Here is a 144179-nt window from a genome sequence, read left to right as displayed (position 1 = left end):
CTTATGCTATAATAATATTTTTTACATGTCATTGTAAAGTATGTATTAATTAGCACCTTATTAAGTTATATGTTGACACGTGCACTTTAGATTTAACACGCTATTAATTTTGTACTTATTTATTTATTTATTATCTAATTATTTATATTAATATCAGCAATTATGGCAACTTAGCACAATAGTATTGGTTTCATGTTCACACGTGCACTTATACTGATTAGTTGCACATCATAAGTTTTCTATCACTTACATAGGGGTAGCGCAGTATCGCACCATTTTTCTTACCAATTTGAGATCACTATCTTCTGATAGTGATTCTTACTACTTGCTGCTCCCCATTTAATACATTTGTTACATTTCAACTCCTAGGCGCGAGTATATTACTTTGAATATGAAGGTATATAATCCGGAGACCGCGTACCTAAGCCGCCATTCTCCCTGTGCCATACAATGCATAATAAAATACATATTCATCAAAAAATACATAAATATACCAGAACATTTAAAATTCATACATATACACCACTAAAAACAGGATAAAATTATATTAAATAGATACAGCCAAAACATTTATTAAAATCAATTATGTAAAATATAATAAAAAATATATTTACCCCAAAGGTCAAACCTATGTCAAATTTTACCTTACCTATCGCTAATAAAGCAGTTCAGGTCAAAGTCTATATTGAGTCCTCTGGGTGCCAACACTTTGGCCTCATAGACCCAGAATGACTCCCTTTTGCTTAATTGGCGGATATAATTGCCACCTCTCCAATGTTTTCGGACTTGCTCAATACCCCAGAATTGAAGGGAGTTTGGTTTCCTATCATGTACCTCTCTAAAATGCCTTGAGACATTATGTGAGACTTCACCTTTTTTAATATTTTTAATGTGTTCAGATATTCTCACATTTAGGGGTCTGGAGGTGCGGCCCACATACTGAAGCCCGCATCCACATTCCAGCATATAAACCACTCCAATCGTAGAGCAAGTGATCAGATCCTTGATTTGATACTCTGCCCGTGCTGTTGGATCTAAACATTTTGCTTTTCCTACAGTTATTTTTAGCATGACGACAAGCTCCACATTTACCGCATGCATGGAATCCCGACAGAAACTGGAACAAGGTATTTTTGTTAGGTACTGGGGGGGGGGGGGGGGTCAATTACCCTGGTGCCAATCTATCCTTCAAGATTGGTGCCCTTTTGTATATAAATCCAGGTTTTTCCGGCAAATAAGGGCCTAAAATCCTATCTTGTTTTAGAACCCCCCAATGTTTTTTAATGATCCTTTCAATTTGTTTATGTTGAACATTGAAATCAAAAATCGTCTAAAGTTGTTTCCTCCCGAGATGGGCCTCCTGTTATTCATCAGAAGTGTATCTCTGTTGAGTGCCGATACATGCTCCAAATCAGAGGATACTTTGTTCATATCGTATCCTTTGGCACGGAAACGATCCACTAAAATCCTGGACTGAGATATATAATCCTCCTGATTGGAACAATTCCTTTTTATTCTGATCAGTTGTTCAGTTTCCTATCATGTACCTCTCTAAAATGCCTAGAGACATTATGTGAGACTTCATGATTGTCTGACTAAACTTCATATTTTTAACTATTACATTATTATTTGTTTTCCATATTCTTCAATTTTCTTCTATTAACGTCTGGGTATCATACAGTCCCAATTCTCTTTTGTATCCCTCCATGGGTTTTTATATTGTTCTACAGGGATAGATACCCCCTATACATTTTTTTTTTTTTTTAGTTTCGGAACCTAGCTGCATTTACTGACCAGCAAGTGTTACTGAACTTGTTCAGTTTCCTATCATGTACCTCTCTAAAATGCCTAGAGACATTATGTGAGACTTCATGATTGTCTGACTAAACTTCATATTTTTAACTATTACATTATTATTTGTTTTCCATATTCTTCAATTTTCTTCTATTAACGTCTGGGTATCATACAGTCCCAATTCTCTTTTGTATCCCTCCATGGGTTTTTATATTGTTCTACAGGGATAGATACCCCCTATACATTTTTTTTTTTTTTTGTTTCGGAACCTAGCTGCATTTACTGACCAGCAAGTGTTACTGAACTTGTTACTGAAATTCAGCAAATCAGATCTTGTGCCCTAGTAAACAGTGCTGTGTGGTATGGTGGAGCTGTGAAAATCTTAGACCTGGATCAACAAAAATCCTTTGGCATGTAAAATAGCTCTCTATATGTGTTTCGTCTGTGTATTCATTTCTAATGTTTTTTTGTTTTTTTAAACTCATACTTGCATTTTTTTGTAATTCTGCTTTATATACCCTATGGAAGTGGAAGCAAACACACCCGGGCCCTCTAGAAAGCAGACTATCCTGCTATGCCAGTGCACTTGGACTATTATTTCTAACACCTCTTTTATACCTGCAAACGTGAGACTTTACCAAGTTGCATTATAAATGACAACTTCAAGGGATGAATGGGGCGGTCAGATCTTTAACATGACATCTAAAAGGGGTCTAATTGAAATTTCTGTTGCTGTGGTTTTTGGTTCCCATCTCTGCCTCTGACTCCGCTGCCTTATGCCGTGCTGAGTAAGGTTTACATTCACCATAATGTTAGCAAAAAGCTTGTAAAATACAATGTCGTTTTCAATTCTTTCATTGAATATTTCAAAAAAACACAGGAGAATAAGAGAGGCAATATTAAGTTCTTTTGTTCCAAGGTTGCCTTTAACGTGTCTGACAACATGAGCAGACAGTAATAGATTAAAATGATTACATTCTTTGTGGTAATTATCACAAAGGAAATTAAAGCTTTTTAAAAAATTAATTGTAATAAAATGCACTTGATTAGGTTTTATCCCTCTATAATGACTCCCTGGGGCCTAAAGGAACTTTTAAAACATTTCTATATCCTTTTCAATTCAGAAATAAATGTCATTGTTCCCTTCGTCCTTCTTGCTCTTTGCCAAAATTTTCAGAGCTGTTTTGTTTCTTTTAAACAAAACAGCATATTTTTAATTAGCATGCAGCACGATTAAATATGTGTTCTCAATTATTTTACTATTAGTGCTTTTCAATTGCTGAAGTCTTTGAATTAGCAAGAACAACAGGGGTGAACAAGGTAAACCAATATTTAAAGCACAGAAAAATGTCATGATAATTTATTTTAAGTTGATAGCATAAGCTTAGAGAGTCTATGGTTCAAACGCATAATTTTTCTTTACAGTGAACATGTGCTTTTCCCGTGCAGGGCAAATCAACAAGTTTAGTTTAACTTTACCCTCAATAGAAGCATGTACAAACTTTGCTTTTAGTCCTCTGTCACATTCTCCTCCATTTTTTGAGCTGTTGACATTGACCAGAGACGTGGGGAAATGGAATATTACTAAGCATAATCTGAGAAGGATGAGGGGTTAGCATAAACTTTCAGTTTATCATGTTTTCTTTAACCACTTTAGGACCGGAAGGATTTACCCCTTAACCACTTTAAGACCAAGCCTATTCTTGACACTTGGTGTTTACAAGATAAAATAGTTTTTTTTTTTTTTTGCTAGAAAACGACTTAGAACCCCCAAACATTATATATATTTTTTTAGCAGAGACCCTAGAGAATAAAATGGAGATTTTTGCAATATTTTTTATCACACTGTATTTGCGCAGCGGTCTTCCAAATGCAATTTTTTGGGGAAAAAAACAATTTTTTGGGAAAAAAAACAATTTTTTGAATTAAAAAATTAGAAAACAGTAAAGTTAACCGGATTTTTTTCCATAATGTGAAAGATAATGTTATGCCGAGTGGATAGATACCCAACATGTCATGCTTCAAAATTGCGGACGCTCGCTGAATGGCGACAAGAGTAGGTCTAGGGCTCAAATTATTGCTCTCACTCTAACGATCGCGGCGATACCTCACATGTGTGGTTTGAACACCGTTTACATATGTGGGCGGGGCTTCTGTATGCGTTCGCTTCTGTATGCGTTCGCTTCTGCTTGGAGCTAATGGGGACAGGGCGCTTTAATTTTTTTTCCTAATTATTTTATATATTATTTTTTATTCTTACACAGTTTTAAAAAAAAATAAAATATATTGGATAATTTTTATTCCTATTACAAGAAATGTAAACATTCCATGCAACAGAAATAGCCATGACAGGACCTCTTTATTGTGGGATCTGGAGTTAAAAAGACCTCACAAGTACACTAAAACAGAAAAAAAAAAAAAGGTAAAAACAATTGTCTCTTTAAGCCAGTTGCTAGGCAACGACGTTTGACGTCGCTCCGGTCCTCCAAGACCATAGAGTCGAGTGAGGGCCATCTTGCCCTCACTCGACTTCCTGTCTGAGAGGATCTGGGACTGGATCGTTTTCCCCACTGTCGGCGGGTCCAGTAAGCAAGGAAAAGGACCAGGACGCGGAGGGAGGGGGTCACCTCTTCCACCACACCGTAAGGGTGATCCCGCTGCGAATCCGCCACTGGGACCACCCTTACCTGAAAGCTGATTGCCCACCGTTTTAAAAAATAACAGGGTTATGGCAGCTACTTGCTGCCATAATCCCAGTATTTAGCGTCAAAGGACTGATGTAAATCAACGGCGGGCGGTCTGTAAGTGGTTAATGACCAGGCCATTTTTGTGATATGGCACTCTGTGACTTTAACTGACAATTGCGCAGTCGTGTAACGCTGTACCCAAATAAAATGTAATTCTTTTTTTCCTACAAATAGAGCTTTCTTTTGGTGGTATTTGATCACCTCTGCAGTTTTTTTTTTTTTTTAGGCTTATAAACAAAAAAAGAGCGACAATTCTGAAAAAAAAGAAAACTATATTTTTTACTTTCTGCTATAAAACATTCCCAATAAAAAAAATATAAAAAATATAATTTTTTTATCAATTTAGGCCAATATGTATTCTTCTACATATTTTTGGTTAAAAAAATCCCAATAAGTGTATATTGATTGGTTTGCGCAAGAGTTATCATGTCTACAAACTAGGGAATAGATTCCCTAGTTTAGATAGACTGCAACATTGCGGTGGACAGATCGGACACGTAACTGACACTTTTGACACTTTTGAGGGGACCAGTGACATTACTACAGTAATCAGTGCTAAAAATATGCACTGTTACTGTACTAATGACAAGGGATAACACCAGGGGCAATCAAAGGATTAAATGTGTGACTAAGGGATGCTTTCTAACTGTGTGGGGGATGGGCTCACTGGATGAACACAGAGACCTTTGTTCCTAAATAGGAGGATCCCTGTGTTCATCCCTGACAGAACAGCAGTCTGCCGTGTTTACATAGGCAGACCACCATTCTGTCTCCATGGGGAGTGATTGCGGTTGCCCGGCGGACATCGTGTCTGCCGTACCCGCTGATTGGCTCCCCCTCCAATAAACTGGCGCGTGTGCACGCCTCTGGCGGCATGCCCGTGCCTCCACTATCTGCTACATGAAGCGACATACAGGTACGTCTTTTCCCGTAAAAGAGCCAACCTGCCACAGTATAACTACGGCGGTTGGTCGGCAAGTGGTTAAATAATGACTACATGTTATTTATATTGCCTTACCTTTTCAGTCTGTAGCCACTGTAATTTTTGTAAAATGCAAAATGGAGGCGTTCTGGAACATACTACTAGAACATCCATTTCCTGCTGTGTGAATGGCTTTCCTATTTTCCCAGAAGTCTGTAATGATCAGGCCAAATTTTAAGGCATCCCACACAATAGGAATTTTAGCGTGATAAGAACCAATTAAATCCAAAAAACGATTGGGCTGCTAAAACCGTAAGTCAACTCTAAATGATCGCAGCTGCCCACACTATATAACACTTCTCACAGGCGTTTAAGACATACCAATACAAACCAAAATAATAGTGTAGTGCTACTTTGAAATTTGACACATCAATTACAGTGTAATACAAAATGTCCCAAATAATGGCAGCAAGGTAGCACTGCTGCTCTGGATCATGTACCTAGTATGAGATCTAACACTTCTAGGTTTGCGGCACATGCTGCTGGTGGCCTGCTCCCTCTGTGATTACACACAGCGAGATCTGATCAGTGGGTACTGCGGACTCGATGTTTGCCAGCACATGCCGATCCTTTGGTACACAGGAAGAACGGCAGACTGCAGTTCTGTCAGGAAGGAAGGCATTAATCCTGTTTTCCTGTAAAGCAGGGACATGGATCAATGCCTTCCCCTAGGAAAAGCACCTTCCCACAGCACACAAGCACTGGCTAGGAACACATATAACCCTTTGATTGCCCCTGAGGTTAACCTCTTCCCAGCCAGTGTCATTAGTACAGTGACAGTGCATATTTTTTTAGCACTGATCACAATAATGTCACTGGTCCCCATAAAGTGTCAAAAGTGTCAGTGTCCAAGTTGTCCGCAGCAATATCGCAGTCCTGCTATATCTGGTCACTGATCGCCGCCATTACTAGTAAAAAAAAGTAAATAGATAAAAATATCCCATAGTTTTCTATAATTTTTGCACAAACCAATCAATATAAGCTTATTAGGATTTTTTTTACCAAAAATATGTAGCAGAATACATATTGGCCTAAATTGATGAAGACATTTTTTTATTGGATATGTTTTATAGCAGAAAGTAAAAAAAATATATATTTTTCAAAATTGTCAGTCTTCTTTTGTTTAACCCCTTTAACCCTAGAGGATTTGGCTGCTCAATGACAAGGCCCTATTTTGCGATTCGGCACTGCGTGACTTTAACGGATAATTGCGCGGTCGTACGACGCTGTACCCAAACGAAATTGACGTCCTATTTTTCTCACAAACAGAGCTTTCTTTTGGTGGTATTTTATCACCTGTGCGATTTTTATTTTTTGCGCTATAAACAAAAAAATAGCATCAATTTTGAAAAAATTAAATTTTTCACATTTTTTTTATATTAAATTTAAAAAAAATTTTAAAATCAAACTTTTTTACATTTTAGGCCAATTTTTTTCTGCTACATATTTTTGGTAAAAAAAAATTGCAATAAGCATATTTTTATTGGTTATTGTGTTTACTAACTACGGGAAAGGTTTATGTCATTTTTATTGTTTTTATTTTTAACTAGTAATGGCGGCAATCTGTGATTTTTTATGCAGGACTGCAACATTGCAGCGGAAAGATTGGACCCCTAACTGACATTTTTGACACTTTTGGGGGTACCAGTGACATTACTACAGTAATCAGTGCTATAAATATGCACTGTTACTGTAAAAATTACACTGGCAGGGAAGGGGTTAACTTTATTGGTGATCAAGGGGTTAAGTGTGTCCCTAGAGGTGTGATTCTAACTGTTAGGGGGCGTGGCTTGTGAGATCATCACATAAACATGCGATCCTATATAGCAGGAACGCATAGCCTCTGTGATAATCTAAGGGAGAATGACAGACGGCTGTGTTTACATCAGCCGTCTGTCTTTCTCCCTCTGCTGCGGGAGATCGTGAGTGGCTGGCGGCCATCGGAGCCACCGGTCACACGCACTGGCTCCCCAGGGAATGAGCGGGGGCGGGAGCGCGCCGCTAGCGGTGCGCGCTCACCCCCCACAGGCGCCTGAGCGAGCGACGTAGTGGTGCGTCGCTTTGCCCAGCAGCGGAAGAGTGCCGCAGTATATGTACGGTGGGCGGGGCGAAAGTGGTTAATAGCGCAAAAAATTTTAATTAAAAAGAGGTGATCAAATACCACCAAAAGAAAGCTCTAAAAACACAAATTTTATTTGTAACAACCCCACCACCAGTGCATGTTCACCTTATATTTATGACCCCCTATTTATTGTAAGGTCATAACTGGCTTATGTCCTCTTTAACAATTCTCCAACTCTCCAGCAATTGGCATCTCTGATCACCTCCATCGTTCTCCCATATAGCTCAAAGAAAAGAAAAATGCTGCAAAGTGCTTCACCATTTTAAAATTGTATTTAACCCACTCAATATTGCCATAATATAAAAATTGCAAATAAATAACAGGGGACTCCACTAAAAAAAGCTATTTCACCAACTATATTTATATATTCGTTGAAATACATGTACAGAAGCTAATTCACAAGTTGAATTTCTCTCTATTCGGTCTTGAGATTTACACAGCCCTGCAAGACAGCACAATCAGGTTGGTGTACTGCAGTTAAACACGATAGCTTTGGTTCACTTACCACTGCCACATTGATTAGACAGTAGAGCCAAAGCAGCATGGCATTGATGAGCCTTTCTGCTGGCAGCACATGTGCAGTGATTAATAAAAATATATGAAGCTAGGTACGCAAAAATAAACAATCATATACATTCATAAATATTAATGCATCTATCTCCAGGCTTCCCCCCTTTCCTTATATATATCCAATTATATATAAGAAGCAGAAAGACAGCAATACTCTTCAGTGCACATGGGCATTCCAGCATGTAGGGCACATGGGTGGTATCACATGATATAAAATCTTTCTGTTGGAAAAAAAAAAAATCTTTAATTTCATAAGTTTTATTTATCCTATTTGATAAGAATTGTTTTCTTTTTCTCAAATTATTGTTAACTGTTTCACAAGGAAGACATCATCTACAGGCATAAAACCCATTTCTGTCAAAGCAAAATAGACTTCATGTACCAGCTCACATGCTAGTAACATTGTCAGTAACTTTATCTTGATCCCATTTTCTAATTGTACAAAATCAACAGCAGAAATCTCACATGTTGTACATAGCATGTGTAATTATAATATGCCATTTTTATATAGAGTAAATTAATATAATAAATCCCTTTGAATCCTGTTTTTTACATTTTTGCTTCTAGTGATCCATATGAAAAGCAAACAAAGTTATTGTCATCTTTTCATTTCAATAATTTTAAATAGATTTAGTAATTCAGTAAGATTACACACCAGTAAACCTGAAACTTCAAGTCAATAAAGCAGCAATAATCCAATTGATACACTCCATCAATGACACAATACAAGGAGCAATAACATTCATTCGATATCTTTAGCTGCATTCACAATATTACTTTCCTTCATTTCTATTGGGTATCTATCATTGATAAAGCTGAATCAGTAATAAAGCTTTACATATGACTAAACTATGTCTCTAGTCACTGAAAATCACTTTGTATGATCCAGGTTAGTGGTCAATATTCCAGTGTTAGCTGATACAATATTGGAAAAAGAGGTAAAATAAAAGGAAGAGAAGAACCTTAAATATCTCCAGGCAAGAGCAAAAGACTTCCCCAGCTATACCTCCCCTCAACCTTTGTGGGGGAAAAAAAAAGAAAAGAAGAAATGACCACCCACCAGCCCGCCCGGTCTCAAAACCCAGGACACCGCCTTCACATCCTTCAAAGGTATATATTATGTAAAAAGATTATATTATTAGCTTTTGAAGATATACTGGTGCTGATGATGGACTGGTGATGGTGATGATTTTTTACCATGGATTTTATCATTATAAACAGGTAAAAAAACCCTGACTTAAGCCAAGTAAACACGTACCGATCGCCGGCCGAACGATCGGCCGTCTTTTGTCCAGGGCTGTCGTGTCTGTTGAAAACTGCAAAAGACTGCACACGAATTTTGTCGGCCAACAACAGCCGACTGCAGAAGTGATGTCATGTGATGGTTAACTTTCCTTGTCTTTTTTCTTTTCTGAGCATGCCCAGTCTTGCAAATCTGCTGTCTGTCGGCCGAAATCTGTACTGACTGGCGAACAATCGGCCGTTCTGTTGTCGGCGTACAAAAATTTTAATGCCTGCAGGACAGATTCTGTTCGGCCGAAAATGCGCTGTCGGAAGCATCATACTAGCAAACCTACAATCGGCCGATCGGTCGGCGGCCGAATATTTGTGTCCGATGATCGGTACGTGTGTACGGGGCTTTAGAGGGACAGGCAGCCTCACTGACCAATACTGAGGTGCAGCATGGTTGTCCTGGAGCATGACTTTTTCTACTTGAGTCAGGATTTATATAATAAAGCTATGAGTTTCAGTACTCCTTTGGTGCTTAAAGGGCTTTATAATGGATTCATATATTGTGGAACATGTACGTGTCTACTTTCAATTCATTGTGACAGTTTATTCATTTAAAATAAATGGCATAGTTAGTACTTCTCACACTTCTTACCTGAAAATATTGGGATCTCTTTTGCAAATCTTCAAGTTCCAAGTTTATGTAATATTAATATCCACATTATGCAAAAAAAAAAAAAAAAAACTTCCTCATTATTTCCCCATTCCTTTTCTCCCCAAGTACTGTGCAACATACTGTATCTTTAAGCTCAATTAAAGGCAATATGTGAAAGCAATCAGTAAGTTAATAATGCTTTCCAGCTTACAGTGGTGTTAAAATCAGAAAGTTCACTCAATTTATTTTGATCTCAGTGTTCTTTAATCAACAGAATTATTCTGACTCTGAAATTGTGATCTCTATAACTGAATCAGTTGTGGCAAGATAGCTGTAACTTAGGCCGACCATACACAGAGCAAATTTATTTTCTGCATTCGACTCGATTCCTCCATCAACACAGACAGTGTTGATGCAGCAATCCTTCCTGAAGGGCCATTGTCTTTTCCCAGCGGGGGAGGTCGGGGGAAGTCATCCCAGCAGGGAGAGAAAAGTGATTATAGCTATAGCAGCCGTTAGCGGTAATCGCAAGAGAATCCGGCAGGCAGGTTGTACCCAAGTTGATCGATCAAACAGCTTGGTACATTCAGCCTGCCCATTAGCGATTCAAATCTTGGCCAGTTCCTGCTGAACTGGCCAAGATTCGAACGTGTATGGCTGGCCTTATAGTCTCAGTAGAATCCAAATTACATTGTAGAATGCTTGAATTGAAAACTTGTGCAGATCTTGACAGATGAACATCAAACAAGTCGAAAAATCATAGTGGGTTGATTTACTAAAACTGGAGAATGCAAACACTGTAGCAGCTCTGCATGGAATCCAATCAGTTTCCAGGATTTTGCACTCTTCAGTATTAGTAAATCAGCCCCAGTGTGTCTATTTCCAGCATAATGGAGTACATGTGGGGAATGGAGGCTAAAGCATGAAAAAGAAGGGTGGGGCTAACTATATAGAGGGTTCCCTAGCTACAAAATGAGGTAGGGACAATATTATTTTTAAAACTTAAGGACCGCGCCTATTTCTGACACTTTCTGTTTATAAGTTAAATATCAGGTTTTTTTTTGCTAGAAAATTACTTAGAACCCCCAAACATTATATATATATATATATTTTAGTAGAGACCCTAGAGAATAAAATGGAGATTGATGCAATATTTTTTTATCACACCGTAGAGGTCTTCCAAACGCAAGTTTTTGGGAAAAAAATTAAATTTTTTAATTAAAAAATAAGAAAACAGTAAAGTTAGCCCAATTTGTTTTCCATAATGGGAAAGATAATGTTACGCTGAGTAATTACATACCCAACATGTCATGCTTCAAAATTGCGCACGCTCATGGAATGGCGACAAACATTGGTACTTGAAAATCCCCATAGGCAACATTTTAAAGATGTTTACAGCCTCAGGTTACCAGCTTAGAGTTACAGAGGAGGTCTAGGGCTCAAATTATTGCTCTCGCTCTAACAATCGCAGGGATACCTCACATGTGTGGTTTGAACAACGTTTACATATGTGGGCGGGACTTGCGTATGCATTCGCTTCTGCACGCGAGCTAACAGGGACAGGGCGCTTTCATTTTTTTTTCCTACTTATTTTATCTATCATTTTAACACAGTTTTTTTATTTTTTTATTTATTTTTTGATGATTTTTATTCCTATTACAAAGAATGTAAACATCCCTTGTAATAGAAATAAGCATGACAGGACCTCTTTATTGTGAGATCTGGGGTCAAAAAGACCACAGACCTCACATCTACACTAAAAAAGAAAAAAAAAGAGTGATTTTTTTTCATGATGAAAAAAATGGGCTCACTTGCCGACTGCCGTCAGTAGATTTACTGCGGCAGTCAGCCCCTCACAGGCAAAGTGACGTAAATTTACGTCACTAGCCTGTGAGGCTCTGGCCGCTCACTCTGCGATCGTCGGGGGAGAGGGAGAAAGACAGGCAGCGTGTAAACAAGCTGCCTGTCATTCTCGCCTGTGTAGAAACACTGATCATACAGTTCTACTATGTAGGACCGTTGATCAGTGTAACTACAGCTCAAGCCACAGCCAATCACAGTTAGAATCACGGCCCTAGGGACACACACAGCCCCTCCCTCTCAAATAAAGTTAACCCCTTCACTGCCAGTGTAATTTTACAGTAACAGTGCATATATATAGCACTGATTACTGTAGAAATGTCATTGGTAACCCCAAAAGTGTAAAAAATGTCAGTCAAGGGTCCGATCTGTCCTCCCCAATGTCGCAGTACCGCAAAAAAAATCGCAGATCGCCGCCATTACGCGTTAAAAAAAAAAACAACAAAAATGACAAAAATCTTTCCCTTTGTTAGTAAACGCAATAACTTTTGCGCAAACTAATCAAAATACGCTTTTTGCAAATTTTTTTACCAAACATATGTAGCATAAAACAAATTGGCCGAAAATGTTAAAAAATTTAGATTTTTACTTTTTTTTTTTGGGGAATTTCATATAAAAAAAATGTGAAAAATATTGTTATTTTTGCAAAATTGACGCTCTTTTTTTGTTTATAGCGCGTGATCAAAAAATCGCACAGGTGATCAAATACCACCAAAAGAAAGCTCTGTTTGTGGGAAAAAAAGGACGTCAAATCCGTTTAGGTACATCGTCGCACGACCGCACAATTGTCCGTTAAAGTCATGCAGAATCGCAAAATACCCCCTGGTCTTTTAGCAGCCAAATCCTCCGGGGCTTAAGTGGTTAAATGCATTGCTAGAAGACAATGTTTGACGTCGCTCCGGTCCTCCAAGACCATAGAGTCGAGTGGGGGCCATCTTGCCCTCCCTCGACTTCCTGCCTGTGAGGAGCGTAGACCGGGTAGTTTTCCCCAATGCCGGCGGACCCGGTAAGAGGGGAAAACGTCTGGGAAGCGGGGGGCACCTCTCCCGCCGCACCATAAGGGTGATCCCGTGGCGAATCAGCACTGGGACCACCCTTATAAGAAAGAGGAGCGCCGGCAGTTTAAAAAAATACTGGGGTTATGGCAGCTATCTGCTGCCATAACCCCGGTATTTAATGTCAAATTACAAACATAAATCTGCGGCGGGCGGTCCGGAACTAGTTGAAGGCAAACAACAATGCCTGCGTCACTGATAAGAATTCACAGCACTCACAGTGGTTGACTTACTAAAGGTAAACATCATGTTGACTTTGCAAGGGAAGTTGCATTTTGCAAGTAAATTTTCACCCATGCTAAGTGAATGAGGTGAAGCGCTGTTTTTTTTTGCCTTCCATATGATTGGGTATTCTTTGCAAACTGAAACTTTACCACATTCACTAATCTTCAGGACAAATTATCTTGCAAAGTGCATCTTCCCTTGCAAAGTGAACAGCTTATTTGCGATACGGCACTGCGTTATTTTAACGGACAATTGCGCGGTCGTGCGATGCTGTACCCAAACAAAATTGATGTTCTTTTTTTCCCCCCACAAATAGAGCTTTCTTTTGGTGGTATTTGATCACCTGTGTGATTTTTTTTTTGCGCTATAAACAAAAAAATTGTGACAATTTTGAAAAATATTAAAATATTTTTAAAATTCTTTTATATGAAATTCTCAAAAGAAAAAATGTAAAAATCAAAACTTTTTAACATTTCAGGCCAATTTGTTTTCTGCTACATATTTTGGTGAAAAAAAATCGCAATAAGATTTTTGTAATTTTCATTGTTTTTTTTTTACTAGTAATGGCGGCGATCTGCAATTTTTTTTTTGCAGGACTGCGACATTGCGGCAGACAGATCGGACCCCTAATCGACATTTTTGACACTTTTGGGGGTACCAGTGACATTACTACAGTAATCAGTGCTAAAAATATGACTGTTACTGTAAAAATTACACTGGCAGGGAGGGGGTTAACATTACTGGTGATCAGTGGGTTAAATGTGTCTCTAGGGGTGTGATTCTAACTGTCGTGGGGCGTGGCTTGTGAAGTAAACACATAGACATGCAATCCTATATAGCAAAATCACATAGCCTTTGTGATTTCTTCAGGGAGAATGACAGACGGCTGTGTTTACATCAGCCATCTGTCCTTCTCTCTCTGCTTCGAGAGATCATGAGTGGCCAGTGGCCATCAGAGCCGCCGGTCACACTCACTGGCTCCACAGCTAACGAGTGGGGGCGGGAGCGCGCCGCCGGTGGCGCACGCTTGCCCCCTAGAGTCTCCTGAGCGAGCGACGTAACATAACGTCACTTTGCCAAGGAGCGTCTGCCTGCCGCAGTAAAACTGCGGCGGGCGGTCGTTATGTGGTTAATAATGCAGATTTACCCCCCCCCCCCGTTTCTTCAGGCTCCAAGCTGTGTGTGTGGACCTTTAAGACTGCTTTCAGCAGAGATCAGCCTCCCACAGGAAATAGAAGAACAGAATTGTGTGAAATGTAGTTCTGGACTGTGAGCAAACTGTTGTTTGGATTGCAGAAGAAACTACAATCCCAGGATGCAACGGGGGAAAAGGGAGAAGCAGTGCAGAGCTAGACACTTGTATGCTTCACAGCGTGTTTCTCTCTTCTCCTGGGGAACTCAGCAAGGACAGACTAGCCTGAGAAGTGTGCTGGGAGACAGTTTATGTTTGAGGCCTATGCATGCGGCCTGGAGAGAGAGCAGAGCCCGTCCTGAGCAGAGCAGATGCTGGTGATCGCACAGCGGTGGCAGAGGCAGTGAAGCTGGATGGACTGACTGAGACAGCAAAGCATCAGAGGATTTGGTGAGAGACATCCAGCTACATTAACTATAGTAGTTCAATTGTCACAATAGGAAAGACCTGTGACGCAGTATAGATACTGAGGAGACATTACTGCGATACACTGTAACAGGCACTTGGATGGTGTCGGCCAGCCTTGGACTGGAACAGCGCATGCGCAGTTCTGACCCGAGTGTCACATTTTTTTTACTGGCAACCTTTTTCCTTTATTGGCATTTACTGGCAGGAGAAAAGCGCCCATTTTTTACTGGCTGTCAGTAAAAATACTGACAGTTGGCAACACTGCACCATACCTTCTCTCCACTGCTGCTCTATTCAGCTGCCTGAAGCAGCCACCCAACACTGTCAGATAAAGTGAGCTACATGTGCCTTCATACCCAGAAGTAGATGGTATTTTCTTCACTTTTGACAGCTGAATCAAGCAGTAGAGAATGAATGGAAGCTGAGCATGTGCTACTAAAGAGGGGAACCTAATGCAAAGCTTTTCTGAGGAACCTAACAATTAGCTGGTAATATTTGCTCCGTTCTGGTCTTTATAATATTCCATAGAAGGTGTTTTATTATATCTGTTAAAAAACATCAGGAAAATACCTGTAATATGGAAAGAAATCTAGCTCAAGGTTTCCTGTGCACCCTATCTTTGCTGTGATGAAATTTCAACCACCGTTATCAACCCTGCCCAGTCCCCCCCCCCCCCCTGTAAATGACAAAATAGCCCCCCCCCCATACTATAGAGATGAGAAGATGGGGAGTGGTTCTGCATTCTGTCAAATCAGAAGCAAACAGCCTGGATTACACCATTGCCCCCTTTTAGATACAGTACAGTGAGTATGAAGCATGGTAATAAAGAAGATAGAAAATTGACACTCAAGAATCACAGGGATGTCTGCCATATAAACTGTAAATTGAACATTACTGTGCAACCTGAACTGGTTTTGTCCTAAAAAAACAAGCTATAATCCACCTGGATGCACAAAGTATTTGTGATGATATGTATGGTTTTACTAACTCACAAAAACTAACAAACTAACAAAATTCTGCTTAGGCATTAATATTTGTTTTACCCTTAGGCATTAGGGAGATAATAAAATGTTGGGGTAACGCACTAGGTGTTTGTGCTCTCTTTGTTCTTTGTTTTTATACAGTAAGCATGGTAAACCTAGGACAGGAAATGCGTTACTGGCAGGATTGCCAGATGAAAAAAAAGAAAAAAAAAAAAGAAAACTAATGCTGCTACCGCCTCTAAGTTCTGCCAGGATACAATATATTGTATATGTGTCATTTTCGTTTAGATACACTAAACCTCTTCCAGCTGCTGGGAACCATCCCTTTAACAAAATCAAAATGCCAAAGGCATTTCCTGGGCTTGTACACATATGTGGCAGCATGGCATCAAAGCCTGACCCAGTGCTGTCATATATTTTATATGCAGCATATTGTACATACCATATTCAGTACATATATACAGTATATAAGACTGAACAGTAAATCTCTCCTGACTAGTGTTGAGCGAACACGGACTGTATTATTCGTGTTCGTACCGAATAATTGGATTTTTTGTACCCGAACACGGACACGGACACTTTACTGTATGTTCGGGTAAAAATCAGTAATCGGTCGTTTTATTTCCGGGTTTTGCATGCTTTGGCGCTCTTTTCATGGCGGGCTTTCAACAGCCAATCAACAATCGTTTAACTGGTGTGCCTTAAGCCATCCCAGCCATGCCTGCAAATGTCTCAGTAGCTGTGATTGGCCGTCTGAAGCATGTGACCAAGTCTTTATAAGTTCCAGGCAGCCGCAGCGTCTTCATTCTGCTGCTTAGATCAGGGACAGAGCACACATCCACGTGCTGGCTGCTGATTAGGGAAAGACAGGCAGGAAAAAAACATTTGTGTCCGGATAGAATTGAGGGACAGGTCGGAGTGTTTAGGCAGGGCGAGTTGTAGGCATTTTAGGGATAGAGTCTGCTGAATTATAGGGTCAGTGTCTTCTACAAACTACAATCGATATTGCTGTGTGGGGGGTGGGGTCTGCACTCAATCCTGATCTACGATCTCTTCTCAATCCTGTTAGGGAGAGGCTGCTGCTGAATTTTAGGGTCAGAGTGTTCTACAAACTACAATCGATATTGCTGTGTGGGGTCTGCACTTAGTCCCGATCTACGATCTCTTCTCAATCCTGTTAGGGAGAGACTGCTGCTGAATTTTAGGGAAACTGTGTTCTACAAACTACAATCGATATTGCTGTGTGGTGTGGGATAGGAGATAGGCAGGTGTCAGTGATCCACATCCATTTTTCTGTGTGTGAGCTGCAGTGAACACAATCTTTTTGGGCTGCAGTGAACACAATCTTTTTGGGGTGCAGTGAACAACGTCCTTTTTGGGGTGCAGTGAACAAAATCCTTTTTGGGGTGCAGTGAACAACATCCTTTTTGGGGTGCAGTGAACACAATCTTTTTGGGGTGCAGTGAACAAAATCCTTTGTGGGGTGCAGTGAACACAATCTTTGTGGGGTGCAGTGAACAACATCTTTTTGGGGTGCAGTGAACACAATCTTTGTGGGGTGCAGTGAACACAATCTTTTTGGGGTGGAGTGAACAAAATCCTTTTTGGGGTGCAGTGAACAACATCCTTTTTGGGGTGCAGTGAACAAAATCCTTTTTGGGGTGCAGTGAACACAATCTTTTTGGGGTGCAGTGAACAAAATCCTTTGTGGGGTGCAGTGAACACAATCTTTGTGGGGTGCAGTGAACACAATCTTTTTGGGGTGCAGTGAACAAAATCCTTTTTGGGGTGCAGTGAACAACATCCTTTTTGGGGTGCAGTGAACAACATCCTTTTTGGGGTGCAGTGAACACAATCTTTTTGGGGTGCAGTGAACAAAATCCTTTGTGGGGTGCAGTGAACACAATCTTTGTGGGGTGCAGTGAACAACATCTTTTTTGGGGTGCAGTGAACACAATCTTTGTGGGGTGCAGTGAACACAATCTTTTTGGGGTGCAGTGAACAAAATCCTTTTTGGGGTGCAGTGAACACAATCTTTGTGGGGTGCAGTGAACACAATCTTTTTGGGGTGGAGTGAACAAAATCCTTTTTGGGGTGCAGTGAACAACATCCTTTTTGGGGTGCAGTGAACAAAATCCTTTTTGGGGTGCAGTGAACACAATCTTTTTGGGGTGCAGTGAACAAAATCCTTTGTGGGGTGCAGTGAACACAATCTTTGTGGGGTGCAGTGAACACAATCTTTTTGGGGTGCAGTGAACAAAATCCTTTTTGGGGTGCAGTGAACAACATCCTTTTTGGGGTGCAGTGAACAAAATCCTTTTTGGGGTGCAGTGAACACAATCTTTTTGGGGTGCAGTGAACAAAATCCTTTGTGGGGTGCAGTGAACACAATCTTTGTGGGGTACAGTGAACAGAATCTTTGTGGGGTGCAGTGAACACAATCTTTGGGGGGTACAGTGAACACAATCTTTTTGGGGTGCAGTGAACAAAATCCTTTTTGGGGTGCAGTGAACACAATCTTTGTGGGGTGCAGTGAACACAATCTTTTTGGGGTGGAGTGAACAAAATCCTTTTTGGGGTGCAGTGAACAACATCCTTTTTGGGGTGCAGTGAACAAAATCCTTTTTGGGGTGCAGTGAACACAATCTTTTTGGGGTGCAGTGAACAAAATCCTTTGTGGGGTGCAGTGAACACAATCTTTGTGGGGTGCAGTGAACACAATCTTTTTGGGGTGCAGTGAACAAAATCCTTTTTGGGGTGCAGTAAACAACATCCTTTTTGGGGTGCAGTGAACAAAATCCTTTTTGGGGTGCAGTGAACACAATCTTTTTGGGGTGCAGTGAACAAAATCCTTTGTGGGGTGCAGTGAACACAATCTTTGTGGGGTACAGTGAACAGAATCTTTGTGGGGTGCAGTGAACACAATCTTTGGGGGGTACAGTGAACACAATCTTTTTGGGGTGCAGTGAACAAAATCCTTTGTGGGGTGCAGTGAACACAATCTTTGGGGGGTACAGTGAACACAATCTTTTTGGGGTGCAGTGAACAAAATCCTTTGTGGGGTGCAGTGAACACAATCTTTGTGGGGTGCAGTGAACAAAATCCTTTTTGGGGTGCAGTGAACAACATCCTTTTTGGAGTGCAGTGAACACAATCTTTTTGGGGTGCAGTGAACAAAATCCTTTGTGGGGTGCAGTGAACACAATCTTTGTGGGGTACAGGGAACAGAATCTTTGTGGGGTGCAGTGAACACAATCTTTGGGGGGTACAGTGAACACAATCTTTTTGGGGTGCAGTGAACAAAATCCTTTGTAGGGTGCAGTGAACACAATCTTTGTGGGGTGCAGTGAACAAAATCCTTTTTGAGGTGCAGTGAACACAATCTTTGTGGGGTGCAGTGAACACAATCTTTGTGGGGTACAGTGAACACAATCTCATACTTCTGAAGATTTGAGGGTGCTGCCTGTTCCATACTCCTCCTCCTACTGCTCAACCATCCTTTTAGGGGTACAAACAATAGTAATTGGGGCCTAGTGTGGTGGTGTACGTGTGAGATACATACACTTTCTTTTTGATCATATTTTCTATTCCGCTATTCAATTAAAACCTTTGGGGATCAATTAAATTGCATGATAGTCTGTGTCGGTACGTGTGAGATCCACCTTTCCAAGTTTTTGGGGTTCATCTCATACTTCTGAAGATTTGAGGGTGCTGCCTGTTCCATACTCCTCCTCCTACTGCTCAACCATCCTTTTAGGGGTACAAACAATAGTAATTGGGGCCTAGTGTGGTGGTGTACGTGTGAGATACATACACTTTCTTTTTGATCATATTTTCTATTCCGCTATTCAATTAAAACCTTTGGGGATCAATTAAATTGCGTGATAGTCTGTGTCGGTACGTGTGAGATCCACCTTTCCAAGTTTTTGGGGTTCATCTCATACTTCTGAAGATTTGAGGGTGCTGCCTGTTCCATACTCCTCCTCCTACTCCTCAACCATCCTTTTAGGGGTACAAACAATAGTAATTGGGGCCTAGTGTGGTGGTGTACGTGTGAGATACATACACTTTCTTTTTGATCATATTTTCTATTCCGCTATTCAATTAAAACCTTTGGGGATCAATTAAATTGCGTGATAGTCTGTGTCGGTACGTGTGAGATCCACCTTTCCAAGTTTTTGGGGTTCATCTCATACTTCTGAAGATTTGAGGGTGCTGCCTGTTCCATACTCCTCCTCCTACTGCTCAACCATCCTTTTAGGGGTACAAACAATAGTAATTGGGGCCTAGTGTGGTGGTGTATGTGTGAGATACATACACTTTCTTTTTGATCATATTTTCTATTCCGCTATTCAATTAAAACCTTTGGGGATCAATTAAATTGCGTGATAGTCTGTGTCGGTACGTGTGAGATCCACCTTTCCAAGTTTTTGGGGTTCATCTCATACTTCTGAAGATTTGAGGGTGCTGCCTGTTCCATACTCCTCCTCCTACTGCTCAACCATCCTTTTAGGGGTACAAACAATAGTAATTGGGGCCTAGTGTGGTGGTGTATGTGTGAGATACATACACTTTCTTTTTGATCATATTTTCTATTCCGCTATTCAATTAAAACCTTTGGGGATCAATTAAATTGCGTGATAGTCTGTGTCGGTACGTGTGAGATCCACCTTTCCAAGTTTTTGGGGTTCATCTCATACTTCTGAAGATTTGAGGGTGCTGCCTGTTCCATACTCCTCCTCCTACTGCTCAACCATCCTTTTAGGGGTACAAACAATAGTAATTGGGGCCTAGTGTGGTGGTGTACGTGCGAGATACATACACTTTTTTTGATCATATTTCCTAATCCGCTATTCAATAAAAACCTTTGAGGATCAATTGAATTGCGGGATAGTCTGTGTCGGTACGTGTGAGATCCACCTTTCCAAGTTTTTGGGGTTCATCTCATACTTCTGAAGATTTGAGGGTGCTGCCTGTTCCATACTCCTCCTCCTACTGCTCAACCATCCTTTTAGGGGTACAAACAATAGTAATTGGGGCCTAGTGTGGTGGTGTATGTGTGAGATACATACACTTTCTTTTTGATCATATTTTCTATTCCGCTATTCAATTAAAACCTTTGGGGATCAATTAAATTGCGTGATAGTCTGTGTCGGTACGTGTGAGATCCACCTTTCCAAGTTTTTGGGGTTCATCTCATACTTCTGAAGATTTGAGGGTGCTGCCTGTTCCATACTCCTCCTCCTACTGCTCAACCATCCTTTTAGGGGTACAAACAATAGTAATTGGGGCCTAGTGTGGTGGTGTACGTGCGAGATACATACACTTTTTTTGATCATATTTCCTAATCCGCTATTCAATAAAAACCTTTGAGGATCAATTGAATTGCGGGATAGTCTGTGTCGGTACGTGTGAGATCCACCTTTCCAAGTTTTTGAGGTTCATCTCATACTTCTGAAGATTTGAGGGTGCTGTCTGTTCCATACTCCTCCTACTCCTCATCCATCCTTTTAGGGGTACAAACAATAGTAATTGGGGCCTAGTGTGGTTTTTGTACGTGCGAGATACATACACTTTTTTGGATCATATTTCCTATTCCGCTATTCAATAAAAACCTTTCTAGGGCAAGATCTTAAATTACAGAAATATGAGGAGACCGTCAAATAAGGGCCGTGGCCTGGGTTGTGGTGCTGCTGGTAGAGCTCTTGTTGCAAGGAGAGGACGTGGTCGATCTGTGCCAGCTACACGCACAAGTGAAACACCTTCCTCAAGTGTGAGTAGGCGACAGAACCTGCATCAGTATTTGGTAGGGCATCATACGCCCCTAGAAGTGATGAGGCCAGAACAAGTGGAGGCGATAGTAGATTGGTTTGCTGCTGACAGTGCCTCCAGTTCCTTCACATTGTCTCCCACCCAGTCTACTGCAGAAAGGTCACAGTTGGCACCTGTAGCCGATGTCCAACCGTCTTTCACCTCACCCCCTTGCAAATCAGGCAAGCAGTCTGAGCCCCAAGCCATACAGCAGTCTCTTCTTCTTTTTGATGACTCTGTCAGCAGGGTTTCCCAGGGCCATCCACCTAGCCCTGCCCCAGAAGTGGAAGAGATTGAGTGCAGCGATGCCCAACCACTTATTTCTCAAGATGAGTACATGCAAGGATCATCGCAGCACATCTCCGATGATGACGAAACGCAGGTGCCAACTGCTGCGGCGTTCAGCATTGTGGAGACCGACAAGGAGGGCAGGGGTGAAGACTGGGTGGAAGATGATGTGGAGGACGATGAGGTCCTCGACCCCACATGGAATGAACGTCATGCAGGTGACCTGAGTAGTTTGGAGGAAGAGGCGGTGGTCGCACAGAGCCACCAGCACAGCAGAAGAGGGAGCAGGGTGCAGAAGCGGAGCGGCCGTGCCCTAGACAATACGCCCGCTACTGCCCAACGCAGCAAGGGAACAAGCGCACCAAAGTCAGCTCAAAGGAGTTCTCTAGCGTGGAAGTTCTTTAGAAAATGTGCTGATGACAGGACACGAGTGGTTTGCACCCTGTGCAATCAGAGCTTGAAGCGAGGCATAAACCTTCTCAACCTGAGCACAACCTGCATGATCAGGCATCTAAGTGCAAAGCACGAGCTGCAGTGGAGTACACACCTTCAAAACCAAGAAACGTCTCTGGCTCATCCTGCTTCCTCTTCTGCTGCAGTCTCGGCCGCTCCAGCCACATCTGTAGTGATACCGGCACCTGCCACCCCGCAAACAGATGATCTGTCAGCAACACCACCACCTGGGTCACCAACAACCATCTCCACAATGTCCCGTGGAAGCGTTCAGCTTTCCATCTCCCAAACACTTGAGAGGAAGAGGAAGTACCCCCCTACCCACCCGCGATCCCTGGCCCTGAATGCCAGCATTTCAAAATTATTGGCCTTTGAAATGCTGTCATTCCGTCTGGTGGAGACGCACAGTTTTAAAAACCTTATGTCGGTGGCTGTCCCACAGTACGTCGTGCCCAGCCGCCACTACTTTTCCAGGCAAGCCATCCCTTCCCTGCACAACCAAGTGGGGGAAAAAATCAGGTGTGCACTGCGCAACGCCATCTGTGCCAAGGTCCACCTAACTACCGATACGTGGACCAGTAAGCACGGTCAGGGGCGTTATATCTCCCTAACGGCACACTGGGTAAATGCAGTGGCGGATGGGCCTGAGGCGGATAGCAATTTGGCGCATGTCCTTCCACCACCGAGGATTGCAGGGCGCTTCAGTTTGCCTCCTGTTCCTAACTCCTCCTACTCCGCTTCCTCATCCTCTACCGCCTCCTCATCTGGACAGCGTAACACCTTCACCACCAACTTCAGCACGGCCAGGGGTAAACGACAGCAGGCAGTTTTACAACTTGCCTGTTTGGGGGACAAACCACACACCGAGCAGGAGTTGTGGAGGAGCATGGAACAGCAGACAAATGAGTGGTTGCTGCCAGCGAGCCTCAAGCCCGGCCTGGTGGTGTGCGATAACGGGAGAAATCTCATAGCAGCTCTGGGCCTAGCCGGTTTGACGCACATCCCTTGCCTGGCGCATGTGCTGAATTTGGTGGTGCAGAGGTTCCTTAAAAACTACCCCGATATGTCAGAGCTGCTGCAGAAAGTGCGGGCCGTTTGTGCGCACTTTCGGCGTTCTCACCCTGCTGCTGCTCGCCTGGCAGCGCTGCAGCGTAACTTCGGCCTTCCCGCTCACCGCCTCATATGTGACGTGCCCACAAGGTGGAACTCCACCTTGCACATGCTGGAAAGACTGTGCGAGCAGCAGCAGGCCATAGTGGAGTTTCAGCTGCAGCACGCACGCGTGAGTCGCTCTGCGGAACAGCACCACTTCACCACCAATAACTGGGCCTCCATGCGAGACCTGTGTGCCTTGTTGCGCTGTTTTGAGTACTCCACCAACATGGCCAGTGGCAATGACGCCGTTCTCAGCTTAACTATCCCACTTCTATGCCTCCTTGAAAAAACAATTCGGGCGATGATGGAAGAGGATGTGGCACAGGATGAGGAGGAGGAGGAGGATGAAGAGGTAACATTTCCAAGGCTTTCAGGGCAGTCATTCGCAAGGGGCACCGAGGGTGGGTTCCTGCACACACAAACGCCAGGGACACAATTGTCCAGCAGGGGCACAGTTCTGGAGGATGAGGAGGATGAGGAGCTGGAGGAGGAGATGGAACCATGTTCACAGCAGGGTGGCACCCAGGCCAGCTCATGGCCATCACTGGTGCGTGGCTGGGGGGATACAGAGGACACGGACGATACACCTCCCACAGAGGACAGCCTTTCGTTGCCTCTGGGCAGCCTGGCACACATGAGCGATTACATGCTGCAGTGTCTCCACAACGACCGCCGAGTTGCCCACATTCTAACTTGTGCTGATTACTGGGTGGCCACGCTGCTGGATCCCTGTTACAAGGACAACGTACCGTCCTTAATTCACTCACTGGAGCGCGATCGCAAGATGCGCGAGTACAAGCGCACGCTGGTAGACGCCATGCTGCTGGCATTCCCATCTGACAGCGGGGCCGCAGTGGAAGCACAAGGCAGAGGAGGAGGAGGTCGCCAACGCAACCAGGGCACCGCCAGCACCTCAGAAGGCAGGGTTAGCATGGCCGAAATGTGGAAAAGCTTTGTCAGCACGCCACAACAAACAGCAGCACCAGCAGCTCAGATGGAACGTCTTAGCAGGAGGCAGCATTTTACCAACATGGTGGAGCAGTATGTGTGCACACGCCTACATGTAGTGAATGAGGGGTCTGCCCCCTTCAACTTCTGGGTCTCCAAATTGGGCACATGTCCTGAGCTTGCCCTTTACGCCTTGGAGGTGCTGGCGTGCCCTGCAGCCAGTGTATTATCTGAACGGGTATTTAGCACGGCTGGGGGCGTTACAACAGACAAGCGGCATGGATCCCACGGGACTTTTCCGTACCTTGTGCAGAATAGCAATGGATACCGACCTTACCCACCCATTGTTCCATTTTTGCTCTTTCTCACTCTTTTGGGGTGTACCCTCATTTAAAATTTGTGAAAAGAAGCAGTGTTGGCTACCTCGTCCTCCTCCTCAGGGCCAGATTAACGTAGGGGCTATTGGAGCTGCAGCTCCAGGCCCCTACCTTTTATATAGGCCCCGGGTTGGCCATATTCACTGTTACCGCTCTTCTGTCACTTGTAAACACAGAAGTCTGGCTTCTATGCTCGCTTCCCCAGGCAGCACCCTCAGAACCTCCCCACACAGCGCGAAGGCCGGACAAGGAGGGACAGTTGCCGATGCATGGATGTGTTTATGGGCTTCAGAGACAGCATCCCATGTTGAATTAGGCATGCATGGCTGCACCCTTCCTCCTCTGGGTGCATGGCAAGGCACGGTCCTTAAGGCCCTTCAAAATCCTCAGCACCAAGCCCATGATGCTCTTAATCCGGCCCTGGTCCTCCTCCACCGCCGCTTCCACCTACACCACCCATAGGTGTGCGCAGCCTATTGCATTAAGGTGTGCACCCCAAAGTTGAAATACACATGCATGTGTTTGCCAGCAGGGAGAGTAATGTATCGGGGCCATGTACCTGTAGGCAAAGAGAAATAGAGCAGAGCAGGTCCGAGGGAGATCTTTCCCATCTCCTCACTGGCAATGCTATGTGCCCTAGGTGATTAGGGTGTGCCCAGGCACACCCGGCACACCCTGTGCGCATGCCTATGTCACCGCCACATCCACCACCACCTCAACCTCCCTCCTACTCCATATGGGCCTCGTCCTTCAGAGATGAAGAACATTGTTTTATTTTTCTGTTTTTTTTTGTTGTTTTAAGTTATTTCCCTATCCACATTTGTTTGCAGAGCACTTGCGATGCTCTTAATTACGTTTTGCTGCCATTTGCAGCACTCTAGCCCTTTCCTTTGGTGTTTTAGAGCCATTTTAGTGCCTTAAAGTTCGGGTCCCCATTGACTTCAATGGGGTTCGGTGTCCGGGAAAAGTTCGGTAAAAGTCCGGGACACGGACCCGGACTTTTTTTTAAAGTTCGGCCGAACCCGTCGAACACGGACATCTAGGTGTCCGCTCAACCCTACTCCTGACCACACCATAAGGGAGTGGAAAGTGAGATGAGGGATTTTAACCACTTCTGGACTGGAAGCATTTGCCACCTTAATGACCAGGCCATTTTTTGCGATTCGGCACTGCGTTACTTTAACGAACAATTGCGCAGTCATGCAATGCTGTACCCAAATAATCATTTTTTTCCCCACAAGTAGAGCTTTCTTTTGATGGTATTTGATGGTATTTGATCACCTGTGCGAATTTTATTTTTTGCGCTATAAACAAAAAAAGAGCGACAATTCTGAAAGAAAAAAAAACAATATTTTTCACTTTCTGCTATATAACATTCCCCAAAAAAATTTTAAAAATCTAAATTTTTTTTAAATTTTAGGCCAATTTGTTTTCTGCTACATATTTTTGATTAACCACTTAAGCCCCGGAGGATTTGGCTGCTAAACGACCAGGGGGTATTTTGCAATTCAGCACTGCGTGACTTTAACGGACAATTGCGCGGTCGTGCGACGCTGTACCTAAACGAATTTGATGTCCTTTTTTTCCCACAAACAGAGCTTTCTTTTGGTGGTATTTGATCACCTGTGCGCTTTTTACTTTTTGCGCTATAAACAAAAAAAGAGCGTAAATTTTGCAAAAATAACAATATTTTTCACATTTTTTCATATGAAATTCCCCCCCAAAAAATGTAAAAATCAAAATTTTTTAACATTTTCGGCCAATTTGTTTTATGCTACATATGTTTGGTAAAAAAAAAATCGCAAAAAGCGTATTTTTATTGGTTTGGGCAAAAGTTATCGCGTTTACTAACAAAGGGAAAGATTTTTGTCATTTTTGTTGTTTTTTTTAACGCGTAATGGCGGCGATCTGCGATTTTTTTTTGCGGTACTGCGACATTGTGGCGGACAGATCGGACCCTTGACTGACATTTTTGACACTTTTGGGGTTACCAGTGACATTTCTACAGTAATCAGTGCTATACATATGCACTGTTATTGTAAAAATACACTGGTAGTGAAGGGGTTAACTTTATTTGAGAGGGAGGGGCTGTGTGTGTCCCTAGGGGCGTGATTCTTACTGTGATTGGCTGTGGCTTGAGGTGTAAGGACACTGATCAATGGTTCTAAATAGTAGAACCGTGTGATTAGTGTTTTTACACCGAGGAGAATGACAGGCAGCTTGTTTACACAAGCCGCCTGACTTTCTCCCTCTCCCCGACGATCGCCGAGTGACCGGCGGACATCGGGTCCGCCGGTCACACACGCGGGGGGGGTCCGTGACCGCGCGGGAGCGGGAGCGCGCCTCCGCAGGCGCGTGCTCGCTCCCCAGACCCTCCCAGGCTAGTGACGTTAATTAACGTCACTCTGCCTGGCCGGGGCTGACCGCTGCAGTAAATTTACTTGCGGCGGTCGGCAAGCGGTTAAAAAAATTGCAATAAGCGTATTTTGATTGGTTTGTGCAAAAGTTATCGCCTAGGCGAGTGATTCTAACTGTATGGGGCCGTGCTTATTGAATGATCATAGAGACCTGTGATCCTATATAGAAGGATCACAGGCACTCTGTGATCATTCCAGAGAGAAGAACGGTTAGCTGTGTTTACAACAGCTGACCGTTCTTCTCTCTCATCAGGGAATGATCGCGGGTGCCAGGCAGCAACTGGAGCTGCCTGCCCCGTGCATCAGTGTCCCCGATGCTGAGTGGGGGCGGGACCACGCCGCCGGGGCTCGCCCCCTAGCTACAGGCGCGTGACCGAAGTAGCCCTACGTCGGTTCGCGCAGGAGGGGCTGCCTGCCACAGTATATCTGCGGCGGGCAGTCCTGGAGAAGTTACATGAGCCAAAATACAACAGTCAGTATAGTATATTCTTTATTTTAAGACATGGTAAAATGTAAACTTTAAAGCTACACACATAAAGTCTAATATATGCAAAGCTGGACAAGTTGAAACAGTGGTACAATATGCGATACATAGCCAGCTTCTGTCCACAAAAGATGAGGGTGCAGGATCAACATGTTTCATTAGCAATGCTTTATCAGAATCCTTGCCAGCAGTATGAAACAACAAATATGCATATATTAAAGTTGAAGTAAATTAAAATTCAACATAATAACATCTTATCAAAAAATATACCAACAGAAAATTACTATTAGAAACCAATGGAAGACATTGAAGAGAGAGGGAGGAAAAGAAAAAAAAATGCATTGGTAAATTATATGTCTAGGTGGGGTCATGGGGGAAACTTACAAAAGGCAACTAGCAACAGTAAGCACATAGATGTATACAGTATATGCAGGAAGATTTCTCCTAAAGAATTAACATCTCATAAGGGGTACCTCATAATAACTGAAATTGATGCACCTTGTGCAGATTTTTATGTTTTTTTTAATATTAGCCAAACTTAAGATTTAAGAAATTAACATGCAGATGCCCCCACTGTAGAGTGCCTCTAAACCACAAGATGTTACTTTGCAAACAAGACTTTTTAAAAATCACTTTTTAGATATTCCAGCCACGTGACACTGTTCCAGCCTGGTAATTGGCTGCACAACCAAGAGCACTATTGCATCATGGAACAGGGATGGTATGCGTAATCACCTCTTGTCACAGATGTCAGGGTTTTTGCCAAGAGATTGTAGTGCTCTGTAGAGGACAAACTCTCTTAAATGAACTGTCTGCCAGCCTATGTTTCATTGTGGGGCCCAATTTCTAAAACTAGCACTCTAGACCTGTGACAATTTATGGGTTGTCTCCATATTTGATAGTCATTTCTTTTGCATGTGTGCGCTATTCCTTTTTAATATACACTACATGTTGCTTGGTCCATAGCTGCACCGGCTTTAGATATACTGTTCAGGGTTTGCTCCCCCAATTTTTTGCTTGTTTATTATGTATTCGGTCTGACCAGACTTCTGAGGTTGAGCACCCCCCACACACACCTGTACTCTATCAGAGTCCACTATCAAGTAGATATAGGAGGAGTCCTTTGTAGTGCATTAGCACATCTATCCCAGCAAGTAGTGTTGTCCTTAAGGGTTAGAGAGGCTGGATTCACCCCTTTTTTATGGATAGTGTAGGACCCACTGATAATGGGGTACTTTGACGCAGTGGTGGGCTTGAGCACGATATGGCCATATGGTGGGACAAAATCCCCGTTTTTATTTATGGATTGTCTCCATATTTGATAGTCATTTCTTTTGCATGTGTGCGCTATTCCTTTTTAACCACTTAACGACCGGCGCACGACGATCTACGTCGGCGCTCAGCCCCGGCCAGGCAAACTGACGTAGGCCTACGTCAGCACTTTTTGCCGGCCCTATGCGCGCTCCCGCGCCCCGCCGCCGCCGCCGATGACTCGATTGGGTTCAGAACCGATCAGTCATCAGGTCCAGGCCAATCATTTTTGGTCTGGACCTGTTGATCGGTCCTGCCCAATCAGATCTCCCTCTAAGCCTGTGAAATGTAAACACAGGCTTAGAGGAGATGTGCCCTCCCCTCCCAACGGTCTTTTCGGATCCAGCGTGAGAGGAGAGCACATCTTACTGTGAGTAATTGCACCAAGCACATCACACACAGCTAGATAGGCACATTTCACCCCCGATCGCCCCCCCAATTAACCCCTACAGCACCTGACACAACACACACTATATACAGCATATAGCATATACCTATATACCTGTATAAGTGTGATTTGTGAACAGGTGTAGCCCTTGCGACCCCCCCTTTTCCACTCAAATTACCCCCCACCCCCCCCTAATAAAGATTTAACCCACTGATCCCCCCTGAACCCCCCCTGATCACCGCCGTTAACCCCTACACCCTCTGTCACATCAGCACTAATACAAACGCAATATACGGTGTTATTGTATTTTTGTATTAGTGTCATTGTGATCAGAATTAGCGCAGGCGACTAAGTTTCTGTCCCAAGAAGGTTTAGGGTCCCCGCCACCCGCCCAATAAAGATTTAAGCCCCTGACCCCCCCCTGATCACCCCTACACCCCCTGCCATAACACACACCGTATACAGTATATAGCATTTTGCTATATACCCGTATAAGTGTGATTTGTGGTCAGGTCTAGCGCTTGCGACCCCCCCTTTTCCACTTGAATTACCCGCCACCCCCCCCTAATAAAGATTTGAGCCCCTGATCCCCCCTGATCCCCTCCTGATCACCGCTAGTTAACCCCTACACCCTCTGTCACATCAGCACTAATACAAACGTAATATACTGTGTTTTTGTATTTTTGTATTAGTGTGATTGTGATCAGAATTAGCGCAGGCGACTAAGTTTGTGTCCCAAGCAGGTTTAGGGTCCCCGCCACCCGCCCAATAAAGATTTAATCCCCTGATCCCCCCCTGATCACCCCTACACCCCCTGCCACAACGCACACTGTATACAGTATATAGCATTTTCTATATACCTGTATAAGTGTGACTTGTGACCAGGTTTAGCGCTTGCCACCGTTCCTTTTATCCTTAGGATACCCGCCAGCCCCTTCCAATAAAGATTTAAACCCCTGATCCCCCCCTGATCACATCCCGTTAACCCCTACACCCTCTGTCACATTAGCACTAATACACACATAATATACTGTTTTTACTGTATTTTGTATTGGTGTCATTGTGACTTGAGGTTGTGCTAGCTAGCTAGTTTCTTTCCCAAAGGAGGTTTAGGGTCCCCGCCACCCCCCCCCAGATCCCCAGCGCATAGTTTAGAAATAACCCCTTGATTGCCACACACACACGCACGCACCTACACTTCCATTTCTAGTATAGTGTTTGAACAGATCAATATCTGATCTGATCAGAGCTATACTAGCGCCCCCATAGTTTAGGGTTCCCAAAACGCAGTGTTTGCACGATCAGCACTGATTCCTGCCAGCACCTGCGTTTAACCCTTTCACCCAGGTAAGTGTAGTAATCAACAGATTACTGTCACTTACAAAAAAACACAAGACACAAAACCGCTGTGTTAGCAGAGTCAGGCCTGATCCCTGCTAGCATTAGCAGTTTTTTTGGTAGCGCTTGAAATAGTCTTCGACAACCAGGTGCTTTTATTACCTGTGAGTCGCATCACTGTACGGGTAAATTTAGTTACCAAAATGTCTAAACGTTCGTACAGTGATGAAGCTATTTACAGTATAATGACCATGCCAGGTGAGAGCGATGGGGAAGCCTCACCGGCAGAATCAGGGTCAGTATACGAACCAAATGACAGCAGCGGCTCCCTGACAGATAGCTCCGACGACAGATGGGTCCCTGTTAGACCCAGGCGTACCCGACCCCATTCTGGTGTTGTTGAGATGCAGGAATCGCAGGGTGCTCGTATGGAGCAGAGTGTGGGTACTAGTGCCGCTCATCCTTCTGGCGACCTGGCAAGCGCCAGCGGCCTAGTACACCCTGGACCTAGTACAACCAGCACTGCAGTAAGACGTAAGACCTGGTGACGTGGCGAGTCCCCTAAGTGCAGTTGAAGCTGGTGCGGTGGCTAGCACAAGTAGTGGCCCGCAGCCACCGCGTATTCGAAGACAGGCCCGTAGAGCCCATAGTGCCCTCCCTGATGCGCTGGCATTTCCTAATTGGCAACCCACTGATACTACAGCGCCAGTACTTCCCCCATTCACCGCCCAACCTGGAATCCACGTGGAGACAGCTGGTTTTACGCCCCTGAACTTTTTTGAGCTGTTCTTCACGGAAGATCTTTTCAGATCTATTGTGGATCAATCAAATTTATATGCTCAACAATTTATCGCCGCCAACCCAAATTCGCCCCTTGCCAGACAATTCGGCTGGAAACCTTTAACGGTTTCCGAATTTAAGATCTTTCTGGGCCTTTCCCTCCACATGGGCATAACTAAACAGAGTGAATTGCGGCTATATTGGTCCACTAGCCCACTTCACCATATGCGCATGTACTCTGCCTCCATGTCCAGGGCGAGATATGAGCAAATTCTGCGATTTATGCATTTCAGCGACAATGAAATCTGTCGTCCTCGGGGAGACCCTGCATACGATCGGCTCCACAAAATTCGGCCCCTCATAGACCACTTCAATCAGCGGTTTGCAGCCTTGTTTACCCCCAAACAAGTTGTCTGCGTTGACGAGTCCCTGATTAAATTTACTGGCCGCCTTGCTATGAAACAGTACCTCCCCAGCAAGCGTGCCAGATACGGGGTCAAACTGTATAAATTGTGTGACAGGGCCACAGGCTATACAGTTAGTTTCCGGGTCTATGAGGGAAAAGATAGCTGTGTGGAGCCCCCCAACTGCCCAGACTACATAGGGAGCAGCGGTAAGATCGTTTGGGACTTGGTGTCACCCTTATCCGGAAAGGGGTACCATTTGTACGTGGACAACTTTTATACAAGCGTGCCACTATTTAGTCACCTGCTCGAATTACAAATTGGCGCATGTGGCACCGTGCGACCTAATCGCCGGGGCTTCCCCCAACGGCTTGTAGATTCCCGTCTTAGTCGGGGGGCGAGAGCCTGCTTGAAAACGGACAAATTGCTTGCGGTGAAGTGGAAGGATACACGGGATGTTTATGTTCTGTCCTCCCTTCACGCAGACACGACAATCCAAATCACTACGGCAACTGGCGTTGTGGAGAAACCCCTCTGTGTCCACGAATATAACCTTAACATGGGAGGGGTGGACCTTAACGACCAGATTTTGGCGCCGTATTTAGTTGCCCGTAAAGCCAGACGCTGGTACAAAAAAGTGTCTGTTTATTTATTCCAATTGGCGATGCTGAACGCCTTTGTCCTATACAAGGCGTCAGGACGAACTGGATCTTTCCGGGAATTCCAGGAAGAGATCATCCTTGCCTACCTGTACCCAGGAGGCATGCCTGCCCAACTTCCCCTTCCAGATGCAGTGAGCCGGCTGCATGAGAGGCATTTTCCTTATGCCCTCCCGAGTACCCCTACCCAAAGATGGCCCCAAAGAAGATGTCGTGTCTGTAGCAGGCGCGGATTTAGGCGTGACACCCGTTATTATTGTCCCAAATGTCCTGACCAACCTGGTCTCTGCATCGGGGAATGTTTTGAGCGCTACCATACACTAGTGGAGTTTTAGTGTAGGGTACAGCACGACACAGTGTAGGGCACACAAACACAGGGTCTCGAAGGATGTTGGATGTCCATCGACATTTTGAGAGACCCAAGCTGGAAGAGAAGATCGCAGAAGATCGCAGTCCCTTCCAAATCAAGACATGAAGAAACAGTTAGAAAGAAAAATAAAAGGATCCAAAAACTGTTGTTGTGTCAGTCATTTTATATGTCCTTCTACTCTTCTTACTGTACATTTAAATGTCCTTTGTTTGTTTTTTCATTCTTTTGTGACCTGTTTCTCCTGCAGGTACTCGTCGGCTACCACGCATTGATTTTATATATTCTGACACAAACAGTGTTTGCGCTCAGCATATATGGATACCTTTGCTGATAGCAGCTGTGGTGATTTTCTGATTTCAGCACTGCAGTTAAAATCCTATTTTGGTATACGTGGATAGCGCCGTGTATACCCATCATTAAATTCAGTGGGTGGTTGTTTGGGCGGTTAATGATGAGAATCCAAAAACTTTTGTTGTTGTCAGTCATTTTATATGTCCTACTCTTCCTAATGTACTTTTTTTTAATGTACTTTGTTTTTTCATTCTTTTGTGACCTGTTTCTCTTGCAGGTACTTGTCGGCTACCACGCATTGATTTTATATATTCTGACACAAACAGTGTTTGCGCTCAGCATATATGGATACCTTTGCTGATAGCAGCTGTGGTGATTTTCTGATTTCAGCACTGCAGTTAAAATCCTATTTTGGTATACGTGGATAGCGCCGTGTATACCCATCATTAAATTCAGTGGGTGGTTGTTTGGGCGGTTAATGATGAGAATCCAAAAACTTTTGTTGTTGTCAGTCATTTTATATGTCCTACTCTTCCTAATGTACTTTTTTTTAATGTACTTTGTTTTTTCATTCTTTTGTGACCTGTTTCTCTTGCAGGTACTTGTCGGCTACCACGCATTGATTTTATATATTCTGACACAAACAGTGTTTGCGCTCAGCATATATGGATACCTTTGCTGATAGCAGCTGTGGTGATTTTCTGATTTCAGCACTGCAGTTAAAATCCTATTTTGGTATACGTGGATAGTGCCGTGTATACCCATCATTAAATTCAGTGGGTGGTTGTTTGGGCGGTTAATGATGAGTAATACTACGCATTATTCTTGTGCTGATTTCTGATAGGTTCTCTTTTTTTCCGTTCAGCCCACAGGCTGCATGAAAAAAAAAAAAACCTATATGCCAAACAAGGACTAGCAATGTACTGGTACGTTGCTGGACTTTGAGTGGTTATACCAGGATGATGCCTGCAGATTTAGGCATCATCTTGGTATCGTTTTTTACAGCCAGCGGTCGGCTTACATGTAAAAGCAATCCTAGCAGGTAATTGGCCGCTAGACTGCTTTTACATGCAGTGGGAGGGGCCTCCCCCCCCCCACCGCCGCCTTCCGCAGCCTTCCGTGGTTTTTCTCGGGCTCTCCTGTCCCACCGGTTAACCCGAGAGTGCAGCCGGTGGTTCAGTTATCTAACCATAGAGCTAATTGAAGATTAGAATGGCTCCAATCATCTCTATGGCCTAAGATGCCGGAGGCTACGAGCATTTCATGACTTCTTTTTCGCCAGAAATAAACAGGGCCATTGGGAAATTGGGAAAGTATTTTATCACACCAATTTTGGCGTGGTCAGAAGCATTAAGGTCAGAGGAGAGATCTAGAGTATAAAAGACCCCAATTTTTAAAAAAAAGAGTACCTGTCACTACCGATTGCTATCATAGGGGATATCTAAATTCACTGTGATAGCAATAAAAATGATTTAAAAAAAAAAAAATTAAAGGAAAGGTGTCAAAATAACATAAAAGAGCAAAAAAAAAAAAAAAAAAAAAAAAAAAAAAATCGAGCTCCGCCCCCTTTCCCCCGTGCTTGCGCGCAATGGCACACGCACGCGTTGGTCTAGTGTCATATGTAAACCGCAATTTCAGCATGCATGTGAGGTATCGCCGCGATCGCCAGATCGAGTGCAGTAATTCTTGCAGTAGACCTCCTCTGTAAGTCTAAAGTGGTAACCTGTAGAGACTTTTAAAGGTTTTTAAAAATGTACGTACGTTTTTGCCGCTGCGCAGGTGTGCGCAATTTTTAAAGCATGTCATGTCAGGTGTCTATGAACTCGGCATAAGATCATCTTTTAAATTTTACCAAACAAATTGGAATTATATAGTGTATTTGTGCAATAAATTTAAAAAAAATGTATTTTTTTCGCAAAAATTGCGTTTGGAAAATCTGTGCGCAAATACCGTGTGACAAAAAAAATTGCAACATCCACCATTTTATTCTATAGGGCCTCTGCTTTAAAGAAATATATAATGTTTGGGGGTTCAAAGTAATTTTCTAGTAAAAAAAAAATATTTTTTCATGTAAACAAAAAGGCACAGAAAAGGCTTGGTTTTCAAGTGGTTAGAAGAGTGGGTGATGTGTGGCTAAGATTGAGCGTAAAATGCCGGGACTGTTCAAACACCCCCCAAATGACCCCTTTTTGAAAAGTAGACACCCAAAGCTATTTGCTGAGAGGCATGGTGAGTCCATGGAATATTTTATATTTTGCTACAAGTGTCGGGAAAATTATTATTTCTTTTTTTTTTGTTGTTTTTTTACAGAAAGTTGTCACTAAATGATATATTGCTCACACATGCCATGTGTATATGTGAAATGACACCCCAAAATACATTCTGCTGCTTATCCTGAGTACAGGGATACCCCATGTGTGAAACTTTTTTGCAGTCTAGCCGAGTACAGGTCCCCGAAAACCAGTCCCCACTTTCAGGCTTTCCAAAGGCGTAAATTGTTGATTTCACTCCTGACTACCTATCACAGTTTCGGAGGCCCTAAAATTCCAAGATAGCACAAAACCCCCCCAAATGACCCCATTTTGGAAAGTAGACACCCCAAGCTGTTTGCTGAGAGGCATGGTGAGTCCATGGAATATTTTATATTTTGCCACAAGTTCCGGGAAATATATATATATATATATTTTTTTTTTTTTTTACAAAAAGCTGTCAGTAAATGATATATTGCTCACACATGCCATGGGTATATGTGAAATGACACCCCAATATACATTCTGCTGCTTCTCCTGAGTACAGGGATACCCCATGTGTGAGACTTTTTTGCAGTCTAGCCGAGTACAGGACCCCGAAATCCAACCTCCACTTTCAGGCTTTCCAAGGGCGTAAATTGTTGATTTCACTCCTGACTACCTATCACAGTTTCGGAGGCCCTAAAATTCTAAGATAGCACAAAACCCCCCCAAATGACCCCATTTTGGAAAGTAGACACCCCAAGCTGTTTGCTGAGAGGCATGGTGAGTCCATGGAATATTTTATATTTTACCACAAGTTCCGGGAAATATATATATATATATATATATTTTTTTTTTTTACACAAAGCTGTCAGTAAATGATATATTGCTCACACATGCCACGGGTATATGTGAAATGACACCCCAAAATACATTCTGCTGCTTCTCCTGAGTACAGGGATACCCCATGTGTGAGACTTTTTTGCAGTCTAGCCGAGTACAGGACCCCGAAATCCAACCTCCACTTTCAGGCTTTCCAAGGGCGTAAATTGTTGATTTCACTCCTGACTACCTATCACAGTTTCGGAGGCCCTAAAATTCTAAGATAGCACAAAACCCCCCCAAATGACCCCATTTTGGAAAGTAGACACCCCAAGCTGTTTGCTGAGAGGCATGGTGAGTCCATGGAATATTTTATATTTTACCACAAGTTCCGGGAAATATATATATATATATATATTTTTTTTTTTTTTACACAAAGCTGTCAGTAAATGATATATTGCTCACACATGCCACGGGTATATGTGAAATGACACCCCAATATACATTCTGCTGCTTCTCCTGAGTACAGGGATACCCCATGTGTGAGACTTTTTTGCAGTCTAGCCGAGTACAGGACCCCGAAAACCAACCTCCACTTTCAGGCTTTCCAAGGGCGTAAATTGTTGATTTCACTCCTGACTACCTATCACAGTTTCGGAGGCCCTAAAATTCCAAGATAGCACAAAACCCCCCCAAATGACCCCATTTTGGAAAGTAGACACCCTGAGCTATTTGCAGAGAGGCATGTTGAGTGTTTTGCAGATCTCACTTTTTGTCACAAAGTTTTGGAAATTGAAAAAAGAGGAAAAAAAATGCATTTTCCTGTTTTTTCTTCATTTTCCAAAAAAAATGAGAGCTGCAAAATACTCACCATGCCTCTCAGCAAATAGATTGGAGTGTCTACTTTGCAAAATGGGGTCATTTGGGGGGGTTTTGTGCCATCTTGGCCTTTTATGGACTTCAAAAGTGTGATAGGTAGTAAGGAGTGAGATCAACAATTTACGCCCTTAGAAAGCCAGAAGGTGCAGATTGGTTTTCCGGGTCCTGTACGCGGCTAGACTGCAAAAAAGTCTTACACATGGGGTATCCTTGTACTCAGGAGAAGCAGCAGAATGTATTTTGGGGTGTCATTTCACATATACCCATGGCATGTGTGAGCAATATATCATTTACTGACAACTTTGTGTAAAAAAAAAAAATATATATATATATATATATATATTTCCCGGAACTTGTGGCAAAATATAAAATATTCCATGGACTCACCATGCCTCTCAGCAAATAGCTTGGGGTGTCTACTTTGCAAAATGGGGTCATTTGGGGGGGTTTTGTGCTATTTTGGAATTTTAGGGCCTCCGAAACTGCGACAGGTAGTGCAGAGGTGACATGAACAATTTACGCCATTAGAAAACCTGAGAGTGTTGATTGGTTTTCGCGGTCCTGTACACAGCTAGGCTCCCAAAAAGTCTCACACATGGGGCATCCCCATACTCAGGAGAAGTGGCAGAATGTATTTTGGGGTGTCATTCCACATATACCCATGTCATGTGTGAGAAATTTATCTTTTAGTGACAACGTTGTGTAAAAAAAAAAAATTAAAAAAAAAAATTGTAATTTTCCCGAAACTTGTGGCAAAATATAAAATATTCCATGGACTCACCATGCCTCTCAGCAAACAGCTTGGTGTGTCTACTTTCCAAAATGGGGTCATTTGGGGGGGTTTTGTGGTATCTTGACATTTCAGGGCCTCCAAAACCGTTATAGGTAGTGAGAAAATGCAATGAAAAATGTACGCCCTTTGAAATTCTGATGGTGGTGATTTGTTTTCCGGCTCCCGTACACAGCTACGCTCCCAAAAAGTCTCACATATGTGGTATCCCTGTACTCAGGAGAAGCAGCAGAATATATTTTGGGGTGTAATTACACATATACCCATGGCATGTGTGAGCAATATATCATTTCAATGACAACTTTGTGTAAAAAAAAAAAAAAAAATTATTTTTGTCATTTTTCAAACACCTGTGACAAAAAAATAAAATATTCAATGAGCTCAACATGCCCCTCAGAACATTCCTTAGGATGTCTACTTTCCAAAAAGTGGTAGTTTGGGGGGGTTTTGTACTGCCCCGCCATTTTAGCACTTCATGAAATGAGATAGGCAGTCAGAAATTAAAGCTTCGTAAATTTCAGTATTTACACCATAGTTTGTAGACGCTATAACTTTTGCGCAAACCAATAAAAATACGCTCATTGATTTTTTTTTTGTCAAAGACATGTAGCTAAATATATTTTGGCCAAAAAAAATGACATAAATTGAGTATATTGGATATTTTTTAAAAGACAAAGTTGAAAATGTCATTTTTTTGCAAAATTTTCGCTCTTTTTTTATTAATATCGCAAAAAATAAAAAGCGCAGAGGTGATCAAATACCACCAAAAGAAAGCTCTGTTTGTGGGAAAAAAAGGACGTAAATTTCGTTTAGGTACTGCATTGCATGACCGCGCAATTATCAGTTAAAGTCACGAAGTGCCAAGTTGAAAAAAGGGGTCTGGACCTTTAGCAGCCAAATCCTCCGGGGCTTAAGTGGTTAATATACATGTTGCTTGGTCCATAGCTGCATCGGCTTTAGATATACATGTTCAGGGTTTGCTCCCCCAATTTTTTGCTTGTTTATTATGTATTCGGTCTGACCAGACTTCTGAGGTTGAGCACCCCCCACACACACCTGTACTCTAGAGAGGCTGGATTCACCCCTTTTTTATGGATAGTGTAGGACCCACTGATAATGGGGTACTTTGACGCAGTGGTGGGCTTGAGCACGATATGGCCATATGGTGGGACAAAATCCCCATTTTTATTTATGGATTGTCTCCATATTTGATAGTCATTTCTTTTGCATGTGTGCGCTATTCCTTTTTAATAAACTAAAGGTGTTAGATGCCAGGAGCCATCTTTTTCACATAAAGTTATTGGTCAAATTTTTCTTTTTCTATCATCATTATAGAAACAGCTATCTTTTTTAAACATTATTTAACATTGTCACAAACTTCTAAGACAGGTGAAGACCAGTAAAATAAAACATTCTGTATTGATCTCTAGCAGATGTTTGTTGCTTTGTGCAGTACAGGTTAGCTCCAGTGATGGAAATCCAACCCTAGTTCCTGGGATTAAAGGAGTTGTAAAGTCAGAAGACTTTTTATCTTAATGCATTCTATGCATTAAGATAAAAATCCTTCTGTGTGTGTGGAGCAGCTGTCCCAGCACCCCTTAATACTTACCTGAGCCCAACCTCTATGCAGTGATGTTCAGGGGTCCATCAGCCATCCAGCATTCTTCCTCCTGATTGGCTGAGACACAGCAGCAGCGCCATTGACTCCTACGATTGTCAATCAAAGTCAGATAGCTAATCAGGATAGAGAGGGGGCGGAGCTGAATGGCAGCTCCGTGTCTGAATGGATACACAAAGCTGCAGCTCAGGCTTGGGTGCCCCCCATAGCAATCACAATTCTTGAGGGGCCAGGAGCTTCAGCCAGGGACCTGAGAAGAGGAGGATTGGGGCTGCTCTGTGCAAAACCAACTGCACAGAGGAGGTAAGTATAACATGTTTGTTATTAAAAAAAAAAAAAAAAAAAAAACACAAGACTTTACAATCACTTAAAGGAGTGAGATTAGTTTAGCAGGCTAGACAGAAAAAAGGTTGTCTTTTAGATCAATAATGAATTATTTTAGATAATTGGATGCACATGGAGATATCCAGATTGTTGTTGAATATCGGTGTGAGTAGGTCCTAATGTTACACTTTTCCGTGCATAAAGGATCTGATGTATCAAATGTACTCTGCATTCACTATTGGGAAAGTTTCACAGTGGATCCTGGCGCTAGAACAAGTTGTATGAGAATGGGAAAATATCCCCACAATCACAATTCTTGAGGAGATAAATGCCATCTTTGACCAAAGTATCAACATTTTAAAAAAATGTAATTGTGCACAGAATGTTAAACAATAAAGTTGTAAAAAAAAAAAAAAAATGTAATGCATGTTGTCAATCTATACATAACACAGGAAAAGACTGTAACTTTGAAAGCATCTGATTGTCAGAAGAATCCATTGTACGGGAGGCATTATCATTGCAGATGAAAGACTTCACCTGGGTTACTCCACCATTTCACTTTTATTTTTCCTGTAGCTATTTGCATATTCATGTTGAGATAAACATTCTTAAAAGCCATTCTTCACGTAAATTACCCAGGATATCTTAACATCAAAAGTCCAAACCCCCAGCAAAAAGCCATTAAATATTTGTTTGAAATACAAGGCGATTATGCTTTGCTTTATTTCATTGTGCCATTTCATGAAAAAGGAGAAAAAAAACAGATAGTGCTGCCTTTTACTCGTATTCACTTTAAAAAGAATATTGTACGCAAATGTGCATTGCGCACAACAGAAAACAGAGATACCTTTTATTATTTACAATGAAATGGCTTTATCTGTTGAAAACCTCTTGAGATGAACATTTCCTATGTTGTAGAAGTGCACAAAGGGTTTACTTATTGTAATTAATGCTTGGAAAAACAATAACGTCAAGATCGGGCATCTTTGCATAAATATGTAATAAAGAAAGTAATTGCTGGGAATTTTAGCTCAGTGTTGTGCAGTTAACAATTAGAAACATATTGGGCTGGCTTGGGTAATCAAACTAAATCTGATTAATGAGAATTTGATTGAATAGCATAAAGTGATTCTGACCTGATCTAAAAATCGCCTAGGGTAACAACACTGTTGAAGGGTCTTGTTGTGACTGCTGGTACCTCTGTTAGTTTAAAGGGAAATTCTGAGGCTTAAAGTATGGGAGTCCTTTTATTTAAAGCAGGGATCCAGTTTGGGAGCAATTCCCACCCATATGCCCAAGCTGAGTTCACAGTTGAATAAAGGGGTCATAGCCACGTGCCATGAAATGATAGATTTTTTTTTGTTTGTTTTTTATATACTGTATTGAGTATCTCAAACGATAAAGAGAATACAGACTGTTTTAAACAACACTAAGACTTGGTCGCCTGACAAGTCGCGGTGGGTCGCTCGCCATTGAATAGTACAGGACCCGTTCTAATAGGAGCGACACAAGTCGCTCCGACTTAGAAAAAGGGACCTGTACTACTTTGGGGCGACCTGGAGGCGACTTGCATTGACTTCAATGATATGAAGTCCGTGCAAGTGTGCACCGCGACTTCACAGGTCGCCCCACCAAGTCGTGTCCTGTCTGAACGGGGTCTTACTGTATATCTAAAGAAACAGGTGGCCAAAGCCCACTGAATACAGCAAAGCTGTGTAACTGTTGGCATATTTTTACAAATAAACAAGGATCATTCTAACCCAAAAATTGGAAAGTAGCATGTTGAATAGTGTCCATTGTGGTTGAAATATAAATACAAAATACATATTACTTCTTCCCATCTAGCTCGAGTTACAGTTTAAAAGTTTAAATTGGCATAAATATGGATGGATAAAGAAAAGAAAGTAACTAAGGAAGAAAAGGGAAATTATAGATTTTAAAGTAGAACTATGAGCAAACTAAAACAAACATATGTTATCCAGGCTAAATACATCTTTGTGAAAAAAATAATAAATGCATATATTTTGCAGGAAAAAATTAGCATTTAATATTTTTTTCACTGGAGCCTGCAGAGCATTGCACCCATGATTAGTGGATCATGAGTAAAATGCCAGGCTCCTGCACACAATGCCTAAAACTCTCTGCCAGTACCTCTGTATGCACAGAAAGTTCCTAAACTGTAATCATTGTTAATAAACTATGAGTGTGCTTTTCAGCACACTCTCAGTTTATTGATACCGTAAGTCCATCTGCCACTATTGCAGGCAGGACATGTAGTTTATTTATTCATAGATTCTTGTGAATGAATGATGCCGCTGTGCATGTGGAGCCCCACAGAGCTGTGCCATTTTCAAAATGTGACAGCGGGTACAGGGAGCAGATTCCAAGCCTGCTGTCACAGAGAGGGGAACTCCAGGGGTGGGAGGCGGGTGCACAGGAGCATGTTACATGTTACACCCTAAATATGGGTGTAATATGTAACATGCTCCAAGAAGTGAACCCATCCTTTATCTAGCTTTAGAACATCAGATTTTGTTTTCCTTTTAACATTACCTGTTCATCCTGCCAGTAGATATCATATTTTTTTAACTCAATTTAATAGATTTTACTGTTCATTCTGCAGTAAAACCACACAGCACCATTTTAAATTCCTGAATTTGGGTGGTCTCTGGGGAAGTCAGCTAGTATAAAGTAAAAAAAAAGAAAGTGTCAATCTGTAATGATTTAAACAGACATGCAAAAACCTCTCTTCATCTGGGCTTAAATTTATTGTGCAAGGGAATTTGTGGTGGAGTGCCCATTTACTCACCATGATTAGATGCAAGCAAAGGCCCCTTTAAAGCCCCCTTTAAAGCCCAGGGAATACAAATTCCTCACTTTTTCTCCCTCAGCAGCAGCTCAAAGAGGCCGCAGTGATGAAAGGGACGTAGCTGAGCAGGTAACATGCAGCCAGTTAAGAGGCTCTCCATTGTAAAAACAATGTCCAAGCAGCTGGGCTGGAGCCATGTAGCATTTTTTAGGAGCTCTCCCTGATTGTTACCTGAGTTTTTCACTTCCAGTGGGGTGGCCCCCCAGTGTCCTCTGGTCTTGTATCCCTCTAACTTTTCACCTGTGTTATCCTAGATTGAGACAGATTCTTTTTAATAGAATTATTACAAGTAGCCGTGTTCTATACTGTTTTACTGAAATAGTGATTCTCAGTCTGACACTCTGTTTTTTTAGAGTCCTATTGAGTATACTATGCTGCCACATGTTACCCTGACTGAGATGTTGCTTCTATGTTTGTGCTGCTTTCATTACTCTGCAATGTATGCATGTTTTTTTTACCACCTTGAACTAGTTTTGCATTAATGATTCTACATTTGCACCTGTTTAATAAACTGCAAGTTACAATACTATCTATCTGATTATTTGGCCAATTACCTATCCTTGTAAAGAATCAGGAAATGGGATATTTCAATATGTTCAAGTTCTGGAGGAGGAAAAATTTTCTCTAAATAACAGTGTTTCCCAACTGCATCTCCAACAGGAGGATTTGGAGAATAGAGAACAGTGCCAAAATTTGCGCATAAGAGGCATCTCAGAATCTGGGGGGGATAATAACTTGCGCTCCTATCTCCTAGGCCTCGTCAACTCCCTGGCCCCCAACATAGCAGACAAAGTTTGGCGTCCGGAATGGGCACATAGATCCCTGGGACCCAAACCACCTGCAGGAGCTCGTCCTAGGGACATGATCATCAAATTTCATTACTATAACAGCAAGGAAGCACTGGCCTTTGCTGCCAGGAACAAATCTCTTACTTTTAACGGCGATAAATTACAAATTTTCAATTACCCTAGCCCTATTACTTATCCTGGCTAAACCATGTCAGCTTTGCCCCATCTCCTCCCACCCTCAGCTTCGTCCAGTAACCTATTATTGGAGATTCCCTTTCCGCCTCATTGTCATTTGGGAAGGTGTGCAACATAGCCTAAGGGACTTGCATGAATCAGATGCCTTTATCCGAAGCCTTGGTCTCCCACCACTGCCAGAGGAAGATCAGGCTCTTGCACAACCCCTACAAAGTTCAGCTTTAATAGCCCTGACCAGGATGTGGACCCCTGCCAAGCAAAATAAGAAGAAGTCCTCTTCCACACCAAAAAGATTCCTACCCTCCAAACAACCTCCATGAACCCCTGAACCTGGCTATTCGTGTTTTCTCCTCATAAGACCCTGAAGTGGTCCACCGTTTGTCCTATTTACTTTTTGTCACAATGTCATCTTTCCTGATCCCATTTTTCAATTTTTCAATTTGTGTACATTTCTTTATGGTCCTAGGCTTCCTGAACATGTTTAACCTCCCTGGCGGTATGATTCTTTCGGATTTTAGGTGCTGAAAGCGGTACCATTATTTTGCTTGCAATTCTGGAGAATGAGCAGCCCAAACCACCTATTTACTAATGATTTCTTTTTACCGTGTGTTCTTCTTTATAACATCCCGAGTATGATAAAGTTTGAAACACAAAATCCTAAATTATAATATAATAAATAACTATAAAATAATAATATAATAATAACACTTTTTTTTTCCAAAAAATAACACTTTTTATTCAATAAATGATAGTAAATCATGTAATCAAAAACACTGACATTTTTTTTTGTCAAACAAGGATGCAATATATTTTTTTTTTTTCCCAAAAAGGATGCAATATTACTCTTCATACTGCTTCAATAAACGTCCCGGGTGTGGAAAATTTTGAAACAGGGTACAGCGCAAAGTCCAACATCACAGTCTGGACAGTAGTACCGCGTTTCCTTTCTTATTTTCCGCCCGGTGTCGTCGTGCTTGGAACAGCACACCACACACATTCTTGTGGGTGCAGTCTTCTTCTCCGTCGGCGGAATGAGGTCCATAAAATGACGACCGGTCAGTCGTTCGGGGTTCACAACACCAGCAGCACGGCGTCCAGATCGACTTACAGTTGGTGTCTGGTGCCTGAGAAAAATCAGCTCCGCAATTTTCCACACAAAGTCCGCATGGATCATAGGCCGGTCACTTTTCTTTTTTAGCAGAATGAAGGCATTCCATAAACACTGCTCCAGGAGGTGTCTGAAATTTTTTTTATAGTATTTCTTCTGCTGTTTCCGCATTGCTGGATAGAAAGTCATGGCCTGGTCAGCTCTGTCCACACCTCCCATGGTGTTATTGTAATCCAGGGCCAGTTGCGGTTTCAGCACATCTTTTCCCCCTTTTGTATGGACCATGACAGTGGCGGTGTTATGGATGGTGCTCATCAGGCAGACATCTTTTTTGTCGCGCCATCTAAGTGCCAACATTTTGCCTTTCTGCCAGGCAACTAACTCTCCAGGCTTGAGTTTTTTGTTGGCAAAGCTGGGGGGCATGTCACGCCGGTTTGCTCTGACGGTCCCATAAGCATCCGTCTTATGCTGTAGGAGGAACTCAAACAGTTCTGGGGAGGTATAAAAATTGTCTGTAGTGACACAATACCCCTGATCCAGCAGAGGCTCAATCAGCGTCAGAACTGAACCAGTTGCCATCCCATAGCTGCTGAACCTTGGGTTGAACTTAGTTCCTCTTCCGGTATATAGGACCGAGTTCCAAATATAGCCAGAGCTGGATTCACACAGCATAAAGGATTTTATTCCAAAGCGTGCTCGCTTGGACGCATAATATATTGGATCCAGCTAAGTCTCCCTTTATATGCCATAAGACTTTCGTCAATGCAAATGTCTCTTTCTGGGACATAGGACCGCTGGAAGTTTTTCAAAATGAATTGATAAATGTCCCAGATCTTTTTCAGCTTCGGAGCCGGATGAGATGTTTCATTAAAATCCTCATTGTTGGCAAAGTGCAAATATCGCATTATAAGGGAAAATTTGTACTCCGACATAATGGTTCCAAAAAAAGGAGTGGCCAATAATTTGTTTGTGGTCCAATACCACTTCTGCAGGGGTTTCCCCACCACTCCCTGCAGAATAATAAGGCCCAGGAATCTCCAGATATCCGCACTGGTAACGGGTTCCCACATCCTGCTCCTGGAAAACCGCCGATGTGCTGCGGCTTGTTGTTGCTGGTACCGGTTGGTCTCCACAACAATTTTTTCGATGACCTCATCTGTCAAAAAAAGCTTCAGATACGTTAAGGGGTTATCCTCCTCAACATCAACTTTGAGACCAGGCGTTCCGGTATACGGGAACCTTGGGGGGCGCTACGTGCTCCGTACCACAGTCAATCACGCACCAAGTACGCACATCGCTCGGCACATCATCATCACTAAACTCACTTTCGTCGGATGATGAGCTTTCCCATGAATCGCTGTCACTCCACTCTCCGTGCGATTCAGGATCGCTGTCGCTATCGCCCAGCAGGTCATACATCACTTTTGATGTTGCGGCGCGCTTGCTTGAGGCCATGGTTGCTCTGCAATAATCCAGATACAAAGTATGGGAATAATGCAGGAAGTGCAATGGAGAAAGCACTGGGGGGCAATCAAAGGTCACTTTATTATATTTTGGGAATGTAATCCAATAGGATTACAGTGTATTAGTGTGTTTGGTGTTTATACTTTTTGAATTTGCCGCCGGTTCCACCCCCGGCAGACGTCACGTCGCCGGAGACGGAAGCCGGGGCTGACAGACGATCGAGAGGAACATCCGCCGCCGGACACTGCTCTCATACATCACTGGATCCCGGAGAAAAGGTAAGTGAAACCTCCACCAGGATCCAGCGAGCTTCCTAGCGCTACCCCGAGTGTGACTCTGGGTTACTGCTTTTGGCACAAAAATCTTACCCCGAGTCACCCTCGGGAATACCGCTAGGAAGGTTAAAGGCCTTCAACACCTTTTTTTTTTTTTTTTGGACCGTTTCTTTTTTTTCTTGCATAACCATGAGATTGAAAGGATGGTAAATGTTAATGCTTATTCCTGCTGGATTGATAAGCTTTGTTCTATGGAAAAGCAACGGAGAACACTCCCCTATTATCTCCCTTTCCTCATTTGCTCATCCGGTTTTCTTCTTCCTCAGGTGAAGACCACCATGTTGCCCTTATGAATCCATGACCGAGGTCATGGCCTCCTGAGAAGTACTTGCTTCTCAGGCTTAAATTGTTATTCTTTTTCTTCAATCTTTTGTTTTACACTCAGTCTCATAACTTTGAGAACTCACTCACATAGGACAAGCCCTTTTTTTATATGTGCACATACATTGGCTACTTGACTTGATGTCGTACTTATGGCTTTGTTAATAGTGTCTTACAATGTAAAAGGTTTGAACTCCATAGTATTGAAGGAGTTGAAATCATGTTCTGGTTCAGGAGACTCATTTTAAGGCCGGGGGCTCATTCAAATTCACATCTAAATTCTTCCCAATCTCGTACCTGTCCTCAGACTCCTCTTGGAAAGCGGGAGTGGCAATTCTCATTTGAAAATCATGCCCTAGTCGGGTCAAGAATTCACTTAGTGACCCCCACGGCTGATATGTAGCCCTGAGCTGTGAATACATGTCGACTGCTTTCACCCTTATTAATGTTTATGCACCAAATTCGGGATAACTTCTCTTTCTTGATACTATGTTTCAATCTACTGACCAGTTCTCTCACCCTCACATGGTTGTGGGAGGCAATTTCAATTTTATGTCCCCAACACGCCTTTCAAAAAGGTTATATCTCAAGCTTCATCTTTCCGCAAGTGTATTAGGTGTAAACATTTATTTGATTCCTGGAGACTAAAACATTCCACGCATAAACAATTTTCTTATTATTCTCTGCCTCGTGAAATATTTTACAGATTAGACCACTTTTTCATTTCCGCCCCCTTAATTGCTCATACTGTCGCATCTGAGATAGGTTCCATTACGTAGTCCGATCATGCCCCAATCAGTTTAGACTTGGTCCTTACAGCTGTTTCCTCTCGTACCTGCCATTGGCGCCTCGAAGAGTCCCTCCTCTAGGTGCCTACAGTTAAGTCGATACTGGATGAGGGATTAACTGAATTTTTCCAATTAAATGTAGGTTCCAATTAAATGTAGGGAGGCACACAAGGTCTTTTTTCGAGGCATCTTTATCTGTGAGGGCTCTCACCTCAAGAAGGAGTCTGCCCACAAGAAAGCGTCCCTACTCCGGATCTGAAGATCTTGGAGGGTGAGCTTCTGCACGACACCGCAGGGTCACAGCTATTCGTAACCAATTGAAATTGTTAGAACTAACAAAAATTGCTAAATCTCTGATGTGGGCCAAACAGAAATTATGCAAATTTTCTAATAAACCTCACATTATGTTAGTGAACAGGCTCAGACCTAGGCCTTTTTACTCCTCGCCTCAACTACTCATCCAAGATGATGGTACGCCGACGTATTGTCCTCGTACTATGGCTATGGTCTTTCGGAACATTTATCATAAACTGTATTATTCTCTTGGTTACTAGTGTGTACATCATTGCATCATTAGTGTATCCAGGTGAATTATACCTTGTTTTTTTTCTTCAGGACAAATTGGGCTCTCTTTTGGTGGTAAGTGGTAATGAATAGCTCCTTTTTTTAATTGTAGAAAAATTGATCCAAATGAGTAAAATATATTTTAAATGTAAAACCTGGCTGTATATTTATTGCCAATGCCATGACATCTCACTGAAAACAAAAAACAAAATAAATGATCTTACCCCTGACATTTACTGGGATACCACATAAGTGTACATTAGTAGTAGTATTTTGTACTACTGTAGGGCTAAGAAACAATAGTACGCATTTTGCCTTTTTTCATCTAAACACATTGACGCGAATACTTACGCAAAAAAAAAAACAACAACTAAAAAAAACCTTTCTTTTATACCTACCTAAAACACACATTTGACCCTGACTATGACCATGGCCTTCACTTTGACACCTAACTGCACGCTATCCTAAATCAAGGCCTGATATATTTTTTTTTTATCTTTAGGCCTCATGCACACTGGACGTTTTTGGAGCTGCTGTTAGCAGCGTCAGACGTTTTTTTTTGCAGCTGCAGAACGCCCATCCATGTTATTCTATGGCCTCATGCACACATAAAGCTGTGCGTTCTGGAACTGCAGCGTCAAGCTGTAAAAACGTCTGACACTGCTAAAGGCTGAATAACGTTGCTTAACGTGCGTTAAGCCACGTTATACGTTTTTTTTTCTTCCATTCAAAATCAATGGTTCCCTATGGGAGCCTATTGATTTGAATGGAAGTCAGGATGATCCGACTTGCGGCGCGACTTGCGCTGTGAGAATCTTGAGGGGAACCTCCATGCCAAAATGGGGAAAAAAACGGCGTGGGGTTCCCCCCCAGGTTCCAAACCAGGCCCTTCGGGTCTGGTATGGAATTTGAGGGTAGCCCCACGCCGAATAAACGGCGTGGGGTCCCCCCCAAAATCCATACCAGACCCTTATCCGAGCATGCAGCCCGGCAGGCCAGGAAAAGGGGAGGGGACGAGCGAGCGGCCCCACCCCCCTGGACCATACCAGGCCACATGCCCTCAACATGGGGGGGTGTGGGTGCTTTGGGGCAGGGGGGGCTCTGCACCCCCCACCTCAAAGCACCTTGCCCCCATGTTGATGAGGACAAGGGCCTCATGCCCACAACCCTGGCCATTGGTTGTGGGGGTCTGCGGGCAGGGGGCTCATCGGAATCTGGAAGCCCCCTTTAACAAGGGGGCCCCCCAGATCCCGGACCCCCTCCCTATGTGAATAGGTATGGGGTACACTGTACCTCTACCCATTCACCCCATAAAAGCCAGTGTGTGTAAATAACGACAGGAGACGTTTTGGAAAGTTTATTAAAAATCTTCATCTGGTCTTCTCCCTCTCCGGTCTTCTGCTCTTTTGCTGTCCTCTCTTCTTGTCTTCTCCTCTCTGGTCTTCTGCTCTTTTGCTGTCCGCTCTTCTTGTCTTCTCCTCTCCGGTCTTCTGGTCTTCTGCTCTTTTGCTGTTGCCTCTTCTTCTTCCTCCGGTCCTCCTCCGACGACGTCTCCGGTGATTATGCCGGTCTCTGCAACTTATTATATAGCCATTAGGAGTGTGGCCGCCAGATGATGTCATCGGGAGACCCCACCCCCTTATGTCACAGATGAAAAAGCTACTGAAAGCACGTTTTTACAGCTGCTTTTTCCCGGCGTCAAGAAACAGCTTTGGAGCTCGTTTTTATGACGCCCTGTGTGCATGGAGCCTTATTGTTGTCAATTATTTGTTTTTTTTTATTGCATGCAGACCTGTTTTGTTTGTTAACATGCTTCTTCGCTAGCTAGGAGAAAAACATACAATATATACAGTATTTAGAGAGAAAAAGACATGGGTGGGTTATATTGAGTGATCACTGTTATAGCAAACCACAAGCTATCACTGCAATCATGTGATTGTGTAGTATAACTGGTAAAGTTGACTACTAATTATGTGTCTGCAGTATGTTAAGGGTTAATTAAATCTTAATTGTAAGTTGTTTGTTGAAAGCTAAACGTTCTCCCATAGCTCTGTGGGAAACATCTCGCATAACTAATAATGGAGAACGTTGGTATGTGGAAAACATCTTGCATAGCTAACAGTGCAGAACTTCATGCAAGGGGAGGACTGGTACTGGAAGACAGAATGGAAGTTTTTGGATAGAAATATATTAAGATATTAAACAAGTTATAACGAGCTGTGGTTTTCCATAACAAGTCAGTGTCATCTAAAAGCGAGTTATAACAATTTATGATTGTATATCTTAGGTCAAAGGACAAGTTACTGATATGTGTCTTAGATTGATGGGAAGGAGATGCTCTCTTTGACAATGCTTTGGCATCTGTCCAGCGTCCAGTTTGTGCAACAGAGTCACCCAACTCCTGGTAACCTGTTATATTCTCCGTGTTGTGAGAGACACAGGACTCTGGTCTGGAACAACGGTTGTTTATTCAGGACTCACTGTACAGCATTACAGGACAGCTCTGCATATCAATACATCTCTACATGTGTCTAAAGATGGCCACTCTGCCCCTTGACCCTTGTCATCACTCCTGGGTGGAGCCAGCCTTAAAGTGACAGTACATGTGAAACCCTTCAGGTATAACACCTTCCATCCATACCTAAAAAAAAAACAAAAAACAAAAAAAAAAAAACAACAAAACGAGAACAGGCATAAAACAGTAACTCATAATTGTCCAATACAGTCCTCCAACTCAGGAGATTTACATGGTTTCTTCCACGTCCGGATGTGAGAACAACTTCCAGGGAAGCTCCGGGGGGAAAATGGCAGCGGATCACTTTCGGCGGGCCCGTCGAAAGTCTCGTAACCGGTCTTGCATTTGAAACCGGTCAGGAGGGCGACAGTGTCGTTGAGGACGGGCACCCAGCGACTCGGGGCTGGAGGAAGCAGGGCTGGCCGGAATGGACACCGGCGGGGCCAAGAGGGGATTCCCTAGCTCAGAGGGTGAGCAGACCTCTGGACCAGGGCTGGAGGGCTCTGTTGGAGCTGAGTTCAAAAGTTCAGAGTCTCCCCAAGCATCAGTCTCAATGCCTCCTGATCCGGTAGGAGCAGATCCTTGAGACACTGGAGGTGCAGCCGATGTCAGGGATTCGGGCAGCTGAGAACGAGAACGCAATTGGTCCACATGCCTTCTGCAAATGGAACCATCTTCCAGGCAGACCCGATACATTTTGGGTCCCAAAGTCTCTGCGACGATAGCAGGAAGCCAACGAGTGTTGGAAGCGCCATAAGATCGGGCCCATACCTTTTGCTGGGCTGTAAACCGGGGAATCTCGTCGTGTTCGACCCTCTTGTCTTGGGACTGCCGTACATGTTCCTGGACCGTTTGAGGGCGGAGCATATCCAAAACAGTCCATGGCTGCCGACCCAAAAGAAGTTCAGCTGGAGTTTTCCCAGTGGTTGCATGTGGTGTGGTTCTGTAAGCAGAAAGGAAGGAGTCCAGCTGCTGGGGTGACAGGGACTGTTGTTTACTTGTAGCCACAGTAGCTTTGAAATAGCGTTTGAAGGTCTGTACAAACCTTTCTGCTTGACCATTTGTAGCCGGGTGGTAAGGTGCGGTCAACTTGTGTTTGATGTTGTGGGCAGTCAGGAAACCCTGAAACTCCTGGCTTGTGAATTGTGCACCGTTGTCTGTGACAATTTCTCTGGGGTATCCAAACGTAGCAGCGAGATGTAACAGTATGGAAATCGTCGCCTTAGTCGTTGGCTGAGTAACAGGAACGACCTCAGGCCACTTTGAATGGGCATCAATAATGATCAAAAAGGTGTGTCCTCTGATCGGGCCTGCAAAGTCCAAGTGTAGGCGAAACCAGGGAACCGTGGGCCAAGTCCAGGGCTGGACGCACCCTCGAGGAGGGTCTCTCGCAGTTTGTGCACATCCAGCACACGCATTCACATATGTCGTGATATCGGAGTCGAGGTTTGGCCACCACACATAGCCTCGGGCCTTTTGTTTCATACGTGTGCCCCCGGGATGACCAGTATGTAGCAATTCCAGAATGTGTCTCCGGAGGGTCTGTGGAACGATCACTCGGTCTCCCCATAAAACACAGTTGCCAGACACAGTTAATTCCAGACGCCTACGGAAGTAAGGCTCATAATCCTGTGTGACAGTTGCAGGCCAACCGTACCGTACCCAGGAGAGTATTGTCTTAAGGAAGGTATCTTTGGCTGTATGGGCTGCTACTTCCCCGGAAGACAGAAAGGACAGGCTAGTGTAACGACAACTCTTGACAGGTGGAGAAGAGTCTGTTAATGTCCTTGTCAGACGGGACATGGCGTCTGCATTAGCGTTGGCATCATGGCTGCGATACTGGATTTTGTAGCTATATGCTCCCAAGAATAGGGCATAGCGTTGAAGACGGGCTGCAGTCGTCTGGGAGATGCCTTTGTCAGGGCTAAAGATCTGAAGGAGTGGTTTATGATCAGTCAGTATGGTGAATTCCCTACCATACAGGTAAAGATGAAACTTCTTAATTGCCCATATGAGCGCCAGAGCCTCTTTGTCAATGTGAGAGTAATTGCTTTCTGCTTTTGTCAAGGACCTGGAGGCGAATGCCACAGGTTTCTCTGACCCATCTGGTAAAACGTGAGATAGTACAGCCCCTAGACCATAGGGTGAGGCATCACAAGCCAAGGTGAGAGGCCTTTGGAGGTCATAGTGCACGAGCATGCGTGACGCCAACAGCTTTCGCTTAGAAACTTCAAAAGCACGTTGGCATGCAGCCGACCAGTTCCATCTGGAGTGTTTCTCCAAAAGCTTGTTTAATGGAAACAAAGTGTGTGCTAGATCCGGCAGGAATTTGTGGTAATAGTTCAGCAAGCCCAGGTATGATCGCAGCTGCTGGACGTTGGTCGGGGCTGGAGCTTTTACTAAAGCATCAACTTTGGCTTCCGTGGTGTGTATACCCTCTGCATCCACAAGGTGGCCACAAAACTCCAATTTAGGTACCATGAATTGGCATTTCGCTAAGTTCACTTTTAGACCCTGCTCTTGGAGTCTGGCCAACACAAGCTCCACGTTACGCTTGTGTTCCTGGTCCGTCAGGCCCGTGATGAGCATGTCATCTAACAGGCACTGTGTGAAAGGAATGTCCGCCAAAATCTCATCCATTTTGCGTTGCCAAATGGCTGGGGCGGAGGCTACCCCAAACACCATCCGATTGTATTCATACAGTCCCTTGTGAGTGTTGATTGTTAGAAACTTGCGGGACGAAGGGTGGACCTCAAACTGTAAATAAGCTTGCCTGAGATCAAGCTTGGTGAACTTTTGACCTCCTGCAAGAGAGGCAAAAATGTCATCTACTCTGGGTAGGGGATACTGGTCTATCTCCAGTTGAGAATTTAGTGCCATGCGGAAATCGCCACAAATGCGTAAGTCCCCATTCGCTTTCTTTACTGGTACAACTGGTGATGCCCACTCGCTGTGCTCTACCTTTGAGATGACACCTTGTTCCTCCAGCCGGCTTAGTTCAGCTTCCACACCTGCTCGGAGTGCGAAAGGTACCGTCCGAGCTTTGAAGAACCTAGGCTGGGCATTGGGTTTCAGCCTGAGTCTCACACAGTCATGCTTTATTTTTCCCAAATGGTTATCAAAGACTTGCGGGAATCGCTGTTTCAGGGACTTCACCCATCCCTCTTCATCCCCTGATGGGATGGTCACGGTGTTGCAGGGGTTAATGGCGATGTCTGGCATGCCAAAGTGAGCAATCCAGTCTCTCCCAAAAAGAGGGGGTCCCCCATGTTCTAGGATATATAATGGCATTCTCTTTGTCTGACCCTTGTAGGATACCTGTACTTTCACGTACCCCAGTGGGTGGAGTATCTGCTTTGAATATGTCTGCAGTTTGATTGGTGTTGGACGGACAGTTGTTCGGATCAGAAGTTTTCTCCATTGTTTCTGGGTGATAACTGAAACTGCTGCTCCTGTGTCTACATCCATCTTGAGTTTCTTTCCTTCCACGGTTACCTCTACAGTCATTGCTGAGGGTGCTGAATGCATATGATGTATGTCCAATCTGTGGAGCACTTCCTCATCCTCTGATTCAGATGACGATGTATATCTTCCCACCATATATGCCTTTGTCCTGGGGTTCAGAGGTTGTTTATTTCGCACCTTCTTACTACGGCAGACTCGTTTCAGATGGCCTGCCTTACCACAATTATGACAGAGCTGATCCTTAAACCGGCAGACTTTGTGATCATGGTCTGTATTCCCACAACGGTAGCAAGCTGACGTCCTGGTTGGTGAGGGTCTATATTTACAGTTAGCTGCAGTTTGCTTGACTGCTGTTCTGAAAACTTCCTCTTTAACCTCTCCCCTTCTGCTCTGGGGGTTCAAAGCTTCTGTATCTTTCACAGCCATTTCCATCACTGAAGCTATCTCAATTGCCTTTGTAAGGGTAAGGTCTTTCTCTGTTAACAGTCTCTTTTGGCTAGACTCACTATTCAGTCCCATGACAAACTTATCCCTCAGTGCAGTTGGTAAATACTCCCCAAAAGAACAGGTTGAGGCTAGTCTGCGAAGGGCGAGCACATAAGCCTTAATATCTTCACCTGGCTGCTGCTGCCGCTGATAGAACCTGAATCTTTCTGCAATCTCTAGTGGTTTAGGCTGGAAGTGATTCCCTAACAGTGTCAGGAGCTCTGCCAAAGTCTTAGTTGCTGGTTTTTCAGGGAAAAGGAGATCCCTAAGAGTGTCATATGTCCTAGCACCAACCACTGTCAGAAACACTGCTACTTGCCTGTCGCCTGGGATGGCATTTGCACAGAAATATTGTTCTAATCTTTCAATCCAAGAAATCCACGTTGTCTGTTCGCCATCAAATTCACTTAATGTCCCGATCAATGACATTTTCCTGCTGGGCTCTGTGGGTGTTTGTATTCCTGACAATCCAGAGTTTTTTTTTCTTCCTTTCCTTTCTCACACGGATAGTAACCTTGTAAATCCCATCCTCGTCGCCACTGTTATATTCTCCGTGTTGTGAGAGACACAGGACTCTGGTCTGGAACAACGGTTGTTTATTCAGGACTCACTGTACAGCATTACAGGACAGCTCTGCATATCAATACATCTCTACATGTGTCTAAAGATGGCCACTCTGCCCCTTGACCCTTGTCATCACTCCTGGGTGGAGCCAGCCTTAAAGTGACAGTACATGTGAAACCCTTCAGGTATAACATAACCATGTCAACACTGTTAATAAACAGAAACCAGGCTGTTTTTTTTGCAGCAAGGTATAAAATCAATTGTTGGGGCCTCACCTCTGGGTGGACATATCGCCCAGGACTATTCCAGATAGAGACTCTGGATAGAGACTCTGGCTGTTGTGGCTGTAGCGGGGGTGGAAGTATTGGCACGGATGTTGTTTGTAACTCTTTAGTTGATGTATTCTTTTCTACCTCACATATTGCCTAGCTGATCATATGTAGTATTGCTTTATTAACCATATGTAATACTGCTTAACTGATTACATTAAGATGAGATTAAATGTTAAGTATAGGAAAACAAAGTTATCCATTTGCTTTCAACTTACTTTGTTTTTTGTCCTGTTGGTTAGGCAATAATTTTTTTTGCATATGTAGCACCCTCCTAGGTAGGTGCTAGGTAAAAGCATCTTATGCTCCTTCTGCTTATCTGGGGAGCGTGATCTAGTAGGTTGCCTTCACTGGGTCCCCACTGCATCCAATGGGGGAGCCTGTTGGACAGTGGAGGAAACCTAGTCAGTGACACATTGGCTTTTGTGAGAGTCCCAGTGGGATGGCACTCTTGCAGTGCATCCTTGGATTGCTCATAAAAGCCGGGGGGACCTGTGACAGGGCGGTCTTTGGCAGGAAGCAGAGTCCCAGGAGGAGGCTGACGGCTTTTCTCTCCTCCTATTAAATGAGGAAAGTGGTCTTAGGCAGTCAGCCTAGTGAACCAGGTGTGGAGCTGAGCTGCAGAGGATCGAGTAGAGCTGACAGTGGAGCTGCTGGTAGAGTCTTCCGGGAAAAACAGTGTCCGTGAGTACCAGGGAACTTGACAAAGGGTCTGCCCAGGAAGGGAAACCACTCCAGTAAAGTCAGAGGATCAAGGGGCTAGCTCACACAGAGTGTCAGAGTAAAGGGGGTGCCGTGTAGAACCCTGAAGAATAGGGACAAAAGGGGTGCCAAGTAGGGCCTTGAAGAGCGATTCACTATACAGTGCAGTTCATTTAATTCTTCTTCACTATAGTGGCAAGGTGAAGCAGCAGCCTTGCCGCATTCAGCTAATCAGAAAATCCCAGCAATTGTGCATAGTTATTCAGTTGGAGTATTCCACTTATCCCCTCTCCTATCCCAGTTCTCAAATAAATCAACAAAAACCCTGGCCTGATTTCTGACTGAGCCAAGCACTTAGAATATGCTATTTTGGCATGTTGTTGCTATGGGTAACCCAGGGGAATCCATAACCTGCAGCTCCCAAGGGAGTAGTGCTACACATAGTTGGCAGTATACAAAAAGAAAAAGGATTACACCAGATGATTGATTGTATTAGTGCTGGTTTAAATTGTAATAATTAACCATTGAATTGCTAGTGGCACACAGTAGACATGTTTGATTTAAAATAGATAAATAGAGCAAAGAGGGTAGAAGGTCCAATGTTTCCACTCGCTATGTGCTTGGCAGACCCCCAGCAAGCGATGAACAACTTTGATTCTTGGAAACATAGAACAGATGAGCTGAGGGCTGTATCAGATGAGGAATGGCCCTCTATTGGTGCTCATATATGTGTTCTTTTACAAAGTAAGATTTAGACAAGATGAGCAGAAAACCACAAGTGAAAAATGGAGTGAAAATTTGACTTTCACTGGTGATCAGATGGTGGCTACTGCATTAGCATATGTGTGTGTTCAAATCTAAACTGAGTTCTTTGTGTTGTTTTTTTTTTTTTTTTTTTTTTTTACATGGCTAATGATGAGAAAATGATACTTTGTGTGAAGAGATGGTATATTTTTAGAATGCATGTTGTTTCATCTGTAACCTGAATTAAGAGTGAATGCTATGTGTAGATGCAACTGTAAAATGAGTTTTGCTGCATCTGTTTGTGCGTCTAAAATTGTATATAAGAAAAGTGAGAGTCTTTGCACTAGAAGTTTATGAGATGAGTTTCAGCTTCAACATGTTTGTGTGAGAGAGAAATCACCCCCTCCCTCCTCCCATATATATAGTATGTTTCTGTGAAGCAGGACAGTAGGTTAACGTTTTACTTCAATAATACTATTTGTGAAATGTGAAATAACATGTATGTTCAAACGTATGGGTATGTTCAAATTTTGGTGATGTAAGAGATTTCATAAGGCAAAAGAAAACTATCAAATATTTTGCAAAATAACTTCTTAGCTGAAATTGTTAACTTTTACTACATAAATTGTAGGATTATTTGAAACAAAGAAGGGGAAATGGCTGATTGGAACTGGCAACTTTGACATTTTTGAAAAGTAAAAACTACAATCTTTGTAGCTATGACACACTACTATAATATTTTACATTTTTATCTTTCCATTCCAACCCACTGGACATCATAGTTGCATAGTTAGTGAAATTGAAAAAAGACACCAGTCTATTCAGTTCAACCTATAATGAGTGTGTGTATAAGTGTTTATGTCAATAGTACATTGTATACCCCTGTATGTTGTGGTCGTTACAGTGCCCATCTAATAGTTTTTTGAAACTATCGATGCTCCCTGCTGATACCACTGCTTGTGGAAGATAATTCCACATCCTTACAGCTCTGACGGTAAAGAACCTTTTATGCAGTTCAAGGCTAAACCACTTTTCTTCTCATTTTAAGAAGACATCGAAAAGAAGGAAAGTGTAGAGTACAAGTTAAGCACCAGCCATACCTTAAAACTGTGTTGCACTGCCTTACAATGTTATGAGCTCAACATAGCATGGAATATCACACTAGAGACAAACATGCTTCTGATTAATGTGTCTACTTTATATTGTCCTTTATTTGTGATTGTAATGAAGTGTAATATTCTGGAAAGTAACAAATGTTTTTTTTTTTTCTTAGTTTTACTCGTTAACACAGGAGGAACTGTATCTATCAATATCAATATGGTGATGTATAATCATTGTGCACAAATGTGATAAATACATGTTATTTTAAATTTCAAGTAAATCATGGTAACTTAATGACATCTTTTATTGGATGTCTTTTAACAAAAATTTATTTTAACAATGGAAATCCATGTGGGATTTATTATTATGGTATTAAATATTGGCCATAGAAAGTACACGAATAAATCAACCAAACAATGACCGTATGGTTTTGTGTAACTTTTGCTTCATAAATATTTGCAAAGTAACTAACCATTTGTTAGTTTCTAGGAGAAAAATGTATTGATACTCCACTAAGACCTTTTATTTACCGTATGTTTAGTTCTCAGATGGTACTAAATGGCCTCAATTATTAAGTTGCCTGATATGGTTTGATGAGAACTAAAGAAAAAGACAACAGTCTTCCTGGACAATTAACATCGTTTTATTATAGTTTTTATGTTTCTGTGTAATATGTGAACTTAATTATATCAAATGTAATGAAATGGTGCCCTGTAGGACCAATTGCAAAATAGAGCAGCATATAATTTTGATAGTTATGTAAAAGTTTCTCTCTGAACAGGCTGAACCTGAGACACCCTTCTTAAGAAAAAGTACTAGAATTTGATCATTACCCGTAATGTTGTTGCCACATTGGAACTGGTACACATACATTTCAATATCTTGAAGGGTGTCTCAACCCAAACATTTAAACTAAAAAAAAAATGTTATATACTGTATGTCCCTGTACAGTCTTTACTGTGTATACTCAAGCTTGACTGCAGCAGCTTTGCCAATGTGTAACAATATGGCACATTCTGCCATAGTCATCGTAGTAGAACTGTGATATGTAACCAATGGTAGAGTGCACACACATTCATACAATATGGCACATTCTGCCATAGTCATCGTAGTAGAACTGTGATATGTAACCAATGGTAGAGTGCACACACATTCATATGAAGTGTTTTTTTTTTTAAACAAACAACATTTTTTAAGTTAACGGGTTTAAACTTGGGTCTTACATATAACTGGTGCCTAGTTTGAAGCAAAATTTTATACATAACTTACAGTTTGATGTAATTGTTGTGTATTAAGGAATTAGGTAACTTTATAATTACTGCTAAGTGTTCATTTTGATTTATTTTATAGCCCCAATCAAAGATATTCATATTTTTGCAATAGTGGCAGTTTTTAAAGTAGGTTCTGCAAGATGAGGTGCTCTAAGTTTGTATGGTCATATCTGACCCGAATGGTCTTATGGGCCAGCCCTTTGACTGTCATGTCTGATAAAACAGATAGCCCTTTTCAAAAAACTTTATGAGATAGGTTCCCAAGTTTTTCCTTAATCTTTCCCAATTGCTTATGTTTGGGACTAACTCATGTAAAGAGTGGTGGCACACATGCATGGCCAGTTTTTATGCACCTACAGGAGCCACGGAGCCTAGTAGAATGTCTTTAGAGTGTGGGAGGAAACTGGAATACTTAGAATAAACACACACTAGTACAGTCAGAGTGCTTTAAGTAGTTCTTACTACAGCTAAGATCCTGTACTGTATGATTAGTGTGCATCAATGTTTAGGTTATGATACTCTGTCAGGCCAATAGTTTCAGATAGTTTAGTTTAAGATGCAGAATAGTAGAGTTCAAGTGATAGATGGGTAATATATCTGTACCCATATTTTATTTATTAACAAAGAAAGTTGAGTTTCTTGTTAGGTCAAGTCACTAGTTTTCATGGATTTACCTCTGCAGAAACCTACAATAGGCTACATGGGCATTGTTGTTAATTATGCAAGTTGGGCCAACAATCTGAGCAGCACCTGCCCCAACGTGAACCATCAGTATTTTGGAAGAGACAAACGCTCTTGGCAATAACATCTGTCTATAAAGACTTTGACACTTTCAGCAGCTGAACTGTTTTGTACAAAGAAGCCAAAGTTCCATTGGCTATGATAGTCAAATACATGCACATCTATAAGTTGTGAATGGCAAGAGTCCAGAGGACTAAATGTACTTTGTATGAGTTCCTACAGGGTTGTAATTGCTGTATGCCATATGATCACAGGAGGGTTTGCTGTCCATAACCGGATATGGAGGACTCTGTTAAGCTTCTATGCTTCTGAACTCTTGAAAAGAAAAGTCTGGTGTTTATAATTTGTTAGTCCAACATGTAGTTTTTATATTTTTGAATTTTGGATGTTTGTTATATTTTTCAGCCTTAACACAGCCACATTAGATTTTCTGTATAGGTAAATCAGACAAGGAAACTTTAGACAGATAAGAGAAGTGTCCCCCTTTTTCCCATATGTGATAAATTTAAGTGAATGCAGCATAAATGGTTGAAGTTGACTACTAATTATGTGTTCGCAGTAAGTTAGGGGTTAATTAAATCTTAATTGTAAGTTGTATGTTGCAAGATGAAAGTTCTCCCATAGCTCTGTGGAAAACATCTCGCATAGCTAATAATGGAGAAAGTTGGCATGTGGGAAAAATCGCGCATAGCTAACAGTGCAGAACTTCATACAAGGAGAGGACTGGTACCATAAGACAGAATGGAAGTTTTATTATTAGGATATAAAACAAGTTATAACAAGCTGCGGTTATCCATAACGGTTATTTATAACTTATTATAGCAAGTGATGATCATATATCTTAGGTCAAAGGACAAGATACCGATATGTGCCTTAGATTGATTGGAAGGGCATGCTCTCTTGAACATGCTTGCTTGGGCATCTTGCCAGCATCCAGTTTTCGCAACAGATTTACTCCGGTCCTGGTAACCATGTCAATACTGTAAATACACAGAAACCAGGCTGTTTTTTGCAGCAAGGTATAAAATTCAGTTGTTCTCTTCGGGAACTTTTGAGCCTTATCTGTGGACGGATGCATCACGTAGGACCCTTTGTTTCCAATCGAGAACTCCAGTTGCCCTTGCGGTCAGGGTTTCCCCAGTCGAAGTGTTGACACGGATGTTGTTTGCAACTCTTTTAGTGATGTATTGTACTTCATGTATTGCCTTACTAATCATTTGGATAATTGATTTATTGATAATATGTATTACTGATTATTTGATTGTGTGTTTTATAATATTAACTGCTAATCCTAGGAAAATAAAATGAATCATTGATTCCTAATTTATCTTGTTTCTTGCACTGTTGGTTAAACGATACAGATTGGGAGCTGGTCTTTACAGATCCAGGTACAGGTCTTTAGTACGAGACCAGGAGCTGTCAGGGACAGAATGCTATGGAACGCTCTTTCAGCACAAACCCCAGGGCTCATATATTCGGTGCCTCAAAAAAAGGCCCACACCCCATGACACCACAAATACATGTGAGCTCATTCTAAACAGATTAAAATATTTTGGGAACTTATTAGAAATGTGAATAACAGAGATACAATTGTTGTAATGAAGACAATCGTTTGCTTCAGCCTTCATGTCTACAAATTCAAAAGCAAAATAGAACTGGTAGCCTCTTCTTAGTGTATGCACAGCCTGAAATATCTTCTGACATTATATTTTATATAAGGGCAAAATGAAAAAAAATTGTAAATCTCTGAAATACATGCACATTTCCTCATGTTTTATCCCTTTAAAAAGTACAAAAACACCTAAATACTGAAGACTTTTGCAGAACATTTCTCATGAACAGAACATTATTTATTGGTGTGGGCAACAGGTACTGTATATGCTTTTTTTATAGGTACATCAATAAATTTTATTTTTGACAGGGTCACTTTAAATATTTCCAGAATGGTATATAAGTAGGTGAATCAGCCCCAATGTGTCATGTTATTTAACTTTTACGTTTAGCTATGCTGGCATTGTTATAATTTTACTTTGATTAAAAGGAATGATTAATTTTCAAAATTATTCTGAGATTTCTTTTTTTAATCATTTTTAGGTGTGATAAATAACTTTTCTGATTACGTGAACTTTATTCACAAATCCAAACCTGAACATGAACGTAAGGGACAGGGAACAGATGTTTAGTTCTTTCTTTCTGCCACATGATTAAAATGACATCATTGAACTGACCTGAGCCATATGTGAATATTTCACACAAAGTGCACATTCATAGTTAGGTGGTATAGGTTGTTAGGTGTTTCCCTGGGTGACAAATGTCTGAAATTAAAATGGTTTAAAAATAATTGTATCAAGTGATTTATTACTATTGCCTATGTTTGTTGAAATTTTAAAAGGTATTACTGAATTCTGCAGTTACAAGTCAAGCTGGTTAAGAGCTAAATGACATTCATTTGTAGTACATTTTTGCACCAATGCTAGTGCAATATGCTAATAATAAATGCTTGCCTACTATATTCTGTAAAGTCCCTGCTTAGCTATTTGTTTCAAAAGGAACACAGCATAATTTGAAGGATGTTGTGAATTACTAAAATATTTTTCTATTTACAGTACTTTACAGGAATGTGTTTGATTTGTTACTCTAGTTGGAAACAAAGACAGGTGGTTTCGAGCTAAACTGAGTATGTTCTGATCATTTCTGTATATTTTCTCTTCTCTTTAGTATATCACAAATTCATATATTGGCAATGTAACGGATCAACCAGCACTCCGACTGGATTCCTCCATTGACGGATGCTCCTAGTGCTCCCCGAGGGCTCCAAGCACTTCACCAGACACCGTAAAAACTTCAGACCCCACGAACCGCTGCAGCTTGGTTAGGGTCTCGCTGTCTCCTACCCACCCTGGACCTACGACAAGGATTCAGGCTCCCGTGGGTGACCCTCTCTTTCCCCAGAGAGTGAAGCAGGAACAAGAAAAAGCTCTTACACAAGCTCTTACAAGAGCTTAGTGATTATTCAAGGGAGTATGAAGGACATAGCAATCCCTTATAGCATATTCCCCCAATGAGAGACAGGACTCTAGATTGAGTTTGAAGTATAACTCAACTTTATTGAACAAGAAACATACATTTATACAGCTTCCCCCACAAGGTCACCGCCGTTGTTGAAAACAGACCCTGACATTCACAATCCAATGAAAACAGAGTTTTACACTCGCATACAGTTACATAAAGATATACACTGTGGGGCAATTCCCCTCCCCCTTAGCAGCCAATCCACATACACATATACATCCCATAATAAGCTTATCTTAAGGCAGACAGAACAATGTGAGGTCATTAACATTTAACAATGAGACAGGCACAATCCACATTCCCTCCCAATACACAAACAGCTGTTCAGCTGGTCAGCTGATGAAACACATGTCTCCGAGGACACACCCACCTGGAAGGAGATCATTGACCTTTATATGCCATATCTGTGGAGAGTCTTTTTGACCGCTGGGTCTCTTTGATACATCTATCAACATACTTGCCTTTATTCCAAGCGATCTCCTTACTGGGTTCTGGTAAGGAGCTTATTTATTGGGTGTTGTGTGATTGGGGTGAGTTCCCTTTTCCTCGTTTTTCCATTGGATGAAGATCCTACTGTGCACCTTATTTTTCATTCACTTACCGGAGGTCCTTATATGCACACTTTTTCATACTTCTGGTAAGAAGTATTTATTTAGCTCTATACTCAATCACTGTGGTGCCTTATTTATTCACTTAAAAATATTTTTCATTAGTTCACCATATTCACTTTTGGTGTGTTTTAAGATATTTATTTTTATATATCTTTTATATATTATATATATAGGTTTTATTTAATATTTTCAATCATTTTTTCTCCATTGGGAGCACGAAAAAAAAAAAAATCCCACAATTTATTTGGGGTTTTATGCTATGGCGTCCCCTTTCTTCTTTCATGTTATTTACCCTTATGGCCGATTTATCTTCATCTGAGCGATTTTTGATGCCAACACCAAACTGTTCACACCGAGATTGGATTCCCTGACTTCTCATATCTGCAGCCTATGCAAAGAGGATTGAGATACACGCTATTTATTCACCTACTTCTGGTAAGCAGAATATCCAACTGATGTGGATTCCTGTGTGCAATTATCCATTTATTTGCATAAGGATTTATGAACATTTTTATGGACTATAATTCCACTATTGGTTCTTTTCATTTACTACATTTATTTAGCGTGACTTGTTTATATTTAATGTTCTATAACATTCTAAGTCTCCCAGTGTAAAGTATGATTAAATCTTCATATTTCTATATGAAAATATTGCTGACAAATATTTCTGTCCCATCTGAAGCAATTCAAACCATTAAGTATCTGCTCCTCACCTCCAGTGACAGTGAACATCATCACAGGCAGTGCCAGAAAGTAAGACCTTGTTACACTTTACTGTGTTAAGCTATCAATTTTAGATTTCATTATTGCTTCCCCCAAGTAGATAGAAATAATAACTTTAAAATTAGATTTTTTTTTCTAAATAGTAGCAAATATTTTACAGATAATGATGGTTAAAAGAGAAAATTTACCAAGACAAAGGACTACCGTAAATACTAAAATAATATTATATGTTCTATGAAAAAAAATTATAATCAGGAATATATTTGTAATTATTATTTTAGCATTTATTATCCTAATAATATTATTTAAATATTTTTTAAAACTGATTTTTTTTTCAGGTTACTTAACATAGCTCAAATGCAAACCCCAGTAAAACAGCTAAATACACAGTTGTAATACACACAGGTCTTGGAACTCCCCTAAGGCTACATTGTAATTAAATCATATATCTGGATCCAGTACCCATCGCAGTCTGTGTTTAAACAATAAGGATGAAGCAGAAAGTTGATAGATCAGCCTTGTGTTATCCCCTTCTGTAAGCATATTCACTGTGCTAGACTGACAGCACTATAAAAATGATTTTGCTCACAGTCTGAGGGCAACCTTAAGTGGTAATGACTATTGTGTGAAACTAGAATAAATTTATTTAAAAGAACACATGACTGAATAAAATTGTATTTTGTATTTATAATTTAGTAATATAATCATCTTTATCATAATTTTGAATAGATTCTAGGGAAACTATTACAACAGTAGATCTAAAGTACCTAGCCACGTTAAAGTGATTGTAATCATATATATTTTTTTCTAAATCAAAAATGTTATACAAGGTCTCCTGCTGCTATCAATCTGCCCTGTAAGGAAAGAGAGAGCAAAGTGAGAGAGATGCTGCTCTCGAGCATAGTGCAGATCAAGATTGGGATTGGTCTCAGGTAAGTAAAAGGATGGGGGGGGGGGTGGCTGGTGGTGGGAGCTGCTCACAGAAGGTTTTTTTTTTTTTACCCCAATGCATTGGATTTATTACAGTTAAAAAAAAAAACCTTCTACCGCTACAACCACTTTAAAGCCCAAGTGTAATTTTCTATTATTTTAATGTTTGTACTATTGCCATGTATTTTAAAACATATGTAATAAAATTCATGTTTTTATACGAGTCTACTACTCATCTCTAAGTTCTCTTTACAGTTATTTTCTATAATTGGGGGTTACTACTTATTTTCCATACTACAACCACTTTAAAGCATAAGTCAAAGCAGAAAAAAAAAAAAAAAAAAAACATTTAATACATCTCTGGTATTCATGCCATTTGCACATTTCCCTTTAAACATGCTGCAAGCACAAAAAAATAAATATAGTGTGCCTATTTGACATGATAACTGAGCTCTAAATTACTAAGCATGTGGTGTCAGCCCTGCCTACTGCATTTCTCATGGATTACAAAGAACATAGATCTCTCCTCCTCCCCGGTATATCCATAACCACTCCTTGTGCACAGGCAGAGAGCATGCAAAATGATCAGTTTCCATGATTTCTGACGAAAACAAGAAGTGTTTTGTACACTTATTAACCACTTCCCGCCCGCCCTATTACAAATTGACGGCGGGAATGTGGTTGAGTTATCCTGACCGGACGTCATATGATGGCGGCAGGATAACACCGCTCTGGGCGCCCCCCGGGGGCGCGCAGAGCGGCGATCGGTGATGCGAGGTGTCAGTCTGACACCCTGCATCTCCGATCTCGGTAAAGAGCCTCTGACGGAGGCTCTTTACCATGTGATCAGCCGTGTCCAATCACGGCTGGTCACATAGTAAAACAGGAACAGCCGTTGATCGGCTTTCCTTAGTTCGTGCCTGACAGGCACGAGTAAAGGAGCGTCGATCGGCGGCTCCCCTGACAGGGGGGGGGGTCGGCACTGGTAATCAGATCATTGATTACCAGTGCAGACCCTCGGGGGGGGATGCCACTAGATCCACCAGGGATGCCCACTATGACCCCAGGGATGCCCACTATGACCCCAGGGATGCCCACTATGGCCACCAGGGATGGCGATCAGGGCTCAGGGAGCCCCCCATTGCCCTATCCCTCAGTGATGCCAACTAGTGTCCTCCCTATCAGTGCTGCCCACAAGTGCCCATCATTGCCATCCTTTAGTGTCGCCCACCAGTGCCCATTATTGCCAACCAGTGCCGCCTATCAGTGCCCATTAGTGCCCATCAGTGCCGCCCGTCAGTGCCGATCAGTGCCGCTCATCAGTGCCCATCAGTGCCCACCAGTGCTGCCTATCAGTGCCCATTAGTGCCCGTCAGTGCCGCCTATCAGTGCCCGTCAGTGCCGCCTATCAGTGCCCATCAATGCCGCCTATCAGTGCCCAGCAGTGTCGCCTATCAGTGCCCACCAATGCTGCATACCAGTGCTACCTATCAGTGCCACATATCAGTGCCTATCAGTGCCGCCTATCAGTGCCGCCTATCAGTGCCACCCCATCAGTGCCACCTCATCAGTGCCACCCCATCATTGCCTCCTCATCAGTGCCTGTCAGTGCACTCTCATCAGTGCTCATCAGTGCAGGAAAAAACGTATTTATTTACAAAATTGTATAACATAAACAAAAAAACTTTTTTTTTTTTCAAACTTTTCTGTCTTTTTTTATTTGTTTAGCAAAAAGTAAAAATTGCACAGGTGATCAAATACCACCAAAAGAAAGCTCTATTTGTGGGGGGAAAATGATATAAATTTGGTGTAAGTACAGTGTTGCATGACCGCGCAATTGTCATTCAAAATGCAACAGCGCTAAAAGGGGAAAATTGGCCTGGGCGGGAAGGGAGGGAAGTGCCCTGTATTAAAGTGGTTAAACAGATACAATAATATATTCCATTATATATTTAGATGATCAAAAGGAAGCAAATTGGATAAATCCATTGTTGGGTTTTACATACACTTTAGGGTACTTGCTGGTCTATGAGCTTTAAGCAATGACAATATATTTAACACCACAAAGGTACAATTATAGATGTACCAACACTAATCACAGGTCATAGTATTGTAGAGGCAACGCTGTAGCCATCACTGAATATACCCTGCTGCATAAATAAGCAGAGAATATATTGTTTAAACAGTAATCCTTTTCAGGTTCCTTTTCACATAATTCACCAAGGCTGCTGTGTTTACTTGGAATTCATTCTCAGGAGTAATGAACAGTCATAAACATCAGCAGGGATTCACTAGAATACTGAAATATCACTATAAAAGTAAGGAAGGCATTTTATGGGCTGAACATAAATATATCAATACATGAGAAGTCAGTTTAGTAAGAAAAAGTGATATAACTGTATAATGTGCTGTTTATTAATTATGAACCATCTTTGTTTACAATTGCCTCTGATTTTCTTGCATTTCCAATAGTGTTTTCGATTTCTGCTTTTCAAAATTCATAAACAGTATCAATAAATTGTTCTTGTTCTCCATTTACTGTAAGACTGAATTTCTTTAGCCTTTAATATTGTGTGAGCTTTCCAAAGTTAATAATTGGTGAAAAATTAGGCAAAGTTTTGCACTGAGTGGGGAAGGGCTAATTATTTTTATTTTTTTAATACTGTGTTTGGTTCAAAGATAGCGATTGAATGAGGTTTCCTAATTGAACAGCAGTATCCTTAGCTGACAGTATAAAAACAATGGATAACTAACAGTATTCATCTGACCCAGAGGTTTTAGCAGATTAATTGTCCAGCATAAAAAAGGTGCACAATCAGTATATATGAAAGCAAATGTTCCATTGCCGTTCACTTCATGACCCATAAAAAATACATACTGTATTGCATCATACAGTATCATATATAACCTCTAAATAGGACTTTGCAAGAAGTAGTATAGTATATCTGCGAAATGTATCAAGACCCTTCCGCCATCCACTTGTGAGCATTGTAACAACTTTCTATTGAATATGTATATTCAATGGCTGGGAAAGGGAAGTCTACCATGTTGGGATATCTATGATATTAAGGTGTTTTTTTGTTTTTGTATTAGTATGGGGAGCCTACATTTTTATATACGGTAATGATGCTTTTATACATGTATATAAAACAGTGAGAACTTTTATGACTTTGTTTTTGAGTGACAAGATTAATTAAAAAGTCCTGTATAATGTGTATTTTTTTTATAGGTTATTCGTTCAAATAGAGACACCATACAGGGACACAATGACCACTGCCATTATCATTTGTTATAGCTCACTTCATAAGTGTTTTGGTCCAAATTAGCAGTTTTTAAAGGAAACCAATAGCGGTTTGCGTGGCAAAAAACTTTTCTTTAATGGAACATTTCAGGGGCATATCTCAGAAAGGAAAGCTATTCTATGGCAATCCATGCCTATTTGGAAATCTGGGAAACACATTAGAAAACAAAACTGGTGCCTAAGAATCTAAATACTGGCATAGTCAATACCTACAGTGTTTCTAGGAGTTTGCCCCAGACTTCAAATGCGCAAGCATTGTAGGACCAAAACAAAGTTTTGGAAAGTTGCTTAAAAGTGACTGTAATTTCAGCCCACTGTGGCTATGAGAGCTGCTGCTCTCACATGGGGGCACCAGCGTAATGTATTTACCCTCTCTGCCCTGTCTATTAAAAAATGCATTGTAATCTGTCAACCATTCATAAAATACATGGTGTTCTGTGAATGGAAAGTATGAATTTTACACTACAGAAAAGCGATCTGCATGTGGCATAGGCATCAATTTGGGGGGTAACTTATTTTACACACCAGAAATAACAAAAACCTCTGTGCCAGAAGTTCCATGTTAAGTAGTCCGTAGCTCACAGACTGCAGGGGTCAGAAGTGTATAATGCAGAATCCATGGGCAGGAATATACAGAAAAGTTAGTACACCCCTCACATTTTTGTAAATATTTTATTCTTTCTTTTCATGTGACAACACAGAAGAAATGACACTTTGCTACAATGTAAATTAGTGAGTGTACAGCTTGTATAACAATGTAAAAATAACTCAACACACAGTCATTAATGTCTAAACCGCTGGCAACAAAAGTGAGTACACCCCTACATGAAAAATGTCCAAATTGGGCCCAAAGTGTCAATATCTTTTGCGGCCACCATTATTTTCTAGGACTGCCTTAACCCTCTTGGGCATGGAGTTCACCAGAGCTTCACAGGTTGCCACTTGGAGTCTTCTTCCACTCCTCCATGACGACATCACAGAGCTGGTGGATTTTAGAGACCTTGCGCTCCTCCACCTTCCAATTGAGGATGCCCCACAGATGCCACAGATGGGTTTAGGTCTGGAGACATGCTTGGCCAGTCCATCACTTTTACCCTCAGCTTCTTTAGCAAGGCAGTGGTCGTCTTGGAGGTGTGTTTTGGGTGATTGTCATGTTGGAATACTGCCCTGCGGCCCAGTCTCCGAAGGGAGGGGATCATGCTCTGCTTCAGTATGTCACAGCACATGTTGGCATTCATGGTTCCCTCATTGAACTGTAGCTCCCCAGTGACGGCAGGACTCATACAGCCCCAGACCATGACACTCCCACCACCATGCTTGACTGTAGGCAAGACACACTTGTCTTTGTATTCCTCACCTGGTTTCTGCCACACACACTTGACACCATCTGAACCAAATACGTTTATGTTGGTCTCATCAGACCACAGGAAATGGTTCCAGTAATCCATGTCCTTAGTCTGCTTGTCTTCAGCAAACTGTTTGCAGGCTTTATTGTGTATCATCTTTAGAAGAGGCTTCCTTCTGTGACGACACCCATGCAGCTCAATTTTATGCAGTGTGTAGTGTATGGTCTGAGCACTGACAGGCTGACCCCCCACCCCTTCAACCTTTGCAGCAATGCTGGCAGCACTTATATCTCTATTTCCCAAAGACAACCTCTGGATATGACGCTGAGCACATGCACTCAACTTCTTTGGTCAACCATGGCGAAGTGTGTTCTGAGTGGAACCTGTCCTGTTACACCACTGTATGGTCTTGGCCACCATGCTGCAGCTTTGTTTCATGGACTTGGCAATCTTCTTATAGCCTAGGCCATCTTTATGTAGAGCAACAATTCTTTTTTTCAGATCCTTAGAGAGTTCTTTGCCATGAGGTGCCATGTTGAACTTCCAGTGACCAGTATGAGAGAGGGAGAGGGATAACACCACATTTAACACACTTGCTCCCCATTCACACCTGAGACCTTGTAACACTAACGATTTACATGACACCTGGGAGGACCCAATTTGGACATTTTCACTTAGGAGTGTACTCACTTTTGTTGCCAGCGGTTTAGACATTAATGGCTGTGTGTTGAGTTATTTTGAGGGGACAGCACATTTACACGGTTATACAAGCTGTACACTCACTATAAAATATTTACAAAAATGTGAGGGGTGTACTCACTTTTGTGAGATACTGCATAATGCACAGGGCCAGTGTACACAGTAGAATCAAATTATAACCCAATAAAAATCCCTCTCTGTATAGAGCTCTTGCTTCTAAACCCCCCCTAGTATATAGCTCTTCCCCCCCCAAATTCCCCCAGTACAGACCCTCCTCCAAAATTTCGCCCAATATTGACTGTCTCCCCTAAATTTCCCCTAGTACAGACCTCTCCCACCCCTCCTCTCATACAGAACTTAGTACAGACCTCCCATTCGACACAGATTACCCAAGTACTGTTCCCCCTCCCCCTTCCCTCTCTCGGAAGTCTACCTACCAGACCTCAAATATGGCAGCACTGCACAGTTACGGGAAGCACTTTTTCCTTCCTCAGCTCTTTACTGCCATGATATCTTAGTTCTGAACAAACCAGCTACTGCAGGCACATGTGGTACTGCAGAGCCAAAACATAAAATAAAGTCTGGTGGTCATATAGATGGGAGTTAAGGCACCTGTACAATAGATACAGGGCATGGGCCCAAGGTTATGGGTACCAGCGATGCTCCTGAACAATTTTACATCAATGTTGCATAGGGATAATTTTTAAAAGCTCCAACATGTGTTGTCAGCCCACAAAAGGACCTAAGAACGTTTATGGCAGCAGGTGATTTTTGTGCTTGCAGGGTCTTTAAACTGATAAAACATGGGGACATGTGCATGTTTCCTAAAGGTGTAGTGTGTGATTTTTTTTTTTTTTTAAACGTTTCTTTGGCATACACTTGAACACAGCTTTTGGCTAAACATTAAAACTGTAATTCAAATTGACTGCTTACTATAGCTTATCATTAAAGATATTCTATTTTTGTTTTATGTAATGTAGGCAAGCTCTGCCTTTGTCACTTGCCTCCCCCAACCCCCTCCTAATATCTGTCTACATCCTCTGCATCTTGTTGTTGGTAAGTAAATCTCTTCATACAATTTAATAATTACCAGTGATGTGTGGGTGGACACTGCTGACTTACTAGCTGAAGTTAGTATATACATAATAGTAAACTCCCAGTGTTGGGGGATCCCGGATGCTCTCAAGGAAGTATGTTCTACCAGTTGCCTTCCTTTAACTTTTGACCTCATTTTATATAATTCATTTTTAGTATAGATTGCTTTAAGACTGTGACTGTCTTTCAGTACTGATGTGAAAAATAAATTTGAATACCTTATTTTAACATTCCATCCCATTATTGATCTGGGAAAGCTAAGCTTAATTAAATTACATGATAAATTATACATTGCTTTATAATTAAAACTAATTTTTAATTTGGATATACAATCTTTCTTTTCTATTTAATTGCCAGAGTCTACTTTTTTCTCCAATTACGTATTGGAACTGAAGATAATTCAACAACTAAATTTAAAAGCACAGAATACTTTGCAGTTTTATGCGGGAAGTTGACACCTTCTGTTCAGTGAATTTGGCAATTTCTTTTCTTCCATTATTTTTCAAATGAAAAACTGATGGACACACTGGAGTCACACATGTTTATTTCAGTGGCAGAGATTGACTTTATTATTGAACTTTACTTCTTTTTCTATCAAAAAATGAATGCTGACTGCTGATCCCCTGGTCAGATGAACTTTGTTAATCTAGGGCTTTGCCTTAAAAAATGGTGACATTTCACTACTAAGAAATAGGCTGATGGGCAAATAGATATTTTCTGAGGACAGAAATCAGTATTGCAACCAACCTCTTGGGCCCATGTCACATGGGAAGTCATTATTCTGTAAATAGATTTATTTTCTTTGTAAACTTAATACAATAGATTTTTTTTTTGTTTTATTGAGACATGTACTGCAGTTGACCTAATTTGATTGGCTTGCATAAACCAACTTGCTAGGAATGTATAATAAAGACTTGCTACTGGATCTGTTTGAAGCAAGCGGAGAACAGTTTATACATTTGTGCCTAGCACAGTGTACATAGATGCTATTGAATTGAGCTTGATACAACTGAATCCATGCACATTGGTTTCAGTTATCCTTATTAGAACAATTGGTCATTTGCAGTTTCTCCAAACAAAATAGTAATCCACAGCCTTTAAGGAAGGATTATAGGAACATAGAACTTGGAAATATGGAAAATGGATGGCAGAAAAAGTTCAAGTGTCAGAATAAAAAATATTGAAGCAAGTGCCCCCAGGCACTTCATCATGAAGAAGGCTCCTTTCTTCCTCAAATCATTGTGAAATGCTGCTTGCTAACTGTTTTTGTGGCAGTCTTTCTAGTTAAGAAGACTAATCACCCCAGCTATCTGTGCACTGGTTGATGGATCCTCGTATCACCTGCCACTAGTTCTGCAGGGTGCCGCTCTGTGAAGTTGGCTTTTTTGATGGCCTCTCTTCCCTTTACTATGGAAGTAATAGAAGTAATTTGAAGGCAAGTAATCACAACACTCAGACCTCACAGAAGTTTTTTTCCACTTCAGATAGGGAAGTAAGTATTATGAAAAAAAAAAAAGAAAGAAAAATAATAATAAAAAACAATAAATACATAAATGAACATGGCATTCTCTTGGGGGACGAGGGCAAATTAAAAAAAAAAAAAAGACATGGAAATGGGTTTTAAATTCACTTACTGTTGATAGGTTTACCATATCTACTAGAAGTCTTAACCAACCAAAAAAATATATTATTATATTACTCTTAAACATTTCTCTATCTAGTGTACAGGACGCCAAGGTTGGGTCCTGGACAATCGCTATATATCTCCTGTGTTTGGGTTGTGGTCTCTTTAAGGGAAGTTGGGAAATGTTCAGGGGGTCACCCAAGACGGGTGAGAAATTCCTGGAAATAGCTAAAATCAGGAGGACTGAATCGCAGTTCTCTCTGTGTTGAATAGAGCGATATTTGGGACCCGGAATTTGGGGGGCTCTGTAGTGATATTCGGGTGGGAAAGAGCCCCCACCCCTGACCATAAGGGATTCCAGCACACACAGGGTTAAGACCCATGAGAAGCAGTCCTTAAGAGACAGGAAGCAGCAATAGGTGAGTGTGGGGGAGGAGTAGTTTGGTGGTTGCACCTGTCTGAAGGAGCTGCAAGTTTGCTGGAAGCTGCTGAGAGGTCTATTAAGGACTGTTACAAACCTTGGGGTGAAGACCCATCCACAAAACCGTATGTGCCTTTTTTCTTGCTTTATTCCTTTGTGCTGAAGAAAAGCGGACTTTATTTTGTGTTTGTTTTATGCACTGCTGGAAGCCTGTTTAAGTTTGCTGAAATAAAGCCTTTTTGTTTATGTTTTAAACGGTTGTGCACTCAATCCGGTGGAGCTAGAACCCCCAAACTTTACAACTGGTGTCTCGGATGCGGGCAGAGTGCATTTTGCAGCCGCAAAAGCCGTTTAAAACCAAAAAACTGACATTTAAAGAGACAGTATACCTATGGCATGTCTTGGGTGAAAACAGCTCAGACACTGCAAACAGCAGGCATGGAGGAGGTTATTAAAGCACTGGTGCAAGCCACTGTGACCCAGCAGCAAGCCTCAGTAGAGGCAAACCGTCGCCATGAGGAAGCAATGGCTCAGCAGCAGCAAGCCCTGGCACAGGCTGTAAAGGCACAACAGGAAAGCACACGGTTGCTAGCTGCTCAGTTTACTGCCCAGCAGGAGTCCACTCAAGCACAGGTGGCTGCCTTGCAGGAGGCAGTACAGCGTTTGGCTCAGGGACGAGAGCAAGCAGTCATTGCCGATGGCAACCCAGTATCTGTGAGAGCCAGCCATTACTTGCAAAAACTGACCCCCAGTGATGATGTGGAGGCCTTTCTCACAACTTTTGAGAGGATAGCGGAGAGAGAGAGGTGGCCCCGTGACCAATGGGCTGGCATTATCTCCCCTTTCCTTACTGGTGACCCGCAAAAAGCCTACTTTGACCTTCCAACTGAGCACATCAGCGACTATGAGCGTCTGAAGGCAGAGATCTTGGCCCGCCTGGGGGTGACCACAGCTGTCCGGGCTCAGAGGGTGCACCGCTGGAGGTACAAACCTAATCGGCCACCCAGGTCCCAGATGCACGAACTGGTACAGCTGGTGAAAAAATGGCTGCAACCAGAGAAGCTGACAGGCCCGCAAATGGTGGAACGGGTAGTGATGGACTGGTACCTGCGGTCCCTACCAGATGACCTACAGCGCTGGGTAAGCCATGGCGACCCTGCAACCGCTGACCAGCTGGTAGAGTTGGTCGAAAGATACACTGTGGTGGAAGACCTGCTCGGGCCTGCCAAGCATCGGGAACCCACACATAGGGCAACCAGGCCAGCCACAGCACCTAGGAGAGAAGCTCCGCCAGACATTGTCACCCACAAACCGGTATCTTCTTCAGCAGAACCACGGAGGTTGGTTCCTGTCCCAAGGATGGGAGACATACAGTGCTGGCGATGTCGGTCCTGGGGGCATACCCGGGCACAATGCCCACTTCAGGAGGAGCCTATGGAGTGTGGGACTGTTCGGAGAAGCTCTTTTTATGTGCAAAGAGCATGTGCCACCCATCTTGATATAGCGACCGGACAGTTTGAATGTGAACTATGGGTGAACCACCTCCCTGCCAAGGCTCTGCTGGACTCTGGTAGCATGGTAACGCTGGTACATACCAGGGTGATCGGAAGACTCGGCCCAGTAAGTAAGACTCTACGGGTAGTATGTATCCATGGGGACACCAGAGAGTACCCCCTGGTGCCAGTGACTGTTGCCTATGGTGGTACCTCTGTGACACAAGAAGTCGGGGTGGTAAGAAATTTGATACATGATGTCATAGTGGGGCGGGACTGCCCACTGTTTTTTGAACTATGGAACCAGGTACAGTGTGAACAGCCTGGACAACCAAGGGGACTGGGGACCCTCGGCCTCGAAGGAACAGAGTCTGAGGGGTCCGGGCCTGAAATCCCCACAACACAACCCCCTGATGGGGAGGTACCTGTCACTAACAATGACATTGCAGAAAATGTTAAAGTGGACGATATTGTTTCTGTTTCAGGTCGCAAGACCGAGCTGACCTCTGAGGGGGAGGAAGTCTCCCCGTTACAGGTTATGCTGGGAGAGGATGATGAGGAACTCTCCCCACCACAGTCCCAGGTTGAGGAGAGTGAAGGGGAAACCTCCTCAAGGCCAGTGCATCCAGACCTGGACGTATCCAGGGGTGCATTTGGCACCGCTCAATTGCAGGATCTTACCTTGGTCAATGCTAGAGAGCAGGTTTCTGTTATTGATGGGATCCCACAAATACCAGGTGCAGACCAGAGGTTTCCTCATTTTGCATTGAAAGATAACTTGGTTTATCGAGTGGCTGAAAGCCGAGGGGAAACTGTCGAGCAGTTGCTGGTTCCCCAGCCTTATAGGCGGATGCTTCTCGATCTAGCCCACAATGATGCACTGGGAGGACACCTGGGGGCAGAAAAAACAGAGGCCAGGGTAACTGACCGGTTTTACTGGCCAGGGGTAAAGGCCGAGGTTAAAAGGTATTGTGCGTCCTGTCCGACTTGCCAGTTAACTGCCCCGGTGTCCCATTACAGAAACCCCCTGGTACCCTTGCCAATTATCGAGGTACCATTTGAACGAATCGCAATGGATCTCGTAGGACCCCTGGTGAAGTCAGCAAGGGGGTACCAATATATACTAGTCATCCTAGACTATGCCACTAGATATCCAGAAGCAGTCCCTTTAAGGAAAACTTCCTCTAAGGCCATTGCCAGGGAACTATTTCAAATGTTTTCCCGAACGGGGTTCCCCAAAGAAATATTGACGGACCAGGGCACCCCTTTTATGTCCAAAGTGATGGCGGACTTGTGCAAACTGTTCCAGATTAAGCAGTTGCGGACGTCCGTCTATCACCCGCAGACTGATGGCCTAGTCGAGAGGTTCAATAAAACTTTAAAATGCATGTTAAAAAGAGTGGTCCAGAAAGATGGGAAGGATTGGGATATGTTACTCCCTGCCCTGTTGTTTGCCATCCGGGAGGTTCCACAAGCATCAACGGGTTTCTCACCGTTTGAGTTAGTGTATGGGCGAAGGCCCCGGGGGTTGCTAGATCTAGTAAAGGAGACATGGGAAAGTGAGTCTTCCCCACACAAAACTGTGGTAGAGCATATCTCCCAAATGCGAGAGAGAGTGGCTAAGGTAATGCCGTTGGTGAGGGAGCATCTGCAGAAGGCTCAAGATGCCCAAAGAAGGGTGTACAACCGGTCGGCTAAAATCAGACAATTTCAAATAGGAGACCGGGTGGCCGTCCTAATACCAACGGTGGAGAGCAAGTTCTTGGCCAAGTGGCAAGGTCCGTTTGAGATAGTGGAAAAAATGGGGGAAGTGAACTACAAGGTACACCAGCCTGGGAGAAGAAAGCCATACCAGATCTACCACATAAATTTGTTGAAACCCTGGAGAGACAGAAAACAGGTGTCTGCAGTGATAGGTGTCCAGTCAGGGGACCCTGCAGGGATTGACCTAGTGCAGGTTGCTGCTACCCTGTCTAGGCCCCAAACCCAACAGGCAAAAGAATTTCTGCAAAGAAATAGGGACATGTTTTCAGGGTTACCTGGTCTCACCAATGTCATCGAGCATGACATTGTAACCGAGCCCAATGAAAAAATCCGGTTAAAGCCGTATCGTATCCCAGAAGCTCATAGGGTGGCAGTGTCTGAGGAGGTAAAAAGAATGCTTGAGCTTGATGTCATTGAAGAGTCGCAGAGCGAGTGGTCGAGTCCAATTGTGTTGGTGCCTAAACCCAACGGCACTCTTCGCTTCTGCAATGACTTCAGAAAGCTTAATGAAATCTCCAAGTTCGATGCATATCCTATGCCCCGGATAGATGAGTTAATTGAGAGGTTGGGTCCAGCCAGGTATATCACCACGCTTGACCTCACAAAAGGGTACTGGCAGATTCCCCTAACCAAGGAGGCCAGGGAGAAAACAGCCTTCTCCACCCCGGAAGGCCACTTCCAGTACAAAAGGATGCCATTTGGTCTGCACTCTGCCCCTGCCGCATTCCAACGGGCCATGGATAAAACTTTACGTCCACATCAAAGATATGCTTCCGTCTACCTGGATGACATAGTCGTCTTCAGCACTGATTGGGAGTCCCATCTTCCCCGGGTTCAGGCAGTCGTAGACTCCTTGAGAAGAGCAGGGTTCACCATCAATCCAGAGAAATGTGCAATTGGGATGGAGGAAGCCAAGTACCTAGGGTACATTGTGGGTAGAGGGCTGGTTAAACCCCAAATGAATAAGGTAGAAGCCATACAGGGCTGGCCCCGTCCCCTTACCAAAAAGCAGGTCAGAGCATTTTTGGGCATAGTTGGCTACTACCGGAGGTTTGTCCCCAACTTTGCCACCATTGCTGCACCATTGACTGACTTGACCAAAGGTAGAAAGTCAGTGATGATAAAGTGGAGCGCGAATGCCGAAGAAGCTTTTCAGAAGCTTAAGGCGGCATTATGCCAACATCCGGTGCTCGTAGCTCCCGATTTCTCCAAGGATTTTGTAGTGCAGACAGATGCTTCAAGTGAAGGATTAGGAGCGGTCCTCTCTCAAGTGGTCAATGGGGAAGAACACCCCGTGGTTTTTCTGAGTAGGAAGCTAACGACAGCAGAGAGAAACTACGCTGTGGTGGAGCGGGAGTGTCTTGCCATCAAGTGGGCTTTGGACTCCCTACGGTATTTTCTCCTGGGTAGGAGGTTTCGCCTGGTGTCAGACCATGCCCCATTGACCTGGATGAGACAGAACAAGTACACCAATGCCAGGGTGACAAGGTGGTTCCTTTCTCTCCAGGAGTTCAATTTTGTGGTAGAACACAGACCCGGGAGACAGCATCAGAATGCCGATGCCCTCTCCCGAGTCCACTGTATGCTGTCGTGTGGTGCCTCCAACACCTCCGCGTTGAGGCAGAGGGGGGGGGATATGTACAGGACGCCAAGGTTGGGTCCTGGACAATCGCTATATATCTCCTGTGTTTGGGATGTGGTCTCTTTAAGGGAAGTTGGGAAATGTTCAGGGGGTCACCCAAGACGGGTGAGAAATTCCTGGAAATAGCTAAAATCAGGAGGACTGAATCGCAGTTCTCTCTGTGTTGAATAGAGCGATATTTGGGACCCGGAATTTGGGGGGCTCTGTAGTGATATTCGGGTGGGAAAGAGCCCCCACCCCTGACCATAAGGGATTCCAGCACACACAGGGTTAAGACCCATGAGAAGCAGTCCTTAAGAGACAGGAAGCAGCAATAGGTGAGTGTGGGGGAGGAGTAGTTTGGTGGTTGCACCTGTCTGAAGGAGCTGCAAGTTTGCTGGAAGCTGCTGAGAGGTCTATTAAGGACTGTTACAAACCTTGGGGTGAAGACCCATCCACAAAACCGTATGTGCCTTTTTTCTTGCTTTATTCCTTTGTGCTGAAGAAAAGCGGACTTTATTTTGTGTTTGTTTTATGCACTGCTGGAAGCCTGTTTAAGTTTGCTGAAATAAAGCCTTTTTGTTTATGTTTTAAACGGTTGTGCACTCAATCCGGTGGAGCTAGAACCCCCAAACTTTACACTAGGTAATGCTCCTGTGTTCTTGATTTTAACTTCACATTGAAAAAACTGCCCACACACACACACACACACACACACACATTTCTTTCTTTGTGGCTGTATATATTAAGTTCTTGCACTCCTACCTGATAAGTTTTAGACCTCAGATCTTGCACCCATTTTGTTGGAAGTGATTTATATTAGCTATCTGGAATTGAATAGTTTATCAGTAATTTGGGGCATAAAAATGGGGGCTGCACATGTAGTTGCTTGAAAGACAGTACGGCACCAATGAACAGCAAGATGGTGATGCATTTGTTGTGGGCTGTGTAATGGACTGTCAAAGTGACTAACTTTGCCAGTTGTTAAAAAGTGGTGACATTGCAACAGCTAAGACACTCTGGGGTTGAATTACTACAGAGAAATAGACTGTGCACTTTGCAAAGTGCAGTTGCTCCCTGCAAGTGCAATTGCTCCAGAGCATAGTAAATGAGGAAAAGCTTAATTTTGCAATGAATACCCAATCACATGCAAGGAAAATTGACAAAATAGCATTTTTGCTTACACATGATTGGATGATGGAAGTCAGCAGAGCATTTGCTTATTTACTAAGCTCTCGAGGAACTGCTCTTGCATAGTGAAATTTCACTTTGCAAAGTGCACAGTCCTTTTGCCTTTAGTAAATCAACCCCACCATGAACAGACATCACTCAACCCAGTTAAAGCAGAAAATAAACTGTAACTAGTAAAGCTTTAATTTGTCACTCATGCTATACATGTTATGTTATGTGAAATTGTACAGTCTACATAAGGTCTACTTAGACCCCTCATATGCTTTAGCAATTAGTTTCACTAAATTGGTGATATTATCAATAAACAATCATTTTAATTGGAAACAACAGATTGTTTTTGATAGAAAATGAAATGTAATCAAATTGACCTTTACTTTGTATCTAATGATCGTTTTGGTGAAATAATCAAATGAATCATCAATCTTTTTTTCTTTCTGCGTACATGCCTGAAGATTATCCTTGGAAAAAAATAATCAGCACAGGCACGAGGCATGAACTTTCCCACTTGATAGATATCAGTAAAAATATTGTATGGGTAGGATCGGATGGATGATGTGATTGTTTGATGAGTGATCTACTGTACATGCATGACTCTTGATTAACAGTTTATAATGCTCTGTGCGCATTATAGACAGCCAGTAACCATCTGGATCACTCATATCTGACTACAGTCTCTGGCAGAGCAATTTCCACTTGTATAGGCAAATTATGTAGCAATAGGGAAATTATAGTGTTTAAAGTAGAAATGTTGATCTGTTTAGTTTATAGATAAACCTACCCTGTTCTGGTTATACACTAAATTGTCAAAAGTATTGGGACACCTGCCTTTACACACACTTATGAACTTTAATGGCACCCCAGTCTTAGTCGGTAGGGTTCAATATTGAGTTGGCCCACCCTTTGCAGCTATAAAAACGTCATTTCTGGGAAGGTTGTTGACAAGGTTTTGGAGTGTGTCTATGGAAATGTCTGACCATTCTTCCAGAAGTGCATTTGTAAGGCCAGGGTGGTGGTGTCTAATGAAGCGGTGGGTTGTACCAAGCGGACATCTGCCGCTGGAAGCCTAAGATCCATCTAACGTCTAAATGCTACACTGGACTTAAACTGCTAAACTACCTTACTTACCCCTTGTTTGCTACACTTTGAAGTCTATCAACTTTGAAATGATGGTCCTTGATTAACCAATATCCCTGCCCCTAGGCATGATTATAGTGACTGGTGACATGCTCCGCAATTCCTGCTGTCTCTTGGATAATCCCCCTCCCTTGTTTAACCGTACAATCACAACCACTGTGAACGAATATTTTATGCCTAAGCTCTGGAAGAAGTACTGATGCGCGTAACATGTAGAGCTACATAATGCCAGACTAACTCACACCAAGCCTATTGGCATACTGTTAGCGGCTACACCTTGGGCGCTCCTACGACCATTCAGGATGTAGTTTTGGTGTAATTGGTGGTGTGATTTTTGTTCATATTTAGGCACTAACAATATTGTGATTCCTTTAGAAAATGTGTCTATTTTAATTAACTTTTGTAAAAAAGATGCTTAATTTAAAATACACGTATCTCAGTACTTATAAAATCCATTCATTTTTCCAAGTTAGTATTCTGAGTGTAGATAGCTGTCTGAAGGATTTGAGACCCATGGAGTTACAGAAAAGTCAGTACTGCATAATTCAAGGTTGATTCAAAGCTTATATGATAAGTCAAAAGCCTGATAATACTTTTGGAAATGTGGAAGTGCAAGCCCACCAAAGCATTTGGGTCTGGAGAGAACGATATGGGAGCTTCATGGGTGACGTTTGTAAAATACTTCTAGTATTTAGACATTAGGCAGTGTAGCAAGGTGAAACAACCAATAGGGACACTTGCTGGGATCAGTTGGAATAAGGTTAAAACCCTAGGAAGCATGTTCAATTTAATAATACTAATCTTACCCGGCCAGGAGTTACACGGAGGTGACCAACCTTGAAGATGACCAACATTTTATATATTATTTAATAAGGGGATATACTTATGTTTGAAAAGACTAGATGACCAGGGCATTAATCAAATCCCTAAATATTTCACTTTTCCTGACTTCCGTTGAAAAGGAAAGTGTGCTTTTATGGAGTTGATGTCATCAGCATGAACAGACACTTGTAAAATTTTGGATTTTGTACAATTGATTTTTTATTTTTAACAAAATTTTATTGGAGTTTTCAAAACATGTGCAAACAAAATCACATGAAGTGCAAATGAACATAACAATAAAAGCAATATAACCATAATACTCTGTGGGGATGGAAATTACATTATCCGCGCGTGGTACCATGAAGGGTTTAAGCGGAGCAAAGGGGGGGGAAGGGGGGGGATTTGTAACTGGGGAGGAATACTGAGAGGGCTAAGGGAGAAGGATAAATAATTGAAGACAGGAATCAGGAAATAGGCCATAGGAAATTAGAGCTTAGGTTGATGCATAGGTCCTAGCGTGTATTGACAGGATGCTCGTAGTATTTCACATTTTAAGAAGTTCCAGATGTAGGCTGGGGGAAATTTGTAAGGTACAAATTCCATTTGGATTGGAAGCGTATGGGGGAGCCAGTTAGTAGCTTTACATCTAGTAGTTCTTTGACCATCAGTTTATTAAAGGCGTCATGAACCTCCTTAATCTTGGGGGGGTGATGGGTGGTCCACTTACTGAGAATGGACCCTCTGGCTATCATGAGACACGTTGATATCCAGGGTTTGTTGTGGTATAAGAATAGAGCATGTGTTGGCTCCAGGCCCAGGGTAGGGCCGTGAAGGTTTCCAAAAAGAAGTAGGAGTGGATTGTTTGTCGGGGTTATTCCCGAGACAGTTGATACTAGCTGCTGTACATCTAGCCAGAATTTGGAGATATGTGGGCAGTCCCAAAATCCATGAGATAGAGTTGGTTTATGTATTAGGCACCAAGAACATGTCTGGGCTGTGGGCGAGGCTGCAGAGGAAGCGAAAGGAGAGTAGGCCCTGTGTATAATCTTTAGTTGTTCTCTCCAGAATTCATTTTCAATGAACTTGCATGTCGTGTTATATCCGCTGATAATGTTAGTGAGCAAGTGAGGCTGATTAAAAACTTTCTTCCATATGGTTGGAAGGTCAGAGTCTTTCTTTTTGATACGTGGAACTAGAAGGGGTTTGTAGACATCTGAAAGTGTGAGTTTCATAATTCGAACCAGGGAGTCCAGCACAGAGTCACGTGAGCGCTTGCTTGTATCCGGGCACAGATCCATTGCGAATGTCGTAGCTTGTTGGAGATGCAGATAATGGTGAGGAGGTATATTATAAGATTCACAAAGTTCTGAGTGCGGGCGAGGTCGGCCCGACTTAGGGTCAAATAAATGATGAAAAAGGGAAAAACCGTTAGCGGTCCAGGTAGAGAAGGGCAAATATTGCCTGGCTTGAGGAAACAAGGGGTGACCCATGATGGGGAGGTATTTGGAAAAGAGGGGTGACAGATTTAATAACTTTGACACTTCTCTCCACGCTATGACAGTATCTCGTAAAAGAAGATTGTTTATAATAGATGCCGGTATAGATGGTAGAGGACAATGTAGAAGGGCAGCTAAACTAAGAGGCGACACCATGTGGGTTTCCAATTCAAGGTTTGCAAATCTAGACCACCCTGCGATCCAGTCCAGCCCCACCCTCAGTAGACACGATAGATTGTACAGTCTGACATCTGGAATGTCGCCCCCCCCTCTCGTCTGGGCATTTGGAGTTTTTTTTAGAGAAATACAAGGACATTTGTTGCGCCACAAGAATGCAGACAATGCCTTATAAAGTTTTTGAGTATCTTTGTGCTTGAGTAAAAGCGGTATGGTTTGCATTTGGTATAGGAGTTTCGGATAACTAACCATTTTGAAAAGATGGCATCTGCCCAGAAGAGAGAGGGGTAATTCCGACCAAGCCTCCATTTGCCTGATGATTAAGTCAATAACTGGGGGGAAGTTTAGAGAGTATATAGAGGAGGATGATTTGCCAATTTTTTTGCCCAAATACTTTATATGCGATTTTGCAATAGCAAAAACTGAGTTATCTGACCAATGTGGGGATTTGGAATGGGAGAGGGGGAGAATCTCACTCTTGGCGAAGTTAATTCGGAGACCAGAGCAAATGCGAGTCACTAAAAATGTCACGGATTAGAGGAATGTCTAAGGAGGGATTGGATGTGAAGATTAGGATATCGTCCGCAAATAAAGCAGTACGAACCTCCTGCATCCCCACAGGTATACCATGTAAAGAAGGAAGATCTAAGAGAGAACGGGACAAGGGTTCAATGGCCAAATTAAAGAGCAACGGAGAGAGGGGGCATCCTTGTCTAGTCCCTTTGTGTAGGGGAAAAGGATCTGATATGTAGCCACATGCTACTATTTTGGCCCAGGGAGCAGAACACATGGAAGAAATTAGATGCAGAAAAGGACCTTGGAAGCCGAATTTTTGTAACACCAGGGGAAGCCAAGTGAAACTGACATTGTCAAATGCCTTTTCTGCATCTAAGGTGACTATGGCCATATCCTTAAGGGGGTCTATGTGGGCTCTATGTAGAACTGCTAGTACCTTCCGTATGTTCGAGGTTGCAGAGCGACCTTTGGTAAATCCTGATTATGAAGGATGAATAATGGTATGCATGATATTCGCCAATCTAGTTGCTATAAATTTTGATAGAATTTTGGAGTCTAGGTTTAGAAGCGATATTTGCCGACGGTTGCCGCCATCTAGGATATGAGTTTAGACTTTGGTCAACAAGGGGGCCAGTACCTCAGAGGTCAATTTGTATAAATCTGAAGAGTAACCATCTGGTCCTGGGGCTTTTCCAGAGGTGAGGGAGGAGATGGTAGTTTGGACTTCTTCAATGGTAATGGGAGCATTTAGTGTGGACAGTGCAGAGGGATCGATCATGGGGAGTTAAATTTTTTCCAGAAATGAATTTGCTGCTTCAAGATCAATCTGATCAGGGCTATGAAGGGAGGCAAAAAATATCTTATTACCGAATTAATAATCTTGGTGAAATCGCTCCCTGGCCTCCGCCCACATGTCAAATTTAGATTTTTCCTCGTTCCAGGCTGAGCAATTTGGCTGGGAGTTATCGTGGGATAGATTAGCTTGGGCAAGACGCAGAGCTTTGCTAGCCTCCTAGAAGTGGGACATAACATTTTTTTTGTGAGCTGAAGCGAATGCTATTATACGCCCCCGAAGAACCGCCTTCCCTGTTTCCCAGAGAAGAACCGGGTCTCCGGAGTGGGCTGCATTATCCTCTATAAAAGAGGTCCACGTTTCCTCCAGCTGATGGAGGAGGTCCTCGTTGTTGGACAAATAGGATGGGAATCACCATATATGAGTTAAGGGAAGGGTATCAGGATGAGATAGATCAACAGAAATAGGGGCATGGTCTGATATAGCTATTTGGGCAATTAAGGGATTAGAAATAAAATTGAGAATGTGGGGATTAGTGGAAAAATAGTAGATTCTAAAGAGATTGTTGTGGGGGTGGGAGAAAAAAGTGTATTCCTTTTCCAATGGATTCACCACCCTCCAGGCATCCGTGAGGTGGAGGGTAGTTGCAAATGATGCTAGATGGGTGGGCTGAGGTTGGGGAGGGGTTAGGGAATGAGATTCCCTTGACCTGTCCTCGGCGGGGTGCATGACAGAACTGAAATCTCTCCCTAAGATAAGTGGGAGATGGATATAGGGCGCTATTTTTGCAGTGAGTTCATTAAAATATGATAGGATTGGAGAGCTAGGGGCATAAATGTTTGCTACGGCTAGAGTAAAGGAGTGAAACTTTAACGTTACTATAGACAATCTATCAAGGGCATCTACATCTTCAGTCACATGTTAAGTTTTTGTTGATGAGCACAAGGACACCAGCTTTCTGTTTGACCGCAGATGATCCATAAACCTGTCCCACCCACAGCTTTTTCATACGATGGAAATCAGAGGCTGCCAGTTGTGTTTCCTGCAGCAGTGCAATGTCAGCCTTCATTCTTTTTAAATGACGGAGAATGGCCATTCTCTTATTAGGGGATCTCAGACCCTTAACGTTCCAAGAGACTACTTTCATGCTATGGAGGGTCAGAGGGGGAGATGTGGAATAGCATAATTTCTATAGGTAGTGAGTAAGGTTGGGGCGAAGACATCCTGTGATGTAAGGGCCTAAGGCTCTGGAGCATCATGGGGAGAGATATGGCAATCTTGAATTTCGGGACGGTATTCCTAGGAAGAGGGGTGGGGGGGCCAAACACTACAGCAAAAAGAAAAACAAAATAAACATAGAAAACACATACCAGCATCATTCTGGAATTCTCTTTTTTCCCGATGAGCACCATCCTACCTAGACGGCGTTACCGGAAGAGTTGCTGTTGGCACTCCTGGGACGGCGGATTGTATCACCAAGATGTAACATAGCATTTCCCCGCTCGGGATGGGAGTAAACGGTTCCTCTGTGAAGAAAAACCTGTCAAGAATAAGGGAACCGCCAGATCACGTGAAAGGAAGAACCGGTCAACATCGCTCCGGCAAGGCCATGTAGGTCTGCAAAAAAAAAAGAAGACAAAGCATATCGTAAGGCCTATACCGGCAATGTTCACATATTAGAAGGAAGAAGAGGAAGATTGTAACGCTCCTTGCGTTTCTTATAAGGTGTGGATTTTCAGCTGCAGAAGTAGTTCCACGTCAGTAGTCATGTAGGAGATATGCTGAGATACCAATCCCAACCTCAATGACTCATCATGTATGGAAGGTCTTATTTCAGCCAGTAAATACACACAGTAATTAAGCTGGTTCCTAGTGTGACTTTGTATACATGTGGTAAGACAATGATAAAGGTCTTAGGGATAGGTTTGAGTGGAAGTGGTAGGTGACAGACACTTGAGGTGAGACAGTGCAGATGGATGCAGGAAGGGTTAGCGATCATGTATGATAACAGATGACAGAGTAGCAGGTGCATACAGGAGAGATCAACCCAGTGCAGGAAATAGTAGCAGTAGCCTCAAGAGCTAGCAATCTAGTTATGCAGATGTAAAAGACAGTCCTTGCTATGCAGAGCTAAATAGTGTAAGCCTAGTACAAGTCTATAGAGATTTCCCCTGTGGGGTACTTAGCACTAATAGCGATAGCCGAAGGATCGCTCAGGAGATGCGGATGATCCAGTAGCAGGATGCAGGGATCAGCGCAGCGAGGTTCGTCAGCGAGGAGAGCTTGCAAGCATGGAAGCTTCAAGCAAGATTAGTATCCAGGTACTGGTGTTTGAACGAACACATGTGAGTGGGAACCGACGCCCTAAATAGCCATCTAGTCCGGCGCTGGGTGATGACAGCTTCAGCCTTAAAGGGAAACACACCTATATGTGTTTCTTCTGTCTAGGTAGATGGAAATCACCCGGAATAAATGTGAAAGGAGGCACTGAGAGTGCCAGAACAAAGATTCAGTGTAAAAAAAAAAAACAACAATATCTAGCTAAGACTCAAAGATAACATCGCGACCAACTTAGTCATGGGGGGAGGTAACGGTGCGGATATACCGCAAACCTGAAGAGCTGGAACTGACGTGAGGTCAGAGATGGAAGGGGTGTTGTCAACACCAAGATGATTTTAAGGGGATGAGCTAGAAGTGAAAATATGTCCTGTAGGTTACTTTCCAGATTTGCAGGAGTAACGGGCTCTTTTGGGGGATTCTTTCCTCGGGCTATTGAGACTTCTGATTCCCGGGGATCTTGCAGGTGATGAGGACGCCTGGGTCTCCATTGGTATCTGCATATATGCTTGCAAGTAATTTGCCGCTTCTTCTGGGTACGAGAAAGACTTTGTCTCGCCCGCCGCAGTAGTGAATCGCAGAATTGCAGGATAAGCCAGTGTAAACTTGATCCCTTTTGAAATAGTGCGGCACAAGTAGGTTGGAAAGCTTTCCATCGCCTTGCGACTTCTTGCGAATAGTCCGCGAACAGAAGAATCTTGTGGCCATCCAGTTGTAACGACTTAGCTTTGTGGAAGGATTTTACAATAGCAACCCTATCAGCGTAGTTCGGAAAGCGGGCTATGACCGGTCTCGGTGAGCACCGTTCATTAGAAGGAGGGCCCAGGTGGTGTGCTCTTTCCACTGTACATGGTGTGGTAATTCCCGGGGCTTGGGGGATCCTGGTGGAGCAGACTTCAACCAGGGCTGCATTATGGTACGATTCAGGGACCCCAATAAAGCGGAGGTTGTTCCGGAGGGAACGGTTTTCCAAATCATCCAGTTTTTCCAGGACATATTGTTGGGTCTAGGAATATCTCTGGTCATTAGCCATATTGGCTTGGATTTCATCTTCCACATCAGAGGGCGATGTTCCAGCTCTGAGATCCTTTTGGATGGCTCCCCTAGCTCCTTGCGGAGCTGAGAAATGCCTGCTGCGACTACATTGTCCACAGCTAAGGTGATGGTGGGGGAGAGTAAGGCAGCCACAGCATGAGCGTTGTGGGCATACTGCTCTTCTTCCTGCGGTGTGGAAGGTTTAAAGTTTCCTGGTAATGCTAAAGCTTGTAGTCCCGCAGCGTGGCCTGGTATAGTGGCGGCCATATTGGCTGCATTGCTTGTGTCTGTATCAGCCTGCATGCTGGGATCTCCGGGCGGGGGGGTCCCGTGGATTACAAATCTATCCATGCTGCGGGAGACCGGGGAGCAAGGGGAAGCTGATCCGCACCGTTCCGCCGTCCGGGGAGGCTATAAAGCAGGCTTAATTTGCCGATATGTACCGGAGCCGCCGCTACCATGTCTAGCTCATCAGGCGCCGGAACCAGAAGTCCCACGATTGATTTTAAAGTTAGATAATACCCAGAAAAAGGTAGACATCAGGTGAGAAAGGTAAGTTCAGGGATGTTGAATGTAATAGGACGTCCTCCGTGTATGTGGTATATTTATAGCTTTGCCGCCTATTGTGATATTTTGTATGTTGTGGTTGTGCCATTTAGTAGAGAGAAATGTTTCAAGAGAAATAGCTAATAGCAGGGGTGACAAAGGATACCCTTGCTTGGTGCCATTGTTCAGAATAAAGGTCTCACTCAATGTGCCATTTACACGGATATGAGCTATGGGAGACTTGTATAAAGCTGCAATATGACATAGTATCTTGGGTATGTGTGGGTCCTTTTTCCATGTGTGTTAATGCATTAAGTGGTTTTATTCTGGGGGCACCATTGATTAATGTTAGTGAGTCTGTACTCCTTAAATGACTGGTCTTTAGTTTTTTTTTTTTTTTTTTTTTTGTTCCAAACATGGTCTTTAGTTTTATTGGGCTAGTGTGGATCCCACTCTCTTTTTCACTATTGCTATAGGATCCTTACCAGGTTCGGGTAGAACCACAATATGAGGAATCCCTTACCTTTAGCAATGGAATTTAGCATATTAAGGAAGATGTAGAATAGGACTGTTGCAGAATGTCCTATCGTATGTGTCAGTTAAGCTATCTGGGCCAGGAGCACAGCTGGAGGGCATAGACTGCAAGAATTCTTGCTCAGTGAAATCCACATCATCCACCACATTTTTAGGGCCTTAGAGGGTAAAGAGGACAAGCAAGCTTTTGCCAAATACTCTAAAATAAGTGTACGCCTATCCTCTTTTTTATGGGAGTGTAGTTCACCTTAAACACTGTACAGTTTATGGTAAAAGTCTTTGAAATCCTAGGCTATGTCAGATGTAGTATGCAGCATGTTCTCAGTGGGAGATTTCATTTTAAATATGAAAGATGCATATTATTTGGACTGTAGGGGCCAAGCTAGCATTCTTCCTGGTTTATCATCCCATTTGTATATTTTATGTGAGATAAGGTGGAATTACCACTTAGTAGTGTTGAGTAAAGTTTTAGTTCCTCTATAGCCTGTGTTAATTGTTGCAAGTGGGATTGAGATTGGGAAAATGTATGAAGTTGTTCAAGATCTCTAAACCGGCACATCTGCCAAGTGGTGATTATGCTAATTTTTCCTGGCACCCAATTCAAGGAGTTTGCCTTGAAGTCACATTATTGGAAAAGTACTGCAATATAGTAGAGGAAAGTTGATCTTGATCTGTTGGTTCAGAGAGGAGGGGCTCATTCAATTTCCAGTTAGTGAAGCAAACCAGAAATGTAGGTGTAGCACTGTCCCCGTAGGGCTTGCTGTATGATGACTTCTTGAGTCTTCTCTGATTACCTGTAGACACAGTCACTATGGGAATTTTTACACATCCATTCTTACCCTCGTTTGCTCTATACTCAATAAACAGTCTAAGGGATTTAGTTTTATATTTAATGTGGAACTTGGTCGGAGGATAGGAACAGTGGGATACTCCCAACTTAAACTATTTACAGTAGATAAGGACAACTCTCACTTGGCCTCACCAGGTTATTTTGGAATCAGACACACTGCTTTAACCATACTGCCACTTGTATGGAAAATGTAAGTCGTCTTGCTCTCTCTAGCAGCAGACTTGATGCAACTACATTAACTTCAGGACACTTTCTAGCATCCCCTTGACTAACACCCGTTTACTGACTCTTCTAGCAGAAGGGGTGGCCCTCTCAGGATAGGCCCCATGACACAGGTCTGTACTCACTGTTGGCAGAATCAGATCTTTTCCAGTGTCTCCATTCCAGTCAACTCTGCAGGAACTCTGGGTTCAGCTTCTGTCTGACTCTCAGGCCCTCAGGTTGACCACCTGAGGCCGCATGGCAGCTTCTACAGAGGAGGGACAGCCGCCCCTCCCTCCGGGACCCCGCTCTCCAGCTAAAACACCCTGAGCACATGTGCCATTGATATTTATACAGTCACCCAGCATGCACCGAGGCACCTTCCTATGCCAATCCCCAGGGCTGTAACAAATGCCTGTGCACTCACTTGTCAGGTTTCCTCCCACTGTCCAATATGGTAGGCAGAGAGCAATATAAATTTACCTGGCAATCTCTCTGGTAAGCAGAAAGACCCACATACTAAACTCTCTCTCTAGCACCTACCTAGGAGGGTGCTACATAGGAATAAAAAGTTTGAGCAGTGACAGGGGCATGATCTGATATGAAAGTGATCCCTATAGAGGGTATGCATAAAAAGAGAAAATAATGGTGAATAATACAAATAGTGTTAATTCTAGAATAGGAGTTTTGCATTTGAGTATTTGAGTAATTACACATCTTAGGGTGGAGAAGGCTCTAAATATCTATTAACTGGACAGAATATAGTACTTTTTTAATATACCCAAGATGCTTATGAGGAATGGGAGTAGAACCTTGGGAAGTACCGGTATCAGGTTCCAAAGCTATATTCAGAATTAAAAAACCTGGAGCAAAGTTAGCTAACTTGTTAAGAGTGTGAGATAAAAATGTGGCTTGGTCTTGGTTACATACGTAACATCTCAGACAGAGTAAAGGAGGTGTTTCTAATAAAATCTATGGAGACTTCTTTGGATTTTCTGATATTGGAAAGGCTGTAATACCATGTTGAATAATACTGAGAATTAAGCCTAGTGTTTGTAAAGTGTGAAAGATGTATCTCTTGGAGAAAAAATATGGAACAAGAGAGACAATGTAATTCTCAGTATAGTTAATGCCTCTTTCCTGCATTATTTAAACCCCTTGCATTGTATGTGGTTAAGTTGACAGTTGCCCTACGATCAGAGACACAGGTCGATGCAATTCGAATGAGCAGCGACACTGGGGGTGGGCAAAGGAAAAGCGAGAGCACGTCAGAGAGAAAAAGGAAAAGCATGTAGAGGGTTAGAGAAAGAAAAAAAATCAATAAAATACTAGTAAAGTCAAACCTGAGTGCTAATTCACACAAATGTTTGCTGTGAGCCTCACAACTGTATAAACATCCACTTTCATAGGTCTTCTGTGGAAGTTCAAGTAATTATTTATGAAGAAAAATTAAAACAATGTATCTGATTCTTATGCAGCTAACATTTGACAGACATATTTTATTACAAAAAGGGGACAGGGGACATCTGCAGCTCAGATGGATGCTAAAGACCTTCTAAGTATGTTTTAATACAGATTTTAATACAAATTCAATTTCAAAAGTAAAAAACTCTGAGCGTTCAACTCATACAGTAATTCAGGTGTGGAGATATGTTTTTTTTTTTTGGGGGGGGGGGGATAAGTCCTCTGGGATGCACAGACTAGCTGAACGACAATTTCTATGAGATAGTTAGAAGGGAAAGCCCCAGCAGCATGTAGCTTGTCCAAGAAAGTTATTAAAGTACATTGGCGTTCCAAAGTTTCTTGGGCGGAGTCAGGGTAAATAGTTAATGAGGCACCATGGAAGTCAATTGGAGGAAGACCCCTAAGCTTTTAGCTGATAGCTTCCTTGTCCTCAAAGTAGTGCAAGCAGCAGATCTGAGGATATGTTACATGGACACAGCACCCTGTCGATCATTTTCACATCTCATTGGTTCCATGGCGGGGTTCGGGGGAAGAGAATTTAGAATGCTTCTTATATCACATATTAGGAAGGTCTTCATTTTTAATGGCTTCCAGGAGGCCTCCTATGCCTTTTTCTGTTCTCTTGAGCCTCCAGCTTCTACAAAGTGGTGTGAGCTGAGGTTAGCTGAAGAGTGTGCTCCTGTACCTTAATGATGACTTCCTCCTGTCTAGGCATTTCTCAGAGTCCTCTATGTGCAGTAGGAGATGAGACAGATCATAGCGCATGGCGGAAATCAATTTTTTAATAGAGCGTTCCAAGCCCTAGAATATACTGGACATTTTACTTTTGGTAGGAAGACCTCTTATTAGCGCCTTCTTGTCCCAGCTACGGGTTGAATGAAAGCCTCTCATTTAATCCAAGCCAAAGGAGGAGCATGGTGTGCTTCTTCTGAGTGAGGCAGGGTGGAAAGAAGTCAGTTAGCTACCCCTCGGTAATAAGGCCTGGTCACTCAGGTCCTGTGAATCCTCACGCCCAAACGCCAAATAATGTTTGATGAATTCTAAGGATGGTAGTTTGGAGGCCAGTTGCTCTCTAGATTTATAGGTATATTGGTAGTAGTAGATATAGTAAAGCACTAATATCAGATCTGTTCAGACACATCCGACCAGCTCTATGTGCAAACCACAGCACCCAAAGGCTACTTTTATAATTCTCACATAAAGAAAGACTAATGTATACAGGTGATGCTTCGCAAAGCCACATAACAGGATCAATCTTACCTTGAAGTCTGAATCTGAATTGAGTGATGCAAAGCTGAGAAAGAAGTTACATAGCATGGACAAATCCACCCCACATGTGACATGAGGTGTTCCCTGGAATATCGCTACAGTGAATTACTTAGTAAGTCAAATGAATATGTACAGAATGATCCCAGAAACATAATTTCCTGCTTGTGTGATTGACTCACTGATTTTCTCAGAAATCTGCCCTAAGATGCAAGTCAGATTTCAGGCATCCCCTGCAACAAAAAATTTTTGGTGAGATACTCCCAATAGGAAATCACGTCTAAAGGGATGCAGGCCCAGCAGCTCTCCTCATTAGGTCCCTGCAGGTGCAGCAGCTGATTGATAATTATGAAACCACTCCTATTAAATTCACTTTCTCACATGGACACAGACAAACACACAGGGATTTCTTCAGAATAACAAAAAGGTAGGAATCTGTAACTATGGCCCCTTTCACATGGGCGCCTCCATTTTGCGGTATCCACCTGTACAGCAGGGGATCACTCCGCTGATACCCTCTGAGCAGGCGGATGACAGGTTTGTTTCCACTAACTGTGCAGAACGGAGAAGGACACAGTCACACTCTCCCCTATGGGGAAATTGAGTGAAAATGAACCACCTGTCCATTTTCATCCGATCCGCCAGACAGATGGAAAATAGGACCACCATCCATCTGGATTTTGCAGACAGGATTGGATCGGATACCGGCGTATGTCAGCAGACATGTCACCGCTGACATCTGCCACTCCATAGGGGATACTGGAGAGTTCGATCAGGGCCACCTGAAAAACTGACAGGCGAACCAGATCAGACAGCCCATGTGAAAGGGGCCAAAGTTAAAATCCTTGTAAGGTACATAGATCACCAGAGGGGAATTTTTTTTTCAACAAAGGTGGAGTTACTTTTTAAATATGTGTATTAATGATGCGTCTATTACTCCTTTTCTGGCTCCCTAATGACTGGTGAAGGACATAACAAAATACTTGTATCTTATCTGGTTCTATAACATATCCCAATTAACCTCTTGCCGACTACCCCACATACATGTACTGCAGGGACAGTGGCTCCTCTGCGCAAAATCACGTACAGGTATGGGATTTTGCACTTTTGACCTGCTGTGATTGGACACAGCGACATGCTCCTGCTGTGATTGGACACCTGCTGATCGTTCCCGACAAAGGCAGAATGGCGGTCTGCCCATGTAAACCAGGCCGATTGCCATTCTGTTAGTAGAGAAGACAGAAATCCTGTATTTCTGCTAAACAGGAAAACAGGTCTCTGTCTTCCCACGGATAAAGCATCCCCCACTCCGTTCCAAAGCACTGCCTAGGAACACAATAAAACCCTTTGATCGCCCCTGATGTTAACCCCTTTCCTGCCAGTGTCATTAGTACAGTGACAGTGCATTTTTTTCAGCAATGATCACTGCATTGGTGTCAAAGGTCCCCAAAAAAGTATCCAAAGTGTCATAAGTTGCCAATCGCCGCCATTACTAGTAAAAAAGAATTCCATAAAAATATTCCAAAGTTTGTAGATGCTATAACGTTTGCGCAAACCAATCAATATACACTTATTGGGATTTTTTGTTACCAAAAACATGTAGTAGAATACATATTGGCCTAAATTGGTGAAGAAATTTGATTTTTTACATTTATTTATTAGATGTGTTTTACAGCAGAAAAAAAATATTGTTTTTTTTCAAAATTGATGCTATTTTTTGGTTTATAGTTCAAAAAATGAAAACCACAGAGGAGATCAAATATCACCAAAAGAAAGCCCTATTTGTGGAGGAAAAAAGGACATCAATTTTATTTATGTACAGCATTGCACGACCACACAATTGTCAGTTAAAATGACACAGTGCCGTATTGCAAAAAAGGGCCTGGTCATAAGGGGGGGGGGGGTAAACTTTCTGGAGCTGAAGCAGTTTAATAAATAAAAAATAAATTTGTATGAAATGTAATAATAATGTTGTACTTTGGTGTCTCAATCATCCAAGCATATTTGCACAAATTCCTGCAGTTTGGATCCTCTGTAAGGCCCCTTTCACACACTTTGTCCTTCGGATGGAGTCCGTTTTTCTCAGCAGGGGATCGATCCGCCGATCCCCCGCTGAGCAGGAGGATGACAGCTGTGTCTCTGCGCTGTGTGCGGAGGCACAGCTGTCAGTTCTCTATGGGGGAAATCGGATGGGAACGGACCGTCAGTCCCTTCTCATCCGATCCCATCCAATCCCATCCGCTGGATGGATGGAAAATAGGGTTTCCATCCATCCAGATTTGACGGATCTGATGTCAGCGGACATGTCTCCGCTGATATCTGATGCCTCATAGGGATGCATGGGGGGACCGTTCAGATCTGCCAAAAAAACGGACAGGCAGATCTGAATAGTCCGCCTGTGTGAAAGAGCCCTTAGGGCAGCTGTGTTTTTTTCAATTTGGCACAACTGGACATTAAAGCCCCTTTCACACAGGCGGTTCAGATCCGCCTGTCCGTTTTTCAGGCGGATCTGAACGGATGCCTCATGTATCTCTATGGGGCATCGGATGTCAGCGGAGACATGTCCGCTGACATCCAATCCGTCAAATCTGGACGGATGGAAACCCTATTTTTCATCCGTCCAATGGATCGGATCAGATGAGAATGGACAGACGGTCCATTCCCATCCGATTCCCCCATAGAGAACAGCACACAGCGCGGAGACAGAGCAGCCATCCACCTTCTCAGCGGGGGATCGGCGGATCGATCCCTCGCTGAGATAAACGGAGTCCGCCGACGGACTCTACAGTATGAAAGAAGTAACCACACTAGATAATTGTAAATAAAAAGCAGCAACTTAAAGTGTGAAATACACCCAACAGAGAAATATATAAAACAAGCTGCGCTTCAAAAGTGAAAAAAATTGTGCAATTAAGTACAATATTAAGTTCAATAGTCCATGTAAAGTCCTATTCCAAAAAATTACTGGTGATGAATTTACTTGACCACAAAAACTGCTATAAATCAATCCAGTAGTCCGTGTGAAATTGATACATCCAAAATGTTATATCACTCTTCAATGCAAGAAACAGCCACTAGTTACGCAGACTGCTTACCAGATTGAGATATAGATATATCAAGTGCCTGATTCAAAGATGTATACTTCCAGGATCCTCAGTATGACCAGAGATTAGGATAGACACCTTGATAAATTCCAGCCTCAGACGACAGGGTAGACTCAGCAGACATGAACCACGTGCATGTAAAAAATGATATAAAATCCCATAGCGTAATACTGTATTGTTGTTAAGGGTGCTGTGCATATATCTCAAATATTACACCCAGTTATGAAACTTACACCTTAAGTGCAATCCACTTATCAGAAAAAAATTAAGTGAAAGATAGAAGCCTCCACCGACAATACAGGCTGCTTACCAGACATGCAAATGAGTATAGCCAAAGGAAGTTTATACAGATCCAAGTGTGTGCCAGACTTCAGTCAAAAGCGTGACTATCACCCACATGCACAAACTGCTTACCAGATGTACACAATTAAGTGCCAATAGCAGATACCAATTCACTTCAGGAAAATATAGCCAAAGGAAGGTATAAAGATCCAAAAGTGTACCAGACTTCAGTCAGGAGAGTGACCACCACCGACATACACAAACTGCTTACCAGATGTACACAGTTAAATGCCAATACCAGATGCCAATTAACTCAGGAACATGGAATTCAGCAGGTCCCAATGAGGGGAGATAGTGCCTCCAAATGATATCCCCAGCAGGCGTCAAGTCACAGGGTCACATAGAAAAGAATAAGGTGCCCCGTAGTGTAAAACCATAAAAATTTTATTCGACAAAAAAGGGGAGCAACTTACAATGTAACAGGAATAAGAGAGCGCTTGCTTGAATGAGCCGCCGGCCGGTCGGCTCTTCCGCCCGTCCTCTGTCTCGTATTGGTGACGCCAGCACGCCGCGACCGACATACGTTTCATCAGAGATGACGTTCTCAAGGTCAAGGACTCTACAGTGTGAAAGGGGCCTTATACTGGGTTCACACATGCTGCAGCCGTGGCTCACAGGAGGGGGCCTGATGCATCCCTGTTCATCAATTCAGGTGAGAATCAGGTCCAAATTTCTGCCTGAATTTGCACCTGATTCAGAGCCAAAGACGCACAGGACCATTTCCAAATGCAGCCTGCGGCCGCCCCAGATGTGTGTAGACTGGCTCCATTGAGGGCCGATTACTCTCTCCTGTTATGCGAATTGGATGTGGGGTTACCCGCATCCAATTCACATAAGTGTGAACCCAGCCTACAGCAGTAATAATCTCAAAACCAAAAATGTAATATTTATATGAATGTATATATACAATATATAAGGCTTTTCCCCCTCTGTTTTCACCTCATGATCTGGCTAGTAACACACACTCTGGATGAATGAGCACAGGGGACACCTTTGGACAGCAGCATTTTCAGTCTGGGGGGAGGGGAGTATTATATGTAATAGCATATATACATACACTAACAGATTGAAGCCAAACTCTTACTTACTTTATAAGCAGGTACTTTGTACTGCTTACACTTTATAAGCAGGTTCAGAAAACTTTGATTTTATTTTTTGCTATATCCTGTTGTAAAGTTATTTCCATGCTTAGTTTTGCATTGGCAGCGAACACTGAGATTGAACTATTTATTCCTAACTACTGTATATTTCATCTAAATTAAACAGAATTAGCCCCAGAACACAGTCCTGGGGTACTCCGCTCACAACCCCCCTAGACCTGCTCCTGAACCAGTTTTCTATCCAGATACGTCATCAATGCCAAAATAGGTTTGTAGGGTACTGTATCAAATGCCATAGCGAACTCTAGATAAACTACATCCACAGACCTTCCTCTATACAAGCTCACCTCCCCACAGAATGTTAAAAGGTTGGTCTGGCAAGAACAGTTCTTCAAAAATCCATATTGATCTTATTTTCATTACAATTTCTTGGCTTTGGTCTCTAATCATTCCTTCCAATAGTAAACATACTATTGGTCTGAAGTTCCCAGGTATTAATCTTTGCCATTGTTTGAGTATTTGCACTACATTTGCTTTTCGTCAATCCACTGGTACCATTCTGGTCAGTAGGCTTTCCTGTTAAGTGATAACATAAAAAGGAAACTTTTGCTACACTCTGCTCTCTTCCTATCAGCATGCTTCTTGCCAGTGCAAAAAATGATTGGCTCTGTGTGCTGCTTCTTCTTCACACAGTCTTTGCTCTGCTGTACAGGAACTGTACAGGGACTGCAAATGGCTGATATAATGTCAAATGCAGGTATGCTCCCTTCTTGTATTAAAAAAAAAAAAAAAAACAAGTTTGATAGTGTATTAACGAATACAGAGCTGAATTATTTGTGCCCTTTACACCTGCCCGGAGTTCTGCTTTAAAACCCTTTTATTACTTTGATAAAAAATAGTAGTGAACTGAAACCAGTGAGATGTCCCCTAATATCTCCCACTGCCATACCACTAAAATTTCAAAGCTTCTAATCCTTGTGTTTATTTTCAGTATGATAAAGGTATGAAGAGTTCTGGAAGAAGGAGGCAGGAGAACAGATGGAGAAACAATATGGGATGTTATATTACGGGAGCAAAAACAGCCAGAACCAATGAGTTCAGACGCAAGAAGAGAATGTCTTCCCAGAATGTAGGTTGTAGGCATGAGTCCAATGTGACAGATGCCATTAAGAGTTACTAAGGACAATGAAGCACAAAACATATGTTTATTAAAGGAAAAGGGAAAAAAACACTGAAAAGTCAAACCTCAGGAGCCAGTGTGTTACAACAAGGAATAAAGCTATTATTGAAATTATTTAAAGTCTGGGTAGTTTACCATGAATGTTGCACCATTGTTTTTAAATGTATACATATTGAGTATTTTGAAATTAATTTATATGTAAAAAAAAAAACTAATTAAAAACAGAAAAAAAGTTTATGAAAAAAAAAAAAACAACACCTGTAGTGACAAGAATAAGTATGTGAACCCATTGGCATTAACTGTTTTTCTGCAGTCATTTGCTATAAAATGTGATTTAATCCTGATTGGTCACAACAATAGACAAAAACAATTCCTGGAATTCATAAAGAGTAACTCAAGCAGGTTTTGTGTCTCTCATAGTTACATAGTTAGTCAGGTTGAAAAAAGACATAAGTCCATCCGGCTCAAACCATAAAAAAACAAAAAACAGTAAAGAAAACCCAACCATACAATCCCATATACACAATCTTATACCTACAGTTGATCCAGAGGAAGGCGATAAAATCCCAGCAAAGCATGATACAATTTGCTACAGTAGGGGAAAAATTTCCTTCCTGATCCCCCAAGAGGCATACCGATATTCCCTGGATCAACTTTACCTATAAATATTAGTACCCAGTTATATTATTTACACCTAGGAAAGAATCCAGGCCTTTTTTAAAGCAATCTAGTAAACTAGCCAGAACCGCCTCTGGAGGGAGTCTATTCCAAATTTTTACAGCTTTTACGGTAATGGGATCTTTCCCTATTTGGAGACAAAATCTCTTTTCCTCTAGACGTAAAGAGTGCCCCTTTGTCCTCTGTAATTACCTTATAGTGAATAACTAAACACCAAGTTCACTATATGGAACCCTTATGTATTTATACATGTTCTAAAACACATTCTAAAAGTGAAGACAAATGCGCCAAATTCATATACCCATCTAGAGCTTGTACTTGAATTTGACTCATGCTGCAGCACTTTTAGAAATGCATGTGAGACACTTTTGCAAAATCTGTCAGCTTTTCTCTTTTTACGCCAAAAGAGAGCTGGTGTTAATTAGCTCCACTTTTTTTTTTTTTTCAAAAATGATTTTTATTAGAGTTTCACATAAGAAAAAATAAGAAGCAAATGGTACAAACAGTCTGAGGCAGAAGATGTCTGACAGAGAATGATTAGTACTGCATGGTAAACAACATGTAAATAACAACAGTCATATAATTGTTCAAGTAAAGGAGGACATAGTCCCTATGGACTTCTATACTTAATATAACAGACAGGCTTAATGCATAAGCAAACACTGGGATATGACTCAAACGTTAGTAACATTGGTGTAAAACGAGTGAGAGACTCAAAAGTCCCTTGTGTAACTTGGAAGTAAGACGTAAAGAACTAAGAACATGGTAGCCTAGTAAATGCCAACTAAACATTAGACCATAGTGTGTAACATGTATTGATACGTACGGGTTGGTCTGTCAGGATTAATATTTTACACAGGCTATAATTTCTAACATGGGGGGTATGAACTATACGTGAGGATGGAAGACTGCATGAAGAGTCAGGAATGTGGGGGAGAGACCCCTCCCTGGGGGAGAAGAAAGGGATCCCTTAATTAATAGTAGGGTAGGAAAAAGAGAGGGAAGGGAGGTGATATGGGAGGAAGTGATGGGAGTGGGTAGGAGGGGTAGGGGAAGGGCAGACCCCGGTCTCTGTCCCCGGGGGACACGCCCTATATTGTATCTATACATTAACAAAGAGCAGAAAGTAGATATAGATGTTCAGGGGAGTAATTTAGAGCAGAAGAAATGCTGATGGGTACGGGGAGTGTTTAGAGATATCTCCCACTGTCATCCCGTTTTTAGGGGTGGGAGAAATCCAACTGTGTTCTAACCATAGGGCAGTGATGGCGAACCTTGGCACCCCAGATGTTTTTGAACTGCATTTCCCATGATGCTCAACTACACTGCAGAGTGCATGAGAATCATGGGAAATGTAGTTCCAAAACATCTGGGGTGCCAAGGTTTGCCATCACTGCCATGGGGTGTATATCCCCGTCCCTAATTAGAATGATAACTTAGGTTGGTTGGAGTTATTGAGTCATGATGTCATATATACCCGGTATTAAGATATACAGTGGAACCTTGGTTTACGAGTACCTCTGTTTACGAGCGTTTTGAAAGACGAGCAACATTTTTTTAAAAAAACTGTCTTGGTATACGAGCACTGTCTTGATATACGAGCAGTTTTATACTCTAAAAGCATGCCATCCCCTCTGTAAATGCACTCTCTCACATACCATTATGTGTCCCAGCGCTTGTACAGTGTATAAACATGCCGATTTATATTGTTTTAGAGTGTCCCTGCACTTACTGTATGTATGTGTCTCCTCATTTCTCTGTCTCTCTCTCACCTCGGCTCTGTGCTCTACCCTGCGGTAGGGGCCGATAACTCCTTCTGACGTCATCTGAGGAGGAGGGGAGGAGGAAGCAGAGGGCTGCAGTGAAGTGAGTGAACAGCCAGACAAGCACTATACAGTATAATCGGCATCTGTTATGTAGTACAGCACGAACACAGGGACACATAATGTTTAACAAAGGAGATGGCATACTTATACTGTACAGTAATGTACTACTTTATATATAACAGCATATCTTTATATTACTATAAATGCTTGTGGAACGAATCATCTGAGTTTCAATGCTTTCCTATGGGAAAACTTGCTTTGATATACGAGTGTTTTGGATTACAAGCAAGCTGCTGGAACCAATTATACTCGTAAACCAAGGTTCCACTGTAATTGATTTTAGTACACCGCGTTAGTGTCGTGGTTAGTCGTGGAGGTTATTTGAAGGTAAGATGGAGAGTTTGTGAATGTGATCCAGGGGTGCCAGGTATGGGCATGGGTGAACGTTCTGTCTTTGGCAATAGCCACTAACTCTTCTAGCTTAGCAATTTTTTCAATTTTCTTTAGCCATTCTTGGGTCGTGGGAATTATTTCTAATTTCCAGTGTGTGGGGATGCATATTTTGGCTGCATTAATCAGGTGAGGAGTTAAAGATTTGCAGTATCTGTGTGGAGGGGTTGTGGTGTGATGTAGTAGATATTGTGCTGGGGAGAAGGTTATATCTATGTTAAGGTTAGTTGTGATGATGTTATGTATTTTTTTCCAAAAAGGTTGAATCTGTGGGCAGCTCCAAAATATATGGAACAGAGTGCCAGGATTTTTGTGGCATCTCCAGCATTTGTCTGAAATGCCAGGATAGTATTTATACATAATTGACGGTGTCTTGTACTATCTCGTCATTACTTTGTAGCAGTTTTCTTGAACTGCTACGTTAAGCGAGCTTTTGTGGGCTATAAAGCATATATTTTCCCAATCTTTGTCCGAGAGGGTTAGATCTAGATCTGATTCCCAAGCATTTTTGTTTTTATTGGCGTAATCTTTGGGAGCTGAAACAAGGAGTGTGTAAATAGTGGAGATAAGGTGGCGTTTGGGGGAGGTACTTTAGCAAAGTTTCTCAAAAGGCGTAAGTTCTCTGGAAAGTGATGTATTTCGATTGAGGGAATTAAGGAAATGGTGAATCTGAAAGTAAGACCAAGAGGGGATGGGGGATGAGGCTGTATGCAGTTTCAAAATAGTCAGATCAATGAGAGTGCCTTTATTGTAAAATCGGTGTGACCTAATTATATCATCCCTCCAGGTGCCGGAAAGGAAGGAAGACTCCATACCTGGAGCAAAATCAGGGTTGGGTTTGATCGGAGTCATGGGACCCGGGTTGGAGGAGATTGAAAGCGAGTCGGATGTATTCCTGAGAGAATTTAGGGTGTTGCTTATGAGGGGGTGTTTTTTAATCGATTGAGGGATTTTATCTGCGGCTAACCAGGGTATAGCCTGAAGCGGGAGAGGGATAAATGCATTTTCTAGGGGGACCCAGTCTTTATTGTTCCCGTGTAGGAACCAGTCTATTATTCTTAATAAAGTGGCAAGCCCAATAGTATCTTTCAGGTCAGGTAGACCTATGCCTCCATGTAGTTTGGGTTTAGTCAGAAGGGAGCATGAAATTCTGGGTTTCATATGATTCCAAAGGAATTTGCTACAGAGACTTTTGAAGGATAAGAAGAATGAGTTCGGGATTTTGATAGGTATCGCTTGGAGGAGGTGAAGAAGGCGGGGTAAGACGTTCATCTTTAAAATGGCTGCTCGGCCAAACCAAGAAAAATGTGGTTTATTCCACCTATTTATATCATCCTTAATGGCCTTTAAAACCGGAAGAAAATTGGTGTGGAAGAGGTCCAATAGGTTGGTAGTGAGGTTGATGCCTAAATATTTAATAGCATCTTGTTTCCAAAGGAAAAGGAAGTTTGTATTTGCATTGTTTTGCTAGATGAGAGGGGAGGGTAACATTGAGAGCGTGTGATTTTGTAAAATGTATTTTAAAATTTCAAATGGTTTGGAAAAATTTGAATTCCTGAAGAAGAGAGGGTATAGAGAGTAAGGGTTTGCTGAGGAAGATATCGTCAGCAAAGGCTGCTATTTTGAAGTTACTCTGTTGGATTGGTATTCCGTGAATATTTTGGTTTTGAGTGAGGGAACGTAGAAAGAGTTCTAGGGTAAGGACAAATAATATGGGGGAGAGCAGGCAACCTTGTCTTGTCCCATTACTGATAGAGAAGGCGTTCGACAGACATCCATTAACTCTAACACAGGCAGATGGGCTAGAGTAAAAGGAGAGGATAAGACTGAGCAATCGATTAGGAATACCCATGAATCGCAGGGTACCCAGTCTAGCCTGTCGAACGCCTTCTCAGCGTCCAGGGAAAGCATGAAGCCTTGTAATTTGTTGGAAGTCATCCAATGGTGGATGTTTATGGCCTTAATAGTATTATCACGTGCTTCTCGTCCAGGGACAAAACCCACTTGGTCTTTGTCTATAAGGTGGGGGACAAGTGGGAGTATTCGGTTGGCGATTATTTTGGCAAAAAGTTTTATGTCCACATTTAAAAGAGACATGGGCCTATAGTTTGTGACTAGGGATGGATCTTTACCCTCTTTAGGTATGACTGAGATATGGGCTTCTAAAAGTCTGTGATGTGGGAAGGGAGGGTTGGATAGTGAGTTAAAAGCATTGATAAGCGGGGCAGAGATGAGATCTGTAAAGGTTTTAAAGTAGGGGGCAGTGAAACCATCTGGGCCCGGACTCTTTCCTGATTTAAGTTGAGAAATCGCGGTTGTAAGTTCTTCCTGAGATAGGGGGTTGTCTAGGTCTTGTATATTTGTATGGGGTAGGATCTTGGGACAATTTTTTTGAAGGAATTCATCTATAAGCTTATCTTTTTCATTTCTGGACATTGAAGGGTTCAGGTTGTAAAGGTTTAAGTAATATTTTTCAAACTGAGCAGCTATATCGGGTGTTTTGACCATATTGTTACCTTGGTCATTTTTAATAGAGTGAATAGAAGACTTTGCTTTTTTTTTTGTAAAGCTCTGGCAAGACATTTTCTGCTTTTATTTCCAAACTCATAAAATAGCTTTTGTTGTAAGATAAACTTACGTTTGGTTTTAATGTGGAGTTCGTCTAAGAGTAATTGTCTATTATATGCTAGTGCTTGGTAAGTGGATTGAGCTTGGGTTCTTTTATGTGCTTTTTCAAGATCGCTAATCTTACAGATTATAGCTCGTGTTTTAGCTTGGTAGGCTTTTTTCTTTGCCGATTTAAGGGACATTAGGACACCTCGCATAGTGCATTCATGGGCTTCCTATAGCGTTATAGGAGAGATGTCTGTCGTCTTGTTGTCTCTGAAGAAGTCAGTGATTTTCTCCCGGAGATAAAGGATGTCGGTTTCCTGAGTCAAGAGGGTAGCGTCAAGTCTCCAGAATTTGTTCTTTGGGGAGTCTATGTGTAGGGCGAGTGTCAGAGAGATAGGATGGTGATCGGAGATCAGCATTGGTTCAATTGTTGTTTTCTTAATTAGGGGGAGGTCTTTCTGGGATAAGAAGATGTAATCAAGCCGTGAGTATTTTTGGTGTGGAGGGGAGAAGAAAGTGTAGTCTTTGGAAGAGGGATTTAATGTTCGCCATGTGTCATGCAGTAGGAGTTCTTGGAGTGACAGCCTTATCTGCTTAAGGGCTCTGTATGGGAGAGATGAGGTTCCTGTTGAAGTGTCGAGTAGAGGGTAGAGGGCTACGTTTAAATCTCCTTCTAATATTGTGATACCATGTTGGAATTGTGCTAAGTTGTTTGAAATGCGTCTGAAGAAAGGGACTTGTGCTGAGTTAGGGCTATATATGTTAGCCAGGGTAATCGGTTTGAGCGCTATTTGTCCCTTTAGGAGTTTGAATCTTCCCTCAGTGTCAATGATGGAGTCAGTCATAGACCAGTCAAGGTTTTTCGAAATGAGGATGGCTACTCCCTTGGTTTTACCAACGGGGTTGGTGGCAAGGTAAGTAGTGGGGTGGTTTTGCTTTTAAGCTTGGGGGTGTTTTGGGAGTGGAAGTGAGTCTCTTGTAAAAAGACTATATCTGCTTTGAGTTTGTGCATCAGGTCCAGTACTTAAGAACGCTTTTCTGGTATGTTTAAGCCTTTGGCGTTTAAGGACACTATTTTGAGAGGGGTGGTGTCTTTAGTCTGTTGGGGTGGGTAAATTTTTTGGGAGGAGAGGTGTATTGCTGGGTTGGCGAGGAAGATTGAAATGGTATAGTCTAAAAGAAATAGGGCAACCCCAGGGACGGAGACCGGGAAGCGCGCCGGGAGGTTTGTGGGTGTTGGAGTGAGTTTTAGGATGGAGGAGGGAGGTGAAGGGGAGTCAAGGTGTAGATTGAGGAGTAGGGATATCCGGAGGTTGGGGTGAAAGGTTATAAGTCACCCAACCTATATATACAAAAGTCGGAAAAGGCGACAGTGAGTGAGAGATCACACGTCCTGTCTTGTGGGGGAAGCAGCAGCGTCTTTGACAAGAAAAAGGATGTAGAAAATTGTGTCCGGCCAGCTAAGGAATTACAGGTAAAGTAATAGGGGAGGTTTCCAAACCTTAAGGAAAAGAGGCTGATATAGAGGATGGGGAGGTCCAGTACAGTGTGATGGGTGGTTGTTGAATTGAAAAAAAGATCAGGTAGAAATCATCACTGAGATAAATAGTTAGCAGGGGTATGTGATATGGTAGGATTGTATTGTATTTCCACGTAAAGAAGAGGAAAACAAAATACAACCTAGTCCAAACAAAGGGTCTAGTAGCATGTAGATATACATGTTAAAGATATTAGACCATATAACATGAGAATAGAAGAGATTACTGATAATCAAGAATAAATTGGGATCTGCTGCCCATGGACCGGCTCTCTAGCCTCTCCATCTCTTGTCGAGGGTGAAAGTGGATAATTTACCGTTTGCCAGATAAGTAGCTCCAGAGGTGATTAGCAGATGTGAAAGCTTCTAAGGGAATAAAAATTTGTAGTAGGGAGGAGGGATAAAGCAATTAATTAATATGGGAAGTTGAAGAAGCGATCAATTTAATAAAATGGATAGGGGGTATGGAGTGTTGGTTTGTGTCTAAATCCATACAGCTGTATATCTAAGTTTTGCAAATACAACATATACAACATATACAAAGCTAGGAGATCCTATGGAAGGACCAAGGTTTTTAGAGGTGTTCAGGGGTTAACATGGCGGGAGTATATTTCTAGGGAGGGGACAATGCGAGCTAAAGAGTTGATCCAACTTGCTAGGTGGAAGGCAGCGTGAATCATGGGAAAGGGATGGGGTAGGAAGTAAAATCTGTCTTGATCTTATAAGGCGGACTTCTGGTAGAGGAAAGGAATAGGGTGTGTGTGGATGATAGTACATTACCAGTCCATGGGCAACAGTCTCGAGCATGCTGGATTCCTCGGATCAGATTCATGGGAGAGTTCTTACAATCTTCTTGGAGGATATTCAGCATCATATAGAGGGGGGTCCTGGTCAGTTGTATCTTGTTCGTCTGGAGAGGTCTTCATCTGGACGAAAATGTGGAGCAGTTCACAGCAGAGAGGAGGGGTCACACTTGAACCTGGAGTCTATAACAAAAGGAAAAGAAACAGAAAAGTGGAAAAAGAGATAAAGGGGAAAAGCAGAAATTAGTGTTCATTGTAGAAGGATGTTAGTTGATTCTGTCGTTCCTCGATCTTGTATGTGCCGGGGATGCCGTGGGGCTGCAGTTTCTATGCGGTCTGGGCTGAGTGGGTGATCCATTCCTGGGTGAAGAGGATCTGCGTCTTCTGATGTGGAATTCATCTCTCTCTGGGATTGTATCCATAGAAGTTGCTCTTATGAGTGTTTGTGTTTGTGGAATTCTATACCAGTCAGGTAGGTCTACTTGTGGGATGCTCAGAATATTGCAGAAGGAGATTATGTCTTCTGGAACACGGAGATTGGCAGTACGACCATTTGACGAAGCAGACAGGCAAAAAGGAAACTTCCACCGGTATGAAATGTTCCTAGTGCGAAGGGACTCCAGTAAAGGTCGTAGGTCACGTCTCCTTTGGAGAGTTATCGGGGATAAATCTTGGAAGATTTTTATTTCAGAGCCGTGGTAGAGTAGAGATTGACGATCTCTGGATCTTCTCAGAATGTCTTCTTTGATTCTGTAGTTAACTATACAATAGACAATGTCCCTGGGTGGGTCTGTGTCCCTTGACCTAGGCCTTAGCGATCTGTGCAGTCTTTCAAATTCGATAGGCGTATCAGGCGGTCTTCCCAGCACATCATTAAAGATTGAGATTGTAGCATTTGTTATCTGTGTATGGTCAACCGATTCCGGCAATCCTCTGACCCTGAGGTTGTGGCGACGACCTCTATTATCTAAATCTTCAAGGTGTCTTTGAAGATCCCTAAATTGGGTGTTGTGCAGTCTTGCAGTATCATTAAGTGTTTGTATAGGTTCTTCATGTGCGGATGATCTTTCTTCCACATCACTGACTCTGATGTTAATAGAGTGTATGTCCCTTTTCAGTTCAGTTACTTCTATGGCCAGGGATGCTTTAATGTCTTCAGCAATTGCCCTTAGGTCATGAATAGTTACAGGAATCGATGTGTGTAATGTTGCTGTAGGGGCACTCATACCTGTGGAGTTGGCAGGGTTAATATGGATTTCTTCTGCAGAGTGTGCAGCTGGTGTCCCTCGTGTTGCTTCCAAGTAGGCCCCAGATGAAGCCGGGGGCTCACGTACTTGCTGTGGCTGCCGGAACAAGTCCGGTATACTGCGGTAGTTTGCGGTGGCCAGTTCCCGAGGAGACCTGGATCTGGATGGAGAGGAATGGGTGCTGGACTTTCCCATCCTAATATAGAGCTTGATGGGGGAAGATTAAGCTCACCAGGGTGCTCGTTTTCCTCAGCTGGCCGGGAGGAAGGAGATCAAGCGGCCATTCGAGTCAAGCGCCAAGCCACGCCCCCAAATTTTTTAACATTTTAGGCCAATTTGTTTTCTGCTACATATTTTTGGTAAAAAAAATATTGCAATAAGTGTATTTTGATTGGTTTGCGCAAAAGTTATCGTGTCTACTAACTACGGAAAAGATTTATGTCATTTTTATTGTTTTTTTTTTCTAGTAATGGCGGCGATCTGCAATTTTTAGCAGGACTGCGATATTGTGGCGGACAGATCGGACCCCTAACTGACATTTTTGACACTTTTGGGAGGACCAGCGACATTACTACAGTAATCAGTGCTAAAAATGTGCACTGTTACTGTAATAGGAAGGGAAGGGGCTAACCCTGTGGGTGATAAAGGGGGTAAATGAGTACCTAGGAGCGTGTTTCTAACTGTATGGGGGTTGGGCTTGTGAAATGATCACAGAGACCTGTGATCCTATATAGAAGGCACTCTGTGATCATTCCAGGGAGAAGAACCGCCCGCTGTGTGTGAGGAACAGCTGACCGTTCTTCTCTCTCAGCGGGGAGCGATTGTGGGTGTCAGACAGTAATCGGAGCCACCTGCCACGTGCATCGGAGTCCCCGCTGACGAGTGAGGGTGGGAGCGCACCGCTGGCAGTGCGCGCTCGCCCCCTAGCTGTATGCGTGCGACCAATGTAGACCTACGTCGTTTCGCGCAGGAGGGCCACCCTGCCTCAGTAAATCAGCGTGTACATTTTAATAGATTGTTTAACATAGTGTCCCATTCTTCAGATGAAAAAGAAAGGTCCAAGTTGGATTTGTCTTGTCTAAAACAGACGATTCATTTAAGTAATGATACACAGTATGTGAGAGATCAAACCCTTTTATCTTGGCAACAATAAGGAAATTTGTTTAAATTGAGAAAATGGAGTCTGTAAAGTTAGAAAAGGCTTTTTTTTTTAAAAAGTTCTTAATTTGAGAATATCGTGAGATATCTGACAAGGGGGTGTTAAAATTGAATTGTAAATTGGCAAAGGAGCAGAATTTATTATCTACGGTGAGGGATTTCAAGTTGATACTTTTATGATGCGATTGCTATATGGCAAAAGTGCTTTTATATCTCAAAGCAGGGGAAAAGTGTGGATAACCCACAAATGAGGCCAAAGGAGAAGTAGTGGAGGCCATGTTAAATGTATCTTTGTGACGATACCATAGGTAGTAGGAATGGGAAACTACTGTGTTTAACCACATCCTGCCCGCCCTATAGCAAATTGACGGCGGGATTGTGGTTGTATTATCCTGACCGGACATCATATGACGGCTGCAGGATAATACAGCTCTGCGCGCCCCCCTGACTCCCTGCATCTCCGATCTCGGTAAAGAGCCTACTGTCGTAGGATCTTTACCATGTAACCAGCCGTGTCCAATCACGGCTGGTCACATAGTAAACAGGAAGAGCCGTTGATCGGCTTTCCTTAGTTCGTGCCTGACGGGCACGAGTAAAGGAGCGCCGATCTGCGGCTCCCCTGACAGGGGGGGGGGGGTCGGCACTGGTAATCAGATCATTGATTACCAGTGCAGACCCTCGGGGGGGGGGGTGCCACTAGAACCACCAGGGATGCCCACCCATGACCCCAGGGATGCCCACCTATGACCCCAGGGATGCCCACTATGGCCACCAGGGATGGCAATCAGGGCTCAGGGAGCCCCCCATTGTCCTCCCCATCAGTGCTGCCCGCCAGTGCCCTCTCTATCAGTGCTGCCCACCAGTGCCCATCATTGCCATCTATCAGTGTCGCCCACCAGTGCCCATTATTGCCCACCAGTGCTGCCTATCAGTGCCCATTAGTGCCCATCAGTGACGCCCGTCAGTGCCAATCAGTGCGACCTATCAGTGCCTTTCAGTGCCCACCAGTGCCGCCTATCAGTGCCCATTAGTGCCCATCAGTGCCGCCTTTCAGTGCCCATCAGTGCCACCTATCAGTGCCCATCAATGCCACCTATCAGTGCCCAGCAGTGCCGCCTATCAGTGCACACCAATGCTGCATATCAGTACTACCTATCAGTGCCACATATCAGTGCCTATCAGTGCCGCCTATCAGTGCCACCCCATCAGTGCCTCCTCATCAGTGCCTGTCAGTGCAGTCTCATCAGTGCTCATCAGTGCAGGAAAAAACGTATTTATTTACAAAATTGTATAACATAAACAAAAAACTTTTTTTTCTTTTCAAACTTTTGTTTAGCAAAAAGTAAAAAACCCAGAGGTGATAAAATACCACCAAAAGAAAGCTCTATTTGTGGGGGGAAAATGACATAAATTTGGTGTAGGTACAGTGTTGCATGACCGCGCAATTGTCATTCAAAATGCAACAGCACTAAAAGGGGAAAATTGGCCTGGGCAAGAAGGGGGTGAAAGTCCTCTGTATTGAAGTGGTTAAAGAGTACATTTCTCGTAGGGGGATTGACCTGGACCATAGTAGTCCTTGTAAGTTGAAGGGATAAATAGAATATTCCTAAAAGGAAAGCCACGGGACAACATTGGCTGAAGCATACCATTGTACAAGTTGTTTAAATCTTGTGGAAACGTAATATAACCACATATTAGAAAGGCTTAGCCCTCCCTCAGATTGGGGTCTATGCAGAAGAGAAAAAAAACAAACTTTGGCTTTTTTGTTATCCAGATAAATGTATTAATATCTCTTTGAAGAGAGTCTAGAGTAGTTTTAGGGATAATTAGTGGCAGAGCTCTAAAATAAAACAATAATTTAGGTAGTATAGCCATTTTAGTTGCTACTATTCTACCGAGAAATGAGATGTGATATTTAGACCATAATTTTAATAGGGATTTAATTTGCGTAAAAAGTGGTGGATAAAATGAGCTTGATAAGGTGATTTGTAAGATGGGGTGAAACACTGTAAATATCAAGATATCTAAATGATTGTGTACACCAGGTGAAAGGAAATCTCTCCTGCAAAGAAGTTAACAAGGAAAGGATGTTAATAAGCAAAGCTGAAAACTTAGACAGATAGATCATTAAATGTCTCCAATTCAGTGATAAGATTATTGTAGTATGTCTGCAGTCTCTGACCGTCTCCTGTAGTATGTCCACTGTCTCTGACAATCTCTTGTAGTATGTCTGCCGTCTCTGACCGTCTTCTGTAGAATGTCTGATGGGAGAGCGGCAAACCTACCTAGACATGGCAGGGAAAGTTTCTGTCAGGGGAGAGGAGGCTGTTGGGATAGAGGCTTTCTATGAGAACATATGAGGGACAGAGTCTGTCTGTGAGGAGATGGAGGCTCCTGAGATGACAGAGCTTATATAACGCAATGTGTCCTCCCCACAATGTCCTCCCCTCTCTGAGGTGTGTGTGTGTCCTCCCTCACAGGATCTTCTAACTGACAGCAACGTTCTCTGGTGTCTGGAGTCTTAAAGAGAGGTAGGTAGGAGTCCAGGGGGTCTTATATAGAGATTGGTAGGTGTCCAGGGGGTCTTAAATAGAGGTTGGTAGGTGTCCAGTGGGTTTTATATAAAGGTTGGTAGGTGTCCAGAGGGTCTTAAATAGAGGTTGGTAGATGTCCAGGGGGTCTTATATAGAGGTTGGTAGATGTCCAGGGGGTCTTATATTGAGGTTGGTAGGTGTTCAGAGGGTCTTATATAGAGGTTGGTAGATGTCCAGGGGGTCTTATACAGAGGTTGATAGGTGTCCAGGGGGTCTTATATTGAGGTTGGTAGGTGTTCAGAGGGTCTTATATAGAGGTTGGTAGGTGTCCAGGGGGGTCTTATATAGAGGCTGGTAGGTGTCCAGGGGGTCTTATATAGAGGTTGGTAGGGGCACTGATGACTTGGAATACACTGTTAATTTTCAAATATTAAGCTGTAAGAGTGTTAAAAAAAAGTGTGTGCACTGAAGGATTCAGTGGGATGGCCAGTGGGCGGACATTGTGCATCCTCTGCAGGTGGGGCACGCTTGTCCTTTTTTTCCGGTGCTGGCCGAGTTATTGAGCCACAACATGCAGAAGAGTTGGTGGAGTGGATAACAAAGCTGTCCTCATCCTCCTCGTCCTTTGTCACACAGGCTCTTACTAGTTGTGACCAACTGATGTGACCAATTTTCACTGTGGACACAGGCTACTTGCCCTCTTTTAGTGGCATGTGAGCGTCTCCCTCTCCTTTTTTGTCTTTCGGACATGATGTGGATTTTGGGGTGTTTTTTAATAAATGATTATTATAGAATGTGTGATGGAAATATAATGCTTGGGTGCAATAATTTTGTGCTTGGTGCACTATAAACAGTTTTATTATAGTGTTTTATTTTTTTGGTGGGATTTTGATAACTTTTTAGTAGAGTGTGGAAAGGGAATATGGCTCTTGGGTGCAATAAGTTTGTGCTTGGTACACTATAAACCATTTTATTCTAGTTTTTTTTTTTATTAATGAAGAAAAAATTAATAAAAAAGAAAATCCCTGCTGAGGCAGAAGAAATAACGCCTGAGATTCACAAGGGGGTACAGCAATTATGGCCCTAATATTGTTGTTGTTGGTTCACCACCAATAAAAACACCCACGTCTGGAGCAAAAAGAAGAGCGCCTGAGATGCACAAGGGGGTAAAGCAATTATGGCCCTAATATTATTGTTGCTGGTTCACCACAAAAAAAAAACACATCTGGAGCAGAAAGAAGAGTGCCTGAGATGCACAAGGGGGTACAGCAACTGTGGCCCTAATAATATTGTTGCTGGTTCACCACCAAAAAAAACACCCACTTCTGGAGCAGAAGGAAGAGCACCTGAGATGTACAAGGGGGTACAGCAATTATGGCCCTAATATTATTGTTGCTGCTTCACCACCAATAAAAACACCCACATCTGGAGCGGAAAGAAGAGCGCCTGAGATGCACAAGGGGGGGTACAGCAATTACGGCTCTAACATTATTGTTGCTGGTTTACCACCAAAAAAAACATCAACGTCTGAAGCAGAAGGAAGAGCGCCTGAGATGCACAAGGGGGTACAGCAATTATGGCCCTAATATTATTGTTGCTGATTCACCGCCGTAAAAAAAAACACCCACTTCTGGAATTGAAGGACAAGTGTCTGAGATGCACAAGGGGAGCAGCAATTATGCCCTTAATATTCTTAGTTCTGCTGCGCAAAAAATAAATAAATACAATTGAAAAAAAAAAATCACTGCTGACGCAGAAGGATGCACTACCACCTGCGAAAAACAGGGGGAGTACTAATATTGCAGCAACAGAACCTGATGCTGCTAAAAAAAAAAAAAAAAAAAATATATATATATATATATATATATATATATATATATATATATATATATATATATATACTGCTCTGGTGGATATTTACACTGGACTTGGCTGATATATATATATACTGCACTGGTGGATATATATCCTACAATAACTGATAAATATATATACTGCACTATCTGATTTGATTTATATCCTGCAAAAACTGATAAATATATATACTCCACTCCACTATCTCCTGAAATAGCTGATAAATATATATACTCCACTATCTCCTGAAATAGCTGATAAATATATATACTCCACTATATCCGGAAATAACTGATAACCTTATAGATCTACTACACTGGCTGATCTATCAATATAGAAACCGCACACCCCACTAACTATCCTGCCTAATCATGCGGCTGCCATTTAGGCAGCCTTTATATAGTGTGGGGCGTGGGCTTAGCTCCTGAGCCATGATTGGCCAAAGCATACAGGTCAAGGTGCATGCTTTGGCCAATCACAAGCATTGTATTATGGCGGATGAATTTTCCACGAATGGCCCCATTTGTTCGTTGTTCGAACTTCGAACTCGAAGCTCATCCCTATTTGCTATCTCTCTCAAACAGAAAGCCTTATGTATAAAAATGTCCAAATTATAATGTCTCTTCAAGCCTTCATTCAAAATGAAAGCCACCACAGAAATGTTGATACAGAAAACATAGAAAGAAATCACACTGTTCGGAAAGTACGTTTCCAGCACCCCTTGAGGTGTCTCTAGAATCTGGCTAATGTAGATTAAGTACAACTCAAATTTTGAAGTTTCTGAATTAGCACAGCCTTATTGTTCCCTGGATAATTTTAGTGGCTCAGTGAATAATTCCATTTTTTTCTGGACTTGCTCTTTTAGCAAATGACACTTTGAAAGAGTGCTGGCATACAACCAACACAGTAATTAACTAAAGTAATTAAATTAATCCTAACCAGTTAATATATTGGGGCCAATGGAAATATTTTACCATGCCACATAAAGGCAAATTATACAAATCCCAGTGATCTCCATCTACAGTAAAGTTAAGCAGAATATTATCTACAGGACAATGAAAATGGTGGGGTGTTCATAAAACAGTATAGTGTGCTATTTCAACAAGTTAAAAATTACAGGACTCCAATTCAGCTTTTTGTTATGTGTTTCCAACCATACTTGGGGCCTCTAAACCAAGATTGGCTGAAACCTCAAAAATTGTCCATGGGTCCCATAGCACACTTACTGTAAAATATATTAACTAAGCTGTGTGATCCTCAACACAGTTCAGACAAACAGCTAAATATGTACAGTAGTTAAACATATACAGCATGTCAACTGCTTAAACTGCTTTTTTTCAGCCAATCTTGTGTAGCACCCTCCTGCTAGGCATTCTTTTGTTAAAGCAAATTTAGTTTGTGGCTCTCCTGTGTTCAGCAGAGCAGAACTAATTTCTTTGGGCTGCTCTGGGTTCTGCAGGCTGGAGTTATATCCAGAATATAGTGGGTGGAAGAGTCATAAGCAGCCTAAATATTTTTGCAGCCCCAGCCAATCCCTGGAGAGGTTTCCAGATGGTAATTGGAGAGTGTATAAATAGTCTGGAGCCCAGAGGCCTGAGTTCTGAAGAGAAGTTCCCAGCCAGGGAGGGCTGCCTGCCTTCCTGTCTGTCCTGCTGAAGGTCCAAGTAGTAAAGCAAATCTCCTGCGCTCAAGTAGAATCTGACGGAGTGTAGAGAGGTGCACTTCAGACTCAGGTGGTAAAAAAGCTAATGGTCTTGCTGCCCTCCCTCAGGATCAAGGGTATCCAAAACCAACTGGTAGAAAAGACAAAAAAAGAAAAAAAGAGAAAAAAACAAAAAAGCAGCAATTTTTCTGGCTCTGAGGAGGGGGGTTCGCCCCTGAAACGCATCAGCCCAGCCACAGCAGCCCCATACGACTATCTGCATGCCAATTTGCTACATATGGGACCTTGGCTACCTTGGAGATTGTATATGCAATGTTGATGTGTGTACGATCACACCTGCCTTGTGAGTATTCTGTATACTTTTTAATATTTTAATAAATGGTTTTAGTGGTGATGCACTAGGTCGGTGCGCCCTCTTTTCTTTTTTTGTCCTTTCTCCCTGTTGAAGATCCAGCCTGTTCATCAGGTTCCCAGCCATGTTGAGAGGGCCTGCTCAGCCACAAGCTCTTTCAAGGACTAAAGAGTAGGGATGATCGAACGGTTTGGGTTGACCATCGGTTCGGCCCGAACATTGGGTGTTCGAGGTTCGGCCGAATTTAGAACTTTTTGCCCAAAAAGTTCGGAATTCGGCAACCAGAACCACCCAAAATGCAATGCTTCAGGAAATGGGCTTTAAAAGCCTGTGATTGGACCAGAACCATTAGCAAAAGCCAATTGAGGGGGCAGGAGAATGCTAGGAATGTGATTGGAGTGACTAGGGGGTCCCTAGATCAATCATTAGTAAATACGCCCCCCAGTATATAAGATCGCCCCCGCCATATTCCTAGCATTGTTATACTGGACATGGAAGAGAGTGGAAGCAGTTCTGTTAATTTTACTTTAAAAGTGTCATTTAGCTATTTTTAGTGTGAGGAAAGGGATATCTAGTGTAGTTAGAGTGCTCCTTTACACTTAAGTTAGCTTCAAAAATTCTGTTTCTGTAGGGAAAGTGTTAAGTGTAAGGGGACCGTAGTGTAGTGTAGGGTTAACTGGCAGTGACTGCTATGGCAGGGTGACAAAACCCTTCCATAGCAGGGTGACCGCTATAGAGAAATGATCATTTCTCTGAATTGCTTCGGCACACCCATATGGCTTCTCACCAGCCAAGCATTTTTTATGCTGCAGGGGCTGCCACTGCCAGTGCTTTTTTGAGGACATGTTTGATGTCAGACATGACATTTGAACATGTGTATAGGGGGTATATATAGACATATATTTCTGAATATATACCCCTAGACATATATAGGTGTGATAGTAGCAGAAATAAATGCTTGTGCTAATGAAATCATTTACAGTAATATATTTCTGCTACTATCACACATACATATGTCTAGGGGTATATATTCAGACATATATGTGTATATATACCCCCTATACACATGTTCAGATGTTTTGCCTGCCTCAAAAGAACCCAAAAAATGCCAAAAAAACACTAGTGTCAAAAAAAAATGACCAGGTGTGTTTTTGCTGGCATTCTTTGGGGGGTTTTGGAGGCAGGCAAAACATCTGAACTTGTGTATAGTGGGTATATATACACATATATGTCTGAATATATACCCCTAGATGTTTCAGCTCAGATGTTTTTCCTGACTGCAAAGAACCCAAAAAAATGCCTTCTATTAAACCGGCAAGGTGTTACAGCAGCGGAGCCATACTCCTGTGCTGAAAGTTTTCTAACACAAACAATCTTTTTTTTCACGGTGTGCATGTGAAGTTTCAGCTCTGTAGCATGTCCAGAACCATGAAAAAAAAAAGATAATTTTTCAGTAGAACAGGGATGTAGGTCGGGACCACCTTTAACTTTAACACCTATATGATCTTTTTTTTATGGTTCTGGACATGCTACAGAGCTGAAACTTCACATGTACACTTTTTAGACCCCCCCAGATACTAAATCCAAAAATCAAAAAATCTCTTTTTTTAAAAATTTTTTCAATAATTGGCTTTTTTATCAAAAATGACAATTTTTAAGAACTTTTTTTTGTGTGATTTTGTGTCTGGGGGGTCTAAAAGGTGTATCTGTGAAGTTTCAGCTCTGTAGCATGTCCAGAACCATAAAAAAAAGATCATATAGGTGTTAAAGTTAAAGGAGGGTCCCGACCCACATCCCTGTTCTACTGAAAAATTATCTTTTTTTTTTCATGGTTCTGGACATGCTACAGAGCTGAAACTTCACATGCACACATTTTAGACCCCCCAGATACTAACTCCTAAGTAAAAATCAAAAAATCTCTTTTTTTTTTTTTTTTTTAATTTTTTCAATAATTGGCTTTTTTTATCAAAAATGACAATTTTTAAGAACTTTTTTTATGTGATTTTGTGTCTGGGGGGTCTAAAAGGTGTACCTGTGAAGTTTCAGCTCTGTAGCATGTCCAGAACCAGAAAAAAAGATCATATAGGTGTTAAAGTTAAAGGAGGGTCCCGACCCACATCCCTGTTCTACTGAAAAATTATCTTTTTTTTTTTCATGGTTCTGGACATGCTACAGAGCTGAAACTTCACATGCACACCTTTTAGACCCCCAGATACTAAATCCAAAGTAAAAATCAAAAAATCTCTCTTTTTTTTTTTTTTCAATAATTGGCTTTTTTTTTATCAAAAATGACATTTTTTAAGAACTTTTTTTGTGTGATTAATAGTTAATGGGGCATGACCCAGAACCCTAGGCACTTTTTAGGGGCATTTATTGGGTTTTAGGGCTTAAAAATTGTGTTTTTTGATTACCGAAGTTCGGGTCCCATTGATTTCAATGGGGTTCTGAAATCCGAACCGAACTTTTCAAAAGTTCGATCATCCCTACTAAAGAGGGGTGCCACTGAAGACCTGCCTTGGAAGTTCACAGGGAGAGCCTGCCTGCTGGAATCAGAGAGTAACATTACAAGGGCACTGGGAGTATTGACTCAAGGGGAGAAGAGTTTCAGTGAGTGTTTGCTTTCATAACTCTTGCTGCACAAAGTACAAGAATTGCCTGGCCTGGGCCGTTGCTATTGGTGCCCCAGTGCTTTCCACTTAATGTCCCACTGTTTCTGTTCATCAGAGCTACTGCAAGGAAGAGTGTCTTCATTGTTTCTGATAGTATTGTGGAGCATCCCACAGCTACCTGAACCCTATTGATATTTTTCCTGCAATAAACTTTGAAAAAAGGCAAATCTTATGGACTATGCTTTCTGTAATCAGATTACGAAGTTGCTGTTTGCCTGGCTGCAACACTAGCGGAAACAGAACCTGGGACTTTAAATCTGAGATTCTAGTTCAGGGTACTGCTACACTTGCTATCCAGACATCAGTGTCAGACAGCATAGCCAGTTCATGGACCTACCAAAAAGGCAGCCTGTTCCAGCTTGTAACTGGTTGCTGAAGGTACAGCAGCACACTGAGCTAGTAAACATACTGAGTGCTATCTATACAAAATGCATTTTGCATTTTTTAAGAATACCTGTGTTGCACCCTCTAGTGTGTGCTAGAAGTTAGTGGAGGCAAAATATAGTTTGGCTCAGGACTTAGGTCCATAAAGACATAGATGAGTTTGGGCTGGAGGAACTTGACTGGTGTGCAGGTGACCTTAACCTGATAGAACACCTTCGGAATGAATTAGAGTGGAGACTGCGAGACAGGCCTTCTCTCCAACATCAGTGCCTGACCTCACAAATGCGCTTCGGGAAGAATGGTCAAACATTCCCATAGACACACTCCTAAACCTTATGGACAGCCTGTCCAGAAGAGTCAAAGCTGTTATAGCTGCAAAGAGCTGGCCAACTCATTATTGAACCCTACACATTAATCACTTCAATACAGGGCACTTGGCACTTCCCTCCCTTCCTGCCCAGGCCAATTTTCCCCTTTTAGCGCTGTTGCAATTTGAATGACAATTGCGCGGTCATGCAACACTGTACCTACACCAAATTTATGTCATTTTCCCCCCACAAATAGAGTATTCTTTTGGTGGTATTTGATCACCTGTGCGATTTTTACTTTTTGCTAAACAAATAAAAAAAGACCGAAAAGTTTGAAAAAAAAAAGTTTTTTTGTTTATGTTATACAATTTTGTAAATAAATACGTTTTTTCCTGCACTGATGAGCACTGATGAGACTGCACTGACAGGCACTGATGAGGAGGCACTGATGGGGTGGCACTGATGGGGTGGCACTGATAGGCGGCACTGATAGGCGGCACTGATAGGCACTGATATGCGGCACTGATAGGTAGCACAGATATGCAGCATTGGTGGGCACTGATAGGCGGCACTGCTGGGCACTGATAGGCGGCATTGATGGACACTGATAGGTGGCACTGATGGGCACTGATAGGTGGCACTGACGGGCACTAATGGGCACTGATAGGCGGCACTGATGGGCACTGATGGGTGGCACTGATGGGCGGCACTGATGGGCACTAATGGGCACTGATAGGCGGCACTGGTGGGCAATAATGGGCACTGGTGGGCGACACTAAAGGATGGCAATGATGGGCACTTGTGGGCAGCACTGATAGGGAGGACACTGGTGGGCATCACTGATGGGGAGGGCAATGGGGGGCTCCCTGAGCCCTGATTGCCATCCCTGGTGGCCATAGTGGGCATCCCTGGGGCCATAGTGGGCATCCCTGGGGTCATAGTGGGCATCCCTGGGGTCATAGTGGGCATCCCTGGTGGATCTAGTGGCATCCCCCCCGAGGGTCTGCACTGGTAATCAATGATCTGATTACCAGTGCCGACCCCCCCCCTGTCAGGGGAGCCGCCGATCGGCGCTCCTTTGCTCGTGCCTGTCAGGCACGAACTAAGGAAAGCCGATCAACGGCTGTTCCTATTTACTATGTGACCAGCCGTGATTGGACACGGCTGATCACATGGTAAAGAGCCTCCGTCAGAGGCTCTTTACCGAGATCGGAGATGCAGGGTGTCAGACTGACACCTCGCATCACCGATCGCCGCTCTGCGCGCCCCCGGGGGGCGCCCAGAGCTGTGTTATCCTGCCGCCGTCATATGACGTCCGGTCAGGATAGCACAACCACATTCCCGCCGTCATTTTGTAATAGGGCAGGCGGGAAGTGGTTAAGACTGGGATGCTATTAAAGTTCATGTGAGTGTAAAGGCAGGTGTCCCAATACCTTTGACAATACAGTGTATTTCATCCCTGAGGTCGGGTTCACGCTTATGCAAATTTGATCCAATTTGCATGTCAGGAGCTTATGAATGGCTCTCAATGCAGATCACACAGCTCCGGGACAGCTGCGGAGCAAATTGCACAGGTGTCCTGTGCTTCTTCTGGTCCGTTTCAGGTCCGAATTCAGACAAAAATTCAGTCCAAAATCGGACATGAAATGGTAAACAGGGACGCACCGGACCCCTGCTCTACCCAGCCTTAAGCTGGATACACACTATACAACTTTTGTTGTTCGATTTCCTTTAGATTTACCTTCAACTATGTAGTTTAAGGGCCGGCCTGACTGCATACCAATTTAAAGTGTTTAGGTATGACCTCATATTATATGGTTTTGGTAAATCTAAAGGAAAAAAAATCTAAAGAAAATTGTATAGTGTGTATCAAAGCTTTAATCTCTGAGTGATACGAGAGGCCAGCAGGTGATTCAGGTCATCAGACCCCACCCACAACTAAGAAATCAATTTTGGATGGAGTTGGCCTCTGCCTCTTCCCTGTGTGGAATAATAAGTGGAGCCATGAGTAACAAAGCACAGACACGTTCTGCTATGTAAAATGATGAACTTGAGAATGTGTAATCTTGCAGAGCTTTGAAGACAAATGTAAATAAAATATTCTACAAATATGCATAAAATAAGTTTGCAATTACAAAACAATACACTCTTGCCAGCCTTTAATTTGCCAGAAAAAAAATATTAAAATGTAAAAAAGCAAGACATTACAATTCCTATGGGAGCTGTTTGTTTTTTCTATAATATCCATGCTCAGCAAAACATTAGCTTTGATGGTTCCTGTCTGCATATGAATGCAAATGTTGCTTTTGCCATGATCAAACACCCTAAAGTTAGAGTAAGCTAGTCATATTCCTATGTGTGACTAGACATCTATGCATAAAACACCATTAAAGATCCCTTTGTGCTACAAGTCAGCAGAGAGTGCGCTAATACCAGGAAACAGCTGGATATACCATTTTTCATTTGTTCTGGACAGTAATTAATATTCTGACAGTGTGATTTATTATAAGAGCATGGAAACACAAAGCTCAGATTATAATGTGTATTTGTTATGTTTGTACACTAGGTAAACAGCTGAGGTCAGTGTTCCAGTGCCACATCCCATGTACAGACATTTCACCCATACTGCTGTATTGGAATGAATGCAGAGCTTGCAGCTGACACTAATCAGAAGAGGGCATTGTATACTTAATCGGTGCATGCCCTTACAATAAAAAAAAAAAAAAATGGTATATGAAGAAAATGTGTGTGGGGGGGGGGGGGCATATTATGCCTTGCCCCTTTTGCTTGCCCATAACACCAGCTCTGAACGACCATATTAGATAGTCATATATCTCTGCATATCTCATATCTTGTCCAAATAGACAGACAAACATCCTTATGACTGTGCAAACCCATACCCCCTAACTTTAGAAGTGGAAAAAGAGGGACAACATGGAAAGTAGGGAAACATGTGGCGCACATAGCAGTCCGCAGCAAAAAGTGGATATGGCTAAATTGCACTGGATATTCGAAGTGGCCTAAAGGAACATGGTTCAATATAGTTCAAACCTACTCAGGGTACAAACTGAATACATATGTCATAGTCTTTGTATCCACAAAGTACTTTTAAAGTGATATTATAGGTATTTTTTTTGTTTATGGTATTGACACAGCCCCAAATGATCCACAATGGCTCAAAAGTGATATGGTCCAGAAATATTTAGACAGAATAAGGGTGGATAAAGCGCCTGGACCAAAGGGCATCCTTCCACGCATCCTAAAAGAATTGAGCGCTGTAATTTCAAAGCCTTTGTTTCTAATTTTTAGGGACTGGAATAGTACCACTGGATTGGCGTAGGGCTAATGTGGTGCCTATATTTAAAAAGGGATCAAAGTCTTTGCCAAGTAACTATAGACCTGTTACTTTAACTTCTATTGTCGGGAAGATACTGGAGAGTTTAATAAAATATCACATAGATGAGTTCTTGCTGGAAAAAAAATATTTTAAGCAACAGACAGCATGGGAATCATGAAAGACAGAAGTTGTCAAACAAACCTGATTTCTTTTTATGAGGAGGTAAGTAAAACCTTTAACAGAGGGGTGGCTGTGGATTTAGTATACTTGGATTTTGCAAAAGCGTTTGACACAGTTCCCCACACACAGCTAATGTGTAAGGTAAATTCTACTGGCTTGGAAAGATCGCATGCAATGCCAAACTGCGGTTTCCAAAGCAAGCAAAGTTCTTTCTTTTATTTACAGAGGCATGGATTCCAGAGAGCGAGATATCATTTTGCCCCTGTACAAATCATTAGTAAGACCTCATCTGGAATTTGCAGTTCAGTTTTGGGCACCAATTCTTAAAAAGGATATCAGGGAAATGGATAAAGTGCAGAGAAGGGCAACCAAACTGATAAGAGGCATGGAGCTCAGCTATGAGAAAAGATAAAAGGAACTGAATTTACTATCTCTTGAGAAGACGAGATTGAGGGGGGATATGATCAACATGTATAAATACATAAGGGGTCCATATAGTGAACTTGGTGTTGAGTTGTTCACTTTAAGGTCAACACAGAGGACAAGGGGGCACCTCTTTACGTCTAGAGAAAAACAGATTTAGTCTCAAAATACGTAAAGGTTTCTTCACCGTAAGAGCTGTGAAAATGTGGAATAGACTCCCTCCAGAGGTGGTTCTGGCTAGCTCATTAGATTGCTTTAAAAAAGGTCTGGATTCTTTCCTGGGTGTACTTAAATATACAGTAAGTGGGTACTACATTTTTTTTTTTTTAGGTAAAGTTGATCCAGGTAATATCCGATTGCCTCTTGGGGGATCAGGAAGGATTTTTTCTCTCTGCTGTAGCAAATTGGATCATGCTTTGCTGGGTTTTTCGCCTTCCTCTGGATCAACTGCAGGTATAGGATTTTGTATATGGGATTGCATGGTTGGGTTTTCAATACTGTTTTTTTTTTTTTTCTTTTTGTTGGTTGAACCAGATGGACTTGTGTCTTTTTTTCAACCTGACTAACTATGTAACTATATGTTATCAAAAAAAGAACAAACATATACTTACTTGCTCTGTGTAATGGTTTTGCACAGACCAGCCCTGATCCTCACGCTCCTGGCCCCTCCTTTTCTCAGAGTGCACTCGTCTGCGCTCGTTTCCGAGCCCCAATTTGTGTATTCACAAGACACATAGAATGGGGCTCAGCCCTGCTCCTTCCTCACTGGCTGCGAGCTGTGATTGACAGCAGTGGGAGCCGCTGCTGTCTCTCAGCCAATCAGGAGGCAGAGACCTAGGAGAGCAGCTGTTCACATGCACATTACTGGATCGCAGTCGGACTCTGGTAAGTATTAGTGGAGGCTATGGGGGGAGCTGTATATGGTTTTATACATAGAACGCACGGAGGTAAAAAACTTTCAGACTTTAGAAAAAATTTAACTATTGTACCATGTATAAGAGTCCCACAAACACACATAAACCTAAAGTATCATCTTAAAAAAAAAAAAACATAGACAAAGCCTCGTTAAAACACTACTACTAATTAACAACCAGCAACTGTTGTGACAAGAAACACTTTGGTCAGGAGCATGAAATGTACTACCTCTATTATTCCCCTTTTCACCCCTTCCCTATCCATAGTTCCCACTACCTTGGTTTAACTGCCTCATAAAACTCCCCTTACCCATACTCCTCCACTACCCCAGATTAACTCCTTCCTCTCTCAATAACCTTCTACAGCTTCTGGTTAATTGCTCCATTAACTTCCTCCTTACCCATACCCCCTACTACCTGTATAATCGTCCTATTCACCACTCCTTAGTTCCATACCCCTCTATAACTTCTATAGAACTGTCCCAGTAACTATTTTCCTTACCCCTACCTCTTGACTGCAAATGTACTGTATCTCTTCCCCATTGCCCCTTCCATACCTGTCTTTTTCCACTACCTCTGTACAACCCCAGGCTCTCCAGCATTGTTAATCCTTTCTTTTCCTAATACCACTCTACTATCTCTGTAGAACGCCCCGTCATTTTTTTTTTAACCTTTTCCTTCACAGCCAAGGATCAGAGTGAAACATGCATTAGAAAGCCATATTTTGAGAATGAAAGTGAATCTGAGTGGTGGTTGTTGGGCAGAACAGGTCTCTGGAATACATTTGTGGGTTCAGTGACCTGGCACAATCTGTTGCCACGCTGGTAACTGTGAATCGCCAATATCCCTGTGTCACTCTATCACACCTAGGTCATGTAAGGGTAGGTTTATAGATGTCCATATCCAGGGTGGACACACAGAAGCAAGTATCAATAAAGCCTAACAAATGCAAGTTTGTTTTCGTGTGAATGAATGACGCGGCTGTGCATGTGGAGCCCCACACAGCCAGTGCCATTTTAAAATGTAACAGCGGATGGGAGAGGAAAATCCCCCACCTGCTGTCACAGAGAGGGCAGCTCTGGCGGTGGGAGGCAGGTGCATAGGAGCATGTTACATGGTATACCCTGAATATGGGGGAAGCATGTAACATGCTTCTAAAGGTGAACTTATCCTTTAATCACTTATGGACCGGAAGGATTTGCTCCCTTAATGACCAGGCCGTTTTTTGTGATTTGGCACTGCAATATTTAACGGAAAATTGCGCGGCCATGCGACGCTGTACCCAAATAAAACTGATGTCTTTTTTTTCCCACAAATAGAGCTTTCTTTTGGTGGTATTTGATCACCTGTGCAATTTTTATTTTTTGCGCTATAAACAAAAAAATAGCGACATTTCTGAAAAAAACCCCAAAAAAACAATATTTTTCACATTCTGCTATATAAAATCCCCCCCCCCCCAAATTTTTTTTTTTTTTTTTAAAAAGTAATGCAGGTACTATTTTTGTGCAATGAGATGCATTGAGGGCTGAATTTCAGGGCTCCATAAGGCAACACGTCCTAAGTCAAAAATTCGTTTCAGGGGTCTGTGGTCTCTCTTGCAGAGAAGGACCAGATGAAATTGATGTGATTAGCATTTTCTGCCTGAGTAGCGATTCAAAGTCTCTGTGTTACACAAGTATATACTTTTATTTATTTATTTTTTTGGTGGGGGGCTTTTTTCATTAAAATGCAAACATCTTTTGAGGCCCGTAGACAAATTGTCCTTAAGTGGACTCCCCCACACACACTCTCTTACTTTATCTGACTGGATATCAGACATTAACAAGTATATCTCCTATAAAAAGCACACACGTTTTCTTAGAAACTCATTGAGAAGCTTTGAAGAAATTTGGTCACAATGGCTTGAGTTTATGTGTCCCGCACTGGGGTAGGCTCTTTATGGTTTCACGTATCCATGCACATGTTCGGGCTCTTTGTTTATTTTCGCTTATTGGTGCCTTTATTTTGCATATTGGCTTCTGGAAGTCATTATCTTGTCACTGTAAGTGCCTATTACTGTATACAGTAATCTTTTCATATGAAAACACTGAAGAAATGACACTTTGCTACAATGTAAAGTAGTGAGTGCACAGCTTGTATAACAATGTAAATTTGCTGTCCCCTCAACATGTACTGTGACATACTGAAGCAGAGCATGATGCTCTCCCTTCACAGACTGGACCACAGGGAAGTATTCCAACATGATAACTACCCTAAATACACCTTCAAGACAACCACTGCCTTTCTAAAGAAGTAGGGGGGTAAAGGTGATGTACTGGCCAAGCATCTCTCCAGACTTAAACCCTATTGAGCATCTGTGGGGCATCCTCAAACGGAAGGTGGAGGAGCGCAAGGTCTCTAACATCCACCAGCTCCATGATGTTGTCATGGAGGAGTGGAAGAGGACTCCAGTGGCAACCAGTGAAGCTCTGGTGAACTCCATGTCCAAGAGGGTTAAGGAAGTGCTGGAAAATGATGGTGGGCACACAAAATATTGACACTTTGGTCCCAGTTTTGACATTTTCACTTAAGGGTGTACTCATTTTTGTTGACAGTGGTTTAGACATTAATGGCTGTGTGTTGAGTTATTTTGAGGGGACAGCAAATTTATACTGTTATACAAGCTGTAGACTCACTACTTTACATTGTAGCAAAGTGTAATTTCTTCAGTGTTGTCACATGAAAAAATATAATAAAATATTTACAAAAATGTGAGGGGTGTACTCACTTTTGTGAGATACTGTATGTATGCTCCATTGCTATGTTTCAGTGTTCTTTTTTTATGCCGTGTGTGGTGTGTTTTGTATGTCTTGTTTGACTTTTTAAAGCTGAGTTCCGGCCACAAAATTGACATAGTCGATTTTGGGCCATCCGCTTGCTATAGCTCACCTGAAAAAGAAATGGGTAGTTCGGAAAGAAATTCCCCTGGGGGTGGGACTTTAAAGGCACTGAAAATAATATATAACTTGAAACAATGTATACAATTAAATAAATTTATTAAAGAACATGAATACAAAAATTGTATGTTAAAAACAAGTAGCAAGCTGTATACAAATCATGATGTCATGGGGCAAAAACAGATACCGCTGTGTTGAAGGTGACTGCCCGACGCGTTTCAGAGACACAAATCAGAATTCCTTCTTCAGGGGCTACCTTTATATAGCGGTCTGCAAGTGATCAATCACATATTTATTAATTAATGGTAAGTATACCAAAAATTTTTTACATATACAGAAAATGCCATAACATGTGCACTAATTATTGTAAACATTATACTGCATATACACTTCAAGCAAAGTTTATATTTAACATGATGTAATGGAACACTTACAGTATATGCCAAATGACACTTTAGAATGTGAGCTTGCCCATAACATTAAAAACAAGAAGCTGGATTGCTCTCACCCCTGCATTGGGGTGCCTTATTAAGGAAAATGGAAGGATTGAGTGAAGACGTATCATATAAGCACGTTCCTGCTCATGTGTGCCCGTCAGCTGAAAGCTGAGTGGGGACAACTGGAACCCACAAACACTGGGAGATCTGCTAGGCAAAAAAGAGAGGAAAAGTTTTTTACCAAGGAGCAAAAAAGAAAAAAAAAAAAGAAAAAGGGGGTTTGGTTTCACTTGCTCTAATAATAGAGCAAGGGGTTAAACACTGTGCTATTCTGTGGGGTTTGTGTCTGCATAGAGTGCTGCATAAATCGATAAAGATGTATATAAAGAATTGAGGCGTTACTGAATCATAGATGTGTCGAGGAAGAAGTGGGTAACTTCCATTTGTCCAATTGGAAATCAGGAAGTTTATGAAAAAAATATTAATAGAAGAGTTTTTGAAAAGAAAAATCTTATTTTTAAAACATCTAGATTCAAGTAAACAGCAATAACACTAACTAAAAAGTCAGGCATTGTATAGAGATTAAAAAGGTAGGTCAAACGACTGCAGCATTAGTAGCAGACAAGCAAAATCCCACAGAGTCACAGTGTAGGAAAAAAAAAAGAAAAAAAGGTTAAATTACCTTGGCAGTAGCGTGAGTTCGTATGAGACCATGTATTGAAGCGTCCACCTTCAAGCAAGTGAGCAAAGCAAGTCACTGCCTAGAAGGGGAGCTGTTTAAATTGGTTGAGATAATTGCCTAATTGACAATAGCTGGATATACTTACCTCTAGTCTGCCTCTTTGGCAGTCCCCCTATGGGTTCCCTGGTGCGCAGCCGCCGAGCGAGTTCCCGACCGCGCATGCTCGAGCGAGATCACGGCGGAAGTCCGCACGGCCGATGCGCTCCACCGGCACGGTCACTTCCGTCAGCGTGACACGCAAACAGGAAGTGAATGAGCGAAGCCGATGGATCTCTGAGAGAGCCAATGGCAGTCGCTCAAGAGGCGGACGCTCAACAGAGCGTCCGCCTACCGTGCCGGGCTGTCACCAAAGGCACACAGATATAACCAAGAAGTGGATAATGACCAAGCAAGCGACTTAATCAACATTGCCTAAAAAATAGTAATAATAAAAAAGATATTCAACTTGGTTGTTGGTTTGATAGAAACTATTCAATTAGGGAGACAAATTATATCAATAAGGCATAGTACCCAATTGTAGGGAGGAGAGCAGACCAGTAACAAAGTGTGTAGAAGAAAATAAATTAACCCCTCAATAATCAGTTAAAGTATTATGTAGCCAAAAAACAGCACAATGGCCACAAGCACAGTTATAAAGACTATTAATTTATATATTTTACAAATCAATAAAAAAGCCTATATAACAATCAAGGTTAACAAGAAATATTTAACATAGATTACCCTGTATCACAATAAGTGAGGAAATAAAAGAGGAAATAAGGAGGGAGTAGACTTAGATAAAGAGGTAATATCATGGAGTTATTGTTCCATACCCCCTGATGTGAACCCCTCTAGGAATGGCTTGAAGGAAATCATTTCATTCAGGCCTGGGGGGACTGTGGCCTTTAAAGTATAGATCCACCGTAATTCCATCTGCAGAAGAATTTTGTTCCAGTCCCCTCCACGGGGACTGGGGTGGATTCTATCAATAATCAAAAATTTAATTTTTGGAAATTTGCCTCCATGCACTAGAGAGGTGTGTCGACCCAGTGGTAAGTCTGGGTTACAAGTTTTCATACTTTTAACATGTCTATTTGCTCGTTTGAAGAATGGTAATTTAGTTTTTCCAACATAAAAGCAGCCGCACCCACAGAGGAGTAGGTATACCACTCCGTGGGTGCGGCAGTTGGAAAAATGTTTGGAAACAAAGGTTTGACCATTGGGTAATATGGGATTTTTTGTAGTTAACATATATCTGCAGTAGTTGCAACTGCCACAGATGTATGTCCCTTTTAATTTACAGGGATCTTGGTTTTTTAAAATTTTGAACTCACTTTGTACCAGCCTTTCCTTCAGGGCTGGCACTTTTTTAAAAGTGAATTGGGGTCGGTCTGGAACAAATTTGCCAACAGTAGGGTCTAATGTCAATACATGCCAGTATCTGGAAATAATTTGTCTAATGTTTTGATGTTGTTCAGAATATTTCATAATAATTCTTAGCACATGGTCAGGTTCATTGTGAACCTGGGGGGTCAGCAAGGTTTTTCTATCAGATGCAGCTGCCTTCCGATAGGCTTTTTTCAAAGTAGTCTTGGTGTAACCCCTCAACAATAGTCTATCTCTCAGATCATTGGCAGCAAGCTGGAAACTTTGCAGATCCGTGCAATTGCGCCTGATTCTGAGATATTGCCCAAAGGGGATTGATCGAACAAGAGTCTCAGGGTGGAAACTTGAGGCATGTAGAATGGTGTTCCCCGCAGTGGGCTTACGGTATAGCCCACTGCGGAGAGCACCATCCGCCCCCTTGTGGACCTCCACGTCCAAGAATGTGATATGATTTTCATGATAGTTCATTGTGAACATGAGGTTGAACTCATTTTTGTTCATTCTGGTTAGACAGTTTTGTAACAAATCCACAGGGCCTTGCCATAACATGAAAATGTCATCTATGTACCGGACCCACATGATAATGTGGTCCGTGTACATAGATGTTGATTCATCGTGTAAAAAGGATGACTCCCACTCCCCCAGGTACAAATTGGCGTAGGATGGGGCACAGCAAGTGCCCATCGCTACGCCCTGCACCTGGAGGAAGTGGGAGCCATTAAAAGTAAACACATTATGCAGCAATATATAATGCAAAATGGACAAAACAAACTCACCATAAGCATCAAATGCACCTCCCTGTGTGAGTGTGTGTCTAATGGCGGAGATTCCTCGGTCGTGCGGAATTGAACTATATAAAGTTTCGACATCTATCGTAACCAACAGACATTCCTCTGAAATAATGACATTTTCAATTTTTTGTAGGAAATGAATTGTGTCACGCACATATGAAGGTAACGCAATGACAAAAGGTTTAAGATATGTGTCCACTAGCTTGCTCGCATTATCTGTTATTGATCCTCTCCCTGAAATAATGGGTCGCCCTGGTGGATTGGTGGCGTGTTTATGGCTCTTTGGGAGCGCGTAGAATGTCGGGGTGACTGGAAATGTTATTCTGATGAATTCCCATGTGTGTTTGGGGATTACGCCATTAAGGTAGGCAGAGTCTATTAGTTGGTAAAAAGTTTGTTGGTATTTAACCACAATGTCTGATGGAATTTTACGATACCATTGATGGTTTTTTAAAATGTTTTGACACATCTGTATGTATTGATTGCTATCCATAATGACAACATTGCCGCCTTTGTCAGCCTGCTTAATTGTAATTAGATGGTTCTCTGCCAATTTTTGAATGGCTTGTTTTTGTTGAAATGTAATATTGGGTTTAGAAGATGAACGTATGTGGAGTTTATCCACTTCTTTAGAAACGAGCTTGACGAAGGCGGCAATATTGGCATTGGATGTACTAGGGTATTTGTCGGATTTCTTCTTCAAAAGTGTCGTTTGGGCATTGGGGGTAGGCCCTTTAGAGTCTGTCTCTGCTAATAATGCTGGTAAATCTATTTTATCTATGAGGTCCTCGTTTTCCTCGAGTAGTGATATTAGGGTCTCAAGAGCTGGATCTTTTTTAGTTGAGGTTGGCTGTGTAGGGTTTGATTTGTCAAATAATACCTTAAAGTTAAGTTTACGAGCAAAAAGATGTAGATCTTTTATAAAATCAAACTTATCCAATTTGGTGTTTGGACAGAAACACCAAGGTGTTTCGTCCTTGGAAAGTTCGTAGCTAGATAAATTAACGATCGACAAGTCAGAATTATCAGGAGCAGTAGAAACATTTTGAGATACATTGGTTTCTATGTTGGTTAAGGTGATGGCGTGGTGGTTGGAGTAATGTGTGGGGCTCGTTGGTGCAGTGCTTCTAAAAAAATAGAATCCTGTAAATTAAGAGTGGATAAAAGTGAAGGTGGGGGGTGAGTGAGGGGGGGAATATTGGTGTTGGGATGAAGGTCTGCAGATGCTTCATTCGTGTTAGGTGTCCTATTGGAGGGTTGTTGTGGTTTAAACATAGAAAGATTGGTTTGAGGGTTTAGTTGTGTGTTAGATTTTTTGGTGGATTGTTCAATTGATGAACCTCCTTGATAAGTCCGTTTGCCTCGATCAGAGGTTTTGGATTTGGTGGAACTTAGTGAGGGTTGAGGAATGTTTTTAGATGGTGGATGTGCCGAAGTGTCATAGGGTAGTTTGGTGAGTGCAGTGTTATAGGTGGGTTTGTTGGGGTTCCATTTGTATGCTTTGCCCTGTTGGAAAGCATGCATATCTCGGTTAAGCTTTTTTTGTTTTTTGATCAGAATATTTCTGTTGAAAATTTCTAGGTGTTCCTTAAGTTGTTTTTCTTTTTCTAAAAATAATTTGTGAGTTTTATATTTTTGAATTTTTTCGCAGATAAGTTCAATTTCAGCATCTAATTTGGCCGCACGTGCGGTATTGTAACGTTCATGCGTTTTTGTTAATGGATGGATTTTCAGCTGCAGAATTATCACACTCAGTAGCCTTGTAGAGATACTGTTGAATAAACCTATCCAACTCTCAGGACTTCATCACGGTGTACAGCCTGTTATGCAATATACATATACTCAATCAGATGTTTTAGTGGAGGGATAGAACATATGAGAATGTATAGATGAGAGACAGGTTGTATGGTGATTACTAGGAGTAATATTAGGAGAGTTGCAGGTGATGGTAAAGCAGATAGGTTCTGATGTCTAGTATAGTGCAGATGGTAAGTGGACACAGATGGAGTATACTTAGACAGAGTAACCTAGTGCAAGGATAGTTGAAGGTAGTCCCAAGAGCTAACAGTCTATGCAGATGGTATGGAATAGATAGATAGATAGTCCTGGTAATTGCAGTAGATGACAGTAGGAGATTGGTTAGTAAGGAATCCCCTGTGGGGTACTTATCACTTAGATAGGTTAGTAGTAACAATGTCCATAGATAGAGAGGTGATCCCGTAGCGAGATACGGATCAGTGGCGAGGTTCCGGCGTCAGTTCAGCAAAGGAAATGTCAGCAGCTCCGACTTCACAGAAGAAGGTGCGGTGAACATGTGGTTTGAACGAGCGATGAGTGAGAGAAAGCCGGCGATTGAAATAGCCGCTCATAGCGGCGCTCGGCAATGATGTCATCCTGGTCTTAAAGGTATATGCGTCTCTTGTTACACAAGATGGGACGCAATTAGCAAAGGAGAAATATGGAACAAGGGTACCAGAGGTACCAGAGCATTACAGTACCCCCCCCTTAAGGCCGGCTCCGGAAGGCCTCTAGAACTGGCTTTTCTAGATATTTCGAGTGGAATTTGCGAATCAGTCTAGGGGCATGTATATCGGAGGTATCCAGCCAGGTGTCATCTTGGGGCCCATAGTTCTTCCATCGTACAAGATACTGGAGTCTTCTTCTATTGAAACGGGAATCCAAAATTTCTTTTATCTCAAATTCTTCTCCACCTTCCACTTGTACAGGAGGTGGAGGTGAGATAGTAGGCCTTATTCCTTGGTTAGGAACATGGGGCTTCAGTAGAGACACATGGAAGACAGGATGTATCTTGAGGTCTGCTGGTAATGTGAGTTGTACTGCAGCTTTTCCAATAAGCTTCTCTATTGGGAAAGGTCCCAGAAATAGAGGTCCAAGTTTTTTACTAGGGATTTTTAATCTCAGATTTTTTGTAGAAAGCCAAACAAGATCCCCAATGGCATATTGGGGAGAGGATTTCCTACGAAGGTCGTAGTACCTCTTTTGTTGGCTATGAGCATGTGATATGGTATTGTTGAGTAATCCCAGAGAATCCTTTATCTGGGCAAGATAATCAGATGCCACTGGATTACTTGATGGCAAGATACGTGGTGGAAGGAGTGTGGGATGAAACCCGTAATTTAGGTAAAATTGACTTTGTTTAGTAGTGCTATGAGTCGCGTTGTTATAGGCGAATTCCGCCAGCGGGAGGAGATCTGCCCAATCGTCCTGTAGATACGAAGTATAGCAACGCAGATACTGTTCAATGCACTGGTTAACTCTCTCTGTCTGTCCGTTGGTCTGAAGGTGGTATGGAGAAGTAAGTTTACGCTCTATTCGTAGTATCTGACATAGAGCTAGCCAAAACTTTGAGATGAATTGTGAACCACGGTCAGACAGCAATGTTTTTGGAATACCATGTAACTTAAAGACATGTTTCACAAGTAATTCCGCTGTTTGTTTGGACAAAGGTAGTCTTCGGATAGGAGTAAAATGTGCCATCTTGGTCAGATGGCCCACTGATACCAAGATGGTGTTGAATCCTTTGGAAGGTGGTAGTTCCACTATGAAGTCTAAGGATACCACTTCCCACGGAACCTGGGGTATCGGTAAACTACAAAGTAACCCCGATGGTTTCGTGTTGTCGATTTTAGACCTTGCACAGATATCACAAGATGAAACGAACTTTTTTACGGTTGTCTTCATGTCTGGCCACCAAAACTGCCTAGTAAGTAGATTTAAAGTTTTAGTCATACCCATATGTCCTGCCATAGGTACGTCATGCGACAATTCCAAGATTTTGGTTCGCATAGTAGGGGGTATGTATAATTTATCGTTGTAATAGAGGAAGCCTTCTGCGTCAGTAGTTAGTTGTGGTGGAGGTGAGTCCAGTCCTATGCTGTGCAAAATCTCTTCCTTCAGGGAGCGAATGACACCGATAATACGTTCAAGTGGTATTATAGGAACTGAGGGAACCTCGGTAGAATCTTTCTCGGCTAGTCGTGAAAGTGCATCCGCTTTTTTATTTTTGTCTGCGGGCGTATAAGTCACTAAAAAATTAAACCTCAGAAAGAATAACGACCACCGAACCTGTCGGTGGGAAAGAGTTCTATTAGTCTGAAGGTATTGAAGTTTTTTGTGATCAGTATATATCAGGATTGGCAATTGAGTGCCCTCAAGTAGATGTCGCCAATTCTCTAATGCCAGTTTTATGGCTAATAACTCCTTCTCTCCTACTGGGTAGTTCACCTCGGGGCTGATTAATGACTTTGAGAAGAAAGCAACTGGATGAAGAGGTGAGGTGTTTGTTGGTCGTTGTGAGAGAACTGCTCCTACTGCCATATTTGACGCATCTACCTCCAAGATGTATTGAAGGGATGGGTCTGGATGGCATAGTATGAGGGCAGTAGTGAAGCTTGATTTCAGCAGACAGAATGCTCCATCTGCTTCTTTTGACCAATTAAATGGTTTCTTCGTGCTTGTGAGTTGTGTGAGAGGTTTCACAATCGCAGAGAAGTTCCTAATGAATTTCCTATAGTAGTTAGAGAATCCTAGGAACCTTTGCAATGCTTTGCGAGTGGTTGGCACAGGCCAATCTAGAATGCAGGATATTTTGCTCATGTCCATCTTGATTCCATTTTTTGATATAATATATCCTAGGAATAGTACTTCTTCTTTATGAAACAAACATTTTTTTGATTTAACATATAAGTTATGTGCAAGTAGTCTTGACAACACAAGTCTCACATGTTTTATGTGCTCAGGTAAGGAATGAGAATAGATGAGTATATCGTCCAAATATACTACAACACAAACGTCAAGCAAGTCTCTGAATATCTCATTTATAAACCGTTGGAAGGCTGCGGGAGCATTACATAGCCCAAATGGCATTACAAGGTACTCAAACAGTCCGTATCTGGTTCTGAATGCCGTCTTCCATTCATCCCCTTTACGGATTCGAATTAAATTGTATGCCCCTTTTAGGTCCAATTTTGAAAAAAGAGAAGCTCCACGCACCTGTTCGATAAGTTCAGGAATAAGGGGTAAAGGATAACGATCCTTTATTGTAATGGCATTTAATTGTCTGAAATCAATGATAGGCCTAAGGCTAGAATCCTTATTGCGGACAAAGAAGAGTCCAGCAGCAGTGGAGGAAGTAGAAGGTCGGATGAATCCTTTTGCCAAGTTCTCATCCAGATACTCCTTAAGATGAGAGAGTTCATCCTGTGAGAGAGGATAAACATGTCCGAAGGGCAACTTGCTATTAGGGAGTAGATCGATACAACAATCATAGTCCCTATGAGGAGGTAGCATTTGAGCGTTTTTTTCAAGGAAAACCTCCGATAAGTCCTGATAACACTTGGGTATAATGTCATCCGGCACTACAGACAGGATCCTATCATATGTGGGGAGATTACACGTTGTTTCACAATAGTGAGAAGAGAACGCTAGCGTTCTTGTTTTCCAATCGATGATTGGTTGATGTATGTGTAACCAGGGAAGTCCCAAAATGATTGGGAAATGTGGTGATGTTAACACATCAAAGGTGGTGGTCTCCACATGAGACTCATCAGCAGTTACAAGGAGTGCCTGTGTCTGACTGGTGATAGGACCAGAGGATAGGGGGGTACCGTTAATAAAACTAACGGAGACAGGTTTGGGTTTTGAAACAATAGGTATTTTATTAAGGGAGACAAAACAAATGTCAATGTAGTTTCCACAAGATCCTGTGTCGATCATAGCCTGGGTGGTGATCCTAGTTTGGTCCCACTGCAATGTTAAATGAACAAAAAGATAAGGATTAGAAAAGGAAGTTGTGAGTCTGCCTAGCAAGACATTTGAACACTCACCCTCTTTTCTGCGGACAAAGGGACAGACACTTATCAAATGATTCGGGGATGCGCAGTACATGCAGAGATGTTCGGTCTTCCTTCTGGCACGTTCAGAAAGGGTCAGAGGTGGGCGTATCATTCCTACCTCCATAGGAGTAGGGTCAGCAGGCAACATCCGAGAAGGACTGGAAAATGGTGAGCCCATCTTCTCAGCCTTTCTTTCTCGTAGTCGTCTGTCAATATTGATACTGGTCTGTATCAGTCCCTCCAGAGTGCCAGGTAAATCCGCTCGGGCGAGCTCGTCTTTAATGGCCTCAGATAGGCCGAGTCTAAACTGCGTTCTCAAAGATGTGTCGTTCCACCCTGAATCAGGGGACCATCTTTTAAAATTTGCCACGAAATCTTCAACGGGTCTCCTTCCTTGTTTCAAGGCCCGTAACTGGATATCAGCGGTACTCTGCTTATTGGGGTCTTCATATAAACTAGGGAGTTGTGCTAGGAATAGAGGGTAAGAATTAAGGAGTGGATCATCCTTTTCAAAGAGAGCGTCTGCCCAGGCCCGGGGTTCACCCGTTAAATAGGAGATGATGGTACAAACTTTAATTTGGTCAGTGGTGTAGGTTAGAGGTTTTAACAAAAAAAGTAAACGACATGCGTTTTTAAATTCACTAAATTTGCTCCGATCACCAGAAAACACTAGAGGAGGGTTTATTTTAGGCTCACGGGGCTGAGTAGCAGAAAGCTGTGTGAGACGGCCAACCTGCTGTCTCAAGGTCTGATTTTCGTTTTGTACCTCTGTAAGCGCAAGGATCAATGCATCTACTTGCTGTTTTAATTGTAGTACATGAGTGGGTAATTCTGCTGAATCCATATTTTTTTTAAGGCTCGTTCAATCTGTAACGTTCATGCGTTTTTGTTAATGGATGGATTTTCAGCTGCAGAATTATCACACTCAGTAGCCTTGTAGAGATACTGTTGAATAAACCTATCCAACTCTCAGGACTTCATCACGGTGTACAGCCTGTTATGCAATATACATATACTCAATCAGATGTTTTAGTGGATGGATAGAACATATGAGAATGTATAGATGAGAGACAGGTTGTATGGTGATTACTAGGAGTAATATTAGGAGAGTTGCAGGTGATGGTAAAGCAGATAGGTTCTGATGTCTAGTATAGTGCAGATGGTAAGTGGACACAGATGGAGTATACTTAGACAGAGTAACCTAGTGCAAGGATAGTTGAAGGTAGTCCCAAGAGCTAACAGTCTATGCAGATGGTATGGAATAGATAGATAGATAGTCCTGGTAATTGCAGTAGATGACAGTAGGAGATTGGTTAGTAAGGAATCCCCTGTGGGGTACTTATCACTTAGATAGGTTAGTAGTAACAATGTCCATAGATAGAGAGGTGATCCCGTAGCGAGATACGGATCAGCGGCGAGTTTCCGGCGTCAGTTCAGCAAAGGAAATGTCAGCAGCTCCGACTTCACAGGAGAAGGTGCGGTGAACATGTGGTTTGAACGAGCGATGAGTGAGAGAAAGCCGGCGATTGAAATAGCCGCTCATAGCGGCGCTCGGCAATGATGTCATCCTGGTCTTAAAGGTATATGCGTCTCTTGTTACACAAGATGGGATGCAATTAGCAAAGGAGAAATATGGAACAAGGGTACCAGAGGTTCCAGAAAATTACAGGTATGCTCCTCTATTAGGAGAGTCATAAGAGAGGCTGAACATTTGTTGAGGGTAATTTCCCACTTGGCCTTAAAATCCCGGTCTAAATCCTCAAGAAGAGGGAAGACCTGGACTCTGAGTCCAAAAGGGTTAATTTTTTTATCTATATACTCCCGAAAGGATTTGACGTGCCAGAAATGAGCTGACTTCTTTTCCAGACTTTTGGATAGCTGGAAAAAGAGTGAGAAAATGTCGGTCTCGATAAAGTCCTTTTGCTCATAATCTGTAAGGTATTTTGACATTAGTGCAGTCCAGTCATCGCCTGTAAACTTAGCCATGCCCAAATATTGAACAGTTTCTTGATTTGAAGAAATAAAAAAGGAAAAAGGAAGAAGTGTTGTGAGGGGAAAGATAGAACTACACACAATTCAACAATATAGGAAATACAAATAGGAAAGATCAGACTCAAAAAACAAAAAACAATCCTAAATAGGGTTGAGCTGACACCTAGATGTCCGTGTTCGACGGGTTCGGCCGAACTTTAAAAAAAAGTCCGAGTCCGTGTCCCGGACTTTTACCGAACTTTTCCCGGACACCGAACCCCATTGAAGTCAATGGGGACCCGAACTTTAAGGCACTAAAATGGCTCTAAAACACCAATGGAAAGGGCTAGAGTGCTGCAAATGGCAGCAAAACGTAGTTAAGAGCATGGCAAGTGCTCTGCAAACAAATGTGGATAGGGAAATAACTTAAAACAACAAAAAAAAAAACAGAAAAATAAAACAATGTTCTTCATCTCTGAAGGACGAGGCCCATATGGAGTAGGAGGGAGGTTGAGGTGGTGGTGGATGTGGCGGTGTCATAGGCGTGCGCACAGGGTGTGCCTGGTGTACCTGGGCACACCCTAATCACCTAGGGCACATAGCATTATCGCTCTGTTTGCCAGTGAGGAGATGGGAAAGATCTCCCTCGCACCTGCTCTGCTCTATTTCTCTTTGCCAGCAGGGAGAGTAATGTAACGGGGCCATGTACATGTAGGCAAACACATGCATGTGTATTTCAACTTTGGGGTGCACACCCTAATGCAATAGGCTGCACACACCTATGGGCGGTGTAGGTGGAAGCGGCGGTGGAGGAGGACCAGGGCCGGATTAAGAGCATCATGGTCTTGGTGCTGAGGATTTTGAAGGGCCTTAAGGGCCGTGCCTTGGCATGCACCCAGAGGAGGAAGGGTGCAGCCATGCATGCCTAATTCAACATGGGATGCTGTCTCTGAAGCCCATAAACACATCCATGCATCGGCAACTGTCCCTCCTTGTCCGGCCTTCGCTCTGTGTGGGGAGGTTCTGAGGGTGCTGCCTGGGGAAGCGAGCATAGAAGCCAGACTTCTGTGTTTACAAGTGACAGAAGAGCGGTCACAGTGAATATGGCCAACCCGGGGCCTATATAAAAGGTAGGGGCCTGCATGGAGCTGCAGCTCCAATAGCCCCTACGTTAATCTGGCCCTGAGGAGGAGGACGAGGTAGCCAACACTGCTTCTTTTCACAAATTTTAAATGAGGGTACACCCCAAAAGAGTGAGAAAGAGCAAAAATGGAACAATGGCTGGGTAAGGTCGGTATCCATTGCTATTCTGCACAAGGTACGGAAAAGTCCCGTGGGATCCATGCCTGGTTCATTTTAATGAACGTGAGCTTGTCCACATTGTCTCTGGACAGGCGGCTGCGCTTGTCTGTTATAACACCCCTAGCCGTGCTAAATACCCGTTCAGATAATACACTGGCTGCAGGGCACGCCAGCACCTCCAAGGCGTAAAGGGCAAGCTCAGGCCATGTGCCCAATTTGGAGACCCAGAAGTTGAAGGGGGCAGACCCCTCATTCACTACATGTAGGCGTGTGCACACATACTGCTCCACCATGTTGGTAAAATGCTGCCTCCTGCTAAGACGTTCCATCTGAGCTGCTGGTGCTGCTGTTTGTTGTGGCGTGCTGACAAAGCTTTTCCACATTTCGGCCATGCTAACCCTGCCTTCTGAGGTGCTGGCGGTGCCCTGGTTGAGTTGGCGACCTCCTCCTCCTCTGCCTTGTGCTTCCACTGTGGCCCCGCTGTCAGATGGGAATGCCAGCAGCATCGCGTCTACCAGCGTGCGCTTGTACTCGCGCATCTTGCGATCGCGCTCCAGTGAGTGAATTAAGGACGGTAACTTAATTTGTCCTTGTAACGGGGATCCAGCAGCGTGGCCACCCAGTAATCAGCACAAGTTAGAATGTGGGCAACTCGGCGGTCGTTGTGGAGACACTGCAGCATGTAATCGCTCATGTGTGCCAGGCTGCCCAGAGGCGACGAAAGGCTGTCCTCTGTGGGAGGTGTATCGTCCGTGTCCACTGTATCCCCCCAGCCACGCACCAGTGATGGCCATGAGCTGGCCTGGGTGCCACCCTGCTGTGAACATGGTTCCATCTCCTCCTCCAGCTCCTCCTCCTCCTCATCCTCCTCATCCTCCAGAACTGTGCCCCTGCTGGACAATTGTGTCCCTGGCGTTTGTGTGTGCAGGAACCCACCCTCGGAGCCCCTTGCGAATGACTGCCCTGAAAGCCTTTGAAATGTTACCTCTTCATCCTCCTCCTCCTCCTCCTCATCCTGTGCCACATCCTCTTCCATCATCGCCCGAATTGTTTTTTCAAGGAGGCATAGAAGTGGGATAGTTAAGCTGAGAACGGCGTCATTGCCACTGGCCATGTTGGTGGAGTACTCAAAACAGCGCAACAAGGCACAATATATGCAAATGTCAAATATGCAAACTATGCCGCAATTTAATGTTTTTTACACCAAAAGGGTGTGTATTGAATAGCGGAATAGGATAAAAAACTGTGTATCTCACACGTACAAACACAGACTAGGCCCGATTAAATTTTTTCCTACCCTAAAGGGAGGATGAGGAAGAGGAGTATGGAACAGGCAGCACCCTCAAATCTTCAGAAGTATGAGATGAACCCCAAAAACTTGGAAAGGTGGATCTCACACGTACCGACACAGACTATTCCGCAATTTAATTGAGCCACAAAGGTTTTTATTGAATAGCGGAATAGGAAATATGATCAAAAAAAAGTGTATGTTTTTCACACGTACAGAAGCACACTAGGCCCCAATTACTATTGTTTGTACACCTAAAAGGATGGATGAGGAAGAGGAGGAGGAGGAGTATAGAACAGGCAGCACCCTCAAAGCTTCAGAAGTATGAGATGAACCCCAAAAACTTGGAAAGGTGGATCTCACACGTACCGACACAGACTATTCCGCAATTTAATTGAGCCCCAAAGGTTTTTATTAAATAGCGGAATAGGAAATATGATCAAAAAAAAGTGTATGTTTTTCACACGTACAGAAGCACACTAGGCCCCAATTACTATTGTTTGTACACCTAAAAGGATGGATGAGGAGGAGGAGGAGTATAGAACAGGCAGCACCCTCAAAGCTTCAGAAGTATGAGATGAACCCCAAAAACTTGGAAAGGTGGATCTCACACGTACCGACACAGACTATTCCGCAATTTAATTGAGCCCCAAAGGTTTTTATTGAATAGCGGAATAGGAAATATGATAAAAAAAAAGTGTATGTTTTTCACACGTACAGAAGCACACTAGGCCCCAATTACTATTGTTTGTACACCTAAAAGGATGGATGAGGAAGAGGAGGAGGAGGAGTATAGAACAGGCAGCACCCTCAAAGCTTCCGGAGTTATGAGATGAACCCCAAAAACTTGGAAAGGTGGATCTCACACGTACCGACACAGACTATTCCGCAATTTAATTGAGCCCCAAAGGTTTTTATTGAATAGCGGAATAGGAAATATGATCAAAAAAAAGTGTATGTTTTTCACACGTACAGAAGCACACTAGGCCCCAATTACTATTGTTTGTACACCTAAAAGGATGGATGAGGAAGAGGAGGAGGAGGAGTATAGAACAGGCAGCACCCTCAAAGCTTCAGAAGTATGAGATGAACCCCAAAAACTTGGAAAGGTGGATCTCACACGTACCGACACAGACTATTCCGCAATTTAATTGAGCCCCAAAGGTTTTTATTAAATAGCGGAATAGGAAATATGATCAAAAAAAAGTGTATGTTTTTCACACGTACAGAAGCACACTAGGCCCCAATTACTATTGTTTGTACACCTAAAAGGATGGATGAGGAGGAGGAGGAGTATAGAACAGGCAGCACCCTCAAAGCTTCAGAAGTATGAGATGAACCCCAAAAACTTGGAAAGGTGGATCTCACACGTACCGACACAGACTATTCCGCAATTTAATTGAGCCCCAAAGGTTTTTATTGAATAGCGGAATAGGAAATATGATCAAAAAAAAGTGTATGTTTTTCACACGTACAGAAGCACACTAGGCCCCAATTACTATTGTTTGTACACCTAAAAGGATGGATGAGGAAGAGGAGGAGGAGGAGTATAGAACAGGCAGCACCCTCAAAGCTTCAGAAGTATGAGATGAACCCCAAAAACTTGGAAAGGTGGATCTCACACGTACCGACACAGACTATTCCGCAATTTAATTGAGCCCCAAAGGTTTTTATTGAATAGCGGAATAGGAAATATGATCAAAAAAAAGTGTATGTTTTTCACACGTACAGAAGCACACTAGGCCCCAATTACTATTGTTTGTACACCTAAAAGGATGGATAAGGAGGAGGAGGAGGAGTATAGAACAGGCAGCACCCTCAAAGCTTCAGAAGTATGAGATTGTGTTCCCTGCACCCCAAAAGGATTGTCTTCTCTGCACCCCACAAAGATTGTGTTCACTGTACCCCACAAAGGTTTTGTTCACTGCACCCCACAAAGATTGTGTTCACTGCACCCCACAAAGATTGTGTTCACTGTACCCCACAAAGGTTTTGTTCACTGCACCCCACAAAGATTGTGTTCACTGTACCCCACAATGATTGTGTTCACTGCACTCCAAAAGGATTGTCTTCACTGCACCCCACAAAGATTGTGTTCACTGTACCCCACAAAGGTTTTGTTCACTGCACCCCACAAAGATTGTGTTCACTGTACCCCACAAAGGTTTTGTTCACTGCACCCCACAAAGATTGTGTTCACTGTACCCCCCAAAGATTTTGTTCATTGCACCCCACAAGGATTGTCTTCACTGCACCCCACAAGGATTGTCTTCACTGCACCCCACAAAGATTGTGTTCACTGTACCCCACAAAGATTTTGTTCACTGCACCCCACAAAGATTGTGTTCACTGTACCCCACAAAGATTTTGTTCACTGCACTCCAAAAGGAGTGTCTTCACTGCACCCCACAAAGATTGTGTTCACTGTACCCCACAAAGGTTTTGTTCACTGCACCCACAAAGATTGTGTTCACTGTACCCCACAAAGGTTTTGTTCACTGCACCCCACAAAGATTGTGTTCACTGTACCCCACAAAGATTGTGTTCACTGTACCCCACAAAGGTTTTGTTCACTGCACCCCACAAAGATTGTGTTCACTGTACCCCACAAAGATTGTTTTCACTGCACTCCAAAAGGATTGTCTTCACTGCACCCCACAAAGATTGTGTTCACTGTACCCCACAAAGGTTTTGTTCACTGCACCCCACAAAGATTGTGTTCACTGTACCCCACAAAGGTTTTGTTCACTGCACCCCACAAAGATTGTGTTCACTGTACCCCCCAAAGATTTTGTTCACTGCACCCCACAAGGATTGTCTTCACTGCACCCCACAAGGATTGTCTTCACTGCACCCCACAAAGATTGTGTTCACTGTACCCCACAAAGATTTTGTTCACTGCACCCCACAAAGATTGTGTTCACTGTACCCCACAAAGATTTTGTTCACTGCACTCCAAAAGGATTGTCTTCACTGCACCCCACAAAGATTGTGTTCACTGTACCCCACAAAGGTTTTGTTCACTGCACCCCACAAAGATTGTGTTCACTGTACCCCACAAAGGTTTTGTTCACTGCACCCCACAAAGATTGTGTTCACTGTACCCCACAAAGATTGTGTTCACTGTACCCCACAAAGGTTTTGTTCACTGCACCCCACAAAGATTGTGTTCACTGTACCCCACAAAGATTGTGTTCACTGCACTCCAAAAGGATTGTCTTCACTGCACCCCACAAAGATTGTGTTCACTGTACCCCACAAAGGTTTTGTTCACTGCACCCCACAAAGATTGTGTTCACTGTACCCCACAAAGGTTTTGTTCACTGCACCCCACAAAGATTGTGTTCACTGTACCCCCCAAAGATTTTGTTCACTGCACCCCACAAGGATTGTCTTCACTGCACCCCACAAGGATTGTCTTCACTGCACCCCACAAAGATTGTGTTCACTGTACCCCCACAAA

Source organism: Pelophylax lessonae (assembly GCF_965119305.1).
Source record: "Pelophylax lessonae genome assembly, chromosome: 2".
Lineage (NCBI taxonomy): Eukaryota > Metazoa > Chordata > Amphibia > Anura > Ranidae > Pelophylax > Pelophylax lessonae.
The sequence above is the reverse complement of the archived record's forward strand: the minus strand, read 5'-3'. Positions refer to the sequence as shown.